Below are 125,891 nucleotides of genomic sequence, written 5' to 3'. Positions count from 1 at the left end.
ACCGTCGGTCTCCAAAGGTCGCTTCAAGGTTATCCAGAACGGTGGACGACTACACAACAAGTGTTGAGTCTTGTCGCAAAGCATGCTCCTCGCCTAATGAGTGAATTTCCCTCTCACTCAGAAGTATCTATTCGCAAGCATGGAACATTTCCCTTCATTCGAGTTCTGCACTCGACAGCAGGTGAAAATTTGGTCCAATGGATCGCACAGGATGTCATCAGCGGAGCACTTGGAAACATCAACTCGATCAAGCATCTCTCTCCGTCAAACAAGCTGTCCGCCAGTTCATCGCAACCGAGGAGATATCCAACACTTGTATCGGCTTAGTAGAGGAGCGCTATAGAGATACCACCGTCTGGCCCGGCCTCCTTGTCTTGCGTGGACTACTGGCCTGTGGTATTTTGGTGTACGCCCTCAAAGAACGTCGCTGGCGAGTGGACTATGGCCTCGCCCCAAAACGAACGATGTTAGCCGTTCCATTCCGTGCTAAAGACATGCCCTCGCTGCGGGCAGAGTTTGGTCATCCGGACATTGCTGTCACCCTCACGTGCTTGTCATACTACTATGCGGGCCTCACGCTCCAGCAGCTGATGTTGTGCTTCGAGCTTCTGCTGAAGCAGGATAATCCCGCCTCGAGTATGAATCCTGGTTGCTTGGACTTCAGTCCGTCCCAGAAAGTCTACGCCACCTTAGCGGTATCAATACAGAATCCGCGGAGCAGCTCCGTGACCTCCAGCAACTGTTCGCATCCAACAAGGGCAGTCATAGATTTCTACCTGTCTCGAGTAGTTTTTCCCAAGGAAGCCAAGGGATTCCCCAACAAGCTCACCTGCTCCGGTGTGGGATCTCGCTCAAGAGAAGAGACATCTCACAACCGGCTTTTCTGGTACAAACGACAATCGCTATCTGCTACCAAGCTCAATGGTGCAGCATGACCTCGATTACCAACGCAGCACGAACGCTCGAGTCCTAGCATTTCTTCTTCGCCCAGAAAACGACTGCTACAGATGCATACCGCCCGGCCAAAAGGTGGAAACATTTCATCGATGCCCTGGTCGCACAAACTCCCGAGGTTCGCGTGCTCCTGGATGTAGGTGCGCAGATGCTGGAATTGAAGAATCAGGAGTTGGCAGAAGCATGGCTTCGAGCCAAGCGCGACGCCCAAGCTGCAGTCTTCGTCAATGACGACGATGAAATCGTCATTGTTAGTCGGAATGGGGCAGTTGAGCCCTTTGCATCGTCCCCCTTTTCCCAGCAGCTCGATCAGTGCGTCGTATATCTAGACGACGCCCATACTAGAGGAACAGATGTCAAGCTGCCTTCCGGGTTCCGAGCTGCTGTCACGCTTGGCCCCAAAGTCACGAAAGACCGCCTGACCCAAGGCTCGTGATTTTAGAATCCATGATATTAGTTTCCATATTAACCAATTACAAAGGATGCATGCGAATGCGGAAGCTGGGAAATGGGCACTCAGTAATGTTCTTCGCTCCGACTGAAGTTGATCGGAGCATTCGTTCGGCGACTCAGAAAGCCAATACCGACTGTGTCGATGTGGCAGACATCCTGTATTGGGCGATGCGCGAAACCTGTCTTGATATTCAGATGCGTGCATCCCACTGGGCTCAACAGGGATCGGACTTCAGTACGCGGCATTCCGCGTGGATTCAATTCTCGCACGCCCCCTACCACTTCGATTTCCACCCTGGAGACAGCCTGGTTGCAGCCAGAGGAGCGTTCATTGGAGGATCTGTACGCACCACGCAGTTCTTTACAGCTATCCCAGGTTTGCGATCCAGACGTTCAAAAGAAGTGCGAGGAGCTCGGAGTTCTAATTGGCTCCCGAAAGGAGCATGGATGAGGAACAAGAAAGGGAGATAGTGCACGAGGTGGAGAGAGAGACGTCAAGTGGAAAGGCCGCCCAGGGTAGAACCTGCAGCCCACGAGCTGCACGCGCACGTTCTTCAATTCGTCCAGACCGGCCAAATTCCCGCGGGATCTTCTGCGTTCATTCCAGTGCTATCCAGTCTTGACAACACCACTGCTGCGTTCCACGAGGGCGATCAGTGGGCACAAAATGTTTTAGTCACCCTTGACTTCGCTCGCACGGTGGAAATGTTCTATGCTCAAAAGGAGGATGATTATCTGCGACCCGTCAATTGGGTTATAATCAGTGACATTGGACGCTGCCAAGTGCTGGTGGTCGTGAGCCCGTACGAAGCAAACACACTGCTACCTGATATCCGCAGAAGCAATGCAGTCCACCTGTGCATCTACACTCCTCGCACCACAAAAAATATGCAGGCATGCAATGACCTTCGACTCTACTGTGTTCCTTCGACGCCACGGTTGACACCACAAGATCCTCTGATTTTCCAGCTCGACCTTTTTGCAGGCCAGCTCTATTTCTCAAATTATGAGATGTATCTCCGCGTTTGCAGCTTCTTGGGACTTAACGCGCCAGATTTGGGGGACAAGGACTTGATAGCTGATAGCGATGGATTCATCAGCGAGGAGAATCGCCCTTCTGCGAGAGCATCGTGCTCGTTCAAGCGATCCCAGCTTCCCGCACTGAAGGAGTTGTTCGGAATGAGAAGAAAAGGCATGGGGTATCTTCCAACTCACGTCGGAAAGATGCTCAATGGCCGCATTCTGACTGAGGAGGATTTTCTCGACTGAGTGCCAGGTCTCTTGAGCGTGAGTTTTAGCGCCTCCCTCTCTGTCGGGACTCTGATTGACTGCAGTTGTAGTCAACAGCGGCTGTATCAACACGTAATATTGTGACGTTCTCCGTAAGTGTATTTGTAGTCGAATCTATAGGTTTTGTTACTCGAACAGACGTTGAGTATTTCCATGTCGATCGAAATACTCGGAATTTGATCCACCTCAGTGCATAGTAATAGTGTTATGATTCTATCATGCAGTCGAAAGACAGATATCCCTGATCCATTAGTGGAGGTAGTATCTCGTTCGTATAGTTCTTCGCAGCCAGGGCTCGCCAGCGAGCAAGAGCCGAGTCCAGCATCCGGCCTGTCTATGGTAATATTGGGATGTGACGGAGTTCCAGTCACTACCGCGACGGCGGCGACTGCGGGAAGTGTCCGCAGGTGTCGTAGCTTGTTGTGATGGTGATGGCGTGCTCTGCATTGCTCCGCTGGCTTGCTGCATGACATGGGTATTGGGAAGTTGAGAGGAGCTGGCAGCTGGCTTCTTTCTAGCCTGATAGCCCCCCCGCGTGAAAATGAGTCACTGATAAAGAATCGAGAAGGGAACAAAGCGTACAGATTTTGCTGCTGTGCGCGGGACCTCGACGATTGGTGGCACTTGCAACTGGATGTCGGATACCAGAGACGAAGTCTTGAGTCCAGCTTACAGGACAGGATCGAGATTAGGCGTTGCGCTCAGTCGTCCCGTGTGGATCGAAGGAACGGCGCTAGAACAAGGATGAGCGACCAAGGAGCCGTCGACGTAGTAATGCGGCATGATGATGACGTCGCCCGTGGAATGGAGTACCACGCAATGTAGAGAACTAATGTTTCTGTCAAGAGGGACTATAGTATAGACGGAAATTACATACATCTCATGCATCGTCAGAAAATCCTCGGGGTATTCGACGTGCGTCTCGATTCGCAGAGCTCGTTGTCGTGTAGCATCAGCCTAGGATGTAGGTGCTCAAAATCAGCTAAACATCAGTAAAATACGACAGTATTCTGTCGTGAATGAAGATCAATCCGCGAAGGTTGTGAAGAGACCCCAATGTTGCAACACACCCGCTGGAAGAATGCGTGGATCCTTGGTCGTCAGTGTGATGAGATGAAGAAGAAATGCATTCAACTTGCTCACATTTTCTAATAGAATGTTGTCGAAGCCAGTTTGTCTAGCGATAGCAGAAAAGGTGGTGTTCAGTTTCATCGTGTAGGTAAAGACATCCGCTCTCTATACGCTATGATTCACCGCCTTTGTTATGGCGCTGGATCTGTTCAACTATTCTTCACACGCAAAACTCACACACGCACAGACGTCACACACACACAAACGAGACGCACACATAATCACTCCGTCGCATACACACTCTTGTACCGTAGAAAAATTAGTACTGCACTATTAGATCTGACATGATTCGATAATCAATTTATATTGCAGACAAGGCTGCTGATGAAGGGTTCTATAAACGAATCTTTTTAAGGCCCGGCTGGTAGACGAGATGGAGCGATGAGAAGTGAGTAGGTCTCGGAGTGAAACTGCACTGAGAGTCGCCAGCATTGGCAGCAAAGCCTCGAATCTTTTTAAGGCCTGGCCGGTGGACGAGACGGAGTGATGAGAAGTGAGTAGGTCTCGGAGTGATGATCAATTTATATTGCAGAGGCTGCTAATGAAGGGTTCTATAAGCGCCAATCAAGTAGAGTCCAAGGGCAAAAAAAAACGCACCGAAGCCGCCAGCATTGGCAGCAAATCCTCGGCTGGTGGACGAGAGCGAGAAAAGAAGACGGAAAGCTGCCAGTATTGGTGTCAAAAAGATGTTCGCGCTGGGTGGATCCTTGATGTAAGTGTCGATGAGGAGTGAGTAGGTCTCGGAGTAAATGATTTTCATTGTTCGAATGAACCAACTAACATTTAACGGAGAATTCGATGGAATAGGAATTAAATCATGAAATTGACTAGGCCCAGTAGGGTTAAGAACGGAGGATTCAAAGGAGCGAGGTGAATCAAAGCACGAAATTAGGATTAAGAAAGAAGGATTTAAAGGTGCGAGAAAAATTAAAGGGAACCGTAGAAGTAGTACTGTGGCTGCAATGGGATTGTGATAAGATGTTCGAGTTCTATGGAACAAAATTAAAGCCAAAGTTTAATAGAACCAATGAAGTAGTCGGTTGTCCAAGGGTTGTGCAATGGACGCGACAACTGGATCATTGACATCTGGGTGGCCGCGCAATATATCTTTCAATGTGGGCTCAACTGAAACGAGAGGCTGGAAGAGTGGTCGATTAAGTATCGGCATTGCGGACACATGATTCTGAATGTTTGTAAAGACTTCTGAGTCTTGGAGGTCGATGTAGGGTTCTTCATCTTTGATTGATGGCATCATCAAATTCTGGCGTGGAGCACGTCTCAGAGGTGAGATTGACATTCCTTTCAGACTAGCTGGCAGTGTGTCGAGGCCATCATCTGCATCAGAGTCGGGACCGAACACTGTAAAATTACAGGTGTTAGATGGTCAAGTAGACAATGAAAGCACTTAACACTTACATTTAACAGATTTCGCCACCTGGTTCTCCATTTTCGATGCGATGGGTTGACCACGAGCTGATTTAAATATGTTTTGTTAGTAGTGTTGTTTCAGCATACAGTCTGAACAGTAGTACTTACTTCCACGCGATCTCTTTAAAGCTGGTTCTTGATGTGTATCACGTTCGTTGGACTGCATCAAGCGTTTTGGACGAGCTGGAGTAAGTAGTAACAGTTAAACGAATTTTAAACACAGTCACTGAGAGTGTGCACGTGAGAGCTTTAAATCCACCAACTGATCTTGGGAACATTGTATATGTCATCCAAACTATCTTCAAGTTTAAATTGATATTTGCTGTCACTATCGTCGCTGTTGTCATCATCTATATCAATAACGACCATGTCCGGATCCCAGTGTGCATAAATATGCTCAGGTACGTATGTCCGGATACCTATTGCACATACATTGATTAGAACATCCCTGATGAATTTATTAACAGCTCACCAATAAAAACATTTGTCTGTTGAAGAGGGGCATTATTTCTGCCTTTGTACCGTTCAAGATGTTTGCCGTTCAGAAATGGGTCAGGTGCGACACTCAGCCTGCGGTTCTCTTTCGAAATCAACACCCATTCAGATGCTCCATTATCTATGGCCTTCCCCTTTACATCACCTGCCTTTACAGAGTCGAGGTATCCAAAGACCTTTGGAAAAAGTCTTCGAATGTAAGCATCAACCTCATCAAATGTCCAGTCTGGGCAAAAGCTGAAATCCACACTGTCGTTCTCAGACTGATCTCCGTCAAAGTGAGCACATCCCCGTCGTTTAAACTTTGACATCTCTGTCCTGACAGGCGGGATCGTGATCATCAACTCTCCTTTGTCCTGTCGGTCACTGGGTAAGTTCATAGTTATTGTGTGCTTAGGCTAACATACATCAAGGTAATTGATCAAGACAGCAACGGCACCGACTTTGATCCGGATTTGTCCTTGCTTCGAAGAACTGGCCTGTCTTAAGGATATTGCCCTGCCCTAGGTAACATTGATTATTTCGGAGGCACAAAAGTCAGGCAAATTTACTCACTGTGAATTTCCGTTTTACAGGTGGGCGGAATCCTGCGATCACCTCACCTCTTGCAGGTAGCCGTCTTCTGACTGTTGGACAACACATTGAATTTGAGTTCCAGGTCTTGTCCGGCTTTCCGAGCGAGTGATTGCTTGTATATAGCTGTCACTCCAACTTGTTCTTTTGCGGTTGTGACGGGCCTTGGTGGAGTACTCCAAGTCTGATCTAGTATGGGAGGTACTGACAGCTCGGCCACTGATGCAGGCCGTTGGGGTCGAGGATGTTTGCTCTTGCTGTGCAAACATTCTGCACAAAGCTCTTTTTGGCCAACTGGAAGATTCGTAGGTGCGGAGTACTCTTCGCAATCGCAAGCTACTGATTCGTTAGGGTTGCCCTTGCAATAAACTTGCTTCGACATTCCGAGTGAGATGGAAGAGAGGACTGGGACACAAACAAGCCGGCGAGGTGCAGAATTTGTATGTGGTAGGTTCCTAATTCTATTTCGAATTTTGTGAAGTACTATTGAATTAGAAAAATACATCTGCTTCAAAATGACCTAGAATGCTAGCCGCTTGAGCCCATAATGTTGAGCGAGTCCTCCAGATAGGGTCTGCTAACGATACTTCAACATAATTCTCCCTCCGTCGTCCGACTCGTAGATGTTCAGTTGTGTTTTCATCATACTCATCTTCACCCTCCTGTAAATTGTATCCCTCCGGTACAATACCATCCATGACGACCTCCTCAAGTATTTCAAAGAATGAATTTTCATCTTCTTCATTCTGAAAAGGAGTATTACCATCTGCGACCTCAACAGCGTCATGTTGGACATCGTTTGCTTGATCCCGCTCGATGCGGCCAATAATACTATCTTCATCTGATTCATCCGACTCGTCATTTGGGTGGCCAGCACCTGTCTGATTGCGACCGTGGACCAACTCTCTGCCATGAATACCATAATAGCGCTGCAGGATTGCAGGATGTATCCCCTCAAACTCATCTTCATAGATGCCTAATGACGCCTGTCCTAGAAGGCGCATATCCTTCATGGTTGTGAGACAATAATTCTGCGGCACCGAGTATTCACTGACCTGAGGGCTTTGATCCTTGGTATCAGAACCATGAATAGGATGGGAGTTCCATTCTTGTTGAAACTGTCGGCAATCATTGTTGAGTGCATTCAAGAAGAGCGCGCTAAGGAGCCAAAGATGCCCAGGCCTGTCAACATCAAGTTTGTGAAGTCGTTCAAGCCTGGTAAAGAATGCCCGCCATCGGCGTGCAAATTGTGTGCTGACTTCAACCCACAATCGTTCAATACGAGAATTCCGTGTTGATCTATCAGGCATCGTTAGTCAAGTAAATTTCCAGGGGGCTCCACTTACGATCCCCATAAGAACGAGCCGCGATTGTGGCCATTTGTCACAACCATGTGCGTAGCAACTTGAAGGTTCTCCCCTCCGCGATCCCCACGAACTGTCATGAATGTTCAGACTACATCTAAATTTCAATTATCAAACTCTAAGTCACCTATCCGATAAGATTAGATTAGATAAGATCCCTGATAAGATAAGATGGATAACCGATTAACGATCACTATCTTTACATCACATCTATACTACATCGACGTCATCTGTAACCCTAGACATCCGAAGTCATCACATCCTTAGAAGTCCTACGATTAGGCAACCAGGCTACATCATATGCATCTGCACGCCTCTATGATCGAACCACAACCGAGAGTCCTTATAAAGCTATCTCTCGAAGAGTCATCATCCCTTCACACCGCAGACCTTTCACTTCCCACACATGACATGTTAAGAGTTACCTCTGTCATTCACCGAACCCCTTACATAAGAACCTGTTGCACAGTCACAGCTGGAACCCTGAACCCTATCACAGAAGCGCCACTCATAGAGAAGCATGCTCATTACCGAAGACCCTGGAGAACCCCTAGATCCGATCGTACCCGATACATCTCCAGATCCTATCTCTTATCGAGATCCTTAATCACCACTCGAGACTTCTTGTCACAGAACTCCCTCACCCTTCTTCATCTCTGCTTACCCTGAATAGAAGCAGAACCCTGAGAACCCTGCTTAATCACCGATACCCCTATGGACCCTTTTCCCTTTCTTGTAGTTGATTGGTTGATAAGACGCCCTATACCCTAGGCGCAATGTTATGATCTTATATAGATATATCACTACCTTTCATACTCAGATATCTCCACCTAGAGAATAGTATATAGTTTAGGTCGTAGTCAGTAGTACTCCTTAGACTTAACCTCTTCGTTCCTACCTTGTGTAGACAGAGACGTTCACTCTCAATATCATCTATTCTCTTATCCTTTGACGAGTCCTAGTGGTTGTGGGATACCTTTGCCAATCAGTGAACGTTGATCATAACACGAACACGAGATGGCATGCCATACTCATTCCTTGCGTGCATGAACAACTCCAACACCGTTGATGCGCAATTATTTGTGCTGGCCCTTAGTGCTGTTATCTGTTGAAAGTAAGGTTATTACACTTATTTTGTCGCTTTCATAAATTGATGGATTTACGGTGCAAACAATACCCGTCAATGAATCCGTGAATGACAAAGCCCCACTGAATGACCTTGTGATGACCATCCATATGCCATAGTGCATTTGGTCGAGCAACTTGGTACTTTCATCTTCTGGTAACACGTTGTTCTCTCAGCCTTTGTCCCAGCCTGTCAACTTTGTGCAGGGACCGCCAAACACGACGCTGCTGGACTCGAATACTTTGGTACCGAAGGAAGCCAACAAGGTACCGGAATCCTGACTCCGGTTTGCGTTCTTTATAGGTAAGGCTTTTTCGCACGGATTCCCAACTGATACACATATAGTTGACGAACATCAAACGGACGGTGTCAAAAACTCACAGCAGTACATACATTTATTCTCGTTCACTCGGTGGGCACATAGTCGTTCTTTGAACGATGCTGTCCTACATTCATCACTTCGAAATCGTGAATCTTACTTCCGACGTGATGGTTGTGATTCCTCTAGCCTGATCGTTAACTATTGCTCCAACTTCCCTTCAAATGTGAGTTTGAACAATATGAGAGCGTTTTCCAGACTGCGCACTGGGATAAGAACATCAGGAACTGTCGTTTCCTCCACAAGGTCAAATATTAGAATGTGATAATCGATAGCAAAATTATGCTGATGCAAGAATAATGTACGCAACACATAGTTGGGATTGAGGCCTGAGGTTCCGTACATATGACAGCCCTGGAGTCTCTACATACAATATATAGCCATTGGGTTAGTTGATAATGCAAGGCGTTGGTTTTTTTGTTCTGCGTTCCTACTTCCCGTCAAGCGAAGAATGGCGAGGGCTGGGTTGGGCAGGGTGTGATATAAATTAACCGTCGAGAGGTATAATATGCGAAACCTCGGAGACTTGGGAAACGGAAGAACCATGAGAAGATCAGTAATACACCTGTTGGGCTGGCGAAGAGTTGGTCAAGAATCTGTGAGGCATTGACACGTTCTCTTGGAGCGCATGCAAGGAGCTCAATGCAGTTTCGGTTGCAGCTTTACGTGCATGTTCTCGGTATGCAAGCAAGCCATGGTCCATACGTGTACCAAGTCAACAGAGAGTCTAAGGGCTAGAGGGGGAGCAGTTTTTTACATCGGTGATTACACACGACAGACAAGATAAGCACTCACTTCTGACGATGTAGTATATATCCAATATCTTCATGTATGATGATTCAGCACCGCCTTCAGATTTTTGATCCCGCATAGGACAGTGAACTCCTTCTCGTTGTACGTGAGGACAAGTTTGAGAGCACGAGTCTGAATGCCCGGATGAATGCTGCACTGCTCTCAGGTAAAGGTGTTCTGCTGTCATACATTCATCTTCGCAAAAAGCCGGCCTGGGCTTGGCACTGCCATGGAAGTCTCGGAGTGTACTCTATTTTTGTCTCTTCGCGCTTCTGACTTCCACCACTGGCACTTGTGCTTCGGTTGCTTGACATTACTCACCCTGCTGTCGAATGTAGCTTGCATCTGACATTTTCAGAAGTTTATACTCCTTTGAGGCCCTATCTCATATGTTGCCTCGAAATGGCCAAGGTAAATCATGATATATCTTTGTGCTTCACCAGCTCGCCATTACTTACCCTGCTGTCGGAAAACCAGATCTCAATCACACTCGGCTTTTTCGGTAATTTGAGGCCTTAAGAAGGCAGCACTCCCATCCCACACTCAGGCCATCAACGAGTTTCATGCTGCACAGGCTGCCAAGCGGGCCGCTGAACACGTCACCCTCATCTCATCCCCAAGTACCTCCTCCGAAACCACTGAATCTGCACGCACTTCCCCCATACCAGTACCATCTGCGCCACCTGCAGTGACTGGTGGCAAAAGGGTGCATCCCGAAGACGCCTATGAGGAAGATGATTCTGGAGATGATGAGCGCGAATTTAGCTCACGGTCATTCTACTATACCAAACATTGCGCTGATGTACTCCGTCACGCACGGACCAGCTCGTTCGGATGATTGCAGACTCGTTATCTCATTGACACTCTCACTGATAACGATTTCACCTTATACTATCACTATAGCAGATACTTGTATGTGCTCGGGGCTTTGTATTATTTTCTTGTCGAATCAACGCCAGTACGTGACCCTCTCTCTTGTTTTCTCGTCGCTCGTCTTCCTCGCTTCGTTGAGCGCCCGTTACATTGTCTTCCGGGAGCCTGGGTCATACTAGTTGCTTGTTGGACATTCTATGACATAGCAGTATCATAGTGTTCAGCATACTGTCTGTTAGCCACTCTAAGCCGCGGCCTGGTTGGGCCCAAGCCCTGGCTTTGGGCCAGCTTGGGCTCACGGCCTAGGCTTGAATTCTGGTGAGCCTAAGCCCCCTCTATGCCAAGCCCAAGCCGGGCCAGAACATCACTACCTTCATGTAAAGATTGGATGTAAGTACACCGTGACGTACTAAGCTCACAACGTTGAACGCACTTAATGCAGTATCGAAACTCACCTTCTTTGCACCCCTCTCTGCACGCGTCCATCGCTAAATCCACCAAAATATGAAATAATTAGTAATAACAGCGACATAGAAGTTTGACCTTGCGCTTTTTGTCATGACCGTTAACAATGACATGAAGGGAAGGGCATGGCCGACATTCAAGTTCGTTTCAGCTTCATTCAGCTTCAGCCATATCAGCTTTATCTGCTACATGGCAACTTTGTTTTGTTCAGCCTGCAATAAGCACGTTATACGATTCACGTGTCTCGATTTATATCATTAACGTACATGCCTCAAGGCCCACACAGCAGCCTCATGTCCTGCAACCAGACGAGCGCCCCTTCGTCCTAACTGCATTCCACACCATTTAACGAGCTCCCCATAACACTAAAACCACCATTGAAACTTCATTGAAACATCCATCCATTCAGTTCTTGTGCCTTGCAATCTTCATCACTCTACAGTTTGATCGTTTGGCTGTCGCGGTCATCTACTTGTCATCCTTAAGCCTTCTGCCGACTCTTGGCGACAGATCCAAGTTACAGCTTAGACTTCATCACGTTTTATTATCAACCTTGATTAATGAGTCACCGTCAGTATCTTCATGAGTCTTACCCCTTTCTCGTCCTGATCTTATACATCATCAGTCGATCAAGGATGGGCGGAGCTGTCCCGGGGCGCTGTACAAGGCGCTGTATACGACTCCCCCGAACGCCATCCCCATCCGAAATGTTTGAAAGGGACCCGGGTGGACCTCCTCAACTACATCTACGAATTATCAGACAAACGAGAGAAGAGTCAACTCATTTGGCTGCATGGTACGGCGGGCGTTGGAAAGTCCGCTGTTGCGTTCACTGTAGCTGAAAGGATGAGAGGTCTGAAAGCGACGGAGCAGACGAATGTGGAAAAACGTTTGGCAGGAACATTCTTTTTCTCGCGCATCAACACGAACCGCCGCACGACTAGGCATTTCTTTGCGACGCTTGCTTATCAGCTTGCCAGCAATTTCACCGTCATCCGGAAATACCTAAACGATGCTATCCGTGAAAATCCTGCCCTTCTAGACCCCAACAGTTCTCTTCGCAACCAGATGGAGGCGTTGTTTCTACGACCTCTCCGGAAGCTTCATGACAGACTGCTCGGGTGTCCGCCTTTGTCGTTTGTCGTTGACGCCCTTGATGAATGTACCTCCGCAGCGGAACTTGCTGAACTCATCTCACTAATTGGCGAAGCTCTTCGCGATCCTGATCTGCCCATGCTCCACATTCTCCTCACTAGTCGCTCTGAATCGCATATCCAAGAAGCCATGCAGGAAGAAGAGGTGCACCCGCTGGTGTGCGAGATACCTGTGAAAACCTCTGGGGACGGCGGCATCATCTCCTTAGACAGTGCTGACGTTGATAATGACATCTGTATTTTCCTGGAACATTCCTTCGGAAAGCTGCGAGGTCGCCATCCAGATTTCCCGCAGCCATCGAGGGATCAACTAGTGCAACTAGCAAGCCGAGCAGGCAGACGTTTCATCGTGGCGTCAACGATAATGAAGTTTATCGATGATGGATACAACGATCCCCGCGGCCGGCTTCAGATCATACTTCGGCTGACGAGCGCACTGCTACCAGCAACGGAGGTCTACAAGTTATACGACAGCATCCTCTCTACATGCTCCAACCCCAATCGTGCATACTTGCACTTGTCCATTGTTGTCGCCCTTGTAGACCCACTTCCTGTCTCACAAATGTCGAAACTTCTTGGCCCTGGTCAGGGCATAGATGTCGAGACAACGTTGATGCAGCTACGGTCCATCATGGATATTCCTACTGACAGCAGTCTCCCCGTGAATATCTATCATTCCTCTGTCCGCGACTACGTCTCCGACCCCTCAAACTGCAGCCTCCCTGACGTACAACGTATCACGCCCCACTCGCTGCTCTCGCTCTCTTGTTTTCAGTTGATGATGCACGACATCCCGGAACGCACGGCCCTCCTGGATGTGCTTTCAGAATTGAAGAGACTCAGCAAAATTATGCGATCTGATCACCCCCGGAATTTAACAAAGTCATTAGCCTTCACCGTCCAGCCACTAGAGCCACTTCAAGTTTTTACAACTCTCCTATGGCTTCGGGGAGATCGCGGTTCGGCGTCACAATGTTGGCTAGAGACCCTGTACGGCCGTGCCTGGCTGCAGAACCACGTAGGGAGGGAGTGGTTGAAGACCCACGAAGGGGAGGAATGGTTGCAGACCCAGGGTGGGCAAGGCTGGCTGGAGGCCCAGGGTGGGCGACACTGGCTAAAATACGGGTGGTGGTTGATGAAGACCGACGGCGGGAGCAACTGGCTGCAGACCCGGAGCGGGCAAGACTGGCTGCAGACCAATCCTGGGCAAAGCTGGCTGAATGACAATGGGAAAAAGTGGCTGGGGTTCTGGCGCGGGGAAAGCTGGTTGCAGACCGAGGGTGGGCAAAGCTGGCTGGGCAGCACCAAGTGGCTGGAGACCCAGAGCGGACAAGACTTGCTGGAGACCCAGAGTGGGCAAGACTGGCTAGAGACCCGGAGCGGGAAAGACTGGCTGCAAACCGAGGTCGGGCGACACTGGCTGCGGATACAGACGGAGCCTGACTGGCTGCAGACCCAGAGCGGGGAAGACTGGCTGCAGACCTAGCGCGGGAAAGACTGGCTGAAGAGCCGGCACGGAGAACACTGGCTGCAGACCCAGCGCGGAGATCACTGGCTGCAAACTCAGGGTGGAAAAGACTGGCTGAAGGGGTCGTGCGAAAAACCCTGGCTGCGGATCCAGGGCGGAGACTGGTGGCTGCAGACCCAAGGCGGAGAACGGTGGCTGCAGACCCAGGGCGGAGAAGACTGGTTGCAGACCCAGGATGGGAAAGACTGGCTGAAGAACTGGTGCGGAGAATTCTGGCTGCAGACCCAGGGCGGAAAACACTGGCTGCAGACCCAGGGTGGAGCACACTGGCTGCAGACCTACGGCGGGGGAGAATGGCTGGAGGACTATTTCGGAAATGAATGGCTAGAGACTCAGGTCGGAGAACACTGGCTGCAGACCCAGGGCGGAGCACACTGGCTGCAGACCCAGGGCGGGAAAGACTGGCTGCAGACCTGGCGCGCAGATAAATGGCTACAGACTCAGGGCGGAGAACATTGGCTGCAGACCCAGAGCGAAGAAGACTGGCTGCAGACCTGGCCCCAGAAAGACTGGCTGCAGACCCAGCACACAGAAGACTGGCTGCGGACCTGGCATGGAGCACACTGGCTTCGGACCCAGCGCGGAGAACACTGGCTGCGGACCCAGCGCGGAGAACACTGGCTGCGGACCAAGCACGGAGAACACTGGCTGGAGACCAAGGACGGGAAAAGCTGGCTGCTGGGTTCGAGCGGCCAAGACTGGCTGGGGACCCGAAGCGGGGTAGAGTGGCGGCGGACCAATGACATGCGAAAGTGGCTGGAGACCGAGGGCGGGCGTGCCTGGCTGGAGACCCAAGAAGGGAGGAACTGGTTAGAGACCCAAGGAGGGAGGGACTGGTTGGGGGTCAAGGAGAATGATGAGGTTGGTCGTTCCTCTGTGGGAGCAATCGCTTGGCTGCGGGACAAGGGCAGGCACAGCTGGCTGCAGACCCCGGGCGGGCAATCCTGGCTGCAGACAGAGGATGGGCAAGAATGGCTGTCGCTTGAGTACAATGACTGGCTGGCGACCGAGGGCGGGCAAGACTGGCTGCAGACCCAGGCTGGGCTAGGCTGGCTGCAGACCGAGGTTGCGCAAGACTGGGTGTCCGGTTACAGCTCCATCAAGTGTCAGGACAGCTGGCTGCAGAGCGAGGGCGGGCGAAGCTGGCTGCAGACCCAGAACGGGCGAGGATGGCTGCAGAGCGAGCGCAACTCTGGGAAGTTTTGGCTGATGGAGAGTGGGACAGACTGGCTGCAGACCCAGGCCGGGCAAGACTGGCTGCAGACCCAGGCTGGGCAAGATTGGGGTCAGGACGACTACATGTGGAGCTGGTTGAATGAGAAGAAGGGAGTAGACTGGCTGCAGACCCAGAGCGGTCGAGACTGGCTACGGACCCAGGGTGTGCGAGACTGGCTGCCGACCGAGAGGGGGCAAGCCTGGCTGAAGACCCGCGACGGGGAAGACTGGTTGCAAACACAGAGCGGGAAAGACTGGCTGCAGACGCCACATGGTCAAGCGTGGCCGTTGATGGCTGTCTGGATGACAGTAGCGGAATTCTCGAGCACAGCGGCAGCGCTCAGCGAGTACACAGTCAACTCAGAATTGCCTTTGCTCCCAGCTTTTCAAGTGATCCAGCATTGCAAGAGTTTGCCGGATTTCTTGATGTTCCCGGTGTTCCTGGCATTTAGGCACCAGGATGATTCCGCAGCTGCTCCACCACAAGATCGTTTTCCAGACACAGAGATTATTCGCACTATGCAGACCTTCGTAAATTTCACCAACGAATCACGGGAACGAAGTCAATCAGCTTCTGACGCTCTCAAGTATGCATGCCAAAATTGGACTGTTCATCTCGCGCGAGCTCCGCATCCATGGCATCCTATGCTCAATCATATATTTGCTTCCTTCTGGAATCATAATCTCCTCCCTTGGCTCGAAATGCAATGGTGTTTGAAAGGTCTGCGATCTTGTCTCACTATCTTATCTGAAGGGGAGGAACTTACAGTCCGTATATTTCCTCACTGGTTTTACGTCGGAACCTGACCTGCGCATTCAGGAATACTTATGCCCCCCATACTCAGATGTAACCTCCGAGATTCATCAATCCGAAGCTTAATATGTTATGCAGGGTATCAGTTGTCTTGTTATCGCACATGGACCTTTTTCACGTTGCTAGTATTTACAGTAGTAATTATATATTTTTCTAGGCACACTACGAGCAAAATGACTGTATTACTGTTGTAGACTATAGTGGGCACCTTCGTTGTAAAGAAGGTGGCGCTGCACCAACCTTGTATTTACATTCGATATGGAGAGTTATCTGCAGGGAAAGGGGACGGTACCTGACGGTACGATACGAGGAGGAAAACATATGCATGAGACTGGAGTGAAAAGCTGATAGCCGTCACGTAGCATATAGTAGGGACTCGGGGTAAAATGTAAATCGACCTTGTCAAATATCTCGATGATGGCAGCAGGGCGAGAGGGTGTTGCAGTAGCAGATGCAGATGTCGCAAAACCCATCTGGGAACGCAACAGTGACCTTCAAGTACTGCCGATGCTCTCACTGGCCTTGAGTGTGGGTGGCTTGAGAGCGGTTCATGTTCTTGCATGGTGAAGCGACATACTCACAAATTACTATGTGTTGCCATGCATTGAACCGCATGAACAGCAAATTATGTAGAGGAAATAGGACCACATGTCCTTTTGTCCTACCTGGTTGGGACGTCCACGACATGGAGCCTGTTACGAGAGACGCATCACAGCAGGAAAGTTCCCCCATCCCACGAAGCCATTGTCTGAGAGTGGTCCGATGGTGATTATTTTCGGTATTCCAGAGTCGTATAGCGAGGACAATCATCAATCGCAACCCTCAAGATGTTTTAATCCACCGAGCAGAATTCATTCGGCCGCGCAGTTGATGCAATAGTGGGGTGATATATTCGTTCATACATACAGTTCTTCGATTTAAATCCGTTAGTTTCCGTCAGCTGCAGATTTACCATCAATAAGTTTATCAATAATTTCAATCGCACCTTTTTATGCGACCCAAAGGGCGCGCTAGAGCTCACATCACTCCAACCTGGTATCCCTTCAACACTTAAGTTGTAAAGGTACTTCATCGAAGTGTCCTGAGCATCTAGGATTTATGTCCACGTGACCTATTGTCTGCGGCCCGGCTTTTACACACTTGCGCTTCAAGACCCGTACACGCATATCATTTCCTTACCCAGAACAAAGTAAAGTCCAGCACCTCAGCCTTCGACCACTACTCACCCACGCTATGTAGTACGACCTTCTCTATCCCAGACATGTTCGGCATCGCTTCTGGCTCTTCTGCTGCATTCATGCAACCCACTTCCACCTGTAGGAATCATTCCTGCAGCGTCACTGGAGCAGATATGCTCCACGCAGTCCCATGCACTCCTCTCCGATACACCACAACACCCTAGGGAAGACATTTGAAGAACAATCATGCAGTCACCAAACAGTTCCATACCGCGCCCTCACCATGTTTGAGCTCAGGAGTCGAAAGCAACGCGTTACATGGTTTTCCATTTGGACTCGGCGCTACGTTCGAATCGCCTACTCCACTATCTCCTGATGGTTTTCTACCATGCACGTGCCCTATGGGAGATCCGGTCGTTCGAGTTCGGTTTCACCGCACGCAGGAGATGCCCCGGTTATGTGATGACCCGCGACTGCAGAACGGCGAGGGAGGGTATGATACGAAGAAGCTGTTGGGAGGTATAACACCTGGTTGCGTCGCCCGCCAAGTAGCCGGAGACTTTGGAAAAAGGACACGCATGAAAAGATCAGTAATGCCCGTATGTTGGATTGGCAGAGAGTCGAAGTAATCATGGCCAAGAACTTGTTGAAAACGTAGCGGATTGCATGTGAGGGTATGCGGAAGGCAGGAAGCATCTGTCGACTATCTCATCACTCAACGGGCGTAGCAACGCAACACAGGCGAGTTTCAAGGAGTATCAGCCCCTGAAACGCAACTAACCTGCGTCGGAAGGAAGCACAATTTGTTGCATCGCCACGGTCCTCTCCTGTTTAAAAGGCGTGCACTTAGCTGCTAATTCCTCAGCCCTTCTGTTTTCGCGGCTCACCCAGGTGCAGGCAGTATGTTCGTTCTGTCCCATCCGGTTACCTTCCACTAACCGCATCATCCTACAGCCTCTTTGAAGAACTTTCGTGCACTTTCGTTTAACTTTTAACATTGCGTTTTCTTGTTCCCCTTTTATTTTCGAATTCTTACGACTCCACTCATTGACCATCATGCGTTTTGCTGCCCTTATCGCTTTCGCTGTCATCTCGTCGACTGTCCCTGGTTTTGCTGCCCCTGCTCCATACTCGTATGTCTCTGTCAGACAGCCACTGAGCAGACCCACTGAATGCGTTTCTAGTCCTCGCTGGGTCGCCTCCAAACGCGATACCGCGTCAACGGGTGTCAATACGGTCGTCGACACATTAGTACACAACCACACCATCCCTTTCCGCATAGGGACAGTCATCCTGCCGCATGCCAAGTGCGTCTACCTCCTGAAGATTTTAATTGATACTGACATCTTGCTAGTGACACCGTTCCTGAAGTCGAACGGCTACCGGGTGGTCTAGCTGTCAATGGGACAGAGACTAATCCGACCCTTACTTCTAAACGTGACACCACCTCCGATATCGTTCATGCCATTGAAGCAGCTTTCGACGGGCTGCTTGGTGCAAGAAAGCGCGACGTCACTGCAGACATCGCTACCGCGCTCCACACTATTCTGGAAGCAGCCGGCTCCGTGTTGAGCGATGTTAAGAGAGATTCAACCTCCTCTAATATCGAAGATCGCAGCATCAAACCCCCCGTGCTGTCTTCCAGCGCCACGACCGGGCCCAAGAATACCGGAAGCTTGTATTCCATCGGCGGCGATCTCATAGCCATCTGGAATGCGATCAACGGCAGCCCTAGCAGCAGCAACACCAAGCGGGACTTGATCCTAACCTCTGATGGAGTCGATATCACCAGAACTTTGGGTGGGGCAGCATCCCAGTTCGAAGACCGCAGCTTTACAATCCCTTCCAGCGTCGAAAACGCCTTATCGAAGCTGGCTAGTGGCACTGGTGTGGGAGGTACTGTTGCGTCAGTGTTGTCTGCCTTCGAAGGAAGCGGCAACAGCATGAAGCGCGAGCTTGGCGTGGATGCAAGACACAACCATGACCAGAAGCGTGTCGTCTCCTCTGATGTCGAAAGCATCCTCCGGCAGATCATCGCTGCTTATGAGGGTGCCATGGACGGATAGGGCAGCGCCTTTGCCTCTACGAAGCGTTGTACGAGCAATAACAGCTTCATGGGCCTTACCGATATCAATCATATCATTACCCCGGAGCAGCTTGAAGAGCTTATGACTGATTCGTATTACGCGTAGTAGTTTTTGTTGGAGGCTACTTTTGATACTTGTTAGCTAGCATATGACTCACAAACTGTGCCGTTAGTAAACAATATACGGAGTGAACCTGGATTCTGCTCCGAAGAGCTTTGATCATCTCTGGTTCAAACCTGACATATTTTCTTTAATAAACAGTTGAACCGAAAAGAAACTCTTCATCGAAATGACCACACCCATCGCGGCTGTGTGAGACTGCGAGTTATGTCCCCGAATTTGGTTCCAAGCCCTTTGCCGGCTGCCTGGTGACGCATCCCCCATTTGTCCCTAGACAACTGCGTCGCCTCCGAATCATGCGTCGTGTCAGGGCCCTGGAAGATAATCGGTACATTGCACCAATAGTGCCCATGAGTATGAGGTGGTTGACGACGTCAAAACTAGACATACTGAGAATGTTCATGTGAATGTCTAGAGCGCAACGAGATACATAGAAGCTAGAAAAGACTCGGTGGATAATCGATATCAAGCCTCAGCATCGAACATTTGCTCTGATGATCCAATCGCAATTGTTTCAGCTGACATGTCTGCCATGAGGCCTTCGACGTTCAATCAAAACCAAAACCACTCATACATCATGTTTCCAAGTCAATATCATATCGAGGGTTCGAGATTTTCCTCTGTCCGACGACTTCTATTGCCCAAGCAGCAGTCGAGATTCCATATTGACCAAGTCAGCAACGACCTATGCCCATCAACCACAACACCAATGCGAAAGTAGAGACATCACGCATCATGACTCACTGCCCAGATGTATCATGTGCCATTCAGGCTGTCAGCTCATCAGACTAGGCTGAGCAGAACGTTTGACCGGTGAAAGGCTATCAGTATTATGAAGCGCAAGGGGTTACAGTCAGCAATGAATCCAGGATCCAAAGCAAACTACTCACATTCACATTATTACACTAGTTGTTGCAGTAGTCGCTGTTCTTGTTGCACCGATCGCCTATTTTGTCGCATGCACTGATAGACATAGATGTTGTCAAAGCGGCAATAACGACGCGCATTATTTGTGCGTGGTTATGAGAGGTTATACGAGATTTGCCAATGAGACTTTTTATAAGGAGGGGGTTGGACATTGAAGACGGCTTGCATTTATACCCTGAAAATCGTGCTGTGGGCAGAACTTAGACGTTCTGCTAATGGGTTGGCAGAATGGTTGCGGCTGGCAGAAATTCACGGCGAGAATATAGCAGGACCTAGTGGCAGAACCTCACGGCGAGAACGTAAACACAATATATTTAGTAGAACTTGAGCGTCGGGGGATAAACAATTCAGAATGAAAACCGTAACTTACATTAACAAGCTACACTGTCGATGATTATAGAGGCTATGACTGCTATAGCAGCTTGAGTCCATCAGGAGAAAAGGCTACACATCTCACTGTGTCTTTATGGAGGGAATGGGTTGATTATTTTCGATAATCCAAAGTCGTGCTGTCTTGTCGGATGATGCACTTGCAAGGATATGGATAATGAGATGGCCTTAATAAGATGTCGATATCCTTCAAGCACAGCGGTTTGTGTCCTAGTGGCAGTGTCGAATTTTCTAATTGGGTCAAATGACCCAGAGATAAGCGTGTTCATATCCGTGAACCAAACCAAGCACAAAACATCGCTATTACTATGGCCCTTGAGTGTTTTGAGCAGTTCACCTGTCATAATTTAACTGAGGCTCGTCGTCGCCATCGCTCCTTGGCCCACCCATCACAATCATTGTCACATTGGACGAATAATGAACCGCGCGCACGTACATATGCCCCGTCTCGATTGGTCCGAGGATGGTCTCTCCGCTCTCGACATTCCACACTCTTGCCGTTCCATCGTCCGATCCACTCACCACCCGCCATCCATCTGCGCTCCAGCAGATAGACGGCACTCCTAAACTGTGGCCCATCCATCTTGCAATGACTTTGCCTTTCTCGGCGTCCCACAATCTCACTACGCCATCTTCACTTCCGCTTGCTACTTCCTTGCTGCCTGCCCGGCGACAACGCTATGGTCCACATTATCCCGCTGCATTTATCATTCCACTTCTCACCTTGAAGCCAGTCATTGCACCTTGTGCCGTCATTGAACAACGTATGTACGAGGGAGACAATAGTATTGCCATCTTTGTACATCAGCTGATCTTTCATGACTCCAGATACTTCCTTATACTTTCCTTACTGTTCTGCACACAAGGATCAGCATTATTACTCAGAATGGGAATCTTATGCGGAAGACCAAACTCTCCGCTACCGTGTTGCCTGTTCTCGTGACAGATTAGAAGGGGTCAAACGGACGTATATACAAAATCTGATGCAGAAGGACCCGCAGGATATTTGGACAATGTTGGGCAGCAACACGGCATCTTTATCATCTCAGGGTGGGTCTAAACCAAATGTGGCGCGTGATGAACTCTAAGTTCGGATGATAGTACCTCGAACAAAACGACTACTGCGGTTCTTGAAATCGTGCGAGGTGAAGTCACGAGAGATTCGGAGGAAGGTCGAATGCTGAGGCCCTGGAGTATGTTGCTGCGATGGAGAGGGATGGTAGGTTGATTAAGGAGTGTCGGAGCTGAGAATATTCGAAGCTGGTGAGCGCCAAATCGTGAAGAAGTTGATGCACTTTGATAAGCATGCTCCATCATAGTTTATTGCATCAAACTTTCAGGCCTACTACCTGCATGCACAATCTTTGTTTGAGGTCTCAGAGAGTGTGTACAGCTTCAATGACCATATTGAAGTGGGCCCTATAATCTGATATAAAATTTTTGTGACCACAGCAAATAATATCGTACTCTTAATATCCGTCCTTCGCGGCTTGCTGCTCGCAACCCTGAGCGCTTAGGTTCCTTATTAGAGTCGCCGGGGTTCACCGTCGGTGGTCACTGAACTCTTCCCTCAATTATCCCAGTCACCATGCCTCGATCTTCAAGAGCAAAATGTCATTCAACAGCCCAATTTGATTTGAATTATATCATCAATCATGTTTTTTTCCCCCTCAAGTTGCCGCAAGGGAGTGACCATTCCCTTGGGAACGACCTAGCCCTATCTCAGTTGGTAGTGGATGCTGCTATCGCCTACAGCGACCAGCTGCCGTCCGATAAGCTGCTGCTTTGGATGAGCAGCTTGAAAATGCTTCGGAACCTCAAAGATTCAATCAGATTCAGCGTCATGTCTGCAAAGGAAGTCGAATCTCAGATCATTGCCATGTACAACAAAGGTCCGTTATTTTCATCATATTTTCATGTTTTCTGCGCTGAGTATCAACTTGCAGATGTCCTTGTATACATAATTCGCGCACAAAACGCTGCGGTGGTCATGAGAAAACTCGAATCCGAGACCATATTCGAATCATTCGAAATCTCTCCCGACTCCACCGCCGTGATGGGCGCAATGGGAAAACTGATCTGTTCGTATCCTGGACCTGCTATCACAGTTCCGGATACGAACATTGATCATGCTACCTTTCACGCTGAGCTCGCGAATTTTCTAGTTCGCATGGATCAAGATGTGCTTGATGCGGCAGCGACGAGGAAAAAAGCTGGTTCCACTGTTCTCGAAGAGAGAGATACGACTCATCCTCGATATATCACAGAACTATTGACTGGTATACTGCGTGGCCTAGGGAGCATCGCCGACGTTCCTCGCATCCGTAAGCGCATCGGAGATGATGTACTGTGGGACAACGCTAAATTACCGTGGAGGCGTTCTTCACTTTGGCTCGTCATTCGCGTTGCCTTACAGACGACTCTGGAGCGCAGCGCTCTCGGACGAACAACGTATAAATCATTCATCCTGTTCTTCATGGCGAGGCTCACGACCTCTGCCCTCGACCATGACATGTCGAATGACATCCTGTACTTCATGTCAGCAAAGATTGCACGCCGTCTTTTCAAGCTTGGATCCTCTGCTCCTCCGGAGTTATCACACATGATCAATAAGGTTACCAGCGAGGTTAGGAGTCTTCTAGAAGAAAGATGGGGATCTGTTCAAGACGCGCAACGGGCCTCACCTCATTGGGCTCCTGAGACCCTCCAAGTCTTGCGAGATACCCATCTGTCTTTAAATACGAGCCGGGAGTACATATCCCAAGCTTTGCAAAATCAACATTCGTCCTTCCAACCAGCCTCATTCAACCTCAGCCACCGCATGCGCGGGACAATCAATGATTTCCTTGATGCTGATGGTGGATTCCTTGTAGCTGCTCATGCTGCGGAACCATTCCTCTCCCTCACAGATTTCGAGATGGTCGTTAGATCAGGGATCGACGACTGGGTAGCGCGCGTTTCATTTCACAGCATCGATTCCGCTTGCGTCTCGATCGAGGCGTGCGCCTCCGCATACTCCTCGAGAGCACTGGATGCTTACAAGGGAAACCCAGAGAATTTGTCCATTATGCTCATTACTCTTTTCGAGCTCTGGGTAGCCATGGATAAGATCGTTATTCGACAGATCCCATTCCTGGCAAAATATTCTCCCGAAATCCCATTGACCCTTTGGGAGCATCTGCTCATCCGCCAATCTTCAGCCCTTGATCGTTTAAAGCAGCTACATGCCTATCTGAAACTTCGTCATTGCCAGGCTCCCGGCCGTCTGTCAGCATTGTCGTCTACCAATGGCGACAGGTCGTTCGCAGAGCGGTATTTTTACCAGTCATCCAAGCTGCAGAATTTGAAGTTGACCATCGAGGCGGATGCTCGGAAAGAGCGGGAGAAGAAGTTGACTGAGCTTTGGACCCTCAACAAGAGGTACGCTAACCTAGATAAACATGCAGCAAGTTTGGTGCATGAATACACCGTCAACTCCCGTGGCGAGGAGTGCCATGACCAACAGAGCTGTGAGAAGTGTCGCCTAGAAAAGCAGATGCAATCGATGACCATCACAGTTCACGAGTGGCCGCTACCACCCCATGAAAAAGAGGCAATCGTGGTCGTGTTTGAGCTGGGATGCCCCACCGCCTTCGACATGTGGAGATGTATGACATTCCACATTCTCATTGACGTCTGCACTCAGGAGAAAATTTCGCCCACCCACCCCTTCATGACACTGTCGAAATATGGCGCCTTGAAGCATTACCGCGAGTACCATCCAAGGCAGCGGCTGACTTTGGCGTCGGATGCCAAACCCTTCAGCAACTCCCATTACAGCCGCATTCACGTTCCTACGGTCGACGAGAGGGTCTGTGTAAATGGCGGACTCAAATTCCGGCAATTCGATACAACCACAGGTGCATGGGCGGCCAATGCACTGCTGCTGCGCTTCGATTCTAGCAAGTTGTGCACTTTTACTCTTCCCAAGGGACCATATGATGCTTTGCAGCGGTACCTTTCAGAAACATCCCATGCATCGAACGAAGTCATAGCCAACCAGGCTGATTGTCACAAGGACATGACCATTCATGAATTCATCGCATTTGGAACTTTTCGGAGTGGACCGCGATTGCAATGGATGAACGTGCTGCGCGAACTCCGTGCAAGGTCACTCGATTTTCGACGCGAGGAAGTCCATTTACTATTAGCCCAAGCTATTTCACAGGTTGGCCCACTTTCGTCCGATGACGGCCTTATTTGGCACGAGGAGCTGAACAGCGTGCCATTCCTCAGTACACTACTCGGAGAGCTGGAGTCTTTGACGGCGAGTATCGAAGAAAATTGGTTGGAAGGTGTCGCGATAAGCACCATCATCATGCTCGTGTGCCGTGTCCTGTCCTCGACTCAGGCAAAGAGTATACGAAGTCGTGGATATTCGCTGATTCGAAGGATCCGAACTGCGACCTATACCTTGCTGATGCAGCTATCGACGAAAATGCAAGCCAACAACGACGTGACGGTCCGTCGGGAGTTACAGGGACGTGTTCGTGATATGGCAGTCACCTGTCGAAGCACATTTGACGTTGACGGAGGTGCATCTCTGCTCCTGACGTCGAACGACATCAAGGTATTCACATATTGTGGCGTCATGATTTATGACAACACTCCAAACCAACTGGGCGAACTTTCCCAACATTCCAAGCTCCTGCTAGAGCGAGACAAACGATGCTGTCACGCATTAGAAGCTACTGTTCGTCAATTTGCAGAGCTTCATAGGGAGGGTCTTGATAGCGCAATTGCGGAGATTTGGGGCAGCTACAGACAGGGGACTTCTTGGAGGGCACTACCGGCTCCAAATTCTCGTTGGCTTGCGTCGCATACCGCGCCTTCATGCGCTCAGTTACCGCAAGTTGTGCACTTCAACCTGGTCACTGGGTGCTTGCTCGTCGACGGAAAACAGCTGGGTAGGCTTCCGTCAGAGATAGTGCAACATCCCACATACCGATCGATATTCGGTGATGTCAGTCTTTTACAAGTTGCAGCACTGTTCGCAAACACTCACATTCAATTACAGCGAGTGTTTGACATCGTCCCGGCTGATATTCCTGGAATGGATTATGCGACACGGGGGAATCTCTGTGACCATCAGGTTAGTCACTCGTTGTCATCGCTCAACAGCTGAATAATACCTTATTGAAGGTGTCTTTTGCTCTACGCAACTCAAATGATCTTATCATCCGTGCAAAGCATATCGACCGAGACTCGCCCGTCCTTCAACTTATTCCGAGGCAAAAATTTGTCGATGACCTGCCAATGACTTTGATAACAGGCTATACACATTGGCTCAACCTGCGCACGAGCGAAATCGAGATTCGGCCAGCCGAAACTGAGTGGAAGTCTTCTGATGAGAATTGGCTCCTGCAATTTGCTGCCTTGGGCCCCTCGATATTGCAGAAGGGTGGCAGTACCACTCTCCTTGACATACGTAGCCAAACATGGGACATGATCTCCAAGAGGATGCGTCCTCTGGAGGATACCCGCTACATCATGGTCACATGTAGGGAAGCATCCGGCGATACTTTCTCCTCGCTGAAGGTTGAATTACCCCGATACGGTCTCGAATTTTTTGTCGACGAGGATGGGGAACTGCAGTCCCGCAACATGCGTAACATGGTCGTCGATACCTTTCAGTCTACTGGAACGATGTTGGGATTGATGAACCAGCTCGTCCTGCGTCCGAAGTCGCAAATCGCAGATGAGCATCCGCGCACCGTCATTATCCCAGATGGTCGTATCTCATTCTCCCCTGACGGCCATCACATCCGGCTCACCATCGCTCCTGAAGGCATCCGAGTGACATACCACTTGTACAGGGTTGATACAGATCTACGCTGTCTCACTGGGAATGTAGGTCTGACGAGCAAACTCTATCAAGCGTTGCTTCATGCTCTCACCAGCGGCTGCCTCCCTGATCCGCTGACGGGTCGAACGGGGACAGAGGAGTCATTGCATCTCCTGCATTCTGCAGCTTGCCAGTCTTTCATGAAGCTTCGCTCTCGTGATACAGATCTTTTGCGCGAGATCAGTTCGCTGTCCACCACGCGCGTCTGGTATCCCATTCATCTCCGAAAGATGCAGACAGTTTCATGGTCATGTCTTGCATCCCTTGCACAGCGCTATGATTTTCATGTAGTCGCAAGATCTATCATGGACTACGGCAAGCGGCTTTCAAGTTTCTCTGAAGGGTCCCCAAACTTCCATTTTCCCTTCTTCCCGTCATCCATCGAGCACCTCCTTGAGCGCGCGTCCATCCGTGCCTCAGTAGTCCATCCCGACCGAGTCTCTCTGCTGCTTCCGCATGGTAACGCAGATGTCATCTATGCTTCACGTGACGTCCCTGATAAACGTGCGGAAGAGAGGGCATTCAACGCAGCCTTCATGGTACACCAATGGCCAAGCAGGCTTCCGGTGCAACGGAATCTCCTCAGTTTGTTGACTCAGTGGAAAAATGTCCAGGGCATTGACGAATCGCTCAGCTTGCAATACTCCAAAAACTGGCTTCGACCGAACTTTTCTGATGTCTTCCTTTCTACCTACGACCGCTGTCGCAGTGCTACGAAGAAGGACACATTTCAGCTGGTGTTCACCCTGGCTTCAGTAGCATACAGCCTGTCGAACAACCACGCCCTTGTCCCGACACTCCTAGCGTTTGCCACAGTTCCCGAAATTCGCAGCCAGGGTGACCCACCAAAGTTCGCTTCCTATGATCTCTCGGATGGTTTCATGCCATCCGATGCGATACTGGACAATATCATCAGTTCGTGTGCTAAAGATTATGAATTCAGCCAAGAGAGACACCTAACTGCAAGGCCCGGGGAGGATGAAAAGGCTCTGGGGATGCGTCGTTATTCGGCTTTCGAAGACAAGTGTCACTTTGAACGGCAGCTCATTCTCAACAACGTTCGGGATTCTTGGCCGTGCGAAGATCCTCCGGCGCTTCATACGCTGCAAGCAAACTGCTACAATCTCAAGAAACTGTCGAAGAAACTTCGCCCCGTATTTCGCAGCTGTTGGCGAAACCGTTGTCTGAAGCAACATCTGGACGTCCTGCAGGAGACCCTCGAACGGTTTTACACTCTCAATCCTCCATCGAAACTACCCTCACAATACCATCTTGAGTCCCGCTTTGATTACTCGGATGTTGCTTCACCAACCTCATCCATTGATGCTCAGTACCTTTTTGATAGAGATGCGCCTGTCATACGCATGTTCGTGTCTTCCCAAGTTCTGCCTAATTCCAATCGGCGGGATTTGGTATCTCCAGACTCCAGAGTCACAGCGAGGTTGCAGCAGCTTATCAACAACTTTCGCTCCCAAGGGAGCAACAAGTTCTGCCGTAACTATAGCAACGATCTGGACCAGAGCAGGTCGATTTTCTGCGAAGAGAAGCTTGTTGCCTCACCGGATTCTACGCCATACACGACGAAAGTACTGCTCGAGTACCATTCGCTTCACAGCAAGCAATTCCAAGATTCACTAGCAACTATCATACACGCCCTCTCTCCTGCTTCTGCTGCTGAGAACGCGTTATACAATGCTGGGTTGTGGCCCCGAGTTACACCAAACTTCCTCTTCACTCGCATGGCTTCTGTATCAGGGATTTGTTTGGGGAAGAGTTGGCGTACGGCTCTCATCCGCCTGTCGCAGATACTTTTGCAACTGCAACGCTCGCGAAGGTTGTTGGTCTTTGCCGCTAAGGAAAACTGGGTCGAGTTCTTCAAGGAACTAGAGAATGAACAATGCGAGGGATTCGATCCAGAACTGTACCCTGACTGGCTTTTAATACAGGTACGCCGCAAGAAGATCCATCTGTTCATATTTATTGATAATGGGCGTTCTCAGATTGAAAGTCAGTTCTTGGCACGGCCCGTCCAAATCAAGGTTGCGCTGGAAATGATGTCGCCATGCAGAGGACGAAACACAGCTCTGCAGCTGAACATGGGCGAAGGGAAATCCTACGTCATTGTTCCCCTCGCAGCAGCCGCACTTTCTGACGGCCATAAACTGGTTCGAGTCATTGTGCTGAAGTCGTTGTCTGCTCAGATGTTCCAGCTCCTGGTTGAACGATTGAGCGGCCTTGCGCAAAGGCGTATTTTCTATATTCCATTCTCCCGTGCTCTCTCTATCGACGCGTCGAAGGTCAAAATGTATCGTGACCTGATGCAAGAATGCGTGGACACCAAGGGCATTTTGGTCGTGCAACCGGACCATATTTTGTCGTTCCAGTTGATGGCTGTTGACCGTCAGCTGTCCCATCAGACTGTTCAAGCTGCTCAAGACATGCTGTGGGCCCAGCTGTGGCTCGATAATCACACACGTGACATCCTGGACGAAAGTGATGAAATCCTGCATGTCCGCTACCAAATGGTGTACACTGTCGGTCTCCAAAGTTCGCTTCAAGGTCATCCCGAAAGGTGGACCACTACACAACAAGTGTTAAGTCTTGTCGCAAAGCACACCGCTCGGCTCATGAGAGAATTTCCCTCTGGCTCAGATGTATCTATCCGCGATCACGGAGTGTTCCCCTTCGTCCGAATTCTGCACCCGACAGCGGGTGAAAAATTGGTCCAATGGATCGCACAGGATGTCATTAACGGGGCACTTGGAAACATCAGCTTCGATCAAGCATCTCTCCACGTCAAACAAGCTGTTCGCCAGTTCATCGGAACTGAGAATATATCCAGCACCTGTATCAGTTTAGTGGAGGATAGCTATAGACACACCACCGTCTGGCCCGGCCTCCTAGTCTTGCGTGGACTATTGGCTTGTGGTATCTTGATTTATACCCTCAAAGAACGTCGCTGGCGTGTGGACTATGGACTCGTCCCAACACGAACGATGTTAGCCGTTCCATTCCGTGCTAAAGACATGCCCTCGCTGCGGGCAGAGTTTGGCTACCCAGAAGTTGCAATTGCCCTCACGTGCCTGTCATACTACTATGCGGGTCTTACCCTCGAGCAGCTGATGTTGTGCTTCGAGCTTCTGCTGAAGCAGGATAATCCCGCTCTCGAGTATGAATCATGGGTGCATGGACTTGAGTCCGTCCCAGAAAGTCTCCAGCACCTTAGCGGTATCAACACAGAATCCACGGAGCAGCTGCCCGACCTTCAGCATCTGTTCGCGTCCAACAAGGCAGTCATAGATTTCTACCTGTCTCGAGTAGTTTTTCCCAAGGAAGCCAAGGCATTCCCGACGAAGCTCACCTGCTCCGGATGGGATCTTGCTCAAGAAAAGAGACATCTAACAACTGGCTTTTCTGGTACAAACGACAATCGCTATCTGCTACCAAGCTCGATGGTGCAGCACGACCTTGATCACCAATGCAGCACGAATGCCCGAGTCCTAGCCTTGATTCTCCATCCGGAAAACAATTGCTACAGACGTATCCCGCACGGCCAAAAGGTGCATGATTTCATCAATACCCTAATAGCCCAAACCCCGGAGGTCCGCGTCCTCTTGGACGTTGGTGCGCAAATGCTGGAATTGAAGAATCAGGAGCTGGCCGAAGCATGGCTTCAAGCTAAGCGTGACGCTCAAGCTGCAGTCTTCGTGGATGACGACGATGAACTTGTCGTCGTCAGTCGGGATGGGACAGTCGAGCCTCTTGTGTCGTCCCCCTTCGCCCAGCAGCTTGACCAGTGCGTGATATATCTAGACGACGCCCATACTAGAGGAACAGATGTCAAGCTGCCTTCCGGTTTCCGAGCTGCTGTCACGCTTGGCCCCAAAGTCACGAAAGACCGCCTGACCCAAGGTTCGTGAATTTACTATTCATGCCCATCGATTTTTATCATAGCCAATGATACAGGATGCATGCGAATGAGGAAGCTGGGCAATGGGCATTCAGTAATGTTCTTCGCTCCGACTGAAGTCGACCGGAGCATTCGTTCGGCGGCTCAGAAAGCTGATACCGACGGTGTCGATGTGGCAGATATTCTGCACTGGGCGATGCTCGAAACCTGTCTTGATATTCAGATGCGTGCGTCCCACTGGGTTCAACAGGGATCGGATTTCAAAGCACGGCATTCCGCATGGGCTCAATTCTCACGTACCTCACGTACCCGAACTTCGATCTCCACCCTAAAGTCTGCCTGGTTACAGCCAGAGGAGCGTTCGTTAGAAGATATGTATGCACCAAGTAGTTCTCCACGACCATTCGAGTCCCTCGATCCAGATATTCAGAGGAAGTGCTCGGAACTCGGAGTGTTATTGGCATCAGCAAGACGCATGGATGAGGAACAAGAAAGGGAGGTAGTTCACGAGGTAGAGAGAGAGAGAGAGCGTCGAGTGGAAAGGCCACCCAGGGTCAAACCTGCAGCCCATGTCCTCCATGCAGACGTCCGTCTATTTGTCAAGACCGGCCAAATTCCCGCTATGTCTTCTGCATTCTATCCGGCGCTGTCCAGCCTTGTCAACACTACTGCTGGATTTCATGAGCACGACCAGTGGGCACATAACGTTTTAGTCACCCACGACTTTACTCGTACTGTGAATACTCTCTCCCATCAAAAGGCGGATGATTATCTGCGGCCCGTCAACTGGGTTATATTCAGTGACAATGGACGCTGCCCAGTGCTGGTGGTCGTGAGCCCTCACGAAGCGGACACACTGCTACCTGCCATCCGCAGAAGCAATGTAGTTCACCTGTGCATCTACGCTCCTCGCACCACAAAAATGATGCTGGCATGCGATGACCTTCGCCTCTACTGTGTTCCTTCGACGCCACGGTTGACGCCATTGAAACCGCTGATTTGCCAGCTCAACCTTTTTGCGGGCCAACTCTATTTCTCCGATTACGAGATGTATCTCCGCACGTGCAGCTTCTTAGGACTCAACGCACCGCATTTACGGGACAAGGACTTGATCGCCGACAGCGACGGGTTCATCAGGGAGGAGAATCGTCCTGTTGCCAGATTATCGTGCTCATTCAAGCGATCCCAGCTTCTTCCACTGAAGAAGTTGTTTGGGATGAGAAGGAAAGGCATGGGCTATCTACCAACTCACCTCGGAAAGGTGCTCGACGGTCGCATTCTCACCGAGCAGGATTTCCTGGACTGAGTACCAGGTCTATTTCGCGTGAGTGTCGACGCCTCTCTGTCAGGGGCCCGACTGACTGCGGTTCTGGTCAACAGCGACAGTATCAATATGATTGACCTTGATGTAATATTAGTATCTGCAACGTTGTCCGTGAATATATTTTTGGTCTATATCTTGTTACTCGAAGGGATGTTAAGTATGGCCATGTCATTCGAAACACTTGAGATTTAAAAATTCAGCGAGCGATTGAAAGACTTATGCATTAGTGGAGGTATGCTCGTTTGCATATAGTTCTTCGATCAGTCATTAACGTCTGAACAGCTAGTACCAGCGACTTCACTGCAAATTTGTACGTTACATAGACAGCAAGCTCACAGATGCACCCTTACATGCCACCTATACAGAACATGCAAATAACGCGTGAAATTCGCTATATTCCTTCCCCAAGTTCAAGTGCATTCCACTGCGGAAGCGGAAAGTCTATCAATCAACCAATAACAAATAGGGTTGACGACTTATGGAGGACAATGAGCACTGAAGATGAAAATGTTCGGTGCTATATCTGATGATCTGAGATCATGCATGAGCACTCCTCGCTTACCTAAAAAAGACTCGAGCAGCTTCGCATCTAGACGATCCGTGTACTGGAAAAGACCGGGTAGGGCCAACATGAATAATAGGAAACAGATGAGAAGGTCATCCACAGCCAGAGCTATGGTCTTGACCACGAATTCACGGGCGGGTTGCGACATGACATGGGAGCCAAGACCACGTCCGTACCGACGTTTAGTCCACTATGCATCGTTCTTTTCGTTGTGTCTGAACTCATGCAATAGGAACACGGCGATGTGAACGCACTCTGGATCGTAACGCCCGTGATAAAAGGACTGCATGGGATGCATTCCACGTCTCAAGGAACCACTTTAATACCAGAGCGGATTAAGTTAGAATTGTTAGACGATAGATATGGTGCATACACTCACCAAGAACTCATATAAGCCCAACATACCGGTTAAGCGAGGATGTGAATTGTGGAGGCCATGATGGATCCGGGTCCCGGGAACGGGAGGTTCATCATGGGCGCAGGGAGGATGTAGATAATAAACTGCACAAGGAAGACTGCAGCGTTCCATACTATTGGACTGAGGGCAATGATCGCGACTCGATCCAGCGAAACGAGAGAAGAGGATGCTGAACAAGATACGAGTAGTTGCGAATCCACGTCTTGTCGCGATGTGTCGGGCACTACCAAAGGTCAAGTTGCTGAAGATAGTGTGTATATAACTTGGTAGAGAATACCTCAAGGACCAAAAGTTTATGAAGTCAGTGAGTTCCACGCGCACCTTTTCAATATTCATGCCACCCCAAGAGCACGCTTCCGCTCACATTACTCTAACCTGGCATCACCATACCCTTGTAAAGGTACTTCATCAAAGTGTCCTGAGCATCCTGAGAAAGTGCTTTCACGATATTGCTAATCTCCGTGGATTTTATGCTGTTCAGGATTGAGACACGGTCTGCAACACCAGATTCTTGCGCAGATGTCAGCGTATGGGACAGAGTCACCAAATAGCACACACGCCTTGGCCTCTTCGACACGTGGTCTGTACGGTGTTCCCACGAGTGGTATGTCAGTAGGAAAGTAAGTATTGATCGATGCGACATCGTAGATATCATACGCCATCTACTAAGTGTCTACCGGTCAGGCGCGTCGCAATACACTGCTGGGTACCCTTGTAGCTGTGAAGACGGACATATTCGGTGTGCAGATGGACAATGCTGAGAGGAAATTATGTTATAATTGGAAAAGTTATACATACTCAATGAAGTAGATTTGCATCTGCAAAGGGAACACAGTAGTACAGTACGAGGACAAAAACGTCAGCATGTGATGTGAACAACGAAAAGCCGCTTCATCAATGATGGCCATCGGTATAGTTAGCGGAGACACAGCAGATACAGAGCACGAAGCGAGTCCACCGGCTGGGATGATTGATGACGGCAGCAGGATGCGATGATGTTGCTGCTGCAGACGCAGTTCCAGCAGATGCAGGTATCGTGGATGATGTCGCGGTAGCAGAGGTTCCTGGGGGACGGGACGACGATGCCTGGCTATGGGATTGACCTTGCTGCTGTTGGCCTTGAGTGTGGGTGCCTTGTGGGAGTTTTTTCTTGCGCGGCGGTGCGACATACAAAGCCTTTGAAACGGATTAGCATTGGATCATGTAGAACTTGGATGTAAACGTACTCTTCTGTCCTGGACGGTGGCGACGTCCACGACACGAGGCTTGGTGTGGTGATAACGGGGGAAGAACGAGGAAAGGCGACTAAGGAGGGGACGTGATGACGACGAGGGTCCTGGCGTTGTACGGCTACCACGGCCAGAGCGGGAAGAGGGGCGACGCGTTGCAGAAGACTGAGAACATATATGTCAGGGAAAAACAGTAGACCATGATTCTAGCAACTCACACCGACATGCTCTCGCGCACCATCAAAGAATCCTGGTGGAAATCGATGTGCATCCGCGAATTTCTGATTTCGGCGTTGTGTAGCATCCGCCTGGCACAAAAATGTATGACAACCAGGGAAATCCAAAGCAGGGTCCACGTACCTCTAAGATTGACTTTCCGCCAACGTTCTGTGATAAGTACAGATTAGCGCACATAAATTCTGAAAGTTTGAAGTATGATATGTACCTTCAGCGTGGAGGCCTACGGAATATGTCAGAAGTATGATTGAGGAAGAAATATCAAGCTCACATTCAGAAGTTCATCAAAGCCAGCTTCTCTGAGGATAGCAGCAACATCCCATGTGTATATGTGATGACCGCCGCAGGTAGTAACTAGCAGCTTTCCATCAGGAGAAAAGGCCACACATCTTACTGCGTCTTCATGGAGGAGGGGTGGTCCAATAGGTTGATTATTTTCGATATTCCAAAGTCGAGCTGTCTTGTCGGATGATGCGCTTGCAAGGATACGGTCATTGCTGGATAATGAGATGGCTTTAACAAGGTGTTTATGTCCTTCAAGCGTAGTGATTTGTGTCCCGGTGGCGGTGTTGAATGTTCTAATCGGGCGATCAAAGTCAAATGACCCAGAGATAAGCGTGTTCATATCCGTGGACCAAGCCAAGCACAAAACTTCGCCACTAGTGTGTCCCTTGAGTGTTTTGAGTAGTTCGCCTGTCTTGATATCCCATAATTTAACCGAGGGCTTGTCGTCGCCACCGCTCCCTGGCCCACCCGTCGCGATCATTGTCGCATCGGATGAACAGTGAACTGCGCGCACGTTCATATGCCCCGTCTCGATTGGTCCGAGGATGGTCTCTCCGCTCTCGACATTCCACACTCTTGCCGTTCCATCGTCCGATCCACTCACGACCCGCCCTCCGTCTGCACTCCAGCAGATACACGACACTCCAGAACTGTGGCCCATCCATCTTGCAATGACTTTGCCTGTCTCGGCGTCCCACAATCTCACTATGCCATCCTCACTCCCGCTTGCTATTTCCTTGTTGTCTGGCGACAACGCTATAGTCCACATTATTCCGCTGCCTTTATCCTTCCACTTCTCGCCTTTTTGCTTACCACTCTCTAAGTCCCATACTCGCAGCGAAGCGTCGTCGGAACAAGTGATAACGTGCTGTCTGTCGGGCAAGTACAACATGCCGAAGACTTGTTCCTTTTCAGGGCTTGCAATCTTCCGTTGGGGCTTTATCACTGTCATATCTCGCTTCTCAGTAGCGCGAGACATGTCTTGTGTGTGCCAAGTTCATCTAGACAGTCTGGGAGATTCTGTGTATTCGAGAGTCCTTTGCTATGGCGTTCTTCAAGGGCACGTATGTTGGTTGGGGATCTATCCTCCTTTCGCCTCAATTATTGTTTACAAACGTACAACACGTGTCATCACTTACCAGCAAACACTTTTCAATGGGTCTTGACTTGGCACGAAAGACCGAGTCGAAGCAGATGTTTTGCTGGACACAGAGGCGAGGTTTATGTTGATCGTTTTTTTCGTGCGCCACACCCACATAAGTCTAGGCTGTGCAGACCACGCGCCCATTGACAAGTTCCGTCATTGGCGCTCCACGTGTTTCTTCTTTGGATTAACAGCCGATTATTCTCCATGCAAACGACATGATATGGCCCTTCATCTCGTTCCCCCATCGATTATGCACGGATTTCGTTGGCATATGTACAGCACACTGTTGAGCCAGCACCTATGCCGCTTGATGTTTCATATGAGGTCCAGTGGGTGAATAATAGGGGGCAGCTCCCGGGCCGTCCTACGTAACGAGTAACGAGAAAGCCTGAGAGAGCGATCTGACGAGAGCAATGATGACTCAAAAGGCAAACATAAACGCCCGCGGAAAGCATGCTACTACGACGGCTTGAAGAAAACGCGACAACTACTCAGCAGGTGACGATGTACAAAGGCGTCTAGTGCCTATGCATATCCAGCGGGTGACATCAAACCCGGGAACCTTCTCGCCCTCGAAGGTTTCTGCCACTGGTGTCCGGGTTATATGCACGACCGTGAATCCATTCATTTTGTTAAGGATGTTATGGGTCTTTGTGCGAAGGGATGATTCGATTGAGGCTGACGAGCCACGAAAAGCAAACACCAAGCACATATTCCTAATCACTCCGAAGATGGACAATTTACCCACATCGACGTTCATGGTCTGCAATCAATACCCAAGTCTTCTGCAATGAGCATCGCAGCCTTCTCTCCAATGAGGAGCGCCGTTGAATAAGTGTTCTGAGAGACAGTTAGACCGCACGTCAATATTTTTCCCTCGAGTACCCACCGTGCCAACGTTCTTCGGCGCGATAGATAAATCCGCAACCTTGAGGTTCGTCACGCCATACACGTTAAGCCGAGCGTCGACGACTCCTTGATCTGCCCTCGACTTCATGGCGCAAGTGCCGAGCTACATGCACAAGAATCAGGCGCTTCATGCAGAAGTATGAAAGTTTGAGCTGCACATACAGAGTGCCATGTCGATCGCACTGGGATTCGATCAGGTATTTACTGGAAGACTGAGAAGATAAATTTGACATACCGCGGTCGCGGTTAAATTCTTCGATCACCTCGTCATCTTTTGCAGTGTAGATGATGTCAGGCGCATTCATGTCCACTGGCCCGGTCGCTTCTCTGCAGACTGCAGCGCTTCCCTCTGGGAAACGAGGATGTAAGGCGGGAATTTCACCTCGGTAGGAAGGCATGCGTCGATAGATTTCCCGCAGCTTTTTGTACCCAAAGTTGAGAGGCACAATATCGGACGGACTGGGTCGATTATCGTGGTCAGACGAGTGTCCCTGAAAGTAAATGTGCCTCCTCACTTGTCTAGGTAGCCTGTAGTGAAGTCGATTTCTTCCTTGCCGTTTTCTCCCATTTTGATATGAACACTGCCGACAGATGCGGGGTAAAGCTATAGAAAAGTTCAAAACAAAAATCACGGAGCATAGGAGAAGCAGTACGGTAAGAACGTCAGCAGTTACGTAATTGCGAGGAGGAAGTCCACCCGGCCCAAGGTATCTGGATATCGTGAGCATCCACATGTTATTGAAGTAAGGGATGCGCACACACCCCGAAAAGATGGTGAATATTGCAACAGCCTTGTCCGGACGGTCCTGGAAGAACTCCTTCCATCGTGATTGAAAAGCGGGACCCATGGCTTTCAGCTCATCGTCGTCAGGACGCCACTTGATCTTTGCATCGCTGCCACTGAAATACTGATTAACACGTCACCAGCAGCGATAACTTGTACCAACTTCTGTGCAATGAGTGACTTGCCATTGCTTTTCCATTGCTCAAGGTTGTCTACATTTGGGCAGTTGAAAGGTGCTGGGAACACATCGAGAACATGCTTGCTTACCCTGTACAACACTTTCCTCCCCACGCCATAGGGGGTCCATGGTAACAACTTCATCAGCAGCAAAGTATGGAACGAAGGCGCCATTATGATCTGATAACCCTAAGCCAAGATCGTGGGATCAGTGGATAAACGCAGACCTCGATAATTTTCTCCGACGCCAGGTAAGTTTACCAGTTGCTCGATACAGCACTGCTTGAGGACCTCCTCGGCACCAATACCAGACCTCTCGAGAATGGCTGGCGAACCGAACGCCCCAGCAGAGACAACAACAAGTTTCGATGCTCTCACAGTGCTCGATGACTGATCCGCACCCGGGCAAGATATTGGGTCGCTGGTAAACTCAACACCCACAGCACGCTTATCCCTTGAATCCGAGAAAGCCGTCAATATAGTTGGGTATTGTTGTGATCCACAGGCGGACTACTCACTCGAAGATGACGCGCTTCACGCGTTTACCGACCCGGATTTGTAAATTCGGGTTGTGAGCTTGGTTGTAGACATATTGGTGGGCCGCATCGGAACGCCTTCCTGTTGTCCCGTCAATGTATCTTCATATACATGAACTTCAGTCACAATAGACAACGAGCCATGCGCACTTGAACCAAGGCTGAGACGGATTTAGTTGGCGACACAGAGGGAGAAGGAACATCAATGGCCCACACTATATGTGTTGCATGTTTCTAAATCGTTGGAGTCGTCGGAATATGGTCTCTTGTGATACGCCATGCCAACACGGATGAACTCTTCGCTGATACCTAGTTTACACCCACCAGAGGACACCTTGATAGGTCCATTGTAACCGTGAGTTGGACAATCGCTTTGCACCTCGTACGTCTCCAGCTATGCAATAACAATCAGCTTGTCAAATATATGGGTAATGCATCCGAGGACCTTCTTCATGAGAGGAACCAAGTTCTTAGATTCCCAACCGTCGACTCCCCAATCATCAAAATCTGAGGCAGGCGCACGAGTGTATGCCATAACTGTCTAAGTATCAGGGTCTCGTTCGTTGGGGCAACAATAGCACGAACAGTTCACACTTGAGCCTCCACCGACGCAATGAGCGCAGTGAACGATCGGTGCACGGCCGTTGAGACGCGAAGTGGAATTTCCAACGTTGAATGTCATCGTGGTACTCGTCGATGCTTGATGGGTGAAATATTGGTAGGGCTGAACATGAGCAGCTTTATTGAGAGTGTGTTGACCCCCTTCCAGAATTAAGATCCTGAGCGAGGGATCGCATGCAGCCAGGCGACCTGCGACTACGCAAGCTGTAGTCCCGCCTGCACACAGAGCGCCATGTTAAGAGAGCAAGCCACTACTAGTACATACATGATGTTGTTACTCACCTCCCGCAAAAATGATATCAAACTCTGATAAGATCGGATGAGACATTGAGGGGGTGTTTTCAGGAAGTCACTCACAGCGGTGCGTCCAAATTTATATCTTACAGCTATGACTTTTGAATGTTAGCGCGATAACCTTCGATACCCATCCGGGACCTGAGTTAACAATAACATGTCACGAACCACGATCAGCTGGGCAGCCTGTGAGCTTATCTGTGTTTTCACCCGAACAAGTATGTACAAAATCGTGATGCTGCGTTTTGAGCGACGCTAATAATTGAACGTTGTTGAAATTGGAATAGGTTGCGGGTCACAATAGCCCGGCCGGGCCGTTGGAGCTCTTTGCAAGTGATCAGCTGTGGCAGCGTCGGAGATGTAGGGTGCTGCGAGGTAATGAAAGTCCTGTTCATAAATGAGTCGTCGAGGGGTAAATTAAGCAAACATCCAGGTGAAATTTATGGACAAAATGGCGAGAGGAAGAACAACTTGTTAGGCTTTCACGTCAAATGTCCGCCCGCGCGGGCCCGTTAGTCCACGGAAATATGCTTGTTGTCTCTGGAAAATCGAAAATTTCAACAGTGGTGACCCATGGCACACTCCCACCTATATTGCACGCTAGATTTTTTGTGTGGTATGCAGCCCTAAGCTCTGCATTGCATTCGAGGCGTGTTGTACGGTAATTTCTGTGATCGAGCTCGAGCACTTTCGTTCTAGAGATAACCGCCTGAAATCAACCTCCACAGGTGGTAATCTCCTGTAGAATTTTATTGCATCAATATGTAACCGCGCACTTTCATACCACCTAGGTCATGTCATCAATGAACACGATGATAGCCATTGGCAGTACGAATCGGAGTATGCACCAGGTATGCTTAAAGGTACAAAACATATCTGAAATATCTGTTCTGCCTATCCGTCAAATCCAGGAATTCATGATGCAGGGAGAACACTATTATTGTACACCAAAAGGAATCATCTAATTCGGAGAACGCACCTTGTCGACCTTGACTTCTACACGCCTCCTATCCTCTGTAATTCGCTCGATAACATGATCTTCTTCAATATCATCAACAGGTTCTGCGTCGCGGATTAGGTTCTCTCGGGCGAGAACGGCACGGATGACAAGGATTAGTATCGGACAGATGATGAAGCATGCACCGATTGTAGAAGAATGACCTACCGCGGCTTGTATTGTGCCTTCCACATGAAGGGGCCAGCTGCGTTGCCAATGCAGTAAGCCGAGAGCACAATGGCGTTGGTAACAACCTGCACGTTGACGTTCATTCAAGGAGTGAGTTCAATAACTGGCGGAATACCTACTTCGTAGTCGGCACAAAGAGCTCAAACAAGTGCTTACTAAGCGAGTGAGTAAGCGACGTTGTCTTTCGCTCACTCCTCTTTTTAGGTTTTGAGAACTCGACGCGGTAATCCCGCGTTCCTCGTCACTAGCGATGTCAATGTCTGATTTTGACGTTCTGCGGACTTTTCAGAAGTTTCGAATTCATTCTTTGTCACGTTCGAAGACAGCGCCTATCAACGACATGAGCGACACTTCATTACACAGTGCCATATATTATAACACGATCTAAGACATTCTGTGGGAGGTTTGTCATGTATTTTCACTGAAGTTTCAAAGGTAAGATGACGCATACATGCACTCATTCGCCCCCACACTGTATCACTTTATCGACCCCGGCAACGACGTGGGACGCGTGGGCCAGTACACGCTTGCATCCGACTGTTGCTGATTCAATCACTGATCGATCCCTCAAGATCATTTTCGTGAGTGTTACATTCGTTAAGCGACCGCCTCCCCGGACCCCCACACGTCCTTTCGGAACTTCCTCTTTTATTTGATCCTTTTCTTTTCTGTGCCAATGGCACTTCAGACGGAGTGTGCATGATCACATTGTGCGAGTCGATGCTTCTTCTCCCGGGTATGCATGTCCGCGACGACAGACCAATGCTTTTTTTTTCCTTTTGGTGGAGTGTGCATGTCCGCGAGGGTGGGCCGATGCCTCTCTTCGTCAGAGCGTGGGTGACCGCGAGGGCGGACCGACACCTCTCTTTTGTTTGGGTGTGCATGACCGATGCCTCTGTTTGTTGGAGTGTGCGTGACCGCGACGGCGGGTCCCTCTTTTGTAGTGTGCATGACTGCATTGTGCGGGCCGATGTCTCTCTCTGTGCCACTTTTGCACCTTTCGACACCTTTGTGTCATGCTTAGCGCCACTTTTGCGCTTTTGACACCTGTTTTGTATCAGTCTTGTACGGCCATTTGGCATTTACAGACTATTACTCTAATACCTTTCTGATCCCCAGCGTGGTTTCACCTCCACCTCCACCATCTCTTCCGCTAGTGCTATTACTTCAACTTGTTCACACGCATATACTCGTTCTAGGGGGCTCTTGGCACACTTTATTCTATCTCCTTTATTCATGTTATACCTGGCACCACTTTTGTGCTTTCTTGTGTTCTGGCTCTATCCCCCCTTTGGTACCTCGTGATTTGTTCTCGCATTCTGCTAGGACTGTTCGTGCACCTTCTGCGCCGCTTTGTGCATCTCGCCGTGCAACGTGTATGTTCCGATGCATGTACTTTGGCACTCATTCCTCCTTTCACGTTTCGACGTTGCTACAACACACGTATTTTCGGCCCTTACGATGCATACACATTGGTATTCGTGATGGAACCACGGCATCCGTGCGCTGGGTCCAACGAGGGTCACTCTCATTGTAGCGGTTAAACTTAGCTTGCCGTCGCGTACTACCACTGTACCAACTTGCTACGTTAAGTGCCTGGTCTTGGCACCTTATCCCGTGTATCCGAAGACCCGTCCCATGGGAGCTCCACCCTGCGATACCGCTTGTTAGTTTGTCTTACACCCTTGTTGTATTTTCTTTGGCATGTCCTCGGTCCTCGGTGGTCGAAGGAACTTGGGAGAAGCTATCCCAGGGCGCTGTCGTCATCGACGATGGCCGTCTGCTATCGTACACAACGAAAGGAGTAAGATGCGAACAGATCTTGTCGATGACGGCAGCAGGGCGAAAGGTTCCTGTAGCAGATGCAGATACCGCCGACGCCACAGAAGTACCTAGGGATGCGACGGTGACCTTCAAGTGTTACTACTGTTGGTTTTGAGACTCACGCCAATATGGCCTTAGGAGCAGGTGTCATCAGTGTGATCGAAGACTCACACTGTACGATTCATATATGTATGATATCTGTTTGATATCGTTGACACATACTAAATCCAATGAGGTTACAAGTTAAGAAACGTTCAGAGCCTGCATAGTCGATCCCACAGCTACGACCTCTGCGCCCTGTTAGGCTGTCACGTCGAATGTCCGCCCGCGCGGGCCCGTTTGTTTATCCATGGAAATCTGCCTGTTGCTCCTGGAGATTAATACTGTCATCAGCGGTGACCCACGCTCCCCCATCGATATTGCACCAATCATTAATTTGATGCCTGCTAGATTGTTTATGCGGTCTACAACCACAAGCTCTGCATTGTCTATGAGGCCGTTGTACATACTATAATTTCTGTGGTCGAGCTCGAGTATTTTTGTTCTAGAGATAACTGCCTGAATTGGAATACCAGTCGTGCAAGTGGAGAAGTCAGTGCAATGGTCATGATACCACCAAGGTCGTGTTATCAATGAACACGAGGACTACCATTTGGCAATACAATCGGAGCATGCTTAATGTCACAAAATATATCTAAAATTCCTGTTCTGCCTATCCGTCAAATCCAAAAATTCCTATGAGTGGAAACAGAATATCAATCCCATGTACAAAAAGAGACCGTCTGATCCGGAGAACGCACCTTGTCGACCTTGACTTCTACACGCTTCCCGTCCTCTGTGAGTCGCTCGATAACGTATTCTTCTTCACTATCGTCAACAGGCTCCGCGTCGCGGATTCGGTTCTCTCGGGCGAGAACGGCACGGATGACAAGGAGAAGTATCGGACAGATGACGTAGCATGCGCCGATAACAGCCCATGGGACGTGGTAACTACACATGAGCCATGATTGACCTTCCTTCCTAGAGTCGGTAGAAGAATGACCTACCGCGGCTTGTATTGTGCCTTCCACATGAAAGGACCAACTGCGTTGCCAATGCAGTAAGCCGAGAGCATGATGGCGTTGGTAACAACCTGCAGTTGATGTTCACTTAAGGAGCGACTTCAATAACTGGCGGAGTACCTACCCTCTTCGTATGGCCAGCAGTCACGATATTAAGCCACGACAACGCCAGTACAAATCCAGGTGTACTGGCAATAACTACAGCGCGATGAGCATAAAACCACGCTACGGGCATCGCACGCACGCAGGAATAGGCTGACAAGAAGTCCGACCTAATACCGTGTGATATGCACAACTCGGTAGACTTGCAGAACCAAGCCACATACCTGATCCGACCAAGGAAGTAGGCTGACCAACAGGACGCCCAACCACGTCGGGATGAAGCATATAACGCCAACATATGCTCTGGAATTGGGCCGTCGTATAGCAAGCTGGACGCCAGAGAAGATGGTCAAGACTTCAATCACACCAGGAATACAGGACAAGAGAGTCGTCTGTAGATAGGTGAATCCGAAAGAAGCGAGGATGAGCGACATCTGGTTTGTCAATGAGTTAGGCACATTGTATAGAGCCGAGAAGAGGGCGAAGAGCCAAGTCTTGGGGTCAGTCAGGGTTTCGATCATCCTAGAGATGTGTACGTGAGGAATAATGAACAAACACAATCGCATCTAATACGTACTGCTCCGTCTTGAAGTGTTTGTTTTCTACACCCGTTTGGTTCTCCTGCGCTAATTGTAAAATAAGGGGAGATCAGTTCGTTTGACAGACGCGCCTTGATGCGCTGCACGGCTTTAGCCCGCTCATCAGTAGTGAGGAACCAGGCGTTCGTAGGTGAATCGGGAAACCAGAACCTTCATCGCGCAGGGGTGATCTCGGTGAAGGATACTAGGCAATGGGAATAGACTCACCAGAATACGACGGCAAGGATTAACGTCATTATACCGGTTATGATCATGAGCCTGTGATCTATCAGAGACAATAGGGAGTAATGAAAATAAAAGTCACCATTGCCATGGTTCAAACCCTTTGGTGTTGATGTGCAAAACACCAAAGCTGACGAAACCAGAGATAATTTGTGCTAAAGTTCGCTGGCTTAGTCGGCAACATCAAGCAGCGTATTCCAGTAAGCGCACCAGTCCCGTTCATCAGGACTAGATTTTAATCAGTCGACTTTTGACGATCATTTGCGAACGAAAACTTACACCAATAACCAACCCGCAGTGTCTGTTCCGCCCGCGTGTAGAACATGGAACTAACGATCAAGAATCCAGCCGTGATCGACCCCTCGCATACGCCTAACAACAAGCGCACAACAACAAGCCCAGTAAAGTTTTTGCATGCTGCATGACATGCAAGTACAACTGCCCAGACGAAGATATTGATACTGATGCAGGCTGTCATTGATATTTACATCGATGATGCCTGCAACGCCTACCTCATCCACTTCCCGACCGGGAATCTCTGAAGAGCAAGGTTCTGGGGATACTCGAAGACAAGATAACCGAGATAGAACACCGTGCTAAGCCTGAAAGATAATGTAAGGCGCATGCAAGCTTGAGTAATCCATGTCTCACCAATTGTACCTGAAGATATATGAACTTCAAACTTTCGATTCTAAGAGTAAGAACGTCCTAACTTACTCATTTGTGGTCAGATTCGTGGATTGTCTGATAACGTATGTTAGTATTGGGGTTGAATGAGTCTCGATACACAATCCTTACTGAATCCCAAGGATGGACGTATAATTCAAAGTTGTCTTGTCCATGAATTGGATCCTATGTACACGTAAGCGCTGATTTGTAGTGAATACAGTCGACCTACCAGTAAAGAACTGAACCGTGATCGTCAGTCGCAATTGATTTAGAAGACTGAGTACAGCGGTCGACTCACCACACATCAGAGGCATGATATGTCTATCGATCTTCCTCCTGAAACGAAAGGCTTTCTGACAATGGTAATATGCACGTAGTTTTCACAGCGCACCTTATTCTCAACGCCTCATCGGGATCGAGAGCTAAAGTTAAGCCAGCAACGAGCTGAGCACCAGTGTCGATATCCTTGGTCGACAACGAGACCTCTGTATGTTTCTTGCCCTTGAGTACAACACCGGAGGAATGGAAACTCATTGTAAGAGGACGTGAAGATGTGGCCGTACTTTGAAGGAAGAAGCTTCCAGCACAGTCCAGTTGTCAGAAGTTAATATTTTATACATCTTGACACGTATGTGTGGCACATCAATAAGGATTCCACAGGTATATGTTGGACAGTGATTCTGACCGAATTACCCCCATTGAAGTTGTCTGAAGCGAGAGCAAACATACACGACGGCAACCAATACGCACTATCCACGTTCTGTATATCTTGACTTTGGAATTCCTTGCAGCTGCTGTAGCCTGTTGTGCATCTCACGCAGTTGTCGCGTTAGCCAGCTCCTCCAGCATCTGTCGAGAGAAGGAAATACATAGTTAATGAATAAGACATATTCTGCATTTCCAAAGCAAATTGGCGATAATGTAAGTAGCAGCAGAGCCGCTGATCGATGAAACGATGATAAGCACAGTAATTCGCAATGTACAAACCACGGACCACGGTGCCGAATGCGATCAAGTGACCCGGATATAAGCGAGTTCACATCCGAGAACCGTACGTTTTGCAATATGATTTTGCCCGTCTCAGTGTCTCACAATCTCAGTACTGTGTTCACCAATGGACCATCACTGCCCATGGGGGAGGTCCAAAATATCGCAGACATAGCCTCCAATCTTCATCACTGACGTCTCTTGTTCGCGCGTACCAACTTGAATCTCACCTAGATCATGTTCCGGGAGACTGCGTATTCGAGAACTCTTAAGTTCATCATGTCCTTCAAGAGCATGGATGTCTTTCTAGGGTGGTAGGGATCTATCCACTTTAGCCTCATTTTTTGTTGCTAAAAGCGCACAACACATGTTATCGCTAATTATATAGTACTAGTACTATGTCATAATGTATACGGTAATGGTGCATAAATCTCATCTTGTATTGGATTTGGCCAGCTCCCTTCATGGTTTGCGGGTAGACGCCCAGAAAATTGTATAATGTATAATGTATAGCCCTAGATGGTTCGATATACACTGTGAAATATACTTTGTACCAAGTGGGAGCATACTAACAATAATTCTCGTAACACTGAAAGAAGTTGGTGCTGGTGCAAGGCCCAGGCCCTAGGAAGCGCCAGCCACTCCCCCGGGCCATGATGCATGATGATGGCATATAAGCATGACTATGTACAGGCGGGCCAGATCACGGCGCCTCACCAAGAAGATGCCCGGCAACATCCACCAACTTCCTGATACCGGCTGGTGCCAGAATCTTACATCGAGTGACTATACGCATGCATCGTCGACGAAGCACCCCGGGTCCCAGGAGCCTTTTAATCGTTCAGTACACCAAGATCTGTAGGAAAGGTGCCCGTGCATTGCAGGAATGCTGGCTCTTCACTTGGCCTTATCCACAAACATCCCACATTCCGAGCCTTGACAGTACTACGATGCGAGGAATTCCACTTGTCGAAACACTTATTCAATTAATTTATTGACTGTGCGCGAGCAGCGCTATATTGACACCTCTTCTGGTTCTCAGCATACTTGATTTGTCCCGTACCGCGTTCAATATACCAACTTTCGGGATCACCATCTAGTAGGTTTCTCGTAATGTCTCTATTCCCTGTAGGAGTTGCTTGATATCATCCTATCTCTCGCTCGTCACTTGCCAGAAAAATGGAGAAGTGCCATGGTTGCACCCGCCATCCGCTGGCCGCGACGTTGCCAGAACACCTCTCTCTGCTTTGTTTCCCTATGGGTATCATGTTCTTCCAGAACAATGCATCCATGACACATGTACCACCTCATCTCTGCTGTTATCCATCTCGAAATCATTAATTTCCCTGCCTCTAAGGCCTGCACCGCACAAGGTCGCCGTTGATCAATATTCGTAAGTGTCGATCTTCTAGCCCCCTGTCAATGAGCACACTATTTTTATTAAAATGATTGTCTCCTTGGGGCAGGGCCCTATGCAAGTAGTACGTACGGTACGTATTGTTTTCATACATCGTCGATTCGTTGAATGTCCGTCGGTGTCATGGGAATGACCTTTGGCTCCGAGTTGCGTCCGTATTAGGTGGAGCAGCAGAGCCAACCTTGGCTCATGACGCGGAGGTATGCTCGGGTAAAGAAGGTTCAAGCGGGAATGAAGGAGTTCGTTATCGAACAATCCCTCGGGGGGGATCTAACGGAATTCAAATTCTTGTATATTCTCAGACTTTACCTACATTATACCCTCGTCGTATTCTTGTACACATTTATGCTGTACGTCGTGTCCCGACCGCGATTCATCAACAGCGGCGTCAAGGGTATGGAAATTTCAAGACTGTTCCAGCGCTTTGAATTCTGCGATGTGCGAGATTCAGTTATGATTTCGCCAAGGTATTCACTCGCCTGCAGCGCATGACGTATGTCCAAGACAACACCGTTACCAATCCATCGCTCTTTCTTGTGAAACGAGTAGAACGCGCTAGCTTACTTATCAGAGTCCCTGAAATTCCCAATGAAACAGGTGGCGTATGCGACTGTATCTACGATTGGGCGCATTATTACGACGAGCGACCTCTTGGTGCCTCTTTGGCTCAAAATCAAACTTAGGTTTGCGATCACTGTAACCAATGTCAAGAACACAGGTCGCAATTTGTATACCACTCCGGTGATTTTGCCGAAAAAGCTTGAAGGAGATCGAACTCAGTCGTCCCAGAACGGAGCAGAATCATGACAGTCAGACCTGTGATGATATAAATATTTGAACGAGATCACCTCCCCACTAACAAGATATATTACGCTGCACACGCTTCACCATCGCCACTGGCCAGTTGCCACCATGCACTCGTTCTGATGGGAATGATGCATACCAGTAAATGGGACATGCTCAAAAGATTTAAATCTTAAAGCTTGATGCAAAGTTATTTGATCGTTGTGAATTCCTGCGATGACGACGGCGGAGCCAGATGGTCGGGACGATGACCTCAACACGCCTGCAAAAGAAGAGCACGGGCATCACGAACGCTTGCCGCACAGAACGGAACTTAATCCTAATCGCTGATCATTTAATGAAGCCTTCTTCCTATAACACTCCTAGGCCGGCTTTGAGCTGATCTACGAGATCGTCCGCGTCCTGTGTGTTCTTATCCGAGTCCTTCCAAACCTTCTCTTCCGCCACACAACGGTCGCACCGGCAAGGTCCGAAACCCCACTCTGATAATCTTCGGCGCCGATCTCTGAGATTGCTCTGGGGGTTAGTATATGTAATTAGGAGCTCCTGTCCTGCTTCGATTCCCTCCTTTGCGATCACCGTGATACGCGCGAGCGCGGTGCGCTGATCCAAGTGTCTTATGGAAACGTTGGGAGTGCAACAGTGGTTAAGGTGAGAATGTAGTCTATACAATCCACCATGGGCCTCGAGATCTATGGACTGGTGTAAAACAACGAACAACAAAATGATGATAGTTATGGAACAGCTTACTTAGACTCATACGACCCAAGCCACGTAAGAAGGCCTGATATTCGAAGGTGTCCTTCTGTAGATCTTCGGGAATTGACTTCTTCAAGATGCGTGCCAGTTTTTTCTGTTCTGCAGGGGTGCGAGGTTCTTTGAATGCTTGTAAGTACAGCTCAAAGGCTTTCCGCCAATTTTCGCGATCTGGCTCCAGTCCCTGTTCGCTTTCAGAGCAGTTAGTGGGCGTCCGCCATTGAAGTGTTGGAATCCCATGGCTCACCGAAGACACTGAGCACGTTCTTCCATTCCAAGCTCAGCGAGGCCCTGAACTACTTCCCAGTCCAGGTCGAACGTCGCAGCATCCTTCTGAGAAGCCATTAAAAGTCGACTGGTACACTGCGCGAGAGCATGCAGGGCCATCCACTGCGCATTTCTTGCGAATGCAAGGAGTGGTACAGACGCGGGATTGCGTGCGGCACAAAGGAGAGGGTGCACTCTGTCTGCCTGGGCACGACAGAGTCTGTTGCAGTATCTTGCTGTACATGGAGTTGCGGTTGTGGAGGCCTCGCAGGATATATGCAACGGGGAATGCTCGCGGAAGATGGTCGCGCAGAGGGCGCATGCCTCCGATGAATTCTGAAGATCATATAACTCCCTTTCCAGACATAAGTTCTTTGTTTCGAGAAACGGACACTTGTAGGTCTCACCACTCTGGGGCTAGGATGAAGGGATCCTCTTTCCACAAAACATCCCCTTTTGCTATTTTTTCTTTAGCGACGAGGCCCTTTCCCTTAATCGCGTCAAAGTACTTGACTTCCACCTGACTGGTCCACTTGTCGACATCAAGACTTTTGTTCAGACGAGAAGCCGGATGGATGATGTTGGTTGTGTGGCTACTGGGCGTCCCGTCCGATCTGACGAGCCCCTCGCTTTGCAAGATCTTTCGGACGCGTTTTTCGCTGACTGCCCATGATGGATTTGCGTCGAGTAAGAGGCTTTGGATTTTGGCGACGCCGGAAGCAGGGTTGCTCTTTTTCAGTTCGATGGCGGCCTTTCTCACTTCATCTTCGGTGGGGATGACGTTCCTGGACATGATCGTTGATTTTGCCGAGATGTTATGTAAGTATCGATTTATCTTTTATTCCATCAACCACCGTGACGTCCTTGGTAATCAAAAGGAAAGACTGCCTTTCCCTCTGCCAATTACAGGAGACTACGACCTTGGGCAAATTTTGGAAAGCGCATCGATCGAAGGATAGAACTGTGCGACTGCCGCAGAACTTCGAAACCAGCTTGCAAAACCAGGGTCCAGCCCACCCACGTTCATTTCTCCAGTACGAGAATCTTTCCTGCCGACACATGTCATGGGTGTCTCCGCTATCCTGTTTAGTACACAAGAATTGGAGCGCAATTTTTACTCCTTCGGATTGGGTCTTCTCCTCGGTTCGCAACTTATCTGCATGCACAAGCTGCTCTGAGTTTCAACGCCTTGTTATGCAAGTGAGGAAGCGCACATCAAACGCGGCTAACCTTGCCCAATGCCAAACCCACAGGTCTCCTTTAGCACATGGCAGCATTATAATTTAGAGGGTGCAAGAACGAGAGTAAAAGGGATCAAAGCCTGTAAATAATCTAATGCGTGGATGGTTGTCCGTACCATCCTGCACTTCAACCTGTGGATCTCGACTGCTGCCGTCTTTTTTGACCGCAATATCTGAACATCGTGGTGATAAAAGACGGCAGCAGACTAGGGTCTTACCCTCTTTGGTTGGAGCGAGCTTCTCACAGCCGTCGATGAGGGATTTATCGACAATTGCGAGAAGTCATTGTCGACTGGCCCAGCTTTATACTCGTAAATTCTTCGAACCCTTATCGGTGTCCCTCCTCCAGCTTCATGGACTTTACGCATTGGACAAGAGTATATCCGAGGGCAATTGCAACTGGTTTGTTAAGCTAGAGGAAAACATGATTGCGAGGCATTTGCACTTATGGCGGAACTCACCTTCTGACATCTCGTGGAAATACCCCACACAGATGGAGCTCCTCGGACTCGAGGCTATTCAGATTTGAGGGGTGTGAGCCAGACCCAGACGTCAGCACTGGCCACGATGTCTGATACTGTCCCTTCCACTACAAGGGACGCCCACACGATCGGGCGTCATACGACACGCCAGGTGCTGGATGTGGGGCGCCATGGTTGTGGTAGTATGCAGAGGAGCTGCGTGCGCTGGCGGACTGTAAAACTACCTCGGGAACCTACTTGGGTAGGGCCAAGGGAAATTTATACTGCAAGGGTTGAGCCCTGCGATTCTCCTTGGTCCGTGGTGGAGCAAACCTGAACGACAGACGAGCACTGCGGAAGGCTGAGAAAGGAAGAAGGTAACCAATTTGCCCTGGGCAGTGGGCCCTACACAGCAGCTTCCACGATATGGGTTTCGCGACGATAGAACAAACCCCATTGACAATCTGGGTCATGCGGTCCCGGGAGTTCTGTTGTTTCCCCCGTTCTCAACCCACCCGATGCCCAAGGCAACGAGCACAGGCAATCGAGGGGAGCGCGTGGACGTAGTGATGCACTCTAATCGTTCATAGTCTCGTAGCAAATAATACCAGTACTCACCGTGAATGCCCTTATCATATACGCATCCAACATCAGATCGAATGAGATAATTTCAAGTTGAGACTCTGGAGAATTGAAACGCGCCCATCATAACATGTACTATACATAGCAACTATAGTTGAACAGTTCCAAACACCGAGGGTCGACTCACAATGAAGGGCCCTGCGTTACATTTTCACGACGTTCCCAACACTGAAAGATTTTCTCGGCGACGTACTATCTGGCGCCGCACGTATTCAGGTTGATACCATCTCGACTCGGAGAGGTAACTGCCACTTCGCATTATCAGAACCTTTGACCTTCGGATATGACACCTGCGTGGTCCACTCGATCTCTTGCGCAGAAGTAAACTTGAACGTTTGTAGGAGAATGCAAAGGACCATCTCTGACGAAGTCGTCAGCCGAGGTTCACAATTAGAAACGAAAAATACGAACTCATCTCAAGTTTCGAAAACTTGAATCCACTGTATTTGTGCTCAATCAGAGAACCGACAAATGTTGCACAAGGTAAATCTTACATGCATGCTCTTCCGCCGCCAATGAATGCCATTCTGGAGGAAAGATGGTTCACTGAGTACCAGCATTTCAGGGATTGATATTCCCAAATACCACTCACAGGTGAGAGTAAACCCCTGGAATTTGTGCATCGATGTACACGCTGTGGAAGCGGAAATAGTCATCTCTCCAGTTTCCGCTGCAGGACGTCGTCTCCTCAGGTTTCAGGATTTCTATTTGAGCTCAGGATTGAAATGACAACATTCGTGTTATTCGGCATCAAGGACATCGTGCATATATTTCCCATCATTCTCTTTGAAGGGACATGAGAAGGGGAGGACTATATCTTCACGTGCCCTGGAAAAGATGTCAAACATTTCTGGCAGAATCCGGGAGGGACATACGTGCGTGTGACGGTGATAACTAGAGGATACCTACATCGTTGTGAGCATACGTAAGTTCCAAGAGGTGAACTCTTACCAGCGCAGAGTCTCTCGACACACTGCATCGAGATATGAAAGATTGGATAGAGCATCGTAATCAAGCTCGCCGTGTTCATCCATTGCTGGATGAATTTCCTCGTGCAGTCTTGCTTGTGCATCTTGATGGTGAGCAAGCGTCAAAAGGGTGCGACACAGGGCACTGCAGTCGTATGTGTTGCGGTAACAACAAGTGTGCTGGAGTAACGTTAGAAAAATAACGTGGATGCAACTACCCCTACCTCATCTGGGGCCACGAGCTCTGAATCTGGAAGACAATCTTCCGCTGAGGCATTCATATTGGCTCTGGACTATTGCGATAAATGTCTCGGTGGTTATGATCTCAATCACGACAAAGAAACCAAGAACGGGAGAATGCTTTAGGAGGCCCGACATGGATAAGAAACGGGAGAAATTGCCTCGCAACAGACACTTTAATATTGATGGCCTGGAGTTCTCGTTAATCATAGAGCTGAAAGAAATCGCCAGAATGCTTACAGGAGGTTCTTGACAGTGATGCTATATGGGTTAGTATACCCTTCTTTCCGACAGTCAAAAGACTACCCCAGTCCGCTCTGCCCCACAAGTTCAAGAGTGGTGCGATTGAGCCATTCCAGGATATTGATCTCACGTGGCCCACGCTCTACCTGCGCTGCAATTCCGTCTTGGAGCTATTTCATATGCGCAATCAGTAAAGCCGTTAGCGCCAGACGGATAAGGCACTTGCACATTTCGTCACTTGAAGGAAAGCAGGTACCATCTCCCGCACGTGGCTGATGGAAAATACGGGATTGAGCATCTTCCGTTACTTTTCATGGTGCTCGCCTGTATTAGGAATAAGATAAAGGGACACAACAAGAGTCCCGTCGCACCCAATGTCGAGAGAAGGCCGTCCCAAAAAATGACTGTTTGTCCTGCAGAGTATTCCAGTGAAGTGAAACGTTAGGCACAGTGGACAACCCTACGCCAAGAAGGAGCTGCTTCAAAGGTGTACTGATCTTTGACCATGATGTGGTACATAGTCTTTGGGTCCCACACATACAACTGCCTTGTCTGTAGATGACGTTGTAAGAAAAATCTCTGCGCTTGCTTGGTCGTCGCTGCTATTAACATACCCCAAAAAGCCCATATAACTTTGATACTGGACCGTAGTGTTCCGCAAGCATCTTGTGGAAATCCCATCCATGCGGCGCAAATATCTTATTCAAGTTGCCTAATCAATTTTGTCAGTGCATGAACTCTCGTTGGGATTGTGCACTTACATGTCCACCAACGCTGGCGAGGGGGGCCGGGAATATTATCTAGCGGATTTCTCGTGAGATAGCTGCGCTAGATGGCGTAGAGGACGAGCCCCATGACGGACAACAACAGACAGACATAATGCATGATATTGATGGTCAACATTACTAGTGAGTTGTGGATACCAGCACGTCAAAGATTATATATTGAATGTCGACGGTTCTCTCGACAAGGAAATCCATGTCAAGTGCTGCGCGGTGGTGCAGATTGAGTGCGGAAACTTTCCCGCGCGAAGGCGCAAGAACTGCTGAGAATTGTTGAGGTCATTCGCCGTTAATGTAACAGGAGATAAAGTGCCAAGAAGTGACAACTTCCCCACCCTGAAGCCGCTGGCAAGGGTCAAACCAAGACAGATAAACATGTCATGTCTTCCACAAACAAGCTACCAGGCGTACGATCATAATACAGGTCTAGAAAAAAGCGCTAGGCAAAATGAGGTAAGATTTACGGATGCATTATCAATACAGCTGAAAAAGAGAATACGAACTACATAACCTCAATCAACCCTCGCACGTTTCCCGGGCCTCCCTTCCGAGTCATCGCCACCTTCCTCTGGTCGATTTCCAAGCTCTGTTCGCACTTCACTTTCACCAAAAGGACCTCTGTTAGACGGCCCATCCTGACCTCGCTCAACTGAACGTGAACGAGATTTATATGGAACGGTTGGGGCCTGGCCCGATACACCCCTCAACACATCGAGTTCGTTCTCTGCTCTTTGTCGTGCGATGTGTTCCTCCTCCCATGACCTCCTCATGTCCTCCAACTGCGCTTGTAAGTCACCCATTGCTTGATCCATGAGCAACTTCTCTAGTGTCCATTTTTCAATGTTGCGCGCCTCGTTTTCTTTCAAATGGTGGATATACTGCACAGCACGCTGAAGAATTGCGCCTTTTGCCTTCTCACCAGAACTGTTCGGTACTATGCGACCGAGTTCGTTAATACCCTCGTTGATGTTTCCTCGGCGTCGACGCTCGACTTCTTTCTGAGATAATTGCATGAGCACCAATGGGCAGATCACAGCAGATACCGTTGAAGATACCTACATGGTTGTCCTTACGCTGGCGGGTCCACTCATCGGTGCCCATCGCAGCGCTCCTAGCGGCCCGGGATCGTCCCGCCGATGCAGGGGCCGGTTGTGAACCTAGTGGCAGGCTGTTCTCCAACTTCGACATCGCTAAGAGCTTCTCCTCCATCCTGCGTGTGAGGGGCCGCCGGAGGGGTTTGACCAGCAGCTGCCGCAGCCGCAGACAATTGTCCAAGGTTGGGTGGTCCGCGGGGGTGTGAAGAAGGGCCAGGATCGCCAGGGAATGATATCGGGTGTTGAAGCTGGTGCTGATTCTGGAGAGGAAACAATCCGGCTTGAGCGAGAGCCTGCAAAGATTGAGCGGCCTCTCCGGTCATATCGCCTTGAGCAGGGGACTATTAATGTAACAAAAATGTTGTCAGCAGAACATCCAGTGAAGGTTGACGAATGCGACGGAGACAGAGTCAACCTCATAACTCCGAAGGTAATCCGATGCGTAAAAATATGTATTCAAGGATTATTGCTCACAAACCTTGTGAAAGAGACTGGGTAGGGTTTTGAGGAGATTAGAGACTTGAGCAGCATCCATACCCTCTATCTGCAAGGGGATACGCTCCACATTGGGAGGAGAAACTGCAACTGATGTAGGTGAACTCTGACTGACACTGGTGGTCGATGCGCCGGCGGGAAGAGAGGAGTGTTGAGCAGAAGTCATAAGGAAATGACGAGGACTGGAGTCGCCAGCGAGCTAAACAACCACTCATGTTACTCTTCCTAATTTGTAGGTAGTTTGTATATTTGTTGACTCACAACAACAACAGGGTACAAGGCAATATGACTTTGGGAGCAAGGTGCTGCAGGAATGAGGTCGTGCTGGTCACGGGGTAAGGAGGTCAAAGTCACGGGAAAGTCACATGTCGCCCTCTTATATCGCGAAACGGTTCACAAATATAAACAAACATTACGCCACATTACCCACGCAACATACGCCCAAGGCGAACTATTTGTGTTTCGCCGCCATCAACCTTACTTGGCAGCATGGGCAAGATGTTTATAACCCTGGTACAGTCCTGCAGGCTTGAATATAGCACTTTTACTACAACCGTATGCTCGACACTGAAATTTGAAGACCTTTCTTCGTTAGGATGTCTAGATGTTACAGAGATAGATAATTCATGCCACGTAATCAGAAACATGCTCTTTCAATTTGAGCAACCCTTCAGGTTTTTGACAGGCTCTGTCAGGACTCTGCAACCACGGGTCATTTGGGCTTGTGAACATCTATCTGCCGTACGGCGTCTATATTGGTGTTTTTGGTCGTCTCTCCTTCAGCGGAGTGACAATTCGTCCTCTTTTCTCATCTGTTGTAATCTCTTCTCTGTTTTATCCCCTGATTCGCGAGGATGCGCATATCTGTGGATGACCCCCTTGCACTTGCAATCGCACCTCCCCAAGATGAAACACCAGAAGAGAAAGAGACACGCGAGCAGGCTGAGATCGAAGCTCGTCGAATTAGTGAGGCTATCGACGAGCAAATCCGCCAGGAACGAAGCGCATTGAAGAAGAAGAAGAAACCTGTCAAAGTACTTCTACTCGGACAGAGTGAGAGCGGTGCGTTCTTTATGGCTTCGTTTAGGAGTACACTGATCTCCGTCGTGCAGGAAAGTCTGCTACGCTCAAAAGTGCGTTCGAGGATGCTTATGGAGTATCAAGGGGTTAAAGATAATTTCGCTTCACAGATTTCCAATTGCAGCACGCACGACGCGAGTGGGCGGAAGAGCGAGCTTCATGGCGGGCAGTTATTTATTTGAACCTCCTTCGCAACATCATAAGGGTCCTGGATATCCTCAGTCGGGAAATGACCCTAGCCGAAGCCGAAAAACGCCCAGGGTCTACAACAGCAGAGTATAGCAGCGACTCTGAGGACGAAACAGTCGACCATGGGTCGGCTTATCGTTTCTCAGATAAACACCGTTTCATGCAACGGCGTCTCGGTCCTTTGCGCAGCATTCAGAGTGACCTCGAGAGCAAGCTCGGTCCTGAATCGCAAGAAGTTCGATCAACAACTTCCAAGTCCGCAACACCGTTTGATTCCGCGGGCTCGCAACCACTACCAAAACGCCCGTCAAGAGATTTCGGTATCAATTCAACAAATGGATGGAAATCTGCCTTGGAAAAGCTTCGCCCATCGATGATGACCAGTCCCCGTCTTCATAGACGAAGCGATACCGACCACAACGAGATTACCGATGTGCTCGTTGCGTCCAAGGAAACCATGGTAGATTTGTGGCAGGACCCTGTTGTCCAGCAAGTTCTGTCTCATCGTAAAACAAAGATCGAAGACTCTCCGGGCTTGTGAGTGTTCCTTATTTCATATTATAATAACCTTACTTATCGGGTCATCAAAAGCTTTTTGAACGACATCGACCGCATCGTATCATATGACTATGAACCTAGTGACGACGACATTGTTCGTGCGCGCCTACGAACGGTTGGCGTCCAAGAACATAAGGTCGTGATGGACGAAGGTGAATCGTTCCATCACTTTCATTGACTTCAATTAAGCAGCATTCCGCAGGCAACGGTAAAGAGTGGCTATTGTATGATGTTGGCGGAACGAGGTCTTCGGTAAATACGACCACTCGTCTAATCATATGATGGAATATGGAACTTACCATCGTTTTATGAAGCGTCCAGCATGGGCGTCGTATTTTGACGACGTCGATGCTATCATTTTCCTTTGTCCGATCTCTTGCTTTGACGAGCAGCTCCGTGAAGATCGTCGGATAAACCGCCTAGAAGACAGCTATCTCTTATGGAAATCAGTCTGCTCGTCTCGTATTCTAGCCAAGACCGAGATCATTCTCTTTCTTAACAAGTGCGACATCCTACACAATAAAATCAAGCGAGGGTTGCGTATAAAGGATCACATCCCAAGTTACGGCAGCCGGAAAAACGACACCATCACAGTGATGAGGTGTACGTCCCGGTTTGCGAATATGTCATAACTAAACATCGACGCTCACGCGACCTTTTCTTTCTTTTCTAGACTTCCAACAACATTTCAAGGAAATTTCTAAACAGTCTTCCCCGGAGCCACGGCCATTCTTTATTCATTTCACATCGGTAATCGTGAGTCTATCCCACTGCTTGACATACTTGGGTTTCTTGAGTTCCTCCGACTTGTGCACCCAAGGCCAAGCTGGTACGAAGGATGGCTAACTGGTCTTTTTCTTTTAGGATACAAAGGCAACCGCGGCTACATTAAGCGTAGGTGAGTGTCCACGGGCTTAAGACGTATCACATTGAATCCTTACATGGATGCTTCCAGTCGAAGAAAGTATCCTTCGTACGCATTTACGGAATGCGGATCTTCTGTGATGTTACTGTATTATTATACTAATCATTGCTATCGAATCTTGATGTGTTGTACCACCACCTTACTAATGTATCTACGTCGATGTGATCCATATGTTTGCAAATTCACAAACCTATAAATAGATCCTGTGCAGATCGGAAATCCATGTTTCATTTGATTATGATACATACTAGTACATACGTAGTGATGTCAAGGAGGTGGTGATCACAGATCAGAACGCAGTTCCGATAATGTCGATCCCCTTGTGGAGTACTCCTGTGCTCGTACATGCCGCTGTACTTCCGAAGCGTCATTTTCGCACTGGTTCTTCATGTCGCTGTGCAAGTTGGCGTTATCGATACCTGCAGGCGAGGTCTGGAGGACTTGGCGAGGAGTCCTCTGCCAAGGACCATTGTTTTTTGCTTAGTTAACATCGTTCAGTTCTAGTGTCGGTAGATCACGTAGTAGCAAAAACGTCTTAATGAGATATCTAATATTATGAAACAACTATGAGACCAACCAATCCTTAAGGACCTGCTCGACTCTGTCCCTCGTCCCTACCGTTACCGTTCCGCAAAACGGGTGTGGCAAGACCCCTCTCGGAACGTATTTGTTCTTCTGGAGAGGGTGTCCTGGAACTTGAGAACTGCCTGCCGGGCGTCATCGTCCCCACTGATCCAAGCTCCACCGCTGGGCTCTCAACCTCGTCTTCACTGTCATGCGGCGTGCCTATTGCGCTTGCATTCGTACCTGCGGGACTGGATATTGAGACATTCCTTCGCGCGCGTCTGGCGTGGAACGTGCGGCTGGCAGTGGCATTCGAGAACAAAGGAAGTAGGTATCTCTCATCCAGGGCCTGGAACCATTTGCCGTCCTCGCTGGCCTGTGCGCCATCATGTCTGTCTGCAGACGGACCAGCCTCCGCTGACGTCGTCGCCATAGGAAGCACCTCCCCTTCCGACTCAAAGGACTCCGATGATGCAGCAGAAAACATAGTATTGCCAATCGGCGACGGCGGTGCTTGTGGGTGGTGGTTATAACCTCTTGTTGCATAATGTGACCCTACTCTGCCTGCAGCCCGCCCATATCCGTGCTGCGACGGCGAGAAATAGGGCAGTGGCTCAGAATCGTCGGTGTACCTGTTCCATGCACCACTATTGCGGCGATTTTGCCATGGATTGCGTCCCGGTGGTGCGTCTTCGTCGTCGCTGCTGCTAGCAGCCTCATCTTCAACGCCTGTGCGAATACCAAGGATCTCCAGCATGCGTGCAGTGGTACCCCCGAAGACGAAAACAGTAAGAACCACTACAACGAGGACAGTTGTCCGCAGTGTCTGCGCGTTCTCGCCCTTAAAACCAGCTGCAAGTGCTACACCCACTGCACCTCGCAAGCCAGACCAGAACAACATCATCTGGTAAGAGTGTGGAAGCTCTTCTGTTCGCTGTCCCCGAGCATGGCGATGAAAGAAGTTGATTGCTTCAGATAGAGGGAAGACGGCTGCGTATCGTGTAAACACGACTGCAACCGTGGTGACCACAATGAAGAGGGGCTTGACGTAGTTGGTAACGCGCTCCGAGGATGGAGGGCTTGTGAAGAGTGAGAGACCGAGGTAGATGAATATGAAGTTCTCGGAGAGCTGAGCGAGAGTCGAGAAGATGTATTTTGTTGTTCGCTGCGTTCGCCGGGACATGGTGTGGTACGCGTAGTGTTTTAGGGTGATGCCGCAGAACAGGAGGGATACGATGCCAGACATCGATAAGCCGTTCGACAAGAAATAGCAAGTGTATGCGCAAAGGGCAACAAGACAAGATTCAATGGAAGGATACAGACTCATTCGATGAGTGTTTGAGGATTAGTGACATTCCCAGGCCGAAACTAACGCCAAGGGCCATAGATACGCTGAATGAAAGTAAGAAAATTCCAATGCCATGGAATATGGACGAGATGTATATCTCTGTGCCGTGGAATTGCGCGAGAGTTCTGAAAATCAGAAGATAAGTTCACATATCCTAGACGGGGGAAAGACAACTCGAACTTACTCATACATGACAATACTGACCGCATCATTGAGCAGACTCTCGCCAAAGATGATGGTGTAGAGCTTTGGATCCACCTTGTACTGATTGAATATAGCAAGAATAGTCACAGGATCAGTTGCAGATAGTGTGGAGCCGTAGATCAAGCACTCTAGCAATGTAATATCCAAGGATTCTAGTCCCAGGAATGAGTAGATATACACGAGCACCCTGTCCTAGGATAGTTAAGCAACGTAATGCGCGAAGCTTTTTCGCATTTGACGCACCCGACACCAACAGCTGATATGAATGTCCCAAAAAATGCGAAGGTAAGGATGGAACCGAAGTTGCGGAAAAAATTCTCCTGCAGGAAGGTCGTATTTATGACTCTATTTTGACCTCTGCACATTACTCACCTGCTTGAGCTCGTATCCGGAGTTAAGGATTATGGGAGGAAGTAGCAAGTTGAAGAACAGAGTATGTTTGAAGGTCTATGGATAGAGCTTCAGCCACAGACAGCCGTGATTTACAAGGACCGTGGAGACGCGCTCCACTAGCAGTGTGAAAGTAAGACGGTGAAATCGCAGAATGAAGAAGCCAGGAAATAACAAGCGGATACTCACTAGCATTTCTCGAATCATCGTGCCCGGTGCAAGTCTAACCACCAAACCAACGAACATCCCTGCAAAGATAGAGACGGTCGTCTCATGGATGGCTCGGATTCTCCTGATTTGCAGGTAATACGACGTCCATAACGAAACGATAAGTAGCAAGCAGACAAGAAACAGAGACCATGACGAATAGTACTCTTCCTCTTCTGCAATGGGAGCTTCAGATGGTACTGCGGGTGACGCCTGTACCGTGATTGAGCTCAACTTGAAGACCATTCTTCAAGTTTGCGCGAAGTGTCACAGAGTACCACAGGCTGTAGCAGACGGGGCTTGGGGTGATCGTTCTGCCACGTTCCGTTTGGCTATGTACTATAGCCGTGTTACGTAATACCAAATATTGATATCTTCTCAAACTTTGACTTGCAACCGAGTAGAACGAGCAGAGCACGGGTGTATTAATTTAAATATACAATAGCCTCTATGCATATTGCCTCACTGAATGTCTCATCTCCTCTGAGTTTTTGCTGCCTGAGCTCGAGCAGCAGTGATCTCACTCCTCTTGCCCATGTACCACGATTTCGCGTACTGCATGGATTCCATCATAGTGGGTGGCTTGACCTTTGGTTCGACACGAGGAGATATCTTGAGCCACCTGCGCACCGTTGCGCGTTGTAGGATGAAGGACTGCAGGCATGACACCATCACGCCAGTCAGGATGGACAACCACAAACCCTGAATGATCATTAGGATCGAAAATGTAAGAACGGACAGAGAAAACTTACGCTAGGCAATGAGCCCATGAGAGGGACGCTCAGGAATGAAAAGATGCGCATGTAATTCATGATATGTGCCATGTCGGGTTTCTCAGCGAAATTAACGTCTCCCTTCATCACCTGTGAACGCCGTTTAGTAATTCCTCAGTGCATAACTTCTGAATACACGCACCGACATTTGGATGTTAATGGCAACAGTAGACAAGATTGGCAGGATGTAGTATGGGTCTGCCATAGTCAAGTCAGGTAGAAAAAAGACGCCGCTCTGCTTGAGCTGCTCGACAGGAAGCAGGGTCATCTTCCTGACAGCAAAGAACAAACCCAACGTGACCGGGATTTGAACAAAAGGCATGATAATGGAGGGAAGCACCCGCGCCCCCGCTTTTTCGTAAATTTTCTGTCTCTTTAGGGATATACGTTGCAATGCAAGGCGGTCACCAGTGTTGATCTGTTTCCATTCTGTCGTCACGGCCTGCAGTTGATCGGTATAGGGAAGCAAACGTGACGAGTTGCGAAGGCTCATGACGTTGGCAGGTAAGATGATCAAACGCCAGAAAAGTGTTCCAGCGATGATCGTGTAAAACCACGGCATTCCACTGCTGACTTGTAGAATTTCGAATGACCACCGTATGATCCCAGCCGGTGACCAGCCAGTGAGACCTAGTTCTGCTAAATCTCCATATTGAAGAGGTGAGATGACGGTATCAACCGCAGAAATATCGATACCCGCATCGCTGTTAGCAACGCTTGTTAAACTATCCTGCGAGGTAGTTCCTGGTATGGGAGCAGAGTCTAGTGTCGCCGTATCGACTGCTGTTGCTGGTTCCGTGTCCACAACAGTAGAGATGGTGTTGATACTGGAATCTGGTGCTGACTCCACTGCCGATGCTACCTGCTGCTCAGGTATTGCCGATTTTGACCACCAAAAATTACGACTATGCGGTATACGTTGGTAAGAGAGCACCCTCGGCACAAATTTTGAGTGCTGCAGTAAGACTGAGTAACCGATGTCATATGGTACTCGATAACGCGCACCTGCAAAACTAAAGAACGTGTTTGGCTTTGAGGCACTTGCAGCCATATTCTGTAGTGTCCGTCAGCAGTGTTATGCGAGTAGAATCGTTGGAAAAATACCTTGCACCAGAGACCCTGGGACTCAAGCGACTGCCTATGCGTAGTGTGGCAGACAGAACCATCGATGTCAAACCTGGACTCTGCTCGAGCTGACCACCACCTTCACGTGCAACTTGTGCTTGAGTTGGAAGAACAAGTTGTGATTCTGAAGAATAAAATGTGCCGAACCGAGCCAAACCAGTTTCTCACCACTGTCACAACACCAAATTGAGCCAGCTCGACTCACGCTGCACTTCACCTCCATCATGCACACATACAGGTGAGCTCTAAATCTACGAAATGACCCCCGATATCATAAACATGAGTATCATAATTTAGGGGTCACAGAGCAGATTCGTTTGTGCCGCTTGATGTCCTTGAGCTCAATGAACTTCGTGCACGCAACCGCACGTTTAATGGTGCATATCGTCGTACTGCCATTGCTACCCTTGGGTATGCACTAACGGCACTCAGGCTGTTCGATTCGCGTTTTCTTCGAAGTGAGTCTTTCGTCCTTGACTTTTTCCATGATGACCGCGATCTCATTCCCCCCGTCACCTGCTGTTTCCTATAACATCGAACAGTCGGTATTCTCTATCTCGTTCTCTCCATTCTCCTTTTCGCTCTCGGGTATATTCGTGCTCGACATTCACGGCATGACTTCGCCGATCAATCGAAAACCAGTGCTCTCTATCAGCAAGCGCTCCCTACCGTCGGGCAGGAAGACAGACGAGAATATGGTCAGTCCGTTCATAACGGCTGGACGTGATGTTGTTGCCATTGGTGCCCTCGTGATGGTAGTAGAGATCCTATTGCTTGCGTTTGTCCTTCAAATGTAACTCTTTCTGAGTCTTTCATGTGCGGTGACCGCCTCGTACATTGGCCACAGTGCGCTGTTTTAGCTAACTAGTTCCTTCCGAACTAAATTGTACCACAGCACTGGCTGGTCAAGTTGTTATTTCACACCCGCATCCGACTACCTCGCGTTTTCTAGCGTAGGCACCTGTGGAGCCTTTGATACGCCATTTAGTGTTGATGCATTGCTACAGATTGCTACCATTGTAAGTATTAAACCCACTCGCATTTTCGATGGGGCATCCCGTGGATCTGTTCAATCAATCTCCGCTATGGATATGTTCCTTCCACCGAGTTGCTTGTTTATAGCGCTCAATCAGCTATAAAGCTAGCCACGCCATAAAACGCATGTCCATTTAGAACACCGCCGCAATTCAAGAGGTCCCGGTCAGGGTGCGGTTCCTGTCAACCACAACGCCTACCGTAGCAACCATCAGACTCAAGAGCAAGCCCTCGCCAAGCGTGTATTCAAATCAAGTGGTCGCTGGAAGAACGTGCAGATCATTGAGTACTTCAGGGACATAAAATCATTCGGCGCTCAGCACTGTATCATTAATTAATGAGATGTGTATGTTGGTATTATTGAGTCGACTCTTTACCGAGTGACACGACTGAAGTAATTCCAAGCACACCATGTCCAAACGAATCAAAAAGGGAAAGGGAAAACGACAAACAACTTCGTAAATGACGCCTGGAGGGTATTTGTCTAAAGTGGGATCGCAATAGGTATAATAGAAGAAGATAGATCCATTCCAGTCATCATCGACAGCCTTCCAAACTCCACAACTATCAGCTACAAGTCCCACCAGACTGGTATAACGTGGACCTCAGAAAGCTGTGATTGCGAGACCTGCAGCACCCAACATAGCACTGACAAGCAACGATAGATCTGCACTGATTGACCGGGGAGCACTGCTACTGAGAATGCCACCAGACAGGCCGCCGGCGGCCTGCACAGCGCCGCTCAGGAAGCCAGACGTGCAATTTGCCAGGATGGCATTGTAAAGAGCGGTCTGGCCACGGAGCAGCAAGCTGTTGCTCAGACCTGGGGCGTAGGGGAGGCTGGACTCGAACGTGATGTATGGCGTGAGAGTGTTGCGTGTGCAAGTGGTGCAGAGCTGAGTCGAAGTCATGCTGGGTTGAAGGAAGAGGAAGACAAGGTTGGTATCCTGATACGTTGTGGTGTTGGGAATGAGTGCAGTGGTGGTGTTGCTGACGTCCCGACGTGAGGACACCCCGCTAGCTAGATCAGGCGTTGTGTATAGGTATTGCTGCAGCACATCTTGTTTTGGGGAGGTGACCACGGCCACATTTCCAGTCGCAGAACTACTGGATGTGATGTTCAGCTGCGTGACACAGTATTGCCCGTTATCAGCCTTGGAGCATACGGCTTGTCTGAGTGGCGTCAGGGTATAGAGGACATCATAAGTCCTGAGGACATCGATGTTGAGACTGGTCGTAAGCTCTACTGAGCATGCCGAGTAGTACGCCATCAACTGAGCGCGAACAGTGCTGTCAGGGCATGCATTAAACGCAGATGTCGAGCAGAGGTTGCTCAATGCAGTGTTAATGGTGGTCGTGTTGATGCTGCTCGAGCTGACCCCCGGTGCAAATTGTGATGTCGCAGAGATAATTGGAGTTGTGCAGGAGGAAAAGGTGACATTGCTGTTCAAACTAACTAAATAGTTTGAACAACCTTGACTGATTCCTGACGGAATATATGGATTGGAGGACTAAGGGTTCAAGGTGTCAGTCTAGCAACCAATGATTTCACCAAACTTGAGGCTTACAGACTGTGCCACCGAAGCAACGATAAATAAGGACAGAATAGCAAATGACTTCATTGCAAGGCGGGTATGATAGATATCAACGAGTGGACGTGTTCTTTGCTGTCGATGGCGACGACGATGGCGACGATGGTTTTTTGTTGTGAAAGAAAGCCATCATCATGGGAAAAGACCTTCCTATGCAAACAAAGCCAAATACATATAACAGCGGCTGAGAGGGCTTGGTTCTGGGCTTGGATGTTACGGTCGTGCAGGTTCTGCCAGCCTGCTAGCAACGGTTGAATCAAATACATGCACCCAACATAGGATTGTCGAATACGACTATCTCATGCAGTCCCACCCTCAGCATTTTTGACTCGCTTAGTGTCGCTTACCCCAGTTTCATGCAAGGGGACTATCCCTGCATCATTTTTTTAATGTACCTTTGGTCGTAGCATGGATGTGGGGGAATGCAGGTACGAATTGAGGCACTGCTCCGCTTGCTCTTTCACCTTATCGGTTGGCCTCCACGAGTGTGAGTGTGACCATACCTCTGTGTCAATGTACCTGACTAAATCCAACACTCAGATCTGTTCCCTTGAGTCGCACTCCACGGATCAGCTGTTGGCTGATCGGGCCGCAATATGGCATCCGCACACTTACAAAAGGCATAGAAAAATTTTCTTGTAAGTTGTATGTACATACGTACCAGCGCTTACCCATATCCGATTGAACACGGATCTAGTACACACTGTGACCTGTCGAGTGTCAACCCATGGGACTCACCATAAACGCCCTACTTGAAGTACCCACTTTTGATCTGCGTCAGGTGAATTCTTTCTCACAGCATTGGGGTGAGTGATAAGAATTCCTAGTACAGAAGGCTGTTCTTTCCTTTCCCCAGAAAAACCTACGGACATGAACAAGTCTACGTTCCACCCCAGCAAGTCCATCGCCACTTTCACCCGACTCGGGTGACGTCACCTTCAGAATCCACACTGTTGTGCTAACACTGCTTCTCTTCGCATACCCCAACCTATCTGGATTCTTGTCAGTTAAGTTACTTCTGCGTCCAATACATGGTGTGTACATACAAGGAAAGCACTCAGAGCACAAGGACTCGGAGCTCAGATTGTATCGTACTCGTTACAGTAAGTTGTTTGGCCAGAGAGCTGGATCTTCGCTCAGTTCAGGCTGCTTATCTGCCCTGGGCCGGGCATGCGGTAAGATCAACTGATATTCTACCACTACGTCAAGGGTTCATTACAGAGCGGTAAGCGCCGAGTGTCTCATAATTGCTTATCGTGATGATCACTTTTTTGCCGCATTATTCCATCTAGTAACAATTGAGATCCGTTGCCTTCAATGCACCCAGTGATAGTTGTGTTACTCCCTCGGAGAGAGCGCTGACTCGTGAACGAAGCCTGACCTGTATATGTAATGCGGTACGGTATATGTCTTCTCCAGAATTCCTTTGCACCCTCAAAGTCATCTCTGTCGTAGACCTAGTGTTCACAATCCATGAACGTTCAAGCTTCAGGAGTCAGCAGTGCCGGTGTCTTGGTTGGCCACAACCATTTCGAGTTCGAATCTGGTCAAATAGATCGGTGAAATAAGCCGCACTCGGGCCCGTTGCGATCATATCGCTCATTTCCGTCGAGGTGTTGCATGCATATGCGCTCATCATCGTTCCTCGTGCCGCATATCGTCATCAATGTCGCCACCAGTATACAATATCGGGAGCGCTTTCACGTAACTGCTCAGCGGTTGCACTTGGATGACCGGATAACCTGCCGACGGGCAAAATACATGATGCAGAAGAGCTATTGGAAATCAATTGGAAATCGTAGAAACGATAATCAGCTGAGTGAATTAACGCAAATTGCATATCATGGCGGAGAGTTTCTATTGACAGAAGCCGGAACTCGGGGCGACGGTGATTGACCTCCACACTGTACTCGAGTTGTGTATCTATGTTCGGCACCGTGAACTCGAGGAATAGAAGAACGGTGAATCGGGATGATGCGCAATCAGATAAATCCTCGCAACCAGAGGTGTCTCCGTGTCGCGCACCGGTAATCTTGTACACCGCAATAAGCGACGACGACGATTACGTCAGGGGATATCGCAGGTGTATCAGGGTAGGTGCATCAGGGTAGTCAGCCAATCAACTTCGTTCGTTAACGGTCATAATTCATTCGAAGCTGTAGAATCTACCACTCATTCGGACGTTAAATACTCAGTCGGACACGGAAAAGTAAGAGGTAACATTATGTCACACCCGTCGAACCCCGCAGAGTTTCTGGTTGTGCAGTTCAAATTCACGATACAGTGACGGACCACGTACATCCTCGGTGCTGCCGGACGGCATCGCGGCACATTCAAAAGCAATTTATTAATATTCTATTCTGTCCTCAATTTTTGAGCATGCTGAGAGTCATTCAACCGAGGGGATGTCACCATCTTATCTTTACGTTGATCTTTCGAGTTTTTCTGAGCACTGAAGCAAGGGCTCTCAATCTCATTAATATATTGTGGAAAGGACGCGCCTATCAAAGCCTATGACTAAAAGCATCGCGTTCCTGGGGCTATCCCGAGAACAGTGGTGAATGACGCGTCAAAACGCAGGGTTGAATTTCGGCTTCGTTGATCAGCAGAAGGTGAAAGACCAGGAACTTAAGGGGCTAGTAGTGGGAAGTTCTGTCCACGCTCCTTCCCCTTCCCACAACTAATAACTTCAAGTTTTGTGCGGACCTCCGTGTTATCTCCATAAATGAGCATTAAAATGTATTTGCACAATGTATCGCCTACAGTCCACAGTAAAGATGGGAAGGCGGATGCTCCACCTTTGTCAAACTGAAAATGCCCCGCAAGCTCTCACGTTCAGATAGACCAAAAGATCTCCAACGTCCGACGAAGGAACGTCTGCTGTGAATGTAACCTTCAAATATCCACGTCCCACGTCCCTCGTCACCTGGGTATTTCTGTACCAAATGTCCTGTGAATCTGAAAAATCTGTCGAGTGAAGCAGGACTAACTGGTTTTCTCGTTAGAGTGACGAGTCCATCAGACGAGCGAATTCGTCCGAAAAAGATAAATGCACCCCAGGTGGCTTCCAGCCTGCGTGGAGTCTGGACAAAAGCGTGAACATCAGAAAAACCTTATCATAACGAAATATTCACTTCGCCAGTAATCACGACATCCAGGGCCTGCCGTGGGTCCCTGTATCTCTCGGAGGTATCGGTTGGGCGAAAAAGTTCATATCGATGTTTTGATGATCCTGTGGCTTCCGAGAATTCATTCGCTTTCTGAGGTGGGAAGGCATGACAGTCGTGTCACTAATTTTGGAGCACAGTAAGAATACGCACAGTAGTTCCTTCACAATCATTCATAAACAAATGTTGGAATGCTGACTCTCCAAAATCACCATTCCGTGGAACACTGGGTAATGGTATGCATGGGGTAAAGCACAGATGTTCCTCGAGCCGGCATTGAATAGGCTGTCTGCACACGAAATCAGGCGAAACCGCGGGATCCGATTTCTGGGAAGGACATCGACAGAACGATGACGGTGATGTCTATAAGTGTATTAGTCGAGTACTCCAAGGTATCGACAATCGCCTACCCTGTGGAATTCTTCATCAACTAGGATTAGTCTTCGATGATATCGAGCACTCACATGTATGTACCTTCCCAAGTTCCACTCAGCAACCCAATGCACGACCGAAGATCCCAAGTGTCATCTGGGAAGCCCAGTCGACGGGCAATACGATAGAACTCTTCATCATGAACGAGACTTCTTGATGCCCGCATCTTCCTTCCCGTACGATCCGCGAAGGAGTCACGGGAGGGGATTTGATGACCCGAATCAGCGACAAGTGGTGTCCTTCTTCTTGTGATGGCAAAGAAGTCTTCTATAGTAGGACCATCGCGCTCCGTGGGGCGCGCAACCGCTTGAGTTGGTGGTAAATGCTTGGGCACTTGGAGAGCAGTTGCTTCCTTGAGTGCAAAAGTTAGGAAGATTGACGCGGAAAGAAGATTAGGGGCCGTTAGCGCGTATTCCCTAGTGTAGAGTGAGGATACGAGCGCCCGGCATTTATGTTCAATACATGTGCCGGACATCACTTCTGGTGCTCGGTTGTACGATCCGTTGGATGATAAAGGACATCGTCTTCTCGTCCCACTGTTCACATTGAGAAGAACCTAAAATGATGTCAGTGTTGGTTTAATATATGGGCGCGGTCACTTCATCACATTTGCCGACCCTGTGACGAAAGGTCTTAGTTCAGAAAGCATCTGACTGCGTTCCTCCTCCGGCAGATTGGTAATAAACTCTGGACGATGCAAATCAGGGACGTCTACATACTGGAAAAGTGCACAATAGCCTCACTGTGAGACCAAACCAAACATGCGACAGATATAGCTAATGCGCGAGCCGTGTCATCGCGGAGAACCCCTTGCTGGCCAAGGCAAGGTTCCAATAGGATACGTATATATTGCGCGATGCCGGCAGAATGAAGCTGAGATTCGTTCATGCCATCGCTCTCCAACAGCATTAAATAGATTGTCCAGAGGTCAGGAAGGGTATTGTGATCGGTAACACGGTGTTGCCGGATGCGTTGAAGTACCGTACATCGACGCTGTAACTCCAATGCCAGATTCGTAGTCGTAGGAGGTGCTAGTTTGCTGCGACGGAGATGAGCAACTAGGTCAAATCTAGTGCGAAATACCCGCGCATAAAGCTGGGGACAAGATTTCAGGGAGAGGGCATCGTGCATCCGGCGACTACATAGAAGAAGCTGAAGAACAGCGCCGAGGTTGTTGAATGGTGTGGAAGCAACAGTGAAGAAAGCGATCTGGGACAGAACATCGATAGGGATCGATTCGAGGTGAGGAAGCATCATGCTCTGTGAGCCATGATAACTGCAAGTGCCTTTTAAACTAAAGACGAAATGAGTGGCGGAGTGCCGTTCGAGCAACGAGATCGCCGCGCGAACTAAGCGGAGGTTTACTTTTCTCGTTGAGAAAATTGAAACGTCTGAAAGAGAGGTAAACACACGTTCTCCAGATTCGATCTTGATTGTAATCGTGGCTACTACATACCCGTGTGCCTGGTCGAATTCATATATCCGTCTTCACAGCAAGTGCTATCGGAAGCGCATCGTAATGCTTGGTCAAATGGTTTCCACATCTAGCACGGGGCAATATATGTGGCGTGCTGTCCTGGCAGTCATTATTCAGACCGGTGAATCGGGGCTAACCACCCAAGTTGAATGTATATGATAACCACTTATGCACGTGAAAGCAAGAAGGCTAAGAGCTTGTAGTGTGACTCACGCCACTGAACGTAGTAAATGAGTACCCAGCGGATCCATGATATTTTGTGAGACATCGTTTGAGCTTTCAGGGCAAGAAGCCTCGTGGAAAGCTTTCGCTTTCGCAGCAACTTCCCCAAGCGCGGAGATGAACGTTGTCAAATGGTAACAAGCGTTCCGAGCATCGAGGTACTCCGATGGTGTGTTGACCTATGATAACGGTCAAATGGCGGTGGCAAAACGCGTTTGAAACGGTTTCCAGGATGCGCCAAGAAAGGCAACAGAAGCTTTGCACCGCATTACATTCCCCATCCGCTTGAAGTTAACCTTGTCCACTGACCGATCTAGCGTGATGACACTCACAAAGATGTGCGTGGGTGAAGCTAAATGTGAACTCACGCATTGCTTGCGCAGCAACCATTTCTCCTGTAGGGTCTAGAATTTACAATCAATGTTGATACATGTTTTGTACATGTGATAGGGCAACATGACAGTGGCGCGAACATGTCAATTGAATAACTTATCATCCTTGTCTGCACATGCTAGAGCGTGCATTGGTTCAATTGGCTCACCAAGACGCTAGCACATTCGTCACGCACGTTCACAACAATTGAATCACACAAAAACTTCTCATTTCCTACAATGTTTCGTCGTCTTAACTTCGTCGTCACATCTTACAAAATCTCCCTCGTCAACACTCATTTCAATCAAAGTTCTTTGGGAGAAAACAATAAGCCTTAGGATTGCAAGGAAGTGAAGGACGCTTACTCTGCATGGCAGCAATGTCGGAGCTCTGGACGTAGTCTTCGAATTCAGCAAGCTTCTCCTGTAGATCATCTAAGGAAACGAGTTCGTCCTCTGTTCATGAAAGTCATGATCCGCTCATTAATGCAACGACGGATGGGAACTCACCAACAACTACGGTAATTTGAAGCTTCTTGATGCCGTAGCCGACAGCGACTAGCTTACTGGCACCCCATACAAGACCTTCCTGCTCAATAGAACGCACAGATTGCTCAAGTGCTTCCATGTCGGTTTCGTCATCCCAAGGTTTGACCTCCAACGTCACAACAGACTAGATGCAGGCAGCCATCGTAAGCAGGAGAATATCAATAAATGAAGAGACCGACCTTCGCAGCTGCTTTAGGTTTATTTGCTTTCTTCGCATTGTAAGCTGCAACACGCTCTGCTTTCAGCCTTTCTGATTCTTCGTTGTCTTCATCGTCCGAAGCGAAGAGATCAACTTCTTCTTCGGCGTCAGCGTCTGCAGGAGCTGGAGCCGGAGCGGATGCCGATTGAACGAACGACTGGCCGGCGGTACTTGTGCCGGGTAAAGCTGCATGCTCCACACTATACGATTTGATGTGAGAGTACCATCTGGCAGAGTGCGGGTACTTCGATGGCTCTGGTGCTGTGAGCAAGTTGTAAACGTAAACGTCTGCCTGAGAGGGTGTGTACCTGGTGCAAAGAGATCAGTTCAATCCAAGAGTTACAAGCCAAGGAAGAATCAGAAGACTAGGTAAAGTTATCGGCATATCTGAGCAGCGGTGTCTAGTCGCTTCTTGGAAACACGGACCATAGCATAGTGATCATCGCGAGAGAAAACTGAATAATGAAACAGAGCTCACCCTTCAATGTAAGACCTAGTAGTCAGGTGCTGCTCAAGGGCGCCGAGGTTCAAAGACATTTTTATCGAGGCTGCGGCGATGGATGATCTGAACAATCGATAGGCTCAAAATTTAAAAAAAAATCGGGATAGCTGTTTAGGGCCGGCCCACGTGACGTTCCTTAGCATTAGTAAGAAAGACTACCTAAGTAGTAAGTAGGTGAATGACTCTTGGTACAACCACTCCTATTACACCAACGAGTACCTACTACTCCTACGGGCTACTACGTAGCGCCAACCTATCGTTGGTTATCTATTCAATGCAAAGCTGGATAGCCCCATCAGGATCTTGTCTGTATGAGGTACTCTCTCTATCTCATCGGATGGGGGAAAGCTAGGCCGATATGAGGCAGCTTGTTGGCTTCTGCCGACTTTCACCAGCGCTGAGAATTCGTACGTCTAATTGGTAAATATTACTATCATGTGTGATGGGATTGCTAACATATTGAATATGGTACCCTGCATCTTGCAGAACCACACTCTTTCGTTAAGGCTAGCCTCGTGGCTTCCTGTGCATTAATCCATGGACTTTCTGTCAGGGTTACATGCAGAAATTATTTGCGTGAGTGAACGTGCCTTAAGAACAGATGCGCCGGAAGAATCAGTTCCATTGCTTTAAATGCGTCACTTTCAAATGATTATCTTGTTTTTTTTCATAGTGACATAGGCGACATTGCTGTCGTATACCAGCGCCCGTATCACCTGCAAGCTCTTAAGTATAGGCAACTGATGGGGCCTGGGTGGCCTAGTTGCCCCGGTGTTGAAGTGATTCCTTCTTCGTCTATCTGAGAGTTTCAAGATGATCAGTGGCGAAATTAATGACACACAAGGCGAGTGCTTGTTTACCCCCTTTTATCTTTTCTCATTCATACAGTAGCTAGTAATTGCGCAGCGGGAAAATTTGCCCTGTCATGATGCAACACAGCTGAAATGCCGTCTCGCCCATAGCCAGACACTTCTTTTGCGAATTCTCGTTGATTCTTCCGTGAGTACTTCCAAAGGGAGTGACGGCCGGTTACTCATATGGCACGCCAGAACACGCTGAATCAGTCGTTGATGACCATGCCCGACAGGACTCAGGCTTTCCCTTCCCTCTGAGATCTGTTTCAGTTCATAAGGCGGAAATTGACTGCATGTTCGTTGTTTATGGAATGTCGCTTGATATCTAGTCCCGCTAGTCCCAATGAGTTCGAGTAAGAAATTACCCTCATACCCCTCCTTTCGAATGAAATAGTCACTCGTCACCTGTCTCGCAGAAGCCGCGGTGCCATTTGCCATTTGGCAAAGACGTCAACGTTCCTCGCCCGAGGCTCGCATGCTACGCGCTTCCGTCGTTCCTCGGGTATCCATATGATGGCCGTCAATGTAAGTGCTTACGATGGTCCCGCTAATCGTATCCGTTCTTGACGCTTATCACACCCTCGCACTTCGATTACACATCGATGATTTTTAGGGTGGAGTTGTGCAAACGCTATTATATTCAACATGAGATCGAGTACTGATCGTTTCGGTGTTCTATACGAGCGTAGCCGTGAGCATCACAACCTGCGAGACCGCTCAATCTTCGCCTACAGTCAGATGGATGGGTGACGTCTCCAATCTATATTCCGCTGGGCGTACTACTCCGCCAATATGTATTTCTCAAGTCCATGTCCGAAATTACCGCCAGTCGACCGCAGTATGTCAAACAACGTTTACTGTACTTGTAGTACGGCAGATAGTGGGGTGTAGAACATGCAGATGCCGTGAAGGCATGCCTGCATGCCATTTGGGCAAAATCTTCTGTGGCCCGCTCGACAGCTATTGGTTGAGCGAGTACTACTGGTTTCTTGGGTTTTGCCTGATAAGTTTATAAAAGCATATATAAGGCTAAAGCCCAAGTGTCATCGCGGTGATGCAAAAGTGGTGTCGCGCGGAGTTCCGGAATGGTCGGGGCTAGCGTCGGGATTACATCATTCACATCCTGGAAAGGATACACTGACTATTTGACCTTTGCAGGAGTCGTGTGAATGAGTCTGCAATGCGGTCTGTCTGCTTGCAAGGGTGGAATAATTCGTTCATGAGAGGCGATGCAACGTGCGAAGGGTGATAAGGACGGTAAACATTGTGGTTGGCGAGTTATGAGAGAGACGGATAGCATGTCCTAGGATATTAAGCAGGAGGTCATCGATCTGACATGAGAATGTGTCGATGTTAAAAACTTCGTAAGTCCCACGTCACTGGTGTACTTCTGCACACTAGATCTGGGTAGACCCTGTAGTATAGCATTCGCATTCTTTCCGTACCCCTACGTACCTGATAATTTATATTGCCCGAAGGGACATAGTAGGAGGAGCGCCCAAACCTGAGACGCCCGATTACCCCAGTCGCCGCACCCTGAAAGAAGTCATGCCATTCGGCACGATTACTAGATACGGCAGCTATCACGAACCTGGACAAGATGTCTTATCCGTAACTGCGACTGGAAGCATAATGTATGTGCACCGACCGAGGATCATGCATTGCACTAAGGCTTGGGTCAAAAGCTTGCCTCGCGACCCCGGAATATTGGTGGTCTGTCCCACGAAAGTATCCGAATATCCCTAGGAGAAGACCCTGACATGGAAAAAAAAAAGGTGGTATCTCAACAAGCTGAACATAAAAGGAAAGCGGCCAGACTCACGGCCATGGCCATAAAAATTGACAATGTTGACGAAACCCGCAAGGGAAAGCTTGAGCATATTCAGCTAGGTCAGTCGTCAGTCAGGGAATCACCATGGTCTTATCTGCAACTTCTTCGTGAGATAAAAGCTCTGCCATCAGCTGGGCATCTTGTGTATTTAACGGCGACCTTGTAGGCTGTGATGGGCATCATGGACAGTCCCAGCGCAATGGCCGATGCTGCCCAGCCTGTTGTTGACCCTAGATCTACCTGCTCTAGCTGTCATGCCTCGTCCCAAGTTGACCATTCTTTTGTGGGGTAATAGCGGCCTCACCTTCACGGCAAAGTCTTGTTCTTGCGAGTTTGGGCGGCAAATGTCGTGAGAGCAGCGCGCATAGATGTAACGTATTATATGTTCCTATAATCAGTGGCCGCAGAGTATATCGATAAGAACTCGTCATCTTGTTCCGTTTACCGCCCATCAGTATGGCGTAGCCACGTCATCAACGATAGCTGCGGTAGAGCTGGCGGAAGTTATTCCGCGACATGGACAGGGAAGAGGTGCCGTGTCGAGGGTATGGGAACACGGGGAGATGTCCAGGGTTCCAAATGATAACTGCAGGAAGGCTATAGCATATTCTATATTATCGGTATTGTTATAAATAGATAATAGAAGATTGTATATACATAGTACTTAGATTATATGCGATTGGTATGCGACTCCATTAGCTGAGCGGAGTCTGTAACTTCAACGCCGCGATTACTGACTCACGCAACATGCCGAACAACAGCATTTTAAATTTTCCTTCGTAAACTCTGTACTTACTTGGAAGAGCCTCAACCTTGTTACTCACATATCTCTGTAGACTAATAAGGACTGAGTCCCGAGCATTGAATGGCTTGACACTGCAACTTCCGTGACCTCTGGGCTAGAACCAATCTGAGAAGTTCGTGCGCCGACTAAAACGTCCACTACGTGTTTCCCTTTCTTCCTTTTGGCACAATATTTTTTGAGCTAACTCATCTCCGAACGCCGTTCAGCTGGGTACTACATAATCGAGAACTCCAAGCCAGCCTTCACCGAAAAACTTGTAGCGCAGATTGTGCCAAGAGTTCTCTATGTCTATGTAATTGTTAGCGTCTTCACCCGCACATGACGCGCGGAGCTCGATTCGGTGGAAGTGAAGGTTTCGCCAATAAATCCGTGTTTACTAAGTAGAGTGCAACAACCGTTCACAGGTGTTCTAGGATTCTACGGATTGAAGATCTTCGGAGCTTGTGTTGCAGTTCGTACAAGGGATGACCACTGGGTCCAAGGTACGAACCATGTCGCGCTGATCGGGACGCAAAACGCCACGTTGGTCGGGCATGGCACCACCGCCATGGGTCCGAGCAGGCGTGATGTAATAATGTGTTTCACTTGTCACTTTCGCTTCAGCAATTCCGCCTACTGTTCCCTCATGCTCCCATGGTGCAGCTCACCACCGCTTCTCGTCGTTTTCGATCATTCCACGTGCTTGTGACCCTTCCGCTTGAAGTCGTGTAGCAGTTATCTTGGCCAGAGGTCAGACACCAGTATATTCGAAAGAGATTCGTCGTCATCTTGTTGGACATAACACCCGCTGACTCTGAGATACAGGGGATACGGTGTACTACATAGTGTGGGGTTCGCGAAAATCCACGACAGAAATTGGTTCCTACCGTATGGAGACATTAGTAAGACCACTCTAGTCAAAAAGGTTTTCAACCTAATAACTGAAATGAACGAAGGTCCTGAGGTCCCGAGACAATGGGGCTGACGGCTAGTGCCACTTCTTGCCACTGGCGGGATGACCACCTCAATGACAGACCATGACATGAATGAGCATATACTTGGTACCGTGATCTCTTTGTGCCTCGTGTAACCTGTGTACGTTCTTCGTCACCTTAGGTTTGGTCAGACATCGATCTGAGATTATTTTCTTCTTAATTTCCTATTTAGGCGATACAAATTCCGGCGATACGGCGCGATCACATCCCGGATATAACCGGTGAGTTGGGTCGACTATATTGGCTTCAAATGGGCGGCTTACTTTCGCCTTCGCCTCTCAGCAATGCGAGTCGGTACCATGACTTCAATTCATCTCACTTACCGTCTTTAACTCACGTGAGAATCCCGTACCAATCTATACCCTTCCAAGCAATGATTCGCAAGTCGCCGTTTCGATGAAAAGCAGAGGCATTCCAGAGTCGAGCTCTTCCATTCCTCCTCGAGTATGCCCGCTTCTCTTATCACGACTCCTCCTGAGCTCTTAGAACAAATTGTCCTAATTGCAGTCCGCCAGTATTACCAAGGCCCTCCCAGCATTTTGCGCTCCCTACGGTTAACGTGCCGCATGTCCAACAACGCGCTTTCACCTGAATCCAACTCATATCTGTACTTCATGTTGTTCACGGACAGATTTGACATACCTTCTCCTTGGCGGCATTTTTTGGGCGGTCAACCCACAGTTGACAACATAGAGCGTGAGTTGAGGAAACGTTTTCGAGCACTCCAGCGCATTCGGAGAGGCGAAATTGATGATCCTGACATTCTGGAATCCCTTTCTACCATCTATATCATGATGCTGGAGGATGATGGTCGGAACTGGGACCAGTTGCTTTGGGCACAACTTCCCCTGTTCATAACGCGCTTCCTTCGGGAACGATTGATGGTGGGTGCCGAGATCAACAACGGCTGGCCCAAAGAGAACGAGGTCAACATGTTGGCGGTATCCATCTTCTGGTTAATGTCTCGCTCGGGTTCGTAGTCACGTGCAGTCTTTATCTACTTCCATTCACCACCATTACGCCTGCACAGAGTCAATACGTAATGAAACAGATGAACTCAGAAGAGAGTTTGTGGAGCTGCTATCACCATACTCTTATGCTGGGTTTCGAGTTCGTCCTCATGTTGACTATGCTGGATGTTCTCATAATGCATTCCCTAGTATCCATGCTTCACTGGACTCGAGTATGATTTCTGTCCTTCGGAAAACTCTCACAAGACTGTCGTTACATCTGCTCATGGGGTCTATCCTCCCGTTCGCCCGGTTTCAATCACCGTGGACTACTTTGGGCGTCCGGTACCATTCAATCTTCCACCACTCGCACCATACGCTATTCTCGTTCACTTTTCTCGTCTGGAGACTCGTCCTCTTATGATCCCTCTACATTTACCGGAGACCAGAGCCGAGGCGATGGCCAATGGAATTTCAGGGCCAACAAAGGAGGACATAGTATACTTTAATTCTCATTGCAAGACACACTTTCCAGGCACAGCATACGGCAATCGCTTCGACACTTTACTCAAGAGCCGCCGTCACGACCCAGACTGGGCGCGTTCCATTCGCGATCCTCTCTATCGCTCCCCTTCTTCTTTACCAGGACAGTATATCCCTGGCACAATTTCCGGTCGGTGGCAGGGGTCTTTCATTGTTGAGTTTTCGTATTTGTTCCTTGATCACCTGGACTAACATGAATAGGCCCCATATCATAATGTCTACAAGGATCTGCTGTCATCTCCCACTGCTCCATCACCCTTTCCAACTTTTGGCCGATTCCCTCTTTATGTCACGTTCAGAGAGCTTTATTGTTACTCCCCATCTATTCCCCTTCCATTAGAAGAGAACGAAGGAGTGTTTGAAAATGCTTTTTTGCCAATCGGTTGTCGATGGCATGAAACTGAGGCTAGTTTTTTTTCATCAGTCGTAGAGCAAAGGTTAACATCTAAACAGGCAGGAGTTGAATTTACTGGAGAAAACACCTCGTTCAAGGCCTATTATTCTCCGCCGAGGCAAGGGCATCTTGAAATTGGCTTTGTTGGGTGTACTGCCGGCGAGTCGAAGCATGGTGCTTTCGATGTCATTATCACAGGAGTGGTACGTGTCGTAAAATTCTTCCTGTTCGATGTCTTATTCATTTCACAGACGGAAGATCGCTACGCGGCTGCTTGGGGTGGCTATCGTTACATGGGACGAATACGACCCTCAGATGGTCTGATCGTTCTGCTCCGTGAACCAGTAAGGAACGTTTCTTCGCTGTCTTCTCCATGTTCAACTGGTATGTAGCTAGACCCTCAGATGGTTGAACTTGGGCGAGCGTTATTTAGAGGCTACAGTATGTTGAGTCCATTCAAATAACTGTTGTATATGCTGACAAGATTGCCTCTTAGTTATCTCGTCCCGCAACTTCGTGGGTCGCTGGAGACATGTATCCAGCGGCGTTCATCCCGCTGAATGGGAATCGATATTCAGCTTGTGCAAAGATGCTACCGTGTCATGGGAATAGTTGTCACAGATTATAGTCTTCCCCGCCAATATGATATTCTGCGCTCTTGTTAAATGTATATATCGGCGTAATACCTAGTACGTTTAAATCGACTTAATTTCTCCCAGCTGGGTTTGGAACCGAACAAGGACCCGGTCCAACTGAGATTGCCGGTCCGGCAGGATATACTGGCACTGCACTGGCGTTCTCTCTGCCACAACTAACATCATGTCCACTCAAGCCGTGGCATTTGACTGGCTCCCTCAGGAGGTGATGGAGAACATTGCCTTCTTTTCAGCAACCATGACGGAAGTAGGACCTCCCTCTGATCTACTCTCTTTACTTCTAAGTTGCAGGAGTATACATGGCGCTTTATCGCCCGAGACAAACCCACATCTTTGCGCGCGCATATTTGAGCATAAATTCGATCTCAGTGCCGCCGTTCGTCGTCTGGGCCCACAAATCGCTACACCTGTCACCCTATCGAAGGAGTTGCGCAAGAGATTCGATTACATGAAGCGGATGCGGGCGCGAACAGATTCTCGAGTTTGTGCGCCAGATACGTCAAATTCGCAGATCCTTGGCGAGTTGCTTTGGCTCGCCTACCTGATGATGCTCGAAAACGACGGAAAGAATGTCAAGCAACTGAGGGAATACGCAGGGATGGAGCAATGGTTAATGGAGTATTGGTTCGATGATAACGGTGCATCGCTCGCCGGGAAGGCGCTCTTGGAAGATGAGTGGCCGCTCGATAATGAGCACAATTCTCTGGCGATGTGGTTATTTTGGTTACTTCTTAGACCCGGTGTGTCGTACTGTCTCTGCCACCGCCCTGAGTTCTAACCTTCGTTTCACAGACCGGTTTCAGCGTACGGAAAGGAACTATCGGACTTTAGCAACCGTTTTGAAACCAACTGCTCTAGCAGCGCACAAGGTATATCTATCATATTCATATTCATGCACACCTGCTGATAATCCAAGTATAACATTTGTCAAACCCCATGGGCGGACTTGGTTCCCAGGTCCTGTCCACTCGAACCTACGCGCGTACACCACTATTCTAGTTTATATCACATGATTCCACCGACGATGGCTACACCTGCAATTCTCTCCTACCTCAGCTTGATGGGTCCCCTTATAGGTCCAACACGAGATGTCTACAAAGGACCGCATACACCAAACAACTTTCCATCCTCTCTGAACCAGAGTTTTGAGTGGGAGCCTGATTGGCAGAGGTGCACGAATCTCGCCAAAATTCCTCTCTCCAGCGAATTCTCGGGCGCATTTATACCCGGTAGTTTGCAAGGTGTATGGGAAGGTATCTTTACGGTAGGTTGACCCAAAGTCCGAGCCATGAAACCCTCCGTTAAACGAGGTATACCTAGTACACAGAATTCACTACCTACGAGGAGCTGCTGTTTGGACATCCCCCTTCAACTCTTCACAATTGTATGGTTGCGCAGCATCGTCAAACATGGAAGTTGCGAGAGTACCACTTGATGATCTCCAGGGATGGTGATGGCATCGCCACCGGCGCGAAATCGCCATCACTAAGCTCGGGTAATCCGCTCAAGGCGTTCGTTCCACCTGGCATCCGCATTCACGAGCACTCAAGCAGTGCAGAGGTACACGAGCCTGGGAAAATGACTCCACTGTCCTACAGGCGGCCGTCGACTTGTGACTCGGAAGAGGCTGAGGGCTTCGAGTTCCTGAATATCCAAGACATCATTGTCGTCGGAGAGGTCATTATTGGTTTACTTTCTCAACTTGTCCTCATTTTTTGTACAGGGTCATTCTGCTTGGGGTCAATTCAATATTCTTGGCCGGGTACGAGCTTGCGACGGCTTCGTTAGTCTTATGAAGGAATATGTACGTCTACTGCATTTCATATGATATATCATGTATAAATGCATCCTTGTCTTAGGTCGGAGGCGATCGAGGTCAATGGCTTTATCGTGGCTATCTGGTTGGTAGCATCAACGGGAGTTTCTCCGGGCGCTGGCGCGAAACGCTCAGTCTCCCAAATATCAATGGTTATGAGGGCTGTTTCGTCATGAGTAGGCGGGAATGACGGAATTATCACGGTATGCTGTCAATTCTGGATACAAATTTGGTTCACCGACATCCTTACTTTCTACCGAGTTTGAGCGCAATCGGAGCGTGTGCGTCTCGCCTGGAGTAGTCTTACAACGATGTTTACTGTAACGTGTAGGATGTTTGTATAGCTTCCTTGGGTGATCAGAAGACCCTAGCGAAATAGCGGAAGGGAGTTTGATTAATGATTGATGGACGAGTAGGTAAAATATATGATGTATGTACTACAGATACTGTATATAAGTAGTATTAGCTGAATAGGTCTTGAAGTAGAGAGACTGGGGGAAACAACAGATATTCCAGGCAAGTGGTTCGAGGTCTACGAACGCATGAAAATGATGACATTACTTATGGATGTCTTGTCAAAGGCCGTATGTTAACATGCATTTAGATATCAAGGATATGCACTCACTGCTTAGGTTTGAGACATGGGTGGTATGCTCCACGGGATTCTAGATAGAATTCTAGATCATGCTGGCACAATTAGGATAATTTGAAATAGAGTAGGAATAAATGAGATGAATTAAACCGTCACAAAGATGACAGGTGGCGCGGTCCCGGAGACATATAACTTGAGATGTCAGCCATCGCGCGGGTGCGAGCGTAGATCATCCTCGCCAGAGAATTGATTGACCCGGCGATCTGAACTTCAGCTGCGATGAAGAGTCCCGACTTGCAGAACGCAAGTGTTCCCGGGGGTGAGTGAATGAAGGCCACAAGTGTTCCTGGGGGTGAGTGAATGAAGGCCACAAGTGTTCCTGGGGGTGAGTGAATGAAGGCCACAAGTACAAGATCGCCGGGGAAGACGTACTCAGCGGCCAAGGCATTTGGAGCAAGGCAAGTTAGATTTTGCATCCTCTGATATTCGAGGGACTGGACAAGGTCGTCCACCCATGCCCTTAGAGCAAGGCTCGAGTACGTAGAATCGTACCTCGTGGAGTGTACAGAAATAAGCTTGAGAGACACACATCGTAAGTATTTCCGAGATGATTAATGGAGTGTACTATCGACTTACTGCGTTCTTAAAAGCAGATGTGCGAAGAGGAATCGCCTTTCTTTTCGCGGGGTGAGAGAAGCAACGGCGAAATCAGATAATTATCTGTTCGGGGAAATATGTAAAACAGGTAGTATTTGGAACTCACCAGGGGTGGTGAAGTTGGACAACAGGTGGCGTCGGTTGGGTACTCGTTGGGGTTTCGAAGAGAGGGCGAACGAGACATTCAACTGTTAGTCACAGCCATAATTTATACAGGTCGCGCTGGATTGCGCCCATTGGAATCGACCGAGTTGTTGAGCAAACAGAATACCGAGATCATAATCATCTCGGTGTGAGTAGCGAGTCCGGTAGAATCCCGGTCAAGTAGGTATATGCAATGAAGATCATGTCTCGAAACAGAACCGGACGTAATAAGCATTGCTGGCACGTGCTTCACATGGCATCCATTTCAGGAAGCTCTAGTATTGAAAAGGTCACCATCATTCGATGAAGCACAGCAAGCGAGAACGTGTTTTGAACACTCAAGATCAGCATGGAGTATGCGAGTGTAGGTCCATCACATACGCCCCCATTTCTCAGAACTGAGTCACACCTGTAGAAGGATCTCACTCTCCGCAAACTCAGGCAATCAACCAATTTCGAAAATCTTACGTTCCGCATAGGCGGCTCCTACGAACATGATCAAGGGCGCTTCTACCATCTCTGGAAGGACGGCGAAGTCCTTTCTATCCAAGCAGAACCATACTGTCGTCCTGGCATCGACTATTCTCAATCATCATGCCGGTCGAACTTCTCATCTGACAGAGAGGCCTTTTTTTACCTACAAGAAGTGCTGCAGACGATGCTCGATAATTTGCAATTTGGTACAGACAACAATTGGGCACATCTTGTGAGGCAAAAGGTAAGAATGACTGAGCTCACCCTCCACTCATTATTCACAGACAATCACTTAGGACAACACCTACAGTCTGATTTACACTAGGAAGGAGTTTGTTCGTTTGAAGTGCCCAGTTTGGACGAAGAAGGTAAACTTGGATGATATAGATGTTACTCGGATCGTGGACTGCTCGCTATGGGAGGGAATCCACGAAGGTTAGGTTGTGCTTTGCCCTCTTGAGCAAGATTCTCATACCTTCTGCAGGAACGGAAGTTGACCTATTCATGGGCGTGAACCCCCACTGGTCACGTTTTGTGGCTGCGGAGAGTCTCGGACATAAGCTTATGAATGAGGCTGGTGTCAGCCATTACACATTCAAGCTACTTGCCCACGTCTATAAAAGTGGAATGATCATTGGTGTCATGTGCGAGCCCATCATTGGACGTAAGCTGAAGTTATAAGCAATACCGTCGTTCGCGCTCATGCCGTGGATTTCTGTAGGTCGTGTGTGTCCAACCGATCGTGCTGCTGTTTTCGCAGCAGTAGCTGATATCCAGAGACACGGAATCCTATTAGGATCTCTCTTCCCTCATGATATCCTCATTACTCACAAAGGCGTTCGCTTCCTGAACATCTCTGGTATTCGATCATACACTGATCACGATAAACTAGCAGCTGCGGCCGAGAGAGATCATTGGGCAGAACTGGCGAAGACCTTTGGATCAGAAATGACAGCACCCTACACCCCACTTGGCTCCAGAGCCCGTGACGCTTTATCTTACGTTATTCCTCGTCTGCCTTCCCCTGGGCGTCCGGTTTCCACCACTCCCGAACTGGCCATGATGCAGTTTGTTTGGTCAGTGATGACATCACCCGGAGAGTACGCTCGTTCGGACGTTCTGCCACTGCTCAGGTTCAGAGAGCAGCAGCGGAAAGGAAAATCCGCCATCACTGACGATCCGAAGCACAAAAGACGTGCAAATATCGGTCGCAAAGTACTTATTGCGCCTCTCGATTATTCGGAAGATCGCTTTGAAGAACTTGACCAAATCATCCCTGCTGATGATGAACCCTACAATCCAAAACGGTGTTCTTCATCACGCACCCCATACGAGCGCCCGAAGAAGAAACTGCTTCTCCCGAGGGATGATGAATGAGCTTACGCACCGTGTGGAAAGGTCCAGACCTACGAATCACATTCAACCTAATATTTAATCTCAAGGGGACTCTTTGATCCGTTCGTGCTTTGCTGCTCTTGCAATTTTTTGTTGTTGACAGTTTTAAATGCTATGTTAACTCGCTTTTTCTTTTTGTTTCCGTCATGCTTTTTGTTAAGTTTTCGCTCGCATGCTATTGCATCGTTCCGTGTTATGAAATGAGGTTGTTATATACTTGTCCACCAATAGAACTACTTTGGATGCTAGCGATGTCGGGTGGTGACAAGCACTGGGAATCAATATCGATGCTCTTGTGTTCTGTGGAGCCCTGGTTTTAGAAAATATCTAGTGTAGATGTCCCATTGTTAAATTCCGTTGGTTGTCTCCGTGGGCTATAGCATAATGTCGACAGTGCTGGGCCGCCATACCCTATGTAGACTGACAGTGCAGCATCATGGAAATAATATAAGAACAATCACTTGGAACTTGCCTTAAATTTTCTGGGGGATCGGGCCATTTGATGACCGAGCCTCAGTAGCACTCCTTGGAATCTACCTTCAGAATTCAATCGGTCGCTATCTGAGTCGATCAATATCCACACTGTCGACCAATAAGTAAGTACAGGGAAGTAACCGCTTGTACAAGCCCGATCACATCAGGCCAACGGCGTTTAAAAATGTTGATGCTGGTTTCTGATGCCGCCGGCCCAAGTTTACATATCTCACCAGATTTCGGAGATGGGCTGGCTGATGCTGACTGTCACAAGCTGATTAAATCTTTGAGGGCAAGTATCCTTAAGAGTGTTACTGTACTTCCAGATCATTATCGTCATTCAGCTATACACACCTCCGCGCCACAAGCCATTGACTGCCACCAACCAATCGATGACGGCATACAACTGCGCCATGGTCCATGGAAGGAAGTTGTATGTTTTAACTAATCATGTCAAAGTAAACATGACAGTGAAGCTGTGGAAGTGGCGCACCGAGGGGTTCCTCATGATGGTAACGGTCTGTAACGGTACGTTCCGACGTCAAGTAAAATCAAATATGTATCTGGGTACTTATGGGCAAAACAATCCGGAACGTGGCCAAAAGGCCCGTTAATCAGTGCCCTTCATGTCTTGCGCATGATCATGCGTTGCGGAAATTAACATTTGATGCGCTGGCCAACGTCAAGCAACCCGGTGGGTCTTGGCAGTCTGTGCAGTGGCGTGGCGATTACATGATAGCTGCGAGCCCAGGGTGTAAGTAACCGTTTCCAGTGACCACCAGCCTATCAGAGCTTTGTTGGACTCTGGAGAGTTCCGAATGCGTCATGACCGCCGGCAACCCGGATATAGAAGGCGGTTGTTTGGCTGTACCTTTAGACTCAAACAAACACTGATCAATCGCCTTTCTAACCGTGACAACGACTGACGACGCGTCACGATCAAGAGCCACTGCATTTTGACTGGATTGAGGTTGTATCCCAAGCGTCTCTCCGGATCCCATTTCCTCATAACTCGACAAATTATTATGTCCTCGTCTGTATTCTCGTGTTATTCACATGGCAGAAACTGATGGGATCCACAGTGAATATGGCAGTGTTGCAGATGCTGTTAACCCAACGTGTGCCGCGATAAAGCGTACTCCATCACGCGCTAGCGTTTCGAGCACATACTCAACTAGGAAGCGAAGGCGGGTTTCAGTGGCTTCGCTTGACTTGGAAGGGGATTTGGCAACACCATTAGCACCGGAGACTCCCATCGAGGAGATAAACGTAAGAACATCGCTTGGCCAACAGAATTTGCTACACATAGGAGTTTTCAGGCAGATCGATTTTTGACAGTACGAACTTCAACGTCATTGCCATTGAATGTCACCCCGAGAACAAATCGTATCGCCAAAGCGTTTGGTCTACTTGACGACCGTGTATTAAGTCCCACCAACTCTCCCTCACTCTCTTCAGATACGTCTCTTCGTTCATTGCTTCGCCGAAGTGCCTCCGAATTGTTTTCGACTTCCCGTACTGCATCTCTACTCTCAGCAAAGTCCAATTTAGGGACTCGGAAACATTTCGTAATGGCCCTCGATGGACCCGGAATGTCTACTGACCTTTTCGCCTCTCCAATGGCATGGTCACACGCCAACTGCATCGGAGTTGCTTTCAAGTATGATGTGTATTTTCAGAACCTTGAATCCCGGGCAGTAGTTCACTTGTGTCGTTCCTCCCTTTCAGACGGAACAGTCCACAGCATCGATTGGGGTGGCAAAACCAAACCTTATTTACTCGCGCTCGGGACGACAGTCGGTGCTGTCAGAATTATGGACGCCGAGAACAGAAAGCAGCTTGTAGACTGGGTCGATGGTGGTCATGGCATGGGAGGCATGCACTGGAATGGCGATGTCCTTGCTGTTGGCAGGACTGGCGGCGGTGTGACCCTGTTCGATATCCGAATGCGGGCTGAGATAACCAAGATTACGGGCCATAAACGACGAGTACACGGCGTGAAATGGTCAGTTGACGGGCGTCATCTGGCCACAGGAGATGACAGTGGTGTTGTCCACGTATGGGACCATAGAGCCAATGATCTTCTTACGAACGGCGACAAAAATATTCGCATGAAACACAAGGGTCCGGTCAAGGTATGTCGCATGATTATTCCCCAGAAGTAATCACATTGTTCTTTTTCTTTCAAGGCTTTATCGTGGAGTCCGTGGCAGCACGGCCTACTAGCAACTGGAGGTGGTTCCCCAGACGGTGAAATACACATTTGGAATACCGGCAAGATGGTCCCATCCTCTGACCCACTGCATACCATCTCCTTACAGACAACTATCACGTCTTTGCACTGGTCCCCGCACTGCAAGGAGCTCTTAAGCACCCACGGTTCCTCGTGGTCTGTATCTCAAAATAACGTACACTCGGTGACCCAAGTATCAGCTCCAAGTGTAGAAAACTCGCTCGTGGTTCATTCGTACCCTTCCTGCCAACGAATTGTCAACGTCAAAGCACACTCCGCTCCTGTGGGTCACTCTTGTATTGGCCCCGACGGATGTTCTGTATTCACTGTCAGTCCCGTGGAGGAGACCATTAAGATGTTTAGGGTCTGGTCCGCGCCAGATGACAAGGAAAAAAATGAGGGCAGTGACATGACCTTGAGGTCTACCATACGATAAGATTTGTACGATGTATGTATTACTACTACTGATGCCTACCTACTTATGTATTTACAGCACGCCGCCCACATGCTTGCATATTTTTGCATGTATACCAGTGTTTAATGATTTCCTGCCGACTTCCTAAATCTACATGCTTACTTATATGGATACCTTGGACCTCCTTGGCCGGTGTCTTATTCGCGCCCACATGTTCAGCCTGTGCTCCGAGAAACTGCACATAGGGTTCATTTCACGAAACCCTTGGCATGACGGTAAGTGTTTGATGAATCAGATTATCCCTTTACAACGAATTCTCTTAGATGGTGTCATCTAGCGACTCCATATGGTAAACTTAAGGTGACGACAATAGGGAGCCTCAGGAAGTCACGCGGAGGACGCCAGGGGCCAGACACCTCGAACATGTCACTAGCCCGTGAACAGAACATCAGTCGTAGGCACTTCCCGGTAGCTTTCTAATATGATGAAAAATCTTAACAGTGTCAATCCCTCAGTCTTCCGGGGCAGGCTGATCACGGGATCTAGGAGGAGATGGAAACAGAGAACCTGAGAGCGAGATATATGGGAGTTGTCGTTGTTCAACAGATATTCCAATTTCTACACAGCTAAATTAAACGATGACCTCAAGATGCTTGGTATGTCGATTTTCCAATGGTGGTGTATGTATAGATGTTTATGTAATCACATGATGTTTGGTTGGCATAAGCGCTATCTTGAGTAGGGTGCTGTCGAAAAGGTCACTGAAACCGCCCCACCGGCGTAGAAACGTACGGCGCAGAGTACGGCGCTACGGCGGATATATCCGCAGTCCGGCGGCAAAAAAAAAAAAAGGACGGCTAGGTGGCGGACTTTGGCGGACTTTAAAATCACCTAGAGGCTAGGATGCGTGCTAATCTTATCACTAATCTTATCATTCCAGTGGTATGGACCACTCTCAGCTACCGCCTTCCAACAGTCACTGTCCAAAGCCTGGGTGTGGGCAATCTCTGCCAGTAAAGTTCAAGCAGGGCGGTATCAATGATGGGAAGGCATACTTACTGGTGAGTTTGTTCTATATGTTACTAGCTGACTCGTGGTTCATCCTTTGGCAGTGTATCAACCCAACGGTTCACAGCGACAAGTACTGGTGGATCCCTCCTCACTGGGTCCAAGAAGAGCACTTGCCACCGCTCACTCAATGTGAGGTCGTGGTTGCGCCATCTCCTGCAGGTGGACATGCTCCCATGAAACCAAAAGGCTGCCAGTCGTCTTTCTGTGCGATCAAAACGGTAAAAGCTGCATGCCCTAACCACATGTGCAAATCGCACTGTATTTCTACTGGCGGCTGCTTTTCCCATGGCTTCCCATCTACACCAGTGCCATCTGCACATGCACCGCCTCCACCATCTCAACCACTGCCATCTGCACATCCACTGCCGCCATCTCAATTGCCGCCACCATCTCAACCGCCGCCATCTGCACATCTGCTGCCACCATCCTGGTCAGCCACATCAACTGATGTCCTTGACCACTTCTTGTACCGCACGGCTCCTGCAGATCTGTCAAGTGGCTTTGACGAATATTACTACCAGTCTGATGTTGACCGCGAGGAGCAAGACCTACAACTTGAAGCAGCGGTCGCGCAATCTATTGCTGACCAGCAGCAGCCTCTGCCTCCAGCTCAAACGCAAGACTTACAACTTGAAGCAGTGCTCGCTTGTTCTATTGCCGACATGCAGCCTCCGCCTCTGGCTCAAGCACAGACTACAACTACAAAGTCTAAGAAGGGGAAAACTCGAGCAGCACCTGGCGGTATGATCTCCAAAGCCGGGAGGGCACTGGACCCTAGGTTGTCAACACAGCTCAACGACTCTTGGCTAGTGACCCACACTAGGCGCGAGTTCCTGAAGACTGACTTTCAACAATGCACTGAAGCCAAGAAGGCTCACGAGCAACATCTCAAGGGTCGTTTTCTTGTCAACTACTGGGACCAGGTGCATCTTCTGTCATCATTCTTGAATGTTGCTCACACTTTCGCCTAGAATGGCGTTGAACCTGTTTCGGTCACGGTCTACAAGCGCTCTACTGTGTGTTCACTCGCCGAATATCCGGACACCCTACAAGCTCTCAGCACGCACCTTGGACCAGTTGACTATTATGATCCAAAGCTTCGACGCTGAGTTCAAGATGATTTGAACCGCCCCCTTGAAGTTGCGACTGATAGCCAGCTGTTTATTTGCAGATGAGGAGTTGACTGTAAAGGGTTCCAAGACTATTTACAGGACTATGTTCAGCCAACCGGGCGCAACTTCCGAAACCTGACTTCCAAGTGACGAGCCGTCCACGAAACGACGAAGACATCAGGACTTGATGTCGCCAAGGACTCTCCTTCACTGACACCGAGGCCAGGGAGACACCACTATCGTAGTAGCACTGACAATGGATCCGATATCGACACCAGTCTTGCTACATTGTCTGATTCTCAACAGCCAGTTCACTGGCGCTCATCCATTCCCTCGCCGGCCGCAGTTCACTGGCACTCATCTGTTCCCTCACCGGCTGCCAGCCTGAGCTTTACTCCAAGTCAAACACCATCAAACGATTCCGATTCGGACTTTAGTTCTAGCATCACGTCACTGGTCCAATGAAAGAGGTTCGAACATCACAATACTGACGACGAGGACTTCGATTCTCCTTCGCCATCCAAGGCTCCACATCTTTCCTTTTCGTCTAACCGAGCCCGATCTACTCCATCACAGGTCGCAAGTACTACTAGCGTTGGACCCCCCAACAAATGTGCATCAACTTCGACACGGTGGCCCACATTCATGTACACTATCGACATGTCTGAAGGTTTGTGGCAGATCGAAAGTGCAGAGATGAAGGAACAGTACCGACGTTTGGAAGATCACTTTCAAGCGGTTTTCCATCTGCCATTCGCAGCTTCTACCTACCACGATGCAAAAAACGCTGGCTTCGTGCATCTGAGGAAGGCTTGCTCGAAGATGCCGAGGCTGCTGGACGCACTGATGCTGGCCATTGGAGCAAGCTGGCTGCCCGAGTCCCCCTCAAGTAATTATGTTTTTATTCTGTATGATATACCTCTCTTGTATTTTTCATATCATTTCACCCTTAATTATTTTACTATACTTTTATTTCGCCATTGTAATGTTTACCACGTCATCGAGCATAGTGCCAAAGTGTCTCCCCAATACACCAAAATGTCTCTCTAAGTGGTCACATCTTGAGGCGCATGCAGGTGACCGTTCAATGGGGTGCATACATTCACAGGACGATAAGATACAACATTCACGAGGTGATAAGGTAAAATGAACTAAGGTAAAACGTGCAATGTGTAAAGACCGTCTAGGTAGTCATAGTAATGGGATGATCATATGATAAGCCTCGAGAACTCGTCTCACTGCCACCTGTGTCTGAATCCGACGAAATGCTGATGACGTCCAGAGACACCTCTCACTTGATGCGTTGCAGAGAGCGAGGATAGTAAGGTAGGGCGAGCCTTTGCTTTTGTGGCCGTCATTGAATGTAGATGTCAAAGTCGAGCATAACTTTCACGTTGAGATTCTTGAGGTAAACGTAGGGCTGAGTGAGGGTGAGGACATGACCCGCAATGATCTTTCTCCAGCATTCATGCGTGGTGTTGTAATAGTAGCAACTGTCATCTGCAAGCCCAAGGCTACTGCTGTGCAACCATGGCATCATTTGGTTGTGCAGCATGCATCTTCTGGAGGCGTTTTGTGGCTTGGAAGTTGGTGCGCATTTTCTCACCATGAAGGCATTCCATCTCCTGGTGGGCTGGGAGTGTGCATGCCTTCCATCCCGGTAATACAGGCATATCGCAATCGACGACAGCACAGATGTTGTCGAGACCTTCATTGAGATGTTGCCAGCAGAATCGTGACCGGTTATTGGAAAGTGGGTTGCGGCATTGGAACACATTACAGCATGGGCGGCCCATGGACAAGCCATCTGTAACAACGACCTGCACTTTCCGTGCACTACCGTCGTCATTCCAGTAAGTCCACATGCAGGTGTCGCAGTAGTGTCGTAGTTCTGGCTGCCCTTCATAGACAATGCGCTCGTTACGGGCTTGCATAGCTGCAGGGAATCGGTGTGTTTGAGCACCATCGTTCGGTACATCAAGCAGCACTCCACACCGATCACAGTCCTCGGTGAGTGCGAGTATGATGAACGTGTCCCAGATGTGCTCGTTCTTCAGCTTAAACCCAAACTGCCAGCCTGCATCCTGGAGCTGATTCTCATCCCTCATTGACAAAGCACTGTCATAAATGTTGGCGCAAGCCTGCGCAGATACGCTATACAATAAAGTAAGATACAGTCTGAGAGCAAAGCAGATACTTACTGACCCTTGAGGTGGAGTTCCACCCATAGCTTGGTAACACGCCGGTCAACAAAATGGTGGTCAGCCACCTGGATGTATTCTGGGACCCCACCATAGTACCATCATCTACGTTCAGCGATACAGAAGTTGTTCTCGTATACGGTGTTGCAAGTACGACATATGAGATGAACCGACCGTGCAGGGATGGCACCGTGGAGTGTATGTAGCACGACCTGACGAGAATCAGCCTTTTTGAGTGGTGTTTGTGACTGGGCGGTCGAGCAGTTGGATTGTGTACAGTGGGTATGTGGAGGATAGAGTGAGATAGACGCTATATCATCTCAGATATGTGATGGTCAGGGACAATACAAAAACTCACTCAAACCAAGTCATTGTCCATGCTCACGAAATGCTCGCTCGTGCTGTGCAGCTAACTCGTTACGGCTAGGCATGCCCCATACAATCTCCTTGAATGCATGCCAACATGCTGCAACAGTATCCCTGGTTAAGCCAGTTGACAGTTGCAGGAACTCACAGATTGAAGGTGGCAGGATGTCAGGTGGGACATTGCCTGAGATCGTCTGAAGTTGCGGAAGCATGATATCACGCTTGAGAGCTGACGCACGTGAAGTGAATGCAAGGACATCTTCAAAGGAGAGGGTCGCCAGTAACTCATGGCTTGCTAGGGTTTTGGATATGGTGGGCGGTGCGACTGAAGAATACAAGCAACATGGTATCATAGTTGAAAACTGTGGGATAGATTGTTATGGAGGACGTTCAAGTCCCTGCCCAGCAAGTGGTGAGCAGTTAGTGCTGCAGTTGGGCACAGGCGTTAGTGCTGGCTGAACGCAGGTGTATTTTCAATCTCCGACATGCCGTCTGTTAGCCACCAGCCTTTGCCGCCGTTCTCCGCCGTTCTTGCCGTAGTGCGCGCCGGACTTTTTTCGCCGGAGGGGCGGTTTCAGGGATGTTCTCGTGCTGTCCATGGTGGGAGTAGCTGGGTGCTTATTAATTATTAATTATTCCTTGACTTCCTCCTATCCTGTCAAGTTTAGTTTGGAGAACTGAGTTTGTTTTTGTTTCTGCTTGAACGATGGCACCAGTCGTTACACCTGGAGGTCAACATAATCAGACTTCCATGTCTCCCTACTAATTTCGCTTCCTCAAATAGAACCTCGCGAAGGCAATAAGCCACAGCCTTTGGGAAATTTCGGCTTAATATTCATCTTTACCACTTTCACATTGTGCTTGCTTTACTTGCTCTGGCGTCGCGCAAGTGCCTTGCGTGCAGTTGTATCCCACCAGTGCGTTCATTGTCCGCGTAACATAACTCAGGACTTATCCAGACACAGGCTACAAACATGGACGACGACGGAAGGCCAAATTCGCCTTTCCGAGGACGACGGTCCATCCGCTACCGAGTTCCTGGTTGATGCAGACGACGAAGATGCAGGGATAGTAGATGATGGTGTGATCCTGGGTCAGGACGAAGAATGGTTAAGAACTGAAGGGAATAAGGGGACTTTCGCCCTACCTTCTGTCCAGGCTGGCTCCTCCGTCGTAAAACGCACGTCACCACTTTATTTTATCCCTCATTTTTGCCATGGCCTGCCGCTTTTTTATATCCTCGAGGACGGTGAATCCATATTATCTATTTCCACACGGTGTCGGCTGGTCTTGCTTTATCGTTTATCAACATTTTTCTTCAACATCATGCCTTGCTGTCTGGATTCCATTCAGATCCTTGCACGATTCTATTTGGACTTGTGGTTTTACTCTAGGCTTGTAGATGGGCCGCCTCCATGTGGAGAAGTTTACTGGAACTGATGTTCAGCGGTCACTTTTAATCACCCTCGGGCCTCACTCTAGCAGAATATTCAAGGACACAGTGAACACACAGACGCCTGGAAAGAGAGCCTCCTCTATGGGATCCCCTTTACACTCAGATTTCTACACTAGTGCGTAATTTCTGCATCTAGCCATCCGCATTTTGCGAATGCCAACTGGCTAAATTAGCTTAGAGTTAATGTTGCAGTTCAAGGCAAACTATGTCTGGCCCGGCACGTCCACTTCCAGGTATTTATTGTGTCGTGACTGATCATCTGGAGCAGTGCTCTTGCCGGTGCTGATGCCCTGCACTATGCGCCATGCAAATATGTATGGCATTGTTATGGGCACGAGTGAGCAATTTAATGGAGTCGTGCAAAGATGCCCACGGTTCTTATCTTCTAGTCACGCAGAACCTACCATGCGATCTGGATTGTTAAAGTGCTCAGCATGGCTTTTCTGGAATATCTAATCCTTATCAGCACTGCATCACCTATGGCTGCACCTAGATACCCAACAACTGCCCCGCGTACGACTGGGCGCAGCACGTTCAAGGTCTTCTCGACGGGCCTAATGACAACATACACAACCATGTCCTGAAATAGCTAGCAACAGTCGTACTAGAGTCGATTTGCACGGCGCTTTGTAAGGTTTTAGTGATTCTAACCCCCTATGTGCCCTTCTAGAACTGTTACGTTTGTCTTTGTCTTGGCGGGGTACTTTCTGGTACTTTTGTTCACGTTCACTATCAGACTGTCAGCTTGCAAGATATTTCCATCACGAACGGCAGCGAACGGCTCGGGAAATAGCCCGAGGCGCGGGTCTTTGTCAGCGAACGGGAACCAAAATTAGGAGGCAATGCTAGGCAATGACTAGTCAATTTCGACTCGGCGTCGGGCATCGCCTGGCCAGTAGATTTGGAACGTCTCGGGTACCTTTTTGCAAATCGCACGGTGCCTACCGCCGGGTTCCCTGACATGTCTGTTTCGGGCTGCGAGAGGCAGGCTGCGAGCTGCGGGTGAACCCACGACAGGAAGACGGTGTAGTTTTGATTGAAGACGTGAGTCCTGCAGCGCCTTGGCTGCTGCGTGTTCGGAATTGTTTCTAGGCACGCACTTCTATCGAAACGTCGATGATGGGATTACCTAGCCTTCCTGGCTTAGGTGGATACTGGCATCACGCCTCTCCTTCGCATGGGAGAAAATGAAAAACTTGGTGAGTCACGGATCAACGCCCACTTACGGATGGTGACTTGTCTGATCCCGCAGTTCTTGTAGAGGAGACCATCATCAGAAAGTCCTCTGCTGCTGGGAACAATGTCATTTGACACATCCCATCAGACACTCACGAATTGAGTACCCCGCGCTTCCGGAGCGAATGCGTTGTAACCTCAGGACTTTTGTACACCCGCAGTGGTAAGAACGTGTTACCCGAGGAACCAGTTGCGTTTCGCCAAGATGCATAGACCGGAAGTAATCAATGACTAGCAAGGCGAGTTCACAGTTAGATCGGACGGCTGGTTTGGGCTATTTGAGCGGCAACATCCGGCAAGGTGAGTACTTTCCAATCTCCTCTGGAGAACTTGGCATAACCTTAGGATAGAAGGAATGAGCGTCCAAGGTCTGCTTAGGCCTATGACTGGATGCAACGACTCGGTCGACGCTGGCCAGTCTGCAGCGGAGGTACAGGTATTACTCAACGTCTATTAGTATGGGTAAGGGTATCGGCCAAGCGCATGACCTGCATCTCATCGTTCGTGGCGGCTCGTTGAAACCGAGTGATGGCGGTCCTTTTTGCCAACGAGATATACAGTCCGGAGTGTGAGCTGTTCACTGTGCATTCACGGTTCTAATATGTTTCTCTATTTTTAAACCTGATAAGTCGAATACGTTCTCCGAACCCCGTTTGACGTCATCAAGGCCAGGGGTTTGACGTGTTCCATTCAATTGTATCTGCCAGTGTTGATACTAGCGCCTTACCTCCAACTTGCCAAGCCACGCCGACCTACACAACGAATACCTCCGCCACAGCGATGCCACGCACACGCTAACTACCACTCTCGTATAAGTATTCATCCACTGGACCACCTGTTAATGTCTCCCGACGGAGTATCCGAGACTCGCTCGGTGTGTTGTACTTTCTTAGGGTTTGCAGCTCATGATATCTGTAAGCCCGTTGGCTTACCTGAGTTCCCATAATCAGCGTAAATACTGTCCGAGATAATGAAGGGTGAGCTTTCATTATCACTGCCTTTTGGCGTAACGGTCAAGGGACGACAGTCTTGACTACTTATAATATCTCGACTATCGCATTTGTGCTAGAATAGTAGCATTTTGTTTCCCCTCTTCTCCTGAGAGTTTCGCCAACGGTCTTGGCAAGAAGCGTGTGTGTATTAAAAAAAACCTAGGCCTAGGTCTTTATCGAGCTCGCCGGGGCTGACATCTTCCCTTCGCAACGAGAAATCTACACTTGCAAAACCCGTCGGCATGATTTTGCGGACACAGTTGTTGGACTTGAATTATTACGTGGTGAGTATTTGTCGCAGCAGCCGCAGTGCCGGAGTATGAAGTACATAACCGTACGTAGCAGTAAATTGGAGACCCTCTTCCTACTGATCCTTGATGGTCCTTTGAGCGTTCCGGGTTCGCCCTTATTCGTAAACGACAGTCATGTTCACCAGCTTCTCCTCCTTTTTACCTTCTGTTCTCCAACCAAACCATGAGCAACGGTCGCACCAATCATTTTCCACTCCAAATCAAGACACTCCAGTAGAGCCAAGTGCTTATCAGCAGCCAGTGGACTGCACTTCTGGTGACTCCAAGTTAAAGAAAAAAGACAAGAGGGAGAAACTTGTAAATGAGGCGCGTCTCATATCGTTCTGGTCGAATCTGAAGGGCTCAACAATATGTTCAGACCTTCGTCATCGTACGACCTCCACCGAGTAAATCAAACCACCCACTCAACCTCCAGGTTCAACTTGTACCCCCACAATCTCGTAATGATCGACCCCATGCCACTATCCAGGCTCTCGACCAGTCGGCCCCAGATATACCTGACTCCACCACTAGTTCCACTGATCTTCGAAGGTCTCCTTCCGCTCTATCAGAGACGTCTACGACGTCAGGTTACACCTCTGCAACCTCTGTATCATCATTTGCTTCGTCATCAGTGTCAACTACGAGCTCAGGACGTCGCATGATTATTCCACTTTATAATCTTCAAGCTCACAATGTCCTGACCAATGTAATCGTGGATGCTGGCACTGATGCCAAAGTGGCTAAGTTCGCAAAGAAGGGATTGGAAATACTTGGTCTGGCCGTCCTCGAACCTATTGAAGTCTGGGGTAATGCTGCGTTGCTAGGTGCTTTACCACCCAGTAGCAGCGCACGTACTAGCGTTGATGATTCCAAACGAGAACTAGGCTTGTTTCCTCGACCACGCACCCACTCATCAAGCAGCAGGCCTGTTACGCCCGATTTTTCCACCGCCGCCCTTTCGCCTTCTTCACACACAGATATCCCTCGTAAACCCAGCTTTACCTTTACCCCCGCTACCCCCGAAGAAACTATAACCAGTAACGCACAGCCCCAGCGCGGAGGCGCTAAAAAGCTGTTCACCAAGATGTTCAAGAAGAAAGACACTTCTCCCCGACCGTCTGCCGAGGTGCAGGGTTTGCTGAACATATCTCGTCTCTCGTCTCGCCGATCGCATGATATACCCCCTTCGAGTTCTCAAGTTGTCGATGCACCTCGGTCTAATGATAATCTCCTATCCACCCCGTTGTCAGGAATTTCGTCCACTCCCACACTTTGTCCTCCCGTCCTTGGTATTCAACCTTCCCTTTATCCCCCAATATCCCCACCCAAAGGCCGGCCCACAAAGTATGTTTGGGTTGTCCGCAAATGGCTGAAGGGCACAGAGATGGGCCTTTTGAACGGAATGAAGGGCAAATTAAGTGTAAGTGGGCGCGGGGATCTCGCTGGAGCAAGTATTCCGCAAGTGGAGGTCCGTTTTGAGTGGTCGCGAGGACGGAAAAAGGAGAAGGAGCGGGGTAGGAAGTCCCGTGCTGATAGGAGATTACCGCCACAAGCCCCCGAGACCGGGAGTGTCAGCCGCCTCGGAAGCGCAGTTGCGACATCTGAACCTCCATCGTCAAAGTCGGTCCACAAATCGCCGTCTCGTTCGCGCGACCTCCCATCAGGTCTCGATGCCTCGCCAACAATTCACGGTCAATCAAGGTTCTCGCATCACAGCGCAAGCTCGGAGGCTAGCACCAGTATTGAAAGTAGCGCCCACCGTGCGGACGATTCTGGTGATGACAGCGAACCCGAAGATTCAGAGACACCTTGGACGTGTACACTCACGTTGCGACGCGTAGGTCATCCGCCACCGGTGCAGGACTCCGCAGAGCAGGGAGACCAGGTCGTGCGACTAAAAGTTGCCACACTTTTACCGACCCCACACCATCCCAAAGTCGTTGGACTCTTGAAAGTCCCCTTTCCGTTGCCAGACATTGAAGTTGAGCACCTTGCGGTACACCGCCGTGTAATTACCGCCCAGGGCGTCAACCGAACTGTCTCCAATCCGGGCGAGTTCACACTCACAGCTGAAGAAATCAAGGACTCGGTTTCATCCACCGCTTTATGGCTTGTCGTACGAGAGGCATTCGGGGGTGTTGGTCGAGAGCGCAGAAAAGGCGACGGGTGGCGAATCAGAGCCTGATCGCTCCCGGCGCAGAGTAATGCACATTCACTGCGTCCTTGGCCCGCGACAATTCTGCTCCGACTCCGAGTCATTCCTACCTTATCTAACTCGCAATATCTCCGCCGCCCCCCTCACAAGGCATGAATCTATTTATCTTCTTGATTTTTTTCGCTACACAGGTGGTTAGTAAGTACGTCGCACTAATGGATTTCTGAAACGCCCTCTTCTTGGTCGCATTTGACTCACTCCAACCTCATCTTCACACCTTCGTTGTCACCTTTTCGTCACTAATAGGATACACTGAAGTCATTGCAGTTTTGTATATACTTACTATCTGATAAAGACTTCACTCAGTACTGTACCTGATTCCGATTTATGACATCCCATTACGACAACTTCAATGAATCATGATAATTGTGGGCAAGCCACGATTGGTTGCGCTCTATGGAAATTTGATTTTTGATCTCATACTCCAACAATAGATTGGCAACAACAGAACATCCAGCGACCCGAGATTATATGATGCGTTCCAGCGGATACGCGTCTTTCTCGGCGGTTGAGGTTGCATCCATGGCCATGGTCCCATCTTGAGATAGTACTCGTAATCCCGTCATTAAATCTTCGATGCCGAGAAAAGAGAAAGAAATATTTGTTCCCGCTCTAGACGGAGTGCGTCCCGTAGTAGCGCTCGTGAAAGTTGTACTGTGGGGAGCAGTTTATCTATAAAAAAACAAGCCTTCTTGTTGGCCGTTAGTCTGTGTTAGATGATCCATGGAATGAGCATCTTGTCTGGTGTATGGATTGACCCGATCCCGCGGGGAGCATTTCATGTACTTGCCCCGCATACAAAAGCGGACGATCTCGTCGTGAGCGTTTTTATCAGATTGTCGCGTGGATCAGATGAATTGCGAAATCTTCACACCGCGGACCCAGCGGGGCCGAAATCATTGCCAGCGGCTTCAAGGCAAAGAAAGGCATGGGGAACGGCTTTTTTCGTTTGTTCGTATACGTCGAATGACCAGCGGAACAGATCGAGACAAGCGCGCAATTACCGTAGTATGGGATGTGAACGCTGAGCGCTGAGGACCCTACTGCACCCTACTGCGCGAATAGTCGGACTCGGGCTACTAGGAGGGGGGAGTAAAGGTGGATTAGTCCCACAGAAGGTTATAATTATCGATGACAAAATACACCTGATGTCAGCTTGGGGAAGGATTTGCTACTTCCAACGCATGGCCTATAATCGCCTATAATGATATCCGAGTCGCAAACGTACTTTCGGCTTAGTTACACGTACGATACACACGACAGCAGAATAACGGACCATACCAGGCTATACTCTCGGGACTTGCTCAGGACTGTGTAGGAGCTAACCCCAATAGATTCGGCTCCGTCTTTACTGTGATGGCGGAGTTTGCAGTTTATCAAGATGCTGGCCATAGCGCCATCAGAATCAAGAGTAGTACTCATCATGTACACTTCCCCGCACTCTTTGGGGTGTACGTGAACTTCTTGAAGCCCGAGCGCCTCGATTGTTTTGGCTTAGGGCGTAGATGTGCCTCTCGATTCTCGTAGGTGCTTCTTAGCCATTGTGGCTCAGCGCTCAGGGATGTAGTTTGTCGTTCGCACAATACCACAGCCCCTGAGAGCCGCACCAATGCCTCCGTAATCGGCATCTAGAAGAGGAAATGGTCCATGATATGCATTATGACTACATAATGGTGTCGTCTTGTGATGAAAAGTCTTCCCAGATGGAGCTTGGTTCTATTCGTACCTTGATTACAGCTAATCATAAGATGGTATGTGATGAGCACTACCGCTTAGTACACTTACGGATCTTCTTTTACTTTCCTGAATTTGGGCAAGAGAACTTCATTCATTCCAGAGACGTCGATGTTGGACTCACTATTAGCCATACTAGTTTAGTCATCGATCAAATTCCAGCTTCCGCAGAGATTGATACCATCGACGGGTCGGGTGCCGACAAGCGTCTATAAATGCTAGATATTGATGACCGGGCAGATATATGATATACTAGTCCTTGTCTTGGAAGTGTGAATCCCATGATGTGTCAATTTCATCGCCGGACACTCGTTTTAAACAACACGTTACCGGTGTTTCAGAAAACATTGTGGGTGACGAAGGAAAGACGACTGGTGTTTGCGCGTAGTCTCGCGTTTCGCGATTAGTAGCCTGAATCGTGTCAACCGGTACCGGAGCTGAGTTAAATCGAGTAACGTGTTGGCTGCAAAGGAAGAGCCGTGGTGGCTGCCAGTGCTTCGTGTACTGTAGACCCTTTCCATTACGGCATGTCTCTAATTGACCAATCTCAGATCGCTTGTTGAAATATACTCACATTGTCTTCGAACGGTATGTATTCGACGAACTCGGCAGTTTCTTTAATCTCGGATATAGATACACCACAACCCTCTCCGTGGCTTGCAGGGATTCGGCGTGCCAGTGGAGAGCACCCTCGGCTTTTGTGGCTTGATCGGTTTGATAAGCAGTCTACCTCTGGGACATGGCCTTTTGCCACTTGGTCGGACCACCACCACTTGATTGGTTGATTGAAGCTTCGTTTAAAACAGCCTGGAACAGGACACATGTATGTCCTTGTTGGCACGTGGCGTTTTGGGGCAGCTCACGATAGCGTGGTCAAAGATCTTGGGCCACCCGCTATCTCTTCCCGATGTAGCGTCTGAGTTTTCATACTAGCGTGATATTTAAAATAACAGCGCCGAAGCGGGTTTTGGCTATACGGGCTATACAGCTGGAAATACGTATTTACCCGACTTATACGAGGCTGGCTCTGGGTTAAATTGGCCAGGGATTGTCATAAATTGCACCAGTCATTCCTGCCCCTCCTCCCTGCATCGTTCCCCTTTTCTGCTTCTAGTAGACCTTGCTCTTCGTTAAACGATAATACTGCCCTAATGTCCTCACATGTACGTCCCCACAATTTGTGCAGCAGTTCCTGTTTGACGCTCCTCAGCCTCAATATATTTACAACCCTATGGATGACGACTCAAGCCCACGGGTACCGCGTAGGACAGCCATGGCTTGTCAGTTTTGCAGAGGTGGTGCTCTTTGTGATATAAAGTAGAAGTACGCATACTGAGAACTCCTTTGTCAAGGTCGCAAACTAAAATGTGATGGCAGTCGACCTAGTTGTGGTAACTGCAACCGTCGAGGCTATCCTTGTGTCTATACCCCTGTGTATGTGATTTGTCTCATCTAAGATAGAATCCCCCTAATGGCTTTTTCCAGTGGGTCGGAACAGCAAAAATAGGCAAATCGCTAGACTGCTTGCAGGTTGCGTTTGTTCGCCTCACCCAGTTCTCGTTTCATAGCTATATATTTGCTCGCGAGTCGCAGAACGTTCTGCCGGCCAATCCCGCTTCTTACAATGAAAGGGACCCTGAAGGAAAGTCACCATCACTTTGACCTGGACTATCAGATATACATAGGCTACACCTGAGTAATATGCGCGCAGCCTCCTGTTTATAGTATTCGATCAAGCATTTTGTCTATTTGAATTTACTTTCGGTTCTATGTTACCCACTGTCTGGCGTCGTCGCCTTAAAAGCATCATTATAAAGCACGATCATCTCGGAAGAATAGTCACGGCATCCATTATATATTACCGCACCTCGTAATCTGGAGCGGGAAGTTCACCCAGGAGGTTCTAACTGACACGTTTAAACCACGACATTGTATCGTTGGCCATTCATATTCATTGTCACGGCAGTGACAGCACCAATCAATGAGAAAGAGATCTTGATACGCCCGTCGATCGCAAATTTGACCGCTCGGTACTAGATACTTACTCGGCGCTTACAGCTGCGTGCGAAAGCAATGACAACCTGGTTGCAACCTGGTGTCGTAGTGCGACTCCCCAAACTAAGCATAATCCTCACGAGCTTGAGTTTCTTGTGGGTTGCGATAGTCGCATCAAACGGAACGCCGACATTGGGCCTCCTACATGCGCATGAGCTTCCGTCGGAGTCTCGCTCAGGGTCTCGAGGACCTGTATCTCGTTGCTTGTCTTGTGCCGTAACTGTCACGGTTGTCATAGGTCCTCGATGAACTTCATAGGGGTCTGGTAATTCGAAGGATCCCTACTTCGACTCACTGGCTGTTACTCCTCTCCTTCATGCAAGTGTTTTCTACTGCCTTTCAGTCAAAGCTACACTTCTGATAGAGCATGTACTCAACTTATGGTTGATTGAACACGTCAAGAATGAACGCGAAACAAAGATCTAAGGCGTCTGCAAGGTCCGATGTTGGAGGATTTCCTCCTGAGTACGGCAATGATTTGCACGGAACTGTAATAATGACAGTTGTGCAGAGATCATGACAGTCTCCAGGATCGAGATTCACTTCGGCCTCGCTGCCAAGGCAAATTAGCCGTAGCTCTCTCAGTTAGCGTCTCTGCATACCATGGGATATAGCTATGTTTCGCTGGCCAGTACTTAATATATGATCCCGTATAAGTGAAGAACTGGAAGTGGGGTGCTGTGAAGCCTATGTCGACCATGAAAAATACACGATCATGTAAACCATACAGTTTTACCACCACGACTATTTTCTGACGAGGTGCGGTGAGAACGGATCGTGGAAGCAGTAGCCACCCGAACACCTCAACATCCAGCCAGTCCATAGATGTTCATTGACGGAGATATGCGTGTCTCCGGGCTCGCAAAGGACCTCGTCACAAACAGAGAGAATAGTAACCAAGAATCGTCAGACGGGCAAACTGAAGTAGATGGCACTTACGGGTAGCGTAGTAACTGCAATACAAGGACCAGCTTGGCTTATACTCCACGGAGGAGTGGAGCCACGTATGGCCTGACTAACCTGAATAAGGCATATCCCTTCGCTCAAGGACGTAGTCGGAGTGGTATTCTCAGTCTATAGCGTAAATGGTATGTGAAGTGAATTTGAGAAAAACTTGTACCTACCGCGGCACCATATTTGACGTTGCTACATGTAGAAGTGATACTGTAGCAAATACATGACGTAACAAAGTCTTCCCAAGCCACTGCTTCTTGGTTCAGGTATGACCGAGATGGACCTCCTTGCTCAACACCACCTGCAAGGAACTTCAGCCATATACTATATCCCAAACTTCATCTCTGAAGATGAAGAACAGTATTTACTGCGGAAGGTATGTTGTAGTTGGACTAGTCGATCTATCAGGCGTTCCTTACTAGCTACTCGTTAGATAGAAGATTCCCCAAAGCAGAAATGGAAGATGTTGAATAATCGTAGGTTTGTCATATATACTATCGGTGCGTGCGCGCCAATCCGGAGGCTGATTCGTTATTCTCGTTTAGACTGCAATTATGGGGTGAGTAGACTCACCTTCCTGGTTGAGATCCCTCACACGCAGATTCATTTGTTCCATACAGGGGGTGAAGTTCTCCAGAAGAACATTCTGTTTCGCCAGGACTTTCCTGTATTCTTGAATGACTTGTGAGTAGTTTATCAAGATTTGGGTAGCCTATCTCAACCGTCCGGTCCGATGATAGTCCTAATGTTCTGGGACGTCTCAGATCCCTGGGGGCCTTCAATCAGTCCACACACAGAGGGCCCAATCACGTCATACTGAACGAAGTGAGATCATTGCACTCACGGATAACTTGTCCCTGATCTTATGTCGTTAAAGTACCATCCAGGACAAGGCATCATGGTACGATCCGAAATACTCTGTTTAACCGTTTACTCATGTGCAATTCTAAGCCCCACGAAGATGGTCCCTCATATCACCCAGTGGTCGCAACTATATCCCTAGGATCGCATGCTACCTTCCATTACTATCGGTATAAGGATCATGACAGTTTGAATGTCGACTCTAGATCAATTGGACATAGCGTCAATCCAGCGCCTGTATTGTCATTATTCTTGGAGCCTCGCAGTGTCGTGGTCACGACAGGAGAACTTTACACTATGCATCTGCATGGCATAGACGAGGTCGAAGCCGACATGTTCGTCGGCGATGGTTTCCTGCTTCTTCCAGATGGATCGCACTCGCGGATCGTCAATCGTCACATGCTTCATAAGACGGCTGCGGAGATTGTTGAATCGGGAGGGACGATCGGGAGGTCAACTAGGTACAGTCTTACTTGCCGGGATGTCGAGAAAGTGGCAAATGGGAGGGTTGCAAGTGTTGTCAGCCGTACTTGACCTTGACCATGGTGTCTACATGGCTCAAAGGGACAGTGTCCCCACATTTAAGTCTAGACCTTTGAAAAATACATATACCTTACATGTAAGCCATGCCGGCACCTGATTCGACGGAGAGGTATAGTATATCCTTTAATCATTTCCACTCTTCCCCATATAATAATACACAAGAGGCTACTCAACTTTCTTGGGTGCTAGGGGCACTTCAACAAAGTCCACCGTACCGAAGATATCCTTAATACGAAGATCAGCTGCCACCTTCGCATAGCGTGAGAAGATGTTCGGGTAAAGTGCTCGTTCAGCAGCACCGAGTGTCACTCGGGCAGCGCGTTGGATCACGGCAGCTAAAATGATGTCCTCTAGGGTGATCTCGTCAGTGACGAGGAAGTTGCGGCGGTTGATGTGCTGTTCAAGGAATTTGGGTGAGCGCTCTTGACGCTCAAATATAGACTTGTGGATCTGTAAAGTACCGATGTGAGGCATCGAGTTCCTTCGCAAAAAGAATGACTAACACCTTCACTGTAGGCCTTCTCTGGGAAGAAGCGCTCCACCAACTGCCATATTATATCGGTGTATGCGTTGATCTCGTGCTCCGCGAAGTGAATCCACTGATCAACCAGGGCAGTATCTTTGACACTGTTGCCAAAAAGGCCAGACTCGGGGGCCAGAGAAGCAACTAATCACGCAACGGCGCATGGTAAGGATTATCTGTATAATGGGCTATGAAGCCCAACACTGACCATAACGTCCAATGGAGGCTCCCTCTAGAAGTGTGAATCCACTCTTGCCCTCAAAGGCAGGAATTTTGGCAAGCGGGAATTTGTCAAGAAATTCGAGTGACTTGTTGGTGACACCGAACTTGAAAGGCTTAACTTCGAGACCTGCGATAGCAGCAGCTCGATATCTGTATTGCGTTTAGTCAGAGAACTCAGCGGAACTGACATATCTATTTTGACGTTGATAAGGAACACGCCAGAGAGAGCCAATGGGAGCAATTGGGATTGATAGAGAGGTCCTAAGAGTAATGGACTTGTGAGTATTAATTCGTTCAACGAGCTCGTATACCAGCTGCTGCCCAGGTTCAACAGCCATGGAATGTCACAAGTTTTTCCGCGCGTCGGCTTCCTCACAGCGGAGAACCGGGATTACCCCGAGCTCCCCGCAGCCGTAACTTGAGTTATCTACTGTTCCGTAACTGGCGAATCAACACATTCGGTCTTTGAAGATAAAAGGCTTACTTCGTGCTCCGTGGCTTTCAAATCCATTGCCGACCCTAGACATAGCAGCATGCATACTTCAGAAGCGAGAGGAAGTGAACGCACAGGGATTGTCAGGGACCGACGTCAGTAGTTTGTATACTTGACAAGTCAACATCGCGGATCACGACCGTCTTCGATAATTAAGAACTTTGTCAGCAATGACCAAGATAAGTGATGCCTCCCAATTTTAGATCTGAATATGCCTATGTATGCTTAGAGACATTGATTGCGGTGAAAGAAAGGACAAACCCTGGCAGTCTGATACTGAACGTGGCTAGCTTAATTGGTCGAACATGTTCTGGTGACTTTCAGAAGAGACCTGCTTTTGCCTCATTGACATCAGTACTAGTACTGGCCAATACATCTCACGAACCTCAGTCTTCTCCGGCTAGAAACGACAGGCATGACTCGATGTGCCTTGCTACGTCGCGAAATTGACAACGCGCGGCTTATAATGTGCTGGAGGGATGGTCAGATGTACAGCTTCTTGAGAAAGAAGGAAGTCTTCCTTCTCTCAAGGTCTGACTACGGGGGACTAGTATAGGTTGTGCATTCAAAATAAACTCACCGAGGCTTGAGTCTCGAACATTCATCCGAGGTTGCACTCGGAAATTGCCAGTGATCGATCGATCATGAGTAGCGCTAAATAAAAATTAATGTTCTTGATTCTCGATGGTGGAATACTGGATACAAGAGCACATATCGTCAGTGGGACACAGCTGGCATGCCTCGTTGTTTCCGCATGATGATCTGAGTCAACTAGCGCCCGACACTGCCGACACTGCCAATACTTGCTAATAGGCACATCCGACGAATTATCTTTGCTGAAGGCAGTACACCCAATTCTAGAAGCAATTATGATCTTGTCTACCGCCCTGGCTGGGAAATGTTTCATCAGCGCATGTCAATAATTGAAGGAAGCGAACCAGGAAAGTTCAAATACTCATCCTGCTGCGTCTACTGTGAAATGAGAACCAAGACCTCCAGAGGCTCCACTTCAGTAAGTACAGCTGGGTCTTCTCCGGGTACTCGGTGCTTCGTGCTGTTTCATAGAATCGTGTTCAATGCTCGATCATCATCGACTCGCATCCGCCGGTACGGCTTCATAATCGAAATATGACGCTAAAGCATCCGAGTCGCTGGATATTCATTCCGCTTCTGACGAACTTCTAACGGGCATCGAGAAGTGTGACACTGGCGTGTCGCAGTCGCTACCTTTAGTATGAAGTATGAAGTAACATGATCTAGTACATAGAAGACACGATGATACACGGAATCGATACTGCAGCTTCCCCAAAGTCCCACGCTCTCCGGTTACTTGAACTGTAACGCAAGCGTCAGCGAAAAGTCGGGGGGGTGAATGAAGCACGACCAAAAGAAAAACGGCACTCACGTTCTTCCCATCTGCCCACTTCTTGCCATCGATCTCAAGATCCCATGCAAGTGCGCCTTCGAAGAAGCTTTTGTCCTCCTGGTTCTCAAACACATCTAGCTTCGTGTAGTTGTAACTCTCAAAGTCTGGTGCGCAGTCAACAGCTGCCTTTGCTTCCTGGCCTCGCAGGATGAGGACGCCAGAGATGATAGAGTTGTTAGCCTCGCCAAGCACGCCCACCGATCCGAAGAGGTACTTGCGCGATGCCTCTAGGCGGTTGAAGAAGCCACCGACCTGGTTTGAGGACATGAAGACAAGCGAAAGCTCTTCGTTGTATTTGAAGTCCACGCGCCAGACGGAGAAGCCCTCCTTGTCGAAGCTGCGAGCGCCTTGGTCAGCATACCCAGGGAAGGAGGTGTATGTATGCTTACTTGGCGTAGAACCACTCCAGCGAGCCATCAGGGCCCCGCGTGTCCTTGTTACTGTAGGCACGTTTCCAGTCCTCGAGATTGAACGTGCTCTTTGGGAGCAGTTCCAAGGGGTTCTTCGCCTTGGGCTCCTCGGGTACAAGGTTGTCATCGTCATCATCATCATCCTCGACTTTCTTTGGCTTCTCCTTCTCCTTCTTCTCTTTGGGTGCGGCTGGGGGAGCGGGTGCCTTCTCCTTTTTGGGAGGGACGTACTGCAGCGCCTTCTCGATGTATTCAGTAGGGCCGAAGATAGCCTCTAATTTGGGCTGATGTACAATAGTCTCCAAGAAGCGAACAGTGTTGATGAGTTTGGCGCGCACAGCAGCATCTGCGGTGATGGAAACAGTAAGCTGCAGAATGGACGCAACAGTGATGTCAGCCAGGGTGATGCGATCGCCAACGAGGAAGGTACGGGTGCTCAGATGAGTTTCCAGGGTAAGGAGGCTGCGCATTTGGAACTCAGCGAAGAAGGTATGAATCTACGTGGGGCCATTGAGTGTGAATGGACTGGTAGCGAGGAGCTAACTTACGCCTTTGCTGTAGGGAGCGAAGTTCCTAAGCATCCCCATAATCATCTCAGTTGGTACGACAATTTCTGATTCAGCAAAGTGCACCCATTGGTCTACGAGTGCGGCGTCCTCTGGTGTCGAGCCGAGAAGGCCAGAGTTGGGAGCAAGGCCGGCAACTGCAATCAGCGCATCAGCACATACGATTCAACTCCGCTGCAAGGCCGCAAGAAAGTGAGATGGATGACATGTCAGAATAACATGAAGCTGTCGACACATAATTAAGACAGGGATAACTGAAGATCTTTTCATCCTTGTGGTATCCTGGATCAAGATCGAGATGGAAAACAGTATGACTCACGATAACGCGCAATCGGGGCACCCTCCGTGAGGTTGAGGCCGTTTGCACCCTCAAAGGCGGGGATCTTTCCATGAGGGAACTTCGCAAGGAATGCTGGCTGCTGATTGTCCGAAAAGTGTTTATACTCGGGGATCTCGAGTTCAAGACCTGCCAGTGCACAGACGCTCCTGATCTATAGAACGGATACCGGCTGTTATGAGTCATATTGAAAAGCGAGAAGATGCAAGTGTGCTGATCACCGTCTTGGTCTGACGCATAGTAGGAACACAATAGAGCTTGCCCACAGGTGCCATTTTGAAAACTTGGAGAAGGTGGAAGATGGAGAGAAAGATGATACGGCTGATCTGATTTGCAGACCTCCTGAAATTTTATCGGAGCAGAACCAAATCACAAGTGATAATCGCATTGAGGCCCATCAGATCTCAATTAGGGCAGGCTTTATCGATCAGATATAGGGACTCGGGTTGACTCAGTTTATGACTCCCGAGTCCCTTTCTCTTTTTCAAACCTATCTGTAAAAAGCAAATGCGGCGACAGTCATCCGTCCATGCACTCTGGCAGCATCCTGTCATCTTTGAGAACCCACCAGCATTAATAAATGTCCTGTGACCGGCCTCCGTTCGAGCATCTCTGATTGGCCGAGGAAGATCTACCCTAGGTTTGTCTCAACCAATCAGGCAGTAGAGCTCTCTGTTATCAGCACGCTTTTCGCTCGGGCGACGGGAAGGCCGCAGCGCCAGTCTACTCTGAGCCTCCCTTCGACGATCGAATAAAAAACACAGTAAGTACGCATCAATTGTTTATGTAAATACGGAACTTCAACTCCATATATCATCGCGCTAACATCATGTATCGCGTCATAGATACTAGTCTCCATGTCACTTCCATTGACACCAGAAGTTCCTTCAATAGCTGCATTCTTCAGCATCAACAACTTACGCCTAACTTTCCTGGGTGCGCACTCCCCAAAGTTGTGGTAAGCTCCCAACCTAGCATCGTACGATTTTTAGCTCTGGACTAAACCGTGGGTGCATCCTTGTCTTCGTCGCAGAAGTTGGCTGGACTGGCTGGAACTTCGCCACGAACACACGGGCGCATCATGCTGATCAGTACGGATGAGGTTAAAGTGGACCGTCGGACTTGGCTTCAAGCGGCAAAACCGATGGTTTCTAACTTTCCCTTTCAACCTAGGTACTGAATGGTTAAAGCATAGGTAGCTTGCTGGATCTTCCGATGATGTTCTACCTGATGGCTACTTGAGTGAATTACGTATGAATATATACCGATATAATGTACCCGCAACTCTGCCGAGTCTCCTCCATAGTATAGCCCCGAACTAAATTCCAAACCAGTCCCGTTCATGTTTAGATCAACAGAGAAATGTGATGGGCTCGCTTCAGCGCTTTTGCAATCGCTAAAGCCAGTGTATGAAACACAATATTGGCCTTGCGACCTGGTGAGGTTAGTGGCCGGAAAGCAAATTGCCGTTGTTCCTCTAAGCCTTCGTAGGTAGTGGAGGGGTCGAAGACAAAGGGTTGGACTGTGGACGGTGATCACTCGTTTGAACTCACTCGCCATGCCCACCATGATAGTGGCGTGGCGTCATGGATACAGCACGTATGCATGGGGCTCTACGAGGACAGCCCCTGATGATCGCTGGCATAAGCAAAAGACGTGAGTAATGGATCTGCCATCGACATCGCGTCCAGTCTCTCGATTGACCAGGTTTGGGGTGAAAGCGCAAGCACATAATGACGTTTTTGATGACCTGGGTCAACCTATGAGAAAACGAAAGTAAGCTGCGGCAGAAGCAGATATAACCGCGGGCGTACAACAGGTATTGCATGCCAGCCTGAACCATTTCCCTGACAACTGATTGATTAGCTTGAATGTATAGCATTGAATGAATCTACGCACTCGAAACGAATTATCGGTCGGAGGCAAATGCATTGTGCTTGCAGGGTAACCCACCATTATGAAAGTCCGTCTTGATCACCGAGGGCTGTACTTAGAGCCGGGGGACTGTGAGATTTTGAAAAGCACTGAGCGTAGTTCTTCAATCCTTTCATCATAATGGGCACGAATGCGGCACCCGTGCAGATCAGAGCGAAAAAGAGGGGCACAGTATCATTCAAAAAATCGGATCAGCACTTCTTTCTGGTAAGACATTTCCACCCTGACTCCTAAGAAATGACAGGTTCATTCGTATAACCTCTTGATATGAATGGTCCTGCTATTTCTCCGGGTGGAATTTCATTCCCCTGGCGATCTTCCCGCGCTTGATGGTGATGCAATGAACAAAGGATGAAGAAGATCCCTTCTCTTCAATATACCTGTACCAGCATCTCGGTGTTATCACGAGAAATGTTACATCATTGCGACGTTGCAAGACAGCGCAGTGGGTGGGCAGTGGGCACGGGGCGCTGACGAACGTGTGAAAGAAAAAGAAAAACAGAAATTGGGAAGCATACCTTCTATAAGAGTAATATCCAGTTTGAAGTATCATCGTCAGAAGTAGCATGAGACTGACCAAGTCGAATGCAAGATGCGACATAAGCTGTAGTGCAATGTAAGACTGCTTAGCTTTCGTATCGGATGAGTGGGCAGGTGTTGCTTCATCACCAGGATAGAGTATTGTCCAACGCCGTCACAATAGACTCGACGGAAACGATCTCTTGTCTCTTACGCTTTGCGCTACTTGCTAGCGTAACAAAGTGTCTGACATGATCAACGCTAGCGGTGGCATAGCAAGCTTTGGCATCCGCGACCCCATCAGACCTGAACAAAACGTTCCGATGAAACGGTCATGGGAGCTCGGAGGGCGTTGCGTATTTTCGAAATTCACTCACTGTTCATCGACGTGGACAAAATGCTGGGAGTAATGATCAACAAAAATGAGAGATTCAGGAGATGATCTAACTACCAATGAACTGGTTCTTGTCCCGGTCACGGTAGTCACGAACATACGTATCCACTGGGCATCGTAAGCTGGGCATAAGAGACGCACAAGGAGAAGAGGACATACAAAAGAGAATGACACCAACCACATTTCATCTAGATTCCACTGCAAATCTGATGCGCGCAATGCGGTTAATGCGATCAAGGAATTTGGCCATGACATTGCAGTACTATTTGTGCACAGCATGCATTTCGAACAAGAACTCAAGTCTTGGGCGAAACGCGCATTGTGTACACCAGCAGAACGAACTCGGGATAATGCACTGTGGTAGGGTGACACTAGTCTAAGTGAACAGTGGTTTGATTCAGAGCTTGAAGCACAACAATCACAAACGGACCTGAATTTTCCCATCGTGATGGACAGCGACGAAGGATCCGAGCTCTATGTCTCAGACATCGAGCACAATTATGCCAGCATCCTCAAAGAAGCTGGAACTGACGATATGATCCACTCATACGAGCCATTGTTTATTTCACGCACGCTTCGTCACACGCGCGCACATCTACCAATGTCTGTGTTCTTGGGAAGCAGTTCCAAGGGGTTCTTCGCCTTGAGCTCCACAGGTACAAAGTTGTCATCATCATCATCACCCTCAACTTTCTTCTTCTCTTTCTTCTATTTTGGTGCGGCTGGGGCAGTGGGTGCCTTCTCCTTTTTGGGAGGGACGTACTGCAGCGCCTTCTCGATGTATTCAGTAGGGCCGAAGATAGCCTCTAATTTGGGCTGATGTACAATAGTCTCCAAGAAGCGAACAGTGTTAATGAGTTTAGCGCGCACAGCGGCATCTGCGGTGACGGTAACAGTGCGCTGCAGAATGGACGCAACAGTGATGTCAGCCAGGGTGATGCGTTCGCCAACGAGGAAGGTACGGGTGCTCAGATGAGTTTCCAGGGTAATGAGGCTGCGCATTTGACGCTCAGCGAGGAAGGTGTGAATCTACGTGGGGCCATTGAGTGTGAATGGACTGGTAGCGAGGAGCTAACTTACGCCTTTGCTGTAAGGAGTGGAGTTGCTAAGCATCCCCAGAACCGTCTGAGTTTGCACGGCAATTTCTGATTCAGCAAAGTGCACCCATTGGTCTACGAGTGCGGCATCCTCTGGTGTCGAGCCGAGAAGGCCAGAGTTGGGAGCAAGGTCGGCAACTGCAATCAGCGCATCAGCACACACGTTTCAGCTCCGCTGCAAGGCCGCAAGAAAGTGAGATGGATGACATGTCAGAATAACATGAAGCTGTCGACACATAATTAAGACAGGGATAACTGAAGATCTTTTCCTCCTTATGACATCCTGGATCAAAATCGAGATGGAAAACAGTATGACTCACGATAACGTGCAATCGAGGCACCCTCTGTGAGGTTGAGGCCATTTGCGCCCTCAAAGGCGGGGATCTTTCCATGAGGGAACTTCGCAAGAAATTCTGGCTGCTGATTGTCCGAAAAGTGCTTGTACTCGGGTATCTCGAGTTCAAGACCTGCCAGTGCACAGACGCTCCTGATCTATAGAACGGATACCGGCTGTTATGAGTCATATTGAAAAGCGAGAAGATGCAAGTGTGCTGATCACCGTCTTGGTCTGACGCATAGTAGGAACACAATAGAGCTTGCCCACAGGTGCCATTTTGAAAACTTTGATAAGATGGAAGATAGAGAGAAAGATGAGATGGTTAATGTACCTCCTGAAATTTTATCGGAGCAGAACCAAATCACAAGTGATAGTCGCATCGAGGCCCATCGAATCTCAATTACCATACGAAACAGGGTCAATTGACGTGGAACATAATATGTGAAATCCAAATAATGATAAATTTGATGTAGAAGCCACATGATTATGGGAAGAAATCAGTTCTGTCCGATAGTAATCACCGCTGAACAAAAAAGCAAAACGCCCCAAACTGACCATCATGTGCGCATCAGGTATGATTGCTAGCTCGGTTTCAATCGAATAGAATATGTAGTCAACGTTGATGCAGGTTACAGAGATCAACTGTTTCTCCCAATGCAGTCGGCAATTTCCGAGTATCAACTGCACCGGGACACAACGCCAACAAATAACTAGTGACTTGAAGAAGGAAAAAGACACCACAGAACAGAAGTAAAAGGAAAACTGAGGGCAGAAATAGGACCAGTTACTTCAGGAATAACGACAACTGGGAGACGGACCAACTGCAGGGCCAGTACGAGAAATACGCAAACCTGCTACTTGTTGCACGGAGAACCCAAGTATAACTTATTGTCTTGCACATACTAGTACTGGATAGCACAGCACGACGCGGAGCAATGCATAAGTCAGAAACACTGACCCCTAGTGAGTTAGGACAGGCTTTATCGACCAGATAAGGGACCCTGGTTGACTCGGTCTCTGATGGAAAGCGACAGTGATCAGCTCAACGATAGTGAACCTCACGACTACTTGGGTGAGTCGCGTATGAATAAATACCGATATAATGATGTGCCCACAACTCTACCGAGTCTCCTTCATAGTATAGCACCGAACGGAATAGCAAACCAGTCCTGTTCGTGCTTAGATTAACAGAGAAAATCTGATGGGCTCGCTAAGCTAATGTAGACTGAAAAACAATGACCTTCCGACCCGGTGAGGTTAGTGGCCAGAAAGAACATGCAGTTTCCACAGTTCGACATCCAAGGTCCAAGCCTTCGTAGTGAAAGTTAGCGTGGGCAGTGGAGGGGTCGACGACGACAGATGGTTGGATGTGGAAAGTAATCACTCGGTTGAACTCGCTCGTCACGCATCCAGTTATGGATATCACGCGTATCCTGTGCGGGGCGCTCCGCGGCTGAACGAGGACAGGCCCGATGGCCGCTACCGTAAGCGAAAGATTCGAGTAACGGATCTGCCATCGACATCGCGTCCAGTCTCTCAATTGGCCAGGTTTGGGGTGAAAGCGCAAGAATTGACGTCTTTGATGAAGGTCCGAGTTAAGTTATGAGAAAACTACGGCAGTAGCAGATATAACCGCGGGCGTACGATAGGTACTGCATGCTAGCTCGAACTATGTTCTCTGAAAACTGATTGATTAATCATTAGCGTGAATGTATAGCATTGAATGAATCTGCGCACATGACACTCACCATGCACAACGTATGGAGTTTGAGAATACAGATGACGTTAAATCCGAAGAAACGGAACCCGGTTTCAACGTAGCATGTTCCGTGAGCGAGCCTTGAGGCATCGCCAACAACGAATATGTCCGGTGCGTCCCATTCAAGATCAGAGCGAAGCAGAGGAGGTATAGTGACAATTCAAAAACTTTTCTGGGAAGATGTTTTCACCCTGAGAAATGACATTTCTCTCGGTGGAATTTCATTCCCCTGGTGACCTTGTGGCACTTGATGCTAGTGCAATGAACGGGGATAACACTTCTCCAAGATATACCTGTCGGAGCATCCGGTGTTGTCATGAAGAAATATTACATCATTGCATAGTTGCAGAACAGCGCAATGGGTGGCACAGCACGGGCTACCAGTTTACATAAATACAAACGACGTGAACGTGCACCCAGCGCTGAAGATCGCGTGAAAAAATATGCCAGAAATTGGAAGACATACCTTCGATAACAACAATGCCCAGTTTGAAGTATCACAGTAGCACGATATTGACCAAGTCGAATATAAGATACGACATGAGCTATAGCCCACTAGGGTTCCGCACGGGTAACACCGCGGGTCGGAAAGCTGACACCGTACCCGTACCCGCCAACGCCGTACCCGTCACGGGTACGGGTACACACCGACCCGTCAACACCGCGGTTAGATGGAAAACACCGCGGTGTCTCTGAACACCGCGGGTACATTACCAAGAAGAGTGTATTAATAACAACTGAATAGATATTACTACTTTTCCTCGTCGTCCTCCTCAGATTCGACTTCATTTCGCTTCCGTTTTTGACTCTTTACAGAGGCTAGAAGGTCCTCCATCGCCAGAAGATCACTTCTGCCCCAGGCTCCGAGGCAGAGAAAAGCACGAATCGTTGATGGTGCGAGTCGGTTGCGAGTAAAATGAAGGAGCTGCTGATAATAAGCACTGATTGATTGAAAAAGGATTTGAGGGTGGCATACCTGGGACGGAGAGATAGTCTAATACCATCCGATGCAACGTTGGATAAGTACGGCAGTTGTTTTGCCACCATGCAAGTGGGTCCTTGGTCTTCACAGTTGGCAATCGAAGGAACTCGTCCAGCTCGCTACTGGTGGTATGAGACATGGAACCAAGTGAGTAGTCACCAAAGTCATCCTCATTCTGTACAGTTGTCAGTGTCAGTGTAGAATTAAATGTTAGATACAGACTACATCCGCTGCAGTGTCATCAGTAGTCTCGGCGGATTTCTCGTATTTATCAGTAAACTCTTCACGGACAAGCTGCTCGGCAGTATCGATCCACTCTTTCTCCCAGGATTGCTCACGGAAGTAGGCAAAAATCAATGGAAAGCAACGCAGCGAGATCTGCAGCGGGATCAGGATCAGGATCAGCCGTTGCTTCGTCGTCGTCACTGGCCAACAAATCTTGGACGACGAGATAGACTTAGACGATGGGTGGGTAGACGAGGCATCAGATGCCTTCTTTGCGAAATTGGTTTTCATGGAGAGACGATTTGGTAGACTTACTGGTCTCGAGTTTTTGCCTTGGCTTTATGGTAGTGACTCGAGCTTCTCTGTAGCAAAGTGTCAGCTCGATAAATTGCTAGAATGATTCACAGGGGCACGAAAGACATGACAGAAATCAATATAGCAAATATTGGGTTGTGATCCTCAAGCACTCAGAGTAAGCCGACACAGAGAATTATAGTACAGTGTTCAGTGGCTGTCAAGGTTCCCGATTTGGTAAGTCATACCCGTTAAACACCGCCAACCCGCGGTAAAGGGTCGCGGTATGGTCACGGGTATGAATATCCAACACCGTACCCGTACCCGCCAAACCCGTCAGCAAAGAACCGCGGTGTTACCCGTACCCGTGCGTTTCCCTATAGCCCACTGTAAGACTGCTTAGTTAGCCTTCGTATTGAATGAGTGGGCAGGTGTGGCTTCATCACCAAGATAATGTAACGTCCAACGCCGTGGCCACAACGAAACGATCTCTTGTATCTTGCGCTTTGCACTAGTTGCCGCTAGCTTAACGAAGTTTATTGATGCGTCTGGCATGGACAGATCAGCGCCAGCGGTGGCATAGCAAGCTCTCGCATCCGCGTCCCCTCAGACCTAAACAGAACGTTCTAATGAAACGGTCACGGTAGCTCGAGGGGCGTTGCGTATTGTCGAAATCTACTTACTATTCATCGACGTAGACAAAATGCTGGGAGTAATCATGATCAACGAAAGTGGGACATTCAGGAGATGATCTAACTACCAATGAACTGGTTCTTGTCCCGGTCACGGTAGTCACGAACATACATATTCACTGGGCATTGTGAACTGAGCGTAAGAGACGCGGGCGAGGAGAAGAGGACACACAAAAGATACAGAGAGAATGACACGACTACGTTTCATCCAGATTCGAATTTCCACTTCGTGTCTCTTGCGCGCAATGCGGTTAATGCAATGGTTTACAGCACTATTTGTGTACAGAGCATGCGTTTCGAACAAGAACTATTGCGCGAAATGCAAAGTGTGTACGCCAGTAGAACGAACTGAAGTCTCAGGATAAGAGTCTTTGATGTATCGACACAACAACCACAAACGAACCTGAATTTTGCTCATCGTGATGGATAGCGACGAAGGATCCGAGCTCTATGCCTCAGACATCGAGCACAATTATGCCAACATCCTCAAGGAGGCTGAAACTGACGGTCTGATCGACTCATACAAGCCGTCCTTTGATGTTTATTTCACGCATGCTTCCTCACGCACGCGCACATCTACCAATGTCTTCTCACAGCGCGTCGTGCCCCTTAGCCCTGAAGAGTACAATGCTGCTCTCGCACGGGCCCCTGCGCATGCCTTTATGCCGAAAATTCCCTTTGATAACTCCAGTTTCAAGAGATGGGCTCGCGAGCTCGACGAGGGCTTTAATTTATTGTTCTATGGACTGGGCTCGAAGCGCAGTATCCTCAACGACTTTGCAAAACACGTCTCAAGACGTGGTCATGTCGCTGTAGTCAACGCCTTTCACCCTTCGGTAACTGTGCGCGACATGCTTGCATCCATTGCACGCGTCCCAGGCGTACAATCCACTTCCACTTCTGCTCCTTCCCTGGAGCGCGTAGCAGAGCATTTTGCAGGCTCAGACAGCCCCCATCTCTTCCTCATAGTTCATTCTCTCGACCGCTCTCCAAAACTTACACGTGCGATTGCTTCGCTCGCACTCAGCCCCCACATTCACATTGCTGCGTCTATCGACCGGCTCAACGCGCCACTTCTCTTCAGTGCGTCTCAGCTCGCAGCTCGGAAAGGTTCTGTCTTTTCTTCGGATCGCGCTACAAAAAACGTAGGATATGGCTGGCTCTGGCACGACCTAACAACTCTTGCACCATACACCTCCGAACTCGCGTTCGCTGACCGCACCTCCATTTCCGGTGCCTCAGCTTCCCGTTCACGAGTTGATGTCACCAACCCTGCTTCCGGTCCGTTGACAGAAACAGCGGCAATGCACGTCCTCGCTGCAGTGACCGCTAAAGCCAAAAAATTGTTCTCCTTGCTCGCTGCAAAGCAGCTCGAGAATGCTGATTCATCCGACGACTCAGAGGCTAACTCCGCACGTAATCCTAACGATCAGCAGCATCTTGGCCTGACATATGACGCTCTCTTTACTTTGGCGCGGGACGCGTTCATCGCCACGAATGATACTGCCTTCAGAGCTCTGCTTGGCGAGTTCAGGGACCACGGGCTTGTTGTTAGCGCAGCACAGCCTGGTACTAGTGGAAGTGAGGTGTTGTGGATACCTTTGAGGAGGGAGAGGCTGTCGAAGCTGGTTGGAACCCTCGATGGGGCCAGAACATGATCGCGTGAGCTCACTGTGATGAGTCTGTGGATGTTGATATAGAATACCGCTATGAAACCGGTAGATCGACTTCCCTCGGCGATCTATTGTACCGAAAATTATCAATCTTGATATTGCACACAGCTGCGAGTGCTGGATGTTATTATTGATGGAAGCGAGGATGATCGAAATAGAGTTGATTTTCGCCCGGGAGAGACATAAATATGGAAGTAATCGGACCAAAATATGAATCCGGAATTTCCTCCGAAGTACAGGCGCTCACATCATACGACTAAACCATTTACTGCGCGTTCATCGTGCTCAAACCTTTTCAGAATGTCGACGGCAACGAAAACCAAGTCGGAGCCTGTGGCAGACTTGAACCCGCGCACGACGTCCTATGAGTTCCTGGGCCCACCAGGTGCCTTTCTCATCTCATTCGGCGTCCCTTTCATGACGTATCTCCTGTACTTCGGTTGCTCAGAAGAGTCTGGCGGCTGCCCTCCTCCTTTACAATCTGTTCCAGACCGGTTCGTGGCAGCGTTGAGTGACAAGACCTTTTGGGCTAGTCTGTGGGATACCGAGGCTAGTTTGATTTACTTGGTATGGTACGCATTTTGTGTTGTTGCATGGGCGGTGCTCCCCGGAGATTGGATTGAAGGTGTGACTATGCGTACTGGGGAAAAGAAGAAGTACAAAATCAATGGTTCGTGTTGAAACACAGTCGCTAGAATTGGTACTGACGCTGTACTCTTACAGCCTTTTCAACATTCCTCCTTGCAATGGGCATTTCCTGTGGCTATATCCTTCGCAACGGCCCCGAATCTTTCACTTTCATCTACAAAAAATGGATTGGATTTGTCACTGCTTCGCTTGTTATGTCCTTGGCGCAGGCCTTCTATGTGTACGCAAGCTCGTTGCGCTCGGGCGCTCTCCTCGCGCTTGGCGGCAACTCGGGAAATTTCATTTACGACGTGCGTTTCCAGTTTGCTTGCTAGTGATCGCCGCTCAGGTAGTTGCCTATTCAGTGGTATATTGGCCGCGAGTTGAACCCCTCCATTGGTTCCTTTGACATCAAGTCCTTCAATGAGCTCCGCCCCGGCCTCATCCTCTGGGTGTTGGTGAACGTAAGCATGGTTTGCGAGCAAGCTGTGCGCCGTGGGGGTTTCACGAACGTGACCGACTCGATGTGGCTTGTACTCGCATTCCAGACCTGGTATGTCGCTGATGGACTATATAACGAGGTTTGTCTCCTCATTCTATGTGATTTTTCGAATTTGCACTAATAAAATGTGCAGCCCGCCATTTTCACGACCATGGACATCACAACCGACGGTTTTGGGTTCATGCTTGCTGTGGGCGACCTCACTTGGGTGCCTTTCGTGTACTCGCTGCAGGCACGCTACCTTGTGTTCAAGCAAGTGGAGCTTGGGCCCCTTTGTACCGCTGGAATACTTGGTCTTAACCTCCTTGGATATTATATTTTCCGTGATGCTAATGGAGAGAAGAATGATTTCAGAAATGGAAGGAATCCCAAGAGTGAATTCTTTTCTTCTCTTCATAGACGTCTTCGTCGGTATTAATGTGCTGTTTTCTAGACTTGAAGTACTTTACGACGTCCACGGGCTCGAAGCTTCTCACTTCGGGGTGGTGGGGCCGATCAAGGCATCCAAACTACTTGTGAGTTCTCTTTCTTCTTCTTTGCTTCTGACAGATCTGATTCGTATTGTACAGCGGCGACTTGTTGATGGCACTTGCATGGTCGCTTCCTACTGGGTTCGACACACCAATCACATACTTCTATGTCGTGTACTTCGCAGTTCTGCTCATCCACAGGCAACGCCGTGACGATGAAAATTGTGAGAAGAAGTGAGTGTTTTGTTCCTTCCGCTATGATCGATGGGTGCTGACTGGTTGACATCAGGTACGGTAAGGACTGGGAGACGTACATGAAGCTGGTACCCTGCCGTATTATTCCATACGTTTACTAGGGACGAGATCTGGATATGCTAATTCCACAGAGGAGAGGTCGCGGCAACGTCAATGTATTGTGGTATGCTAACTAGGAACAATGCAGATATTCCCCGATTCCACGTAGTGAGGGATTTCTCAGATAGATGAAGTCTTTTTTGTGAAACATTAACCTTCCTATCATGTCAACTAAGTCTATGGAGTGTCTCACTCAAAAACTTGCGTTGTTAAACCTCGACAAGGAAACTACTGCAAGTGGCTGAGCGTCTCACTCACAAACTCGGGCGCTTTTATGTTATGCATACCGTCACAATGATGCATGCAAAGGCTGGTAGCGTCGGACCTGCCTTTATTGATAGTTATAATGCAGCTATGGCGGAGTGGAGTTCCAGTGACTACTACCCCCACGACACCTCCTGATGACGTCCGCGAAGAATTCTACACCACGCACGTTTGAGATGATCTATGCAGCGGCGGAAAACAATGATGCCCCGCCATTCGACAGTACGTTTGTTGTACCTTGTTCCTGTTTCTCATTGGGGCTAACGAATTTGCTGTCAGGTGGTTGATGGTGGGGATCTCGGTAATGATTGCCGTCCCAACCGTGTGGAGGCAAGAAGTCGCCCGGTAGCCAAAGTTTGAGAAGATTCCTGCAAGGAGTGGTCTTCAACTTCAGAGCCCCATTTGACCCCTCCCATTTAGGATCGAAACTTTCCATGCAGAATATGCCTACCCACGTGATGTTCCCTATGCTCAAAGCAATGTACTATTGTGACAAACAGAGTGACTACCCACTTGCAAGTCGTGCAACCGTCTGCAGTGTATCCTACGAATGCTGCAAAGTTCATGTCCCTGTTACTTGGATGCATCAAGATATGACGTCTGCACTTGTCGGTCTAAATGCATCTCTTCCACATCAGAAATCGGAGACGGACCGAATCTTACATTTCAATTGGTCGAGCAGATGTTCATGGCCTCGATTCGATGCATGCACTTGTTATCAATGCCTTCGCGCAATTAAAACTGTAAAGTCGGGTTCAGGTTAGTCTCCCGTAGTCAAACCCTATCAGAATGAAAACAGTCGTTCCTTCTGTATTAGGGGTTCAGATGGGTTTTCCCTGTGTGTGGACACGACCACTTGACACCAGGTGTGTAGATAGACACACAGGAAGTTGGTAACCTCTGGTATCATTGCATATTACGTCTATAAATTACGATGTCATGTGAGCCTCGTTCCATGGATCCGACATGCACCACTCATAAATCACTGCTACTTAACCCCATGGAGGATGTCACGATGACCAGGGCAAATCGATAATCCCAAACCGAAGGAGCAGATGTGCTCCTTTGTGCCGATGGTCGGCTCATCATAGTACATAGATCATAGGAAGGATATTATCTTAAGAATCACTTGGCAGTACCTCGTGGTAGGCTAGTGGCTACGGACCACGTTGGCCAATTGTCTATGAGCTCAGATGACCGGTACCTCCCGTTCATGTCGGCGTGCACAGCAAGTTATTAGTGCTGTAACAAAAGACGAATTGCTTACCGCCGCGGAAGATTGGAACTACTAGAAGGATGCGGCACCACAATTTCAAATTGAGAGATGAGTTCGAGCCTCGAGACTGCAAGATCACTTGGTAGTTAATATTAGTTGCGGTGGCAAGTTTCAAGCTTGAGGGAGTAGCTACAGTACTAGCCTTAGACCTTGGTCAACAGAGGTTCTCGTTCACTTTGACTCGTCTCCAGATCACAATTTACCTGTAGAATTATCATCCAAGCGGGGAGTGCCAGCGAGGTACACTTTGTTATAACGAGTAACCAACCTAGTCCAACTTGCCGGTACCTTAGAGTATATTATTATTGAGTAACGATCTAAGTATCCTGTAGATTTTAGTATTACAACAACCTTGCAGGAACCACGCTAGGGCCTGCGACAGCCGCATCATGGACATGCATATTCTCAGTGACATGACTGCAGGCGTAGGCCACGATTTCGATGTCGATTTTAGTATGGGATATGCTTAATATCCACTACCATTGTATCTAGTCTATAAGCGTAAGAGTGAGCAGTGAAGCTCTTGATGACTTTAAATATATCATATAGCCGATGGTGACTTTTCTTCACGACGACTAAAAAGCGATGCGTTTGACAATTGCAAATTGCCTTGGATCAACGACGTCTACTAAACCCAAGCGCTACTAGCCTACTACCAAACGAGCGATATAGCACCGATACTAGCATCAAAACCAGTGATCCTGATCCGGGCCAGTCTGATGGCCTGTGGAATGTGCCGCCTTAATGGCTCTTAATCGTCGCAAGCTTGGCGGGTTCACAGCTATGGGGTTGTAGCTAACCAAATCTGCCCTCAATGATTCGTCACAAGCGATCATTAAGTAGAAGCGCTGCTGCACAGGGACAATCCTTGTCGCTCTGGGCCGATTACCATTCGTAAGCGGTTAAACAGCCGTACATTAGCCTATATAAGCTGTGGTGAGCTCATCCATCTCCACGCCAACTCTCTCTCCTTCCTTCGTTTCGACCTCTCCCAGGTCTGAGACAGAACAATGAAGTACAACAAAAGCTTCACGGCCATTGTAGCCGCCGCCCTGGTTCCAGGTTCGCTCGCTCAGACATGGTACGCACAGTTTCGATCTTGCACCTGGATTGCTGATCCCTAAATCTTTTCAGGTGCGGAAAAAACTATATGGCAAATCAGTCTGTGGTGCCCCCTGGCGGACAGTTTGTTTTGCCCGCCCAAAGTGTTGAACCCCTTCTGTCCTTCCGTTGTGCTCCTGTCTTCCGCCCATACCTCGAGGAGGATGCAAAGAGCGCAGCATTTGTAGTTGATACACCCATTGTTTACGACTGGATCGCCGGTGCTCAGTCCATCACACTTCCCTCCAACTCCAGCTCTTCTAGCGCCTCTACTGGCCTAGGAAGCCTCAGTGTCACCATCAAAGTGGGCTCCGTCCATACCACCGCAAACGTCCCTCTGAACGCTACCGGCGTTCAAATTCCCGTAGATATCAGCAAGCTTGAGGCTCAGAAGACTGCATACAACGTCAGCTGCTCCGCTACATACTCTGCCCCTTCGTCTTCGACGTCCCAGTCTGCAAAGAAGCAGAAAATTCAAGACTAGCGCATCCCTTTTGTATCTCCCTGACACAACTACATCCGTCACGAAGACTGACTTGCGCACTGGTGCACTTTGGGTGAGGCCTGCAAATGGCACGGGTGGAGCATTTGCGCCCTTCATCCCTCAAGGATTCTACATAAATTTTGACACGTATCTGGCCAAAAATTTGACCATGATCGATCAGCTCAAAGCCGATGGGTTCGTCTTACATTCTATCACCTCTTAAGCAACTATTTAACTCTCTTTCCAGGTTTAACACTGTATGTTTCGCAATCATCTCATGCATCCCGTGCTGAACGTCTATTCCCTAGCTTCACCCAATTCCTCCTTATGACAACCTTACTATTTCCAACAAGTCATCGACAAGACCATCAGTGCTGGCATGTACATCGTTTATGATATGCGATCGTATGTCAGATCTTGTCATCTCATCTCATGTTTATTGATATCTTTCTATTCAGGAACTACCAAAACTTGACCGCTGTCGCTCAACAAGTAAACACTTACGCTTCAATTCCCAACCTATTGAACTGGGAGACCGCGCACGAACCCGATGGCAACTCTGACCCTCAAACTGCGGCGCGGGCGACATACGACTTAATATACCAGATGGACGGTTATCACCCCATCTCTATTGTTCTGAATTGCGAAGACTACAACTTCTCTCCTTACGTCACGGGCGCCGATATCGTTCTGGAGGTGAGCCATTAATAAGATTTTCATCACTCGCATTTCTAATCCCAGGTGTAGGATGCTTACCCTATCGGAATTAACGCCACATTCTCTCCTGTGTGGCACACCGAATGCACACCGGACTTCGGTCACTGTGGTTGCGACAACTGCTCAGGCAACCTATCCGATATCAAGACGCGTATCCAGACCTACAAAGACAGACTCAACATCTTGGGCTTTGACCGCACGAAGTCCGTTTGGACCACGCCCCAGGCCTTTGGCAGTGGCGCGTAAGTCACCTTGAGTTCCCAATACGATCTGCGTTTTGACACTCTTTACAGATACTGGAACACCACTCCCACCGGGCAGCAATGGGCAGCTATGGATTTCACTTCTTTCAGCCATGGTGCTCTAGGTAAGATATGCCGATACCCCGCATATGGATAACACTGATTTGCGTTGCCAGGTTCCAAGTCCTTCCAATACCCGACTACAACCGGCAATGTCGAGACAATCGAAGGGACGGCAGGTAACCTCACTGTTCTCATCAAAAACTTTGTTCAGCCCTTCATGGTCGACCCGAACGCCACATTTGTCAGCTATGACTACCAAGGCGTGGATGCGGGTGTCTGGCACAACGGCACTGCATACTTGCTCCTCGTTTCCAACCTGGTCAATGCGTCAGTCTACGTACCATGGACGGCAATTGGATTGCCAGCTTCGACCACCAACGCAACGACGCAGGTACAGCGCATATTCTCCGTCTCGCAGAACACCAACCTCACTGGTCTGAACTTCCGACCTGGAGGCATTGGTATTTACACTGCGACGCCTTGAAATGGTTATAGAGTGAGGACTAAGGAAGTTGGAAATCAATGATCCTAATGACATTCTAATATTGGCTTATTCTTTCGATTTTAGATTACTGTTCATGATAAATATATAACGACCAATGTATATACGTCTACAATTTTCATGACATTTTGTGGGGGCTTCCTCTGAATGCACGAAGACGGAACTTGCCGCTATTTGAGTTGAATACCCGGGGATGCCCGCTACAATACAAACTAGTGATGGAAATTAACCCCAGTATTCACCGCCTCAGGCACTGGGTTGATACGTACGTATCATGCTGTAGTTCGTTACGCGATAGAGAGGTTCGAGAAGATCTAGAAGTACTTACGACCTCCCCCCTGTACTATCACTCCTGGGAATCTGCAACTGGCATGTAATATGCAAAATGTTCAAAACACCTCAATGCGCTGCTTGAATCACCTCGAAAAAATTCATGTGTATGTAGGCTACTTAGAGATGATGTACTGTCCACGTAGAATAAATTTTCTTGAGTGTTGCAGCTGCGAGAGACAGAATAGTGTGATTTGCAACCTTGTATAATCATAAATGATCCGATCCCAAAGATCCTAGAGAGATATTCAAAAAGTTACACCCGGAGCATATCAAACACCTCGTCAGGGTGTCAGAACACAATTTCGATAGAGGCCATTCTCTTGTTTAAGATGCTATAGACAGAGGATTGACGACATGTATGAAAGCGTGACAGCAGATAGGAGAGTGTGTAAGAAATTCAATCTCTCTCCAGTGAAAGCCGCTACTGTGCCGATGTGTGACACGACGTGACCATTTTTGCAGAATACCAGTCAGACCCTGAATTTTCTCGGCCTTCATTCCGACACTCCACCACAAAAATCCTTAAATCAGCAAAAATCAGATTCATATAGAGCAGCTACGAATCTATAATGGTGCAAATCCGTAGAAGAAAATATGATGTGGTTGAGGAGTTACAAAAGATTTATTGAAAATGTTGCAGAACCCCAGGAGTGATAGTAGTAGTGCCTTCAGTTGGACTCAACATTAACGTGAATATTTATATATATATATCCGTACGTATGCGTACACTAGCGTACACTGCACAAAGCCG

At 48.8% G+C, this 125,891-nt stretch overlaps 43 protein-coding genes across 43 annotated transcripts; 19 read left to right on the top strand and 24 right to left on the bottom strand.

The window, feature by feature from the left end:
* Window positions 1–1,168, top strand: EDB91DRAFT_82798 (uncharacterized protein). The gene is made up of 2 exons (XM_041328531.1): window positions 1–62; window positions 122–1,168. Exon 2 carries the CDS (start codon window positions 198–200, stop codon window positions 933–935), a length of 738 nt encoding a protein of 245 aa, XP_041171099.1. The 5' UTR covers window positions 1–62; window positions 122–197; the 3' UTR covers window positions 936–1,168.
* Window positions 1,073–2,022, top strand: EDB91DRAFT_1229351 (uncharacterized protein). The gene is made up of 2 exons (XM_041321040.1): window positions 1,073–1,382; window positions 1,436–2,022. Exons 1-2 carry the CDS (start codon window positions 1,103–1,105, stop codon window positions 1,876–1,878), a joined length of 723 nt encoding a protein of 240 aa, XP_041171098.1. The 5' UTR covers window positions 1,073–1,102; the 3' UTR covers window positions 1,879–2,022.
* On the top strand, window positions 1,996–2,743 carry EDB91DRAFT_82779 (uncharacterized protein). Its single transcript, XM_041328530.1, has 2 exons — window positions 1,996–2,694; window positions 2,742–2,743. Exon 1 carries the CDS (start codon window positions 2,113–2,115, stop codon window positions 2,674–2,676), a length of 564 nt encoding a protein of 187 aa, XP_041171097.1. The 5' UTR covers window positions 1,996–2,112; the 3' UTR covers window positions 2,677–2,694; window positions 2,742–2,743.
* A 1,621-nt stretch (window positions 2,744–4,364) lies between these two features.
* EDB91DRAFT_1167406 (uncharacterized protein) lies at window positions 4,365–4,631 on the bottom strand (the record flags this gene model as incomplete). The annotated part of the gene is made up of 1 exon (XM_041320052.1): window positions 4,365–4,631. Exon 1 carries the CDS (start codon window positions 4,586–4,588, stop codon window positions 4,367–4,369), a length of 222 nt encoding a protein of 73 aa, XP_041171096.1. The 5' UTR covers window positions 4,589–4,631.
* Window positions 4,632–4,843: 212 nt separating this feature from the next.
* Window positions 4,844–7,768, bottom strand: EDB91DRAFT_1086997 (uncharacterized protein; the record flags this gene model as incomplete). The annotated part of the gene is made up of 10 exons (XM_041316156.1): window positions 4,844–5,187; window positions 5,245–5,301; window positions 5,365–5,439; window positions 5,520–5,675; window positions 5,729–6,107; window positions 6,159–6,249; window positions 6,354–6,785; window positions 6,907–7,331; window positions 7,380–7,623; window positions 7,671–7,768. 10 exons carry the CDS (start codon window positions 7,766–7,768, stop codon window positions 4,844–4,846), a joined length of 2,301 nt encoding a protein of 766 aa, XP_041171095.1.
* A 1,093-nt stretch (window positions 7,769–8,861) lies between these two features.
* On the bottom strand, window positions 8,862–9,116 carry EDB91DRAFT_1039512 (uncharacterized protein; the record flags this gene model as incomplete). Its single annotated transcript, XM_041312862.1, is given in 2 exon segments — window positions 8,862–8,957; window positions 8,976–9,116. Coding segments are annotated over 2 exon segments (237 nt in total), but the record flags the coding sequence as incomplete, so codon positions are not given.
* An 8,938-nt stretch (window positions 9,117–18,054) lies between these two features.
* Window positions 18,055–19,349, top strand: EDB91DRAFT_82594 (uncharacterized protein). The gene is made up of 4 exons (XM_041328527.1): window positions 18,055–18,112; window positions 18,167–18,345; window positions 18,397–18,519; window positions 18,567–19,349. Exons 2-4 carry the CDS (start codon window positions 18,269–18,271, stop codon window positions 19,276–19,278), a joined length of 912 nt encoding a protein of 303 aa, XP_041171093.1. The 5' UTR covers window positions 18,055–18,112; window positions 18,167–18,268; the 3' UTR covers window positions 19,279–19,349.
* A 2,975-nt stretch (window positions 19,350–22,324) lies between these two features.
* EDB91DRAFT_1061951 (uncharacterized protein) lies at window positions 22,325–31,836 on the top strand (the record flags this gene model as incomplete). The annotated part of the gene is made up of 6 exons (XM_041314493.1): window positions 22,325–22,628; window positions 22,683–25,738; window positions 25,793–25,867; window positions 25,918–28,566; window positions 28,621–30,532; window positions 30,587–31,836. The coding sequence occupies 6 exons, from the start codon at window positions 22,325–22,327 to the stop codon at window positions 31,834–31,836; spliced, it is 9,246 nt and encodes a 3,081-aa protein (XP_041171092.1).
* A 961-nt stretch (window positions 31,837–32,797) lies between these two features.
* EDB91DRAFT_82515 (uncharacterized protein) lies at window positions 32,798–33,369 on the bottom strand (the record flags this gene model as incomplete). The annotated part of the gene is made up of 1 exon (XM_041328522.1): window positions 32,798–33,369. A coding segment is annotated over exon 1 (376 nt), but the record flags the coding sequence as incomplete, so codon positions are not given.
* On the bottom strand, window positions 33,208–33,480 carry EDB91DRAFT_1061968 (uncharacterized protein; the record flags this gene model as incomplete). The annotated part of the gene is made up of 1 exon (XM_041314495.1): window positions 33,208–33,480. One exon carries the CDS (start codon window positions 33,478–33,480, stop codon window positions 33,208–33,210), a length of 273 nt encoding a protein of 90 aa, XP_041171090.1.
* On the bottom strand, window positions 33,478–34,681 carry EDB91DRAFT_1167350 (uncharacterized protein). The gene is made up of 4 exons (XM_041320051.1): window positions 34,575–34,681; window positions 34,285–34,526; window positions 34,064–34,231; window positions 33,478–34,013 (listed from the first exon to the last, which is right to left on the bottom strand). Exons 2-4 carry the CDS (start codon window positions 34,368–34,370, stop codon window positions 33,626–33,628), a joined length of 642 nt encoding a protein of 213 aa, XP_041171089.1. The 5' UTR covers window positions 34,371–34,526; window positions 34,575–34,681; the 3' UTR covers window positions 33,478–33,625.
* Window positions 34,682–36,044: 1,363 nt separating this feature from the next.
* EDB91DRAFT_1265299 (GMC oxidoreductase-domain-containing protein) lies at window positions 36,045–39,090 on the bottom strand (the record flags this gene model as incomplete). Its single annotated transcript, XM_041324490.1, has 16 exons — window positions 36,045–36,575; window positions 36,625–36,747; window positions 36,807–36,826; window positions 36,880–37,103; window positions 37,160–37,248; window positions 37,298–37,355; window positions 37,407–37,544; window positions 37,592–37,640; window positions 37,696–37,794; window positions 37,833–38,059; window positions 38,124–38,243; window positions 38,292–38,302; window positions 38,356–38,535; window positions 38,587–38,678; window positions 38,727–38,978; window positions 39,045–39,090. The coding sequence occupies 16 exons, from the start codon at window positions 39,088–39,090 to the stop codon at window positions 36,492–36,494; spliced, it is 1,812 nt and encodes a 603-aa protein (XP_041171088.1). The 3' UTR covers window positions 36,045–36,491.
* A 1,391-nt stretch (window positions 39,091–40,481) lies between these two features.
* Window positions 40,482–41,801, top strand: EDB91DRAFT_1167330 (uncharacterized protein). Its single transcript, XM_041320050.1, has 2 exons — window positions 40,482–40,823; window positions 41,442–41,801. The coding sequence occupies exons 1-2, from the start codon at window positions 40,683–40,685 to the stop codon at window positions 41,784–41,786; spliced, it is 486 nt and encodes a 161-aa protein (XP_041171087.1). The 5' UTR covers window positions 40,482–40,682; the 3' UTR covers window positions 41,787–41,801.
* Window positions 41,802–42,509: 708 nt separating this feature from the next.
* On the bottom strand, window positions 42,510–45,684 carry EDB91DRAFT_1350643 (MFS general substrate transporter). The gene is made up of 19 exons (XM_041326082.1): window positions 45,111–45,684; window positions 45,018–45,055; window positions 44,949–44,958; window positions 44,849–44,902; window positions 44,768–44,794; window positions 44,702–44,710; window positions 44,563–44,652; window positions 44,330–44,511; window positions 44,261–44,278; window positions 44,133–44,205; window positions 44,036–44,086; window positions 43,900–43,978; window positions 43,807–43,850; window positions 43,454–43,751; window positions 43,372–43,399; window positions 43,252–43,325; window positions 43,113–43,198; window positions 42,867–43,056; window positions 42,510–42,801 (listed from the first exon to the last, which is right to left on the bottom strand). The coding sequence occupies exons 1-19, from the start codon at window positions 45,251–45,253 to the stop codon at window positions 42,748–42,750; spliced, it is 1,548 nt and encodes a 515-aa protein (XP_041171086.1). The 5' UTR covers window positions 45,254–45,684; the 3' UTR covers window positions 42,510–42,747.
* Window positions 45,685–48,125: 2,441 nt separating this feature from the next.
* On the bottom strand, window positions 48,126–49,788 carry EDB91DRAFT_82194 (uncharacterized protein). The gene is made up of 4 exons (XM_041328514.1): window positions 49,358–49,788; window positions 48,931–49,305; window positions 48,678–48,874; window positions 48,126–48,619 (listed from the first exon to the last, which is right to left on the bottom strand). The coding sequence occupies exons 1-4, from the start codon at window positions 49,741–49,743 to the stop codon at window positions 48,279–48,281; spliced, it is 1,299 nt and encodes a 432-aa protein (XP_041171085.1). The 5' UTR covers window positions 49,744–49,788; the 3' UTR covers window positions 48,126–48,278.
* Window positions 49,789–51,486: 1,698 nt separating this feature from the next.
* Window positions 51,487–52,155, bottom strand: EDB91DRAFT_1167316 (uncharacterized protein). Its single transcript, XM_041320049.1, has 4 exons — window positions 51,928–52,155; window positions 51,789–51,902; window positions 51,706–51,734; window positions 51,487–51,655 (listed from the first exon to the last, which is right to left on the bottom strand). The coding sequence occupies exons 1-4, from the start codon at window positions 51,948–51,950 to the stop codon at window positions 51,507–51,509; spliced, it is 315 nt and encodes a 104-aa protein (XP_041171084.1). The 5' UTR covers window positions 51,951–52,155; the 3' UTR covers window positions 51,487–51,506.
* On the bottom strand, window positions 52,035–52,543 carry EDB91DRAFT_1254607 (cytochrome P450; the record flags this gene model as incomplete). The annotated part of the gene is made up of 4 exons (XM_041323843.1): window positions 52,035–52,122; window positions 52,170–52,199; window positions 52,246–52,442; window positions 52,487–52,543. The coding sequence occupies 4 exons, from the start codon at window positions 52,541–52,543 to the stop codon at window positions 52,035–52,037; spliced, it is 372 nt and encodes a 123-aa protein (XP_041171083.1).
* A 643-nt stretch (window positions 52,544–53,186) lies between these two features.
* EDB91DRAFT_1086990 (uncharacterized protein) lies at window positions 53,187–55,282 on the bottom strand (the record flags this gene model as incomplete). Its single annotated transcript, XM_041316155.1, has 9 exons — window positions 53,187–53,297; window positions 53,360–53,457; window positions 53,507–53,573; window positions 53,669–53,787; window positions 53,939–53,966; window positions 54,049–54,525; window positions 54,587–54,638; window positions 54,685–54,962; window positions 55,100–55,282. The coding sequence occupies 9 exons, from the start codon at window positions 55,280–55,282 to the stop codon at window positions 53,187–53,189; spliced, it is 1,413 nt and encodes a 470-aa protein (XP_041171082.1).
* A 257-nt stretch (window positions 55,283–55,539) lies between these two features.
* Window positions 55,540–58,086, top strand: EDB91DRAFT_1167297 (guanine nucleotide binding protein, alpha subunit). The gene is made up of 9 exons (XM_041320048.1): window positions 55,540–56,178; window positions 56,229–56,249; window positions 56,307–56,922; window positions 56,977–57,095; window positions 57,146–57,195; window positions 57,258–57,546; window positions 57,617–57,699; window positions 57,808–57,841; window positions 57,899–58,086. Exons 1-9 carry the CDS (start codon window positions 55,971–55,973, stop codon window positions 57,946–57,948), a joined length of 1,470 nt encoding a protein of 489 aa, XP_041171081.1. The 5' UTR covers window positions 55,540–55,970; the 3' UTR covers window positions 57,949–58,086.
* On the bottom strand, window positions 58,087–60,880 carry EDB91DRAFT_1167290 (sodium/hydrogen exchanger). The gene is made up of 7 exons (XM_041320047.1): window positions 60,564–60,880; window positions 60,357–60,431; window positions 60,228–60,304; window positions 59,965–60,171; window positions 59,752–59,905; window positions 58,676–59,597; window positions 58,087–58,654 (listed from the first exon to the last, which is right to left on the bottom strand). The coding sequence occupies exons 1-7, from the start codon at window positions 60,825–60,827 to the stop codon at window positions 58,452–58,454; spliced, it is 1,902 nt and encodes a 633-aa protein (XP_041171080.1). The 5' UTR covers window positions 60,828–60,880; the 3' UTR covers window positions 58,087–58,451.
* Window positions 60,881–60,983: 103 nt separating this feature from the next.
* Window positions 60,984–62,598, bottom strand: EDB91DRAFT_1208810 (60Kd inner membrane protein-domain-containing protein). Its single transcript, XM_041320739.1, has 5 exons — window positions 62,459–62,598; window positions 62,360–62,408; window positions 61,497–62,309; window positions 61,334–61,444; window positions 60,984–61,283 (listed from the first exon to the last, which is right to left on the bottom strand). Exons 1-5 carry the CDS (start codon window positions 62,518–62,520, stop codon window positions 61,056–61,058), a joined length of 1,263 nt encoding a protein of 420 aa, XP_041171079.1. The 5' UTR covers window positions 62,521–62,598; the 3' UTR covers window positions 60,984–61,055.
* A 58-nt stretch (window positions 62,599–62,656) lies between these two features.
* EDB91DRAFT_1350636 (uncharacterized protein) lies at window positions 62,657–63,276 on the top strand (the record flags this gene model as incomplete). The annotated part of the gene is made up of 3 exons (XM_041326081.1): window positions 62,657–62,717; window positions 62,777–62,856; window positions 62,912–63,276. Exons 1-3 carry the CDS (start codon window positions 62,704–62,706, stop codon window positions 63,274–63,276), a joined length of 459 nt encoding a protein of 152 aa, XP_041171078.1. The 5' UTR covers window positions 62,657–62,703.
* A 421-nt stretch (window positions 63,277–63,697) lies between these two features.
* Window positions 63,698–65,306, bottom strand: EDB91DRAFT_81834 (uncharacterized protein). The gene is made up of 2 exons (XM_041328506.1): window positions 65,083–65,306; window positions 63,698–65,025 (listed from the first exon to the last, which is right to left on the bottom strand). The coding sequence occupies exons 1-2, from the start codon at window positions 65,134–65,136 to the stop codon at window positions 64,120–64,122; spliced, it is 960 nt and encodes a 319-aa protein (XP_041171077.1). The 5' UTR covers window positions 65,137–65,306; the 3' UTR covers window positions 63,698–64,119.
* A 2,559-nt stretch (window positions 65,307–67,865) lies between these two features.
* Window positions 67,866–69,959, bottom strand: EDB91DRAFT_1061970 (uncharacterized protein; the record flags this gene model as incomplete). Its single annotated transcript, XM_041314496.1, has 8 exons — window positions 67,866–68,042; window positions 68,097–68,189; window positions 68,241–68,362; window positions 68,441–68,636; window position 68,684; window positions 68,738–69,261; window positions 69,331–69,392; window positions 69,449–69,959. The coding sequence occupies 8 exons, from the start codon at window positions 69,957–69,959 to the stop codon at window positions 67,866–67,868; spliced, it is 1,686 nt and encodes a 561-aa protein (XP_041171076.1).
* Window positions 69,960–71,076: 1,117 nt separating this feature from the next.
* EDB91DRAFT_1061993 (uncharacterized protein) lies at window positions 71,077–72,060 on the bottom strand (the record flags this gene model as incomplete). The annotated part of the gene is made up of 4 exons (XM_041314497.1): window positions 71,077–71,231; window positions 71,286–71,448; window positions 71,504–71,831; window positions 72,002–72,060. The coding sequence occupies 4 exons, from the start codon at window positions 72,058–72,060 to the stop codon at window positions 71,077–71,079; spliced, it is 705 nt and encodes a 234-aa protein (XP_041171075.1).
* A 1,897-nt stretch (window positions 72,061–73,957) lies between these two features.
* EDB91DRAFT_81690 (uncharacterized protein) lies at window positions 73,958–74,834 on the bottom strand. Its single transcript, XM_041328500.1, has 4 exons — window positions 74,702–74,834; window positions 74,528–74,634; window positions 74,335–74,470; window positions 73,958–74,182 (listed from the first exon to the last, which is right to left on the bottom strand). The coding sequence occupies exons 1-4, from the start codon at window positions 74,711–74,713 to the stop codon at window positions 74,021–74,023; spliced, it is 417 nt and encodes a 138-aa protein (XP_041171074.1). The 5' UTR covers window positions 74,714–74,834; the 3' UTR covers window positions 73,958–74,020.
* A 1,934-nt stretch (window positions 74,835–76,768) lies between these two features.
* Window positions 76,769–79,092, top strand: EDB91DRAFT_81598 (uncharacterized protein). Its single transcript, XM_041328498.1, has 8 exons — window positions 76,769–77,461; window positions 77,520–77,599; window positions 77,650–78,135; window positions 78,184–78,391; window positions 78,440–78,579; window positions 78,628–78,720; window positions 78,769–78,817; window positions 78,873–79,092. The coding sequence occupies exons 1-8, from the start codon at window positions 76,936–76,938 to the stop codon at window positions 78,986–78,988; spliced, it is 1,698 nt and encodes a 565-aa protein (XP_041171073.1). The 5' UTR covers window positions 76,769–76,935; the 3' UTR covers window positions 78,989–79,092.
* A 103-nt stretch (window positions 79,093–79,195) lies between these two features.
* Window positions 79,196–81,038, top strand: EDB91DRAFT_1061967 (uncharacterized protein; the record flags this gene model as incomplete). Its single annotated transcript, XM_041314494.1, has 6 exons — window positions 79,196–79,772; window positions 79,825–79,901; window positions 79,949–80,296; window positions 80,353–80,709; window positions 80,756–80,836; window positions 80,892–81,038. 6 exons carry the CDS (start codon window positions 79,196–79,198, stop codon window positions 81,036–81,038), a joined length of 1,587 nt encoding a protein of 528 aa, XP_041171072.1.
* Window positions 81,039–82,529: 1,491 nt separating this feature from the next.
* Window positions 82,530–84,516, top strand: EDB91DRAFT_1339755 (uncharacterized protein). The gene is made up of 5 exons (XM_041325688.1): window positions 82,530–82,605; window positions 82,657–82,959; window positions 83,012–83,150; window positions 83,200–83,379; window positions 83,437–84,516. The coding sequence occupies exons 1-5, from the start codon at window positions 82,591–82,593 to the stop codon at window positions 84,090–84,092; spliced, it is 1,293 nt and encodes a 430-aa protein (XP_041171071.1). The 5' UTR covers window positions 82,530–82,590; the 3' UTR covers window positions 84,093–84,516.
* Window positions 84,517–85,487: 971 nt separating this feature from the next.
* Window positions 85,488–87,346, top strand: EDB91DRAFT_81449 (uncharacterized protein). The gene is made up of 5 exons (XM_041328489.1): window positions 85,488–85,617; window positions 85,667–85,853; window positions 85,904–86,719; window positions 86,774–87,265; window positions 87,311–87,346. The coding sequence occupies exons 1-4, from the start codon at window positions 85,610–85,612 to the stop codon at window positions 87,251–87,253; spliced, it is 1,491 nt and encodes a 496-aa protein (XP_041171070.1). The 5' UTR covers window positions 85,488–85,609; the 3' UTR covers window positions 87,254–87,265; window positions 87,311–87,346.
* Window positions 87,347–90,929: 3,583 nt separating this feature from the next.
* Window positions 90,930–92,335, bottom strand: EDB91DRAFT_1254595 (uncharacterized protein; the record flags this gene model as incomplete). The annotated part of the gene is made up of 3 exons (XM_041323842.1): window positions 90,930–91,569; window positions 91,621–91,645; window positions 92,002–92,335. The coding sequence occupies 3 exons, from the start codon at window positions 92,333–92,335 to the stop codon at window positions 90,930–90,932; spliced, it is 999 nt and encodes a 332-aa protein (XP_041171069.1).
* A 245-nt stretch (window positions 92,336–92,580) lies between these two features.
* EDB91DRAFT_81431 (uncharacterized protein) lies at window positions 92,581–93,573 on the top strand. Its single transcript, XM_041328487.1, has 3 exons — window positions 92,581–92,713; window positions 92,767–92,899; window positions 92,948–93,573. Exons 1-3 carry the CDS (start codon window positions 92,689–92,691, stop codon window positions 93,420–93,422), a joined length of 633 nt encoding a protein of 210 aa, XP_041171068.1. The 5' UTR covers window positions 92,581–92,688; the 3' UTR covers window positions 93,423–93,573.
* Window positions 93,574–96,022: 2,449 nt separating this feature from the next.
* EDB91DRAFT_1167206 (uncharacterized protein) lies at window positions 96,023–98,594 on the top strand. Its single transcript, XM_041320046.1, has 2 exons — window positions 96,023–96,283; window positions 96,336–98,594. The coding sequence occupies exons 1-2, from the start codon at window positions 96,092–96,094 to the stop codon at window positions 98,142–98,144; spliced, it is 2,001 nt and encodes a 666-aa protein (XP_041171067.1). The 5' UTR covers window positions 96,023–96,091; the 3' UTR covers window positions 98,145–98,594.
* A 2,545-nt stretch (window positions 98,595–101,139) lies between these two features.
* EDB91DRAFT_1061948 (uncharacterized protein) lies at window positions 101,140–101,364 on the top strand (the record flags this gene model as incomplete). Its single annotated transcript, XM_041314492.1, has 2 exons — window positions 101,140–101,203; window positions 101,261–101,364. The coding sequence occupies 2 exons, from the start codon at window positions 101,140–101,142 to the stop codon at window positions 101,362–101,364; spliced, it is 168 nt and encodes a 55-aa protein (XP_041171066.1).
* An 888-nt stretch (window positions 101,365–102,252) lies between these two features.
* On the bottom strand, window positions 102,253–103,037 carry EDB91DRAFT_81277 (uncharacterized protein). Its single transcript, XM_041328478.1, has 4 exons — window positions 102,984–103,037; window positions 102,566–102,934; window positions 102,342–102,516; window positions 102,253–102,292 (listed from the first exon to the last, which is right to left on the bottom strand). The coding sequence occupies exons 2-3, from the start codon at window positions 102,784–102,786 to the stop codon at window positions 102,342–102,344; spliced, it is 396 nt and encodes a 131-aa protein (XP_041171065.1). The 5' UTR covers window positions 102,787–102,934; window positions 102,984–103,037; the 3' UTR covers window positions 102,253–102,292.
* Window positions 103,038–103,142: 105 nt separating this feature from the next.
* On the top strand, window positions 103,143–104,429 carry EDB91DRAFT_1167193 (uncharacterized protein). Its single transcript, XM_041320045.1, has 7 exons — window positions 103,143–103,293; window positions 103,351–103,397; window positions 103,463–103,476; window positions 103,538–103,601; window positions 103,658–103,742; window positions 103,795–103,818; window positions 103,869–104,429. Exons 1-7 carry the CDS (start codon window positions 103,186–103,188, stop codon window positions 104,310–104,312), a joined length of 786 nt encoding a protein of 261 aa, XP_041171064.1. The 5' UTR covers window positions 103,143–103,185; the 3' UTR covers window positions 104,313–104,429.
* Window positions 104,430–104,486: 57 nt separating this feature from the next.
* On the bottom strand, window positions 104,487–105,976 carry EDB91DRAFT_1086974 (glutathione S-transferase C-terminal-like protein; the record flags this gene model as incomplete). Its single annotated transcript, XM_041316154.1, has 6 exons — window positions 104,487–104,771; window positions 104,825–104,988; window positions 105,053–105,216; window positions 105,255–105,327; window positions 105,551–105,585; window positions 105,945–105,976. The coding sequence occupies 6 exons, from the start codon at window positions 105,974–105,976 to the stop codon at window positions 104,487–104,489; spliced, it is 753 nt and encodes a 250-aa protein (XP_041171063.1).
* A 711-nt stretch (window positions 105,977–106,687) lies between these two features.
* On the bottom strand, window positions 106,688–108,573 carry EDB91DRAFT_1229302 (uncharacterized protein; the record flags this gene model as incomplete). Its single annotated transcript, XM_041321039.1, has 6 exons — window positions 106,688–106,894; window positions 106,965–107,322; window positions 107,375–107,892; window positions 107,944–108,098; window positions 108,281–108,452; window positions 108,520–108,573. The coding sequence occupies 6 exons, from the start codon at window positions 108,571–108,573 to the stop codon at window positions 106,886–106,888; spliced, it is 1,266 nt and encodes a 421-aa protein (XP_041171062.1). The 3' UTR covers window positions 106,688–106,885.
* Window positions 108,574–110,386: 1,813 nt separating this feature from the next.
* Window positions 110,387–111,058, bottom strand: EDB91DRAFT_1167177 (uncharacterized protein). Its single transcript, XM_041320044.1, has 3 exons — window positions 110,903–111,058; window positions 110,752–110,837; window positions 110,387–110,703 (listed from the first exon to the last, which is right to left on the bottom strand). The coding sequence occupies exons 2-3, from the start codon at window positions 110,832–110,834 to the stop codon at window positions 110,514–110,516; spliced, it is 273 nt and encodes a 90-aa protein (XP_041171061.1). The 5' UTR covers window positions 110,835–110,837; window positions 110,903–111,058; the 3' UTR covers window positions 110,387–110,513.
* Window positions 111,059–111,854: 796 nt separating this feature from the next.
* Window positions 111,855–112,856, bottom strand: EDB91DRAFT_1350626 (glutathione S-transferase C-terminal-like protein; the record flags this gene model as incomplete). The annotated part of the gene is made up of 4 exons (XM_041326080.1): window positions 111,855–112,175; window positions 112,227–112,381; window positions 112,564–112,735; window positions 112,803–112,856. 4 exons carry the CDS (start codon window positions 112,854–112,856, stop codon window positions 111,855–111,857), a joined length of 702 nt encoding a protein of 233 aa, XP_041171060.1.
* Window positions 112,857–116,812: 3,956 nt separating this feature from the next.
* Window positions 116,813–118,370, top strand: EDB91DRAFT_1167154 (origin recognition complex subunit 2). The gene is made up of 2 exons (XM_041320043.1): window positions 116,813–116,880; window positions 116,936–118,370. Exon 2 carries the CDS (start codon window positions 116,955–116,957, stop codon window positions 118,188–118,190), a length of 1,236 nt encoding a protein of 411 aa, XP_041171059.1. The 5' UTR covers window positions 116,813–116,880; window positions 116,936–116,954; the 3' UTR covers window positions 118,191–118,370.
* Window positions 118,371–118,441: 71 nt separating this feature from the next.
* On the top strand, window positions 118,442–120,364 carry EDB91DRAFT_1167149 (ERG4/ERG24 ergosterol biosynthesis protein). Its single transcript, XM_041320042.1, has 7 exons — window positions 118,442–118,875; window positions 118,929–119,143; window positions 119,198–119,413; window positions 119,468–119,708; window positions 119,768–119,849; window positions 119,904–120,038; window positions 120,094–120,364. Exons 1-7 carry the CDS (start codon window positions 118,506–118,508, stop codon window positions 120,158–120,160), a joined length of 1,326 nt encoding a protein of 441 aa, XP_041171058.1. The 5' UTR covers window positions 118,442–118,505; the 3' UTR covers window positions 120,161–120,364.
* A 1,951-nt stretch (window positions 120,365–122,315) lies between these two features.
* EDB91DRAFT_1167143 (uncharacterized protein) lies at window positions 122,316–125,027 on the top strand. Its single transcript, XM_041320041.1, has 9 exons — window positions 122,316–122,779; window positions 122,833–123,246; window positions 123,269–123,482; window positions 123,592–123,635; window positions 123,656–123,688; window positions 123,742–123,979; window positions 124,031–124,242; window positions 124,294–124,367; window positions 124,419–125,027. The coding sequence occupies exons 1-9, from the start codon at window positions 122,709–122,711 to the stop codon at window positions 124,787–124,789; spliced, it is 1,671 nt and encodes a 556-aa protein (XP_041171057.1). The 5' UTR covers window positions 122,316–122,708; the 3' UTR covers window positions 124,790–125,027.
* Window positions 125,028–125,891: the final 864 nt, after the last annotated feature.

Source organism: Suillus paluster, assembly GCF_016628075.1.
Source record: "Suillus paluster strain FC165 chromosome Unknown EDB91scaffold_112, whole genome shotgun sequence".
NCBI classification, from domain to species: domain Eukaryota; kingdom Fungi; phylum Basidiomycota; class Agaricomycetes; order Boletales; family Suillaceae; genus Suillus; species Suillus paluster.
This window is presented reverse-complemented; position numbering and strand designations above follow the sequence as displayed.

Bases quoted from the DNA above. Each gene is read 5' to 3' on its own strand.
- EDB91DRAFT_1167290 (XM_041320047.1), bottom strand. From the start codon at position 60,827: ATGGTCTTCAAGTTGAGCTCAATCACGGTACAGGCGTCACCCGCAGTA. The intron at 60,305-60,356 runs GTGAGTAATGTG...ACCTTCCTGCAG, and splicing joins CCGGATACGAGCTCAAGCAG to GAGAATTTTTTCCGCAACTT. The intron at 60,172-60,227 runs GTGCGTCAAATG...ATCCTAGGACAG, and splicing joins ATATCAGCTGTTGGTGTCGG to GGTGCTCGTGTATATCTACT.
- EDB91DRAFT_82594 (XM_041328527.1), top strand. From the start codon at position 18,269: ATGCGTTTTGCTGCCCTTATCGCTTTCGCTGTCATCTCGTCGACTGTC. The intron at 18,346-18,396 runs GTATGTCTCTGT...ATGCGTTTCTAG, and splicing joins GCTGCCCCTGCTCCATACTC to TCCTCGCTGGGTCGCCTCCA. The intron at 18,520-18,566 runs GTGCGTCTACCT...ACATCTTGCTAG, and splicing joins GTCATCCTGCCGCATGCCAA to TGACACCGTTCCTGAAGTCG.
- EDB91DRAFT_1229351 (XM_041321040.1), top strand. From the start codon at position 1,103: ATGCTGGAATTGAAGAATCAGGAGTTGGCAGAAGCATGGCTTCGAGCC. The intron at 1,383-1,435 runs GCTCGTGATTTT...CCAATTACAAAG, and splicing joins GAAAGACCGCCTGACCCAAG to GATGCATGCGAATGCGGAAG.
- EDB91DRAFT_81834 (XM_041328506.1), bottom strand. From the start codon at position 65,136: ATGAAGTCATTTGCTATTCTGTCCTTATTTATCGTTGCTTCGGTGGCA. The intron at 65,026-65,082 runs GTAAGCCTCAAG...TTGAACCCTTAG, and splicing joins TTGCTTCGGTGGCACAGTCT to TCCTCCAATCCATATATTCC.
- EDB91DRAFT_1167350 (XM_041320051.1), bottom strand. From the start codon at position 34,370: ATGCTACACAACGCCGAAATCAGAAATTCGCGGATGCACATCGATTTC. The intron at 34,232-34,284 runs GTGAGTTGCTAG...ATATGTTCTCAG, and splicing joins GTGCGCGAGAGCATGTCGGT to TCTTCTGCAACGCGTCGCCC. The intron at 34,014-34,063 runs GTACGTTTACAT...TCCGTTTCAAAG, and splicing joins CCACCGTCCAGGACAGAAGA to GCTTTGTATGTCGCACCGCC.
- EDB91DRAFT_82798 (XM_041328531.1), top strand. From the start codon at position 198: ATGGATCGCACAGGATGTCATCAGCGGAGCACTTGGAAACATCAACTC.
- EDB91DRAFT_81449 (XM_041328489.1), top strand. The intron at 85,854-85,903 runs GTAAGAACATCG...AGGAGTTTTCAG, and splicing joins CTCCCATCGAGGAGATAAAC to GCAGATCGATTTTTGACAGT. The intron at 86,720-86,773 runs GTATGTCGCATG...TTTTCTTTCAAG, and splicing joins AACACAAGGGTCCGGTCAAG to GCTTTATCGTGGAGTCCGTG.
- EDB91DRAFT_1167177 (XM_041320044.1), bottom strand. From the start codon at position 110,834: ATGTCGCATCTTGCATTCGACTTGGTCAGTCTCATGCTACTTCTGACG. The intron at 110,704-110,751 runs GTATGCTTCCCA...CACGTTCGTCAG, and splicing joins GGATATTACTCTTATAGAAG to CGCCCCGTGCCCACTGCCCA.
- EDB91DRAFT_1208810 (XM_041320739.1), bottom strand. From the start codon at position 62,520: ATGGTTCTGTCTGCCACACTACGCATAGGCAGTCGCTTGAGTCCCAGG. The intron at 61,445-61,496 runs GTGCGTGTATTC...CGGCGTTCACAG, and splicing joins CCATTAACATCCAAATGTCG to GTGATGAAGGGAGACGTTAA. The intron at 61,284-61,333 runs GTAAGTTTTCTC...ATGATCATTCAG, and splicing joins TCATGGGCTCATTGCCTAGC to GGTTTGTGGTTGTCCATCCT.
- EDB91DRAFT_1167143 (XM_041320041.1), top strand. From the start codon at position 122,709: ATGAAGTACAACAAAAGCTTCACGGCCATTGTAGCCGCCGCCCTGGTT. The intron at 123,483-123,591 runs GTCTTACATTCT...TCTATTCCCTAG, and splicing joins AGCTCAAAGCCGATGGGTTC to CTTCACCCAATTCCTCCTTA. The intron at 123,980-124,030 runs GTGAGCCATTAA...TCCCAGGTGTAG, and splicing joins GCGCCGATATCGTTCTGGAG to GATGCTTACCCTATCGGAAT.
- EDB91DRAFT_81431 (XM_041328487.1), top strand. From the start codon at position 92,689: ATGGCACCAGTCGTTACACCTGGAG. The intron at 92,714-92,766 runs GTCAACATAATC...TTCCTCAAATAG, and splicing joins ACCAGTCGTTACACCTGGAG to AACCTCGCGAAGGCAATAAG. The intron at 92,900-92,947 runs GTGCGTTCATTG...ATCCAGACACAG, and splicing joins CGTGCAGTTGTATCCCACCA to GCTACAAACATGGACGACGA.
- EDB91DRAFT_1167193 (XM_041320045.1), top strand. From the start codon at position 103,186: ATGACCGAGATGGACCTCCTTGCTCAACACCACCTGCAAGGAACTTCA. The intron at 103,602-103,657 runs GTGAGTAGTTTA...GTCCGATGATAG, and splicing joins CCTGTATTCTTGAATGACTT to TCCTAATGTTCTGGGACGTC. The intron at 103,743-103,794 runs GTGAGATCATTG...ATGTCGTTAAAG, and splicing joins ATCACGTCATACTGAACGAA to TACCATCCAGGACAAGGCAT.
- EDB91DRAFT_1167154 (XM_041320043.1), top strand. From the start codon at position 116,955: ATGGATAGCGACGAAGGATCCGAGCTCTATGCCTCAGACATCGAGCAC.
- EDB91DRAFT_82194 (XM_041328514.1), bottom strand. From the start codon at position 49,743: ATGTCCAGGAACGTCATCCCCACCGAAGATGAAGTGAGAAAGGCCGCC. The intron at 49,306-49,357 runs GTGAGACCTACA...ATGTCTGGAAAG, and splicing joins TTCATCCTAGCCCCAGAGTG to GGAGTTATATGATCTTCAGA. The intron at 48,875-48,930 runs GTGAGCCATGGG...CTGCTCTGAAAG, and splicing joins GAACGTGCTCAGTGTCTTCG to CGAACAGGGACTGGAGCCAG.
- EDB91DRAFT_1167297 (XM_041320048.1), top strand. From the start codon at position 55,971: ATGCGCATATCTGTGGATGACCCCCTTGCACTTGCAATCGCACCTCCC. The intron at 56,923-56,976 runs GTGAGTGTTCCT...GGTCATCAAAAG, and splicing joins ATCGAAGACTCTCCGGGCTT to CTTTTTGAACGACATCGACC. The intron at 57,842-57,898 runs GTGAGTGTCCAC...GGATGCTTCCAG, and splicing joins CGCGGCTACATTAAGCGTAG to TCGAAGAAAGTATCCTTCGT.
- EDB91DRAFT_81277 (XM_041328478.1), bottom strand. From the start codon at position 102,786: ATGGACTGGCTGGATGTTGAGGTGTTCGGGTGGCTACTGCTTCCACGA. The intron at 102,517-102,565 runs GTATGCAGAGAC...TTGCCTTGGCAG, and splicing joins AAACATAGCTATATCCCATG to CGAGGCCGAAGTGAATCTCG.
- EDB91DRAFT_1167330 (XM_041320050.1), top strand. From the start codon at position 40,683: ATGACGCATACATGCACTCATTCGCCCCCACACTGTATCACTTTATCG. The intron at 40,824-41,441 runs GTGAGTGTTACA...TACTCGTTCTAG, and splicing joins GATCCCTCAAGATCATTTTC to GGGGCTCTTGGCACACTTTA.
- EDB91DRAFT_1339755 (XM_041325688.1), top strand. The intron at 82,960-83,011 runs GTAAGAATGACT...ACAATCACTTAG, and splicing joins CACATCTTGTGAGGCAAAAG to GACAACACCTACAGTCTGAT. The intron at 83,151-83,199 runs GTTAGGTTGTGC...TACCTTCTGCAG, and splicing joins ATGGGAGGGAATCCACGAAG to GAACGGAAGTTGACCTATTC.
- EDB91DRAFT_1167206 (XM_041320046.1), top strand. From the start codon at position 96,092: ATGTTCACCAGCTTCTCCTCCTTTTTACCTTCTGTTCTCCAACCAAAC. The intron at 96,284-96,335 runs GCGCGTCTCATA...CAATATGTTCAG, and splicing joins GGGAGAAACTTGTAAATGAG to ACCTTCGTCATCGTACGACC.
- EDB91DRAFT_1167316 (XM_041320049.1), bottom strand. From the start codon at position 51,950: ATGACTATTTCCGCTTCCACAGC. The intron at 51,903-51,927 runs GTGTACATCGAT...CACAAATTCCAG, and splicing joins ACTATTTCCGCTTCCACAGC to GGGTTTACTCTCACCTGTGA. The intron at 51,656-51,705 runs GTTCGTATTTTT...CGACTTCGTCAG, and splicing joins GTTTTCGAAACTTGAGATGA to AGATGGTCCTTTGCATTCTC.
- EDB91DRAFT_82779 (XM_041328530.1), top strand. From the start codon at position 2,113: ATGTTCTATGCTCAAAAGGAGGATGATTATCTGCGACCCGTCAATTGG.
- EDB91DRAFT_81690 (XM_041328500.1), bottom strand. The intron at 74,471-74,527 runs GTCGGTGCACAT...CATCTTGTCCAG, and splicing joins AGTGCAATGCATGATCCTCG to GTTCGTGATAGCTGCCGTAT. The intron at 74,183-74,334 runs GTACGTAGGGGT...TTAATATCCTAG, and splicing joins CGGGCAATATAAATTATCAG to GACATGCTATCCGTCTCTCT.
- EDB91DRAFT_1350643 (XM_041326082.1), bottom strand. From the start codon at position 45,253: ATGAGTTTCCATTCCTCCGGTGTTGTACTCAAGGGCAAGAAACATACA. The intron at 43,851-43,899 runs GCGCGTCTGTCA...CAATTAGCGCAG, and splicing joins AAGCCGTGCAGCGCATCAAG to GAGAACCAAACGGGTGTAGA. The intron at 43,326-43,371 runs GTGCGTGCGATG...ATCGCGCTGTAG, and splicing joins TCTTGTCAGCCTATTCCTGC to TTATTGCCAGTACACCTGGA.
- EDB91DRAFT_81598 (XM_041328498.1), top strand. From the start codon at position 76,936: ATGCCCGCTTCTCTTATCACGACTCCTCCTGAGCTCTTAGAACAAATT. The intron at 77,462-77,519 runs GTTCGTAGTCAC...ACGCCTGCACAG, and splicing joins CTGGTTAATGTCTCGCTCGG to AGTCAATACGTAATGAAACA. The intron at 78,721-78,768 runs GTAAGGAACGTT...ACTGGTATGTAG, and splicing joins TCGTTCTGCTCCGTGAACCA to CTAGACCCTCAGATGGTTGA.
- EDB91DRAFT_1167149 (XM_041320042.1), top strand. From the start codon at position 118,506: ATGTCGACGGCAACGAAAACCAAGTCGGAGCCTGTGGCAGACTTGAAC. The intron at 119,144-119,197 runs GTGCGTTTCCAG...TTGCCTATTCAG, and splicing joins CGGGAAATTTCATTTACGAC to TGGTATATTGGCCGCGAGTT. The intron at 120,039-120,093 runs GTGAGTGTTTTG...GGTTGACATCAG, and splicing joins GATGAAAATTGTGAGAAGAA to GTACGGTAAGGACTGGGAGA.